The sequence below is a fragment of the Juglans microcarpa x Juglans regia genome, chromosome 2D (genome assembly GCF_004785595.1).
Source record: "Juglans microcarpa x Juglans regia isolate MS1-56 chromosome 2D, Jm3101_v1.0, whole genome shotgun sequence".
In the NCBI taxonomy this organism is placed as follows: Eukaryota; Viridiplantae; Streptophyta; class Magnoliopsida; order Fagales; family Juglandaceae; genus Juglans; species Juglans microcarpa x Juglans regia.
In genome coordinates, this window is record NC_054596.1 from 41411831 (window position 1) to 41533388 (window position 121558).

Here is a 121558-nt window from a genome sequence, read left to right on the forward strand (position 1 = left end):
TGTGGCGAAATTATAAAAGGTGTTGCTACAAACCACTGAAATGATAGGGTAGATAACAAAAGGATCCTACAACAACGAGCTGAAGACTACCAAGTGTGTTATGAACACTGTACTGAGCTTAAACTTGAATATTTAAGGCATGAAATAAACTATTTTCGTCACCCAGTTTTTTTTGTTTATCTGAAATATCAACGCTGAATTATGGTTAAGTGAGAAAAAAGAATAAGATCAGATTTTGCTGGAGGTTTGTTAATAGAAAGAAAATCTATGATTATAGCATGAGTAAGCGCTATCCTAAGGGGCTTCAGCTGCCACACAACACGGCTCAGACAAAACCTAGAGTCGTAAAAGAACCCAAGGATATGCCAAGAAGAAGCAAACCTTTTCTTCCTTGAGCTTGAAGCTTGCATGCTGCTGGAGCTTTCGCAGAATTTACATAATGTATACTTGAACCAGCTCTGGAGGAAGCAAGAACCAACCAAGAAGTGAAATTTCAAAAACAATTGTGTTTTGGTTCCTCTTCCGATTCATTTGTGGGGCGCATAAGCCTTTTCTTCCCCTGTCAAGTGCGTTCGAGAATCTCCAAATCAAGATACAGTTCAAAAGCCATGAACAAGGTCCAGAAAACATGGGAGGTGGTTCGAGATTATCCTACATATTTTTCAGATTGCCTTAGCATGAGTGACATTTTCAAGCAGATTTACAGACAATACATACAGCATCAGTGAATCTTAAAATGCCTAGTAAGATTACTACAACTAAGAAATTATTCATACAGTAACTTTAGGAGTAAGGAGTGACTAAATTATTTACATAACAAGCAATTGACCATCCCGAGCAGTTAGTTGCACCTCTATGACTCCCGGTATTTGGTCAGGTCAAATGTCAAAGTTCTCGAGCAGCTGCAAAAAGCATAATCGACATGTCACAAGTTAATTTGCTTAAAGTGATTGGGGAAAAAATGCATCCCACACGTAATTATTCATTTCTATATCGAAATGCATTGAACTTCACCTCCTCTCAGAGTCCCTGTAAACGCCAACCAAAGCTTCAGCCTTATCATAAAAGCTGTCTTTCAGTGATATCACAATGCTTTGAAATCCATTGCCTCCCTCGGCATCCTGATTACCCCTCGCTCCTTCACATGATTTTGATCGAATGAATCCAGCAACCTTGGCCACATTCAAGTTATCCAGTGCAGCATCAACTTCATCCAGTATGAAAAATGGTGAAGGCCTATAACTGAAACAATCCGGAGGAAAGAGAATCACATTAACCAATGAAGGTTATTAAATTTTTTTTCATAACAAGACTGCTTTCTGTCAGCCGTCAGGACTGTATTTTTGCAACAGAACATAGCAAAGAGCAGCACAGCAAATAACAGCAATAAGAAGAAACACGCAAAGTGGAAAACAAGTCAAAACGCCCAAAAAAAAAGAATATAAAAAATTAGATTTAAGGGTGATGCCATACCCTCAACCATAATTCCATGTATTTAAATCCAAATCCAAAGGCAATTATGGATTGAAGTCAATTGCAAATTAGCTAAGAAATTCCCAACTCCATGTTAACGTATACCATTTAGGAATAAATATATAATTTAGGAATGTTGACTATTACATGTATATTTATCTGTGTTAATATTAGCTGTACAGAATATATTTACCATGTATAGATGCCAAATATTAGGAATACTTGAGACTTTTCCGTGTATAGCATAATATCTACTTTCCTGTAAAGTTTGGTGATTACGTTGATAATGAGAAGTGGCCGAACCGTGATGGTCAGTTTTGGAGTATTTTGACACTCCACAACCCAAGCGGATATAGAAAATTATAAAGTCGGCTATCTACACATCTTGGAAAGTTCCATAGGAAATATTTTGTAACACACGTGTGACCAAAATAAAAATAATTATGTTCATTGAAGGCATACCTGTGGATGGAAAAAAGTAATGCAAGTGCTGCAACAGTCTTCTCCCCGCCAGATAGCTGTTCCATATCACGAAAACGCTTTGTTGGGGGCATAGCAGTGTACTTGATGCCATGTAAAAATGGATCATCTTCATTTTCTAAGTTTAAATACGCTGTCCCACCCAATGGGTGTGTGTTGCTCTTTGTCAATTGTTTGTAAATCTTATCAATGTTGTTCGAAATGTGATTGAAAGCATCCATAAACAACTTGTACCTGTACAATGGAAAAAAAAAATCAGCTCCATTCCTTTGATGGGAAAATGCAAATCATGCACCCATATCTGTTTTAATTCTACATAAAGTGACAAATGTTACACAGAGAGAGAGAGAGAGAGAGAGAGAGAGAGAGGGACTGTATGTGTTTAGATAGGACAACCCCCTACACAATCCAAATTCCTTCTTCAGCTTATGAAAAGTTTAACGTCTAACATTCCAACTTTCAATCTTAGAGTTGGCAAGTCTTGCCAAAACGGTAGGGTATTAATTTTCGATATATAATAACATATCATAACTAGTACCTCTCCTCCTTAACTGAGTTGAACTTATCAGCTTTATCCTTCTCTTCTTTTCTGGCTGCTTCAAACTCTTCAGTTACAGCTCTTTCCTTTTCTTGCAGAGCCTCGTATTGGTCTAGAGCCTTCAGATTTGGAGCTGTTCTTTCAATTTCTGATATTAGGGCATCCATTTTTTGCTTAAATTCAACCTCAAGCTTCTCTCTATCAGCAGGTCTCCTATCCTGCAGAAGCGATCTATTCAGCTGACTAAAATCAAAGATGGGGCCTTCTGCTGAGGATCCTGTCTCCATTGGAAGGCTTATTTGTTCTAATTCACACTTATCTACTATTTCCTGCCTCCGTGACTTCAGCTGCTCAATCTGTGTCTCCTGTAAAGTCAATAAAATGTGAGTTGGTTTCTGAATTCATTAACACGAGCAAAGGAAAAAAAAAAGAGACCATCAGAAACTTACTTTAGAAGATATCTGGCGGTTAATTTTCGATATGCTCGTTGTAGCTTTGGAGGTCTTATTCTTCCATTCCTGCATCTCCTTCTCACACTCTTCCAACTTAGTTTTCCACTCTGAAAAGTGTAGGAAGAGAAGAAAATATCACATAACCTGTTAACAAATTATTGACAGCAACGGCAAAAAGTAATATTAAGGAATTAGAAGCAGATCCACACCAAAATTTGGAACTTAATTATGTCCAAATATTTTAGTCTAAAAAGCAACAGTGGCTAGCAGCTACTGAAGGAAACATTTAGGAAATTTGTTAATTTTTGTCTCTTTTTATTTTTAATTTCTAGGTCTATTTTATGGGGGCTTCAAAGAAGTGTTAGAAAATTTGTTTATTTTTAACGATAATATACCAAATTTCTTTCAAAAAAAAAAACGACGATATACCAAGGACTAAACCTAGTTCTATTAGGATTATCCAAAAAGGGGTGCAAGAAAAATTAGAAATCTTGGTTGAACAAAGGATTTCTATTTAATAAAATCTGTCACCCTATTTGATAACTAGAAAACACTAAAACTTTGGACATTTTTTATTAGATATATTGTTAATGATTAAAAAAAACCACTATCCAGTAAGCGCAGACTTAAATAAGATAACCTAATTTGAAGAAGTACAAAAAGTATAGAAAAATCTGGAAGCTAGGTGAACATGAAAGGGCAGCCATCCATTAATGGGGTATATTAGAAAAGAAGGCTTTGACTTTCTCTGTTGTGGCCTTCAGCTGTCTTCAAAGCTACAACCACTTTCTCTCTCTTAATTTGGCTAAAAGTTTGTCTTAGGGATATTAGAATTTGTTTGAAAGATTTATTTCTTGGAAACATAGTCCTATAGGAAAATAAAATCCTTTTTTTTTATATAAGTAAATAAATTATATTAATCAAAGAATAGGCAAAGCCTCGTTCAGAACAAAGAATGCCCTAACTACATAGGAGCAATAGAAACAAGAAAATCATGAAGGTCTAGGCCATTAAAATTAACGGCGCTGGCCCAACTACAAAGAGTTCTAATAAAGAAAGCTTTAAGTTCCTCCATCGATCTCTCTTTGTCCTCGAATGTCCGTTCATTGCGCTCCTGCCATAGACACCACATGATGCAGATGGGGATCATCTTCCACACAGCCTTTATCTGTTGATTGCCTCTTAAGTCTGTCCAACTGGCCAATACCGCCACTATTGTCTCCAGCATGACCCAACTTAAGTCTAGTCTGCTGAAAACCTCATTCCATAACCCTCGGGATACCACACAATGTGGAAGAAGATGGTCCACAGATTCTCCCTCAATCCTACACATACAACACCAATCTGCGATGATCACCCTTCGTTTCCTCAAATTATCAGTAGTGAAGATCTTACCCAAGGAAGCAGTCCACACAAAAAAGGTGGCTTTTTGTCAGTCTAGGTGTAACCCAAGAAAACCTTAAATCTTCTTATAGATAGAACCCTAACACCAATTATTGAAAGCAGCCACAATTTCCCCATGCCGCTGCCCCCTTCCAGCCCCCAGTTACAAATTCACAGCCCTTCTCCTTCATCAACATAAACCCTAGCTACGGGCCTCTATTTGGTAATCTAGGTGAGTTTTCTTCAATTTTTCTAATCATCTTATAATGGATTTCCACAACCTCTTTTAATGGTTTTATCATCAAAATCGGTGCAAGATCCGATCTTTCATAACAAATTCATCAAGATTCATACCCAACCACTCTTGGTGTTTTTCCTTGAGTTTTGCCAAAAACAAATCCTGTTAGGTAAAGCTCTTATTATACTTTAACGCTATTTTCTACTGAGTTATTTTTTATTAAAAATAAAAATAGGAGAAGCCCAAGTACATGGATCATCCACAAAAGAAACACAGTTGGAAGTAGATACTGATAAGAGGAATTCATGGAAAATCAGTCCATTAAAACCTATAGCGATAGACCAAAGAAGAAAAGTTTTATAGAAGAAAGTTTCAAGTTCATCCAATGTTCATTCACAAATTCCTTGCATTATTCCTTTCCCTCCAGATACACCACAGTAGGCAAATGGGAGTCATCTTCCATACAGTTGCAATTTGTATACTGCCTTTTAATCCTCTCTAGGTACCAAGGAGGTAGTAGAATCCTCTGTAGGTGCCAAGGAGGTCTACTACCTTTCTAGGCATAACCCATGTTAAACCAACTATGCTAAAGAAATCATACCAATTAAGGAGCGCCAGCAACCTCACAATGGAGTAGGAGGTGGTCCATGCTCTCCACTCCCTTTCTACGCAGCATACAACACCAATCCATAACAATAATATGATGTTTCCTTGGGTTATCTTTTTTTTTGACAAGTAAAATGAAAATTTTATTGATACGAATGAAGTAGACAAAGCCCATATACACAGGAAGTATACAAAAGAACACCTAAATACATTCTAGAAATACATTCTAGGAACCAGAAATTAAAAACAGAAAGTAATGAACAGTAGTTCCATTAAGCACAATGGCTGAAAACCAGAGTAACAAGGTGTGCACAAAAAAGTTCCCAAGTTCCTCCATTTTGCACTCCCTATCTTCAAAGCACCGATCATTCCTTTCCAACTAAATATACCACATAATGCAAAAAGAAATCATCCTCCAAACTGCAGCCGCTTCGGGACAGCCTTGAATATTCTTCCAGCAAGCTATTAAATCCAACACCCTCAAAGGCATAACCCAAGCCACACCAATTCTTCTAAAAACCTCATGCAACAACACTCTTGTCACCTCACCATGCAGAAATAAATAATCCACTGATTCCCCATTCTCCTTAGGTTATCCTTGGTGATTAATTAACTGAGTTATTATTTAGTGAAGCGTTTAGAATAGCAAAGAAAAAAGAAATGTGTTAATAGCGTTATTTGACAGTCTAAATAATCTGCCAGAATATCATATGGAGAGAGATGCCTTGTGGAAAAATGTTGTTGATGTTAAATATGGAAGTTTGTGAGGGGTTGCTGCTCTAAAGAAGCTAGAGGTGCGTATGGGGTGAGCTTGTGGAAGTTCATTCGAAAAGGTTGGGGAGAATTCTCTAATCAAATTAAATTTAAGGTGGGAGAGGGGAAGAGGATTCTTTTTTGGCATGACACTTGGTGTGGGGATTCTACGCTTAAGTCGGATTTTCCCTCTCTTTATAGGATTGCTAGGGATCAAATCGCAGCTGTGGAAGATTCTTTCTCATGTATTGATAATATTATTCAGTGGAATGTTGAATTTATTGGAGATGCTAATGATTGGGAAGTGAATGATGTTACTGTTTTTTTTGGAAGACTTTATAGGTCAAAAGTGGTGCCGGGAAGGGAGGCTAGTATGCTGTGGGTTCATGCAGGAAATCCCAGGTTCTCTGTTTCTTCTTTCTACAGAATTTTAACCTGTCACGGGCTGTTAGTTTCCATGGAAAAATATTTGGAGAGTGAAGGTACCTTCAAAGGTGGCTTTTTCAGTTGGGTGGTATCTCTTGGTAAAGTTTCGACCACTGATAATCCTTTTTTTTTCTATAAGAGGTAAATTTCATTGATACGAATGAAATAGGCATAGCCCGTGTACAAGGAAGTATACAAAATAACACCTAAATACATTCTAGGAACGATAAATTAAGGACAGAAAATCATGAGCATTGTTCCCATTAAGTACAATAGCAGAAAACCAAAGCAATAGAGTGTGTAGAAACCACTAATAATCTTAGGAGGAGAGATATGTTTATAGCTGATTGGTGTGTCATGTGCAAGAGGGATGGAGAAACTGTAAATCGTTTTTTTCTTCACTGTGAAGTGGCCATGTCTTTGTGGAATGAGGTTTTTACTCGAACGGGTATAGTTTGGGTGATGCCTAAGGATGTGGTGGATCTAATTACAGGATGGTATGGATTAGAGGGAAGAAAATGTGCAGCTGCCATATGGAAGAAGATTCCTTCATGCTTGATGTGGTGTCTATGGCTGGAAAGGAATGGGAGATGCATTGAAGACAAAGAACGTTCGATGGGAGAACTTGAGAATTTCTTCTTTAGTACTTTTGTGTTTGTGGGCTAAAACTCTTGAATGAATGATGTTAATTTTCTGGATTTGAATTAGCTTTTCTTGTGTTTTCTAGAGAGATGTAGGTATTTCCTTTGTATAGGTCCTGTGTACTTGAGCATTGTCTATTCTTGGTAATAAAGTTTCTTATTAATTATCAAAAAATAATCTGCCAGAAATGGAGGTTCTTTAAGTACAATAGGGTTGATTTCTACTTAAATAGCCTGATTACAGTACAGTTGCTTGATTTTATGATCTATAGATGTTCAATCTAAAATTCAAAGTATTGCATGAATGTAGTATTTATGAAACAAAGCTGGAATTTGAAGAAAGCATAAAGCAAGTTTTCAGACGCAGGAAGGCTATGAAATTTAGACTGATTGATCTCATCAGTAACTGAGGAAGCAAAACTGTACCTTGTACTTCTTCCTTAAATTGACTGACCTCACCAGTAACTTCCTCGGCTGATGACTTGGCTCTATCCTCTTTATCCTTAACCTGTTCTAAATCATTTTTTAGAGCACTAATAGAAGCTTCCAGCTCTTTAATTCGCGATTCCATGTCCCGGTTTTGCTCATACTCCAACCTGGCCAAAAATAAAAGGTATGAGCACATGTAATTCTGGGTAAGTGCCAAGCAGCTGAACAAATATTACATTAAACATTAACATTGAGTTAACGCTACTCTTTGGAACTTTAAAAGACAAATGACATGTTCTTGCAGTAAATAGATGTATGAGCTAAGAAAAAGCTATGGAAAGCTGAGAAAATTATGTAAACAACAACACAACATGCAAATAATGTAAATTTTAAAGCTTTAAGAAAAATCCTATAGGCATTGTCTTGTTATTGATATTCAAGCAGATTCGTTGAATATATTACAAGTGCCACCTATCATCCAAATTATTGCATGAAATATGGTCCCAGGCTAGGGCAATAAGCCACTAATGCATCCTAGATAAACAAAAGAAGGTTAACAACTTGATTAAAAGAACACTCCATACCTACCCTATTCCATTCTCCTTCTCACCTTACTTCTTGAGTCTAGAGATTCGGAACCCCAAGTAAATACTTTCACCTTGGTCTTCTGTAAATAATTTTTTTTTTATAAGTAAAAATTGTATTCATCAAATGCAATAGGCGAAGCCCATGTACACAGGATGTATACAAAAGAAACGCCTAAATACATTCTAATACTAGAAAAACGAGGACAAAAACTCATGGACAGCCCCTCCATTAAGTACAATAGCTGAAAACCAACTAAACAAGGAACACATAAAAAATTTCTGGAGTTCTTCTACATTGTGTTCCCTATTATTAAAACACCTCTCATTCCTTTCCAACCAAATGCACCACATAATGCACAAAGGAATCATCTTCCACACAACTGCCACTTGAGAGCAAGTATGAAGTCTAGTCCAACATGTGAGTAAATCTACCACAGATTTTGGCATAACCCAGGTCAGTCCAGGTCAGACTGGATCTTCTAAACGCACCATCCCATAACACTTTACCCACATCACAATGTAGAAGTAAATCTGTAAATGATCCACTGATTCCGCAGCTTTCTTGCACATGAAGCACCACTCCATAACAATCATTCCACGCTTTCTCAGATTGTCAATAGTCTAAATATTCCCAATTGCTGCTGTCCATGCAAAAAAAGCAACCTTTGACGGAACATGAGCCTTCCAAATACTCTTCCAAGGAAAAGAAATGTAATGTTGATCAGACAACATCTTATACTATGATCTAACAGAAAACTTTTTAGACGCTGTATATCTCCAGAACATTTGATCCCTGTCATGTCTTTTAATATCCACTGAATACAACAATCTAAAATCAGTAACCTCCTCAATTTCCCAATCCTGGACAGGTCTGTAAATAAATAAACGCACAGTAGAGCAAATCACTGACAAGCCAAGAGCCTGCTTACATCAGAGTTCCATAATTGCATAGACTCAGATATAAGCATTCAATCCATGTAACAATTAGTGTAAGGAATCCTGTGAGTTATATCATCCCAGCATTCAAAACTTTTAGGTATTCCGTCATAGCTTTCTTTCCTTGATTCGCTTCTTTCAAACTATGAATTGTTTCAGCTTGCAAGAAATGTCCCACATTGCTTTCACACTATGAATTATTTCAGCTTCCGAGAATTGGTTCTGATCACTATCCCATTATGCAGGATTGTGGGGGTATTGCGAGAGGGCGTAGGTATTGCAAATTTGAAAATATGTGGTTGGAGGTACTCCGAGTTTTGTATTGGCTGGTAAACTTAAAGCGCTTAAAAAATATTTGAAGATATGGAATAAAGAGGAGTTTGGGAATTTGGATAGTAAGAGGAAGATTCTACTAGATCAGTTGAGGTGTTTGGAGGATAAGGAGCTGTCGGGGGATTTATCCAGGGAGGATTTGGAGAGAAAAAAAGGGGTTGTTGCTGAATTAGAGTCAATATCTTTAATAGAGGAAATATCATGGGGGCAAAATCTTGGGTGTTGTGGCTGAAGGAAGGTGATAAGTGCACAAAATTTTTTCACCAAATGGTGAACTATCATCAAAGAAATAATTCTATGGCAGTCCTTCATGAAGGTGATAACATTCTTTCGGATCAAGAGGCTATCAAGGAACATATTGTGAATTTTTATGAGAAGTTATTTAGGGAAGACTTCTCTTGGAAGCCTAAGTTAGATGGGCTGTTTTTTGACTCCATTGACCAGGTAAGTGTAGAATGGATGGAGAGAGTGTTTGAAGTAGTCCTTGATGTGGTTAGAGGTATGGCTAGGGACAAGGCTCCAGGTCCGGATGGTTATTCTATGGTGTTCTTTCAAGCTTGTTGGGACATAGTGCGAGAAGATTTTATGAAGGTTTTTCTTGAATTTCATACATTTATGAAATTTGAGAAAAGTTTCAATGCAACATTTATTGTACTTATACCTAAAAAGGTGGGGGTTGTGGAGATGAGAGACTTTCGGCCTATTAGTTTGGTAAATGGTTATGCAGGTTTTCAATGAATTTTACTCTCTTCAAAAGTTTGAAAAATCCCTAAATGCAACCTTTATTGCTCTAATTCCTAAGAAACACGGGACTTTGACTATTGAAGACTTCGGCCTATAAGCCTGGTTAGTAGTGTTTATAAGATTATCTCGAAGGTTCTTGCTAACCGGCTTAGTCCGATGTTGGAACAGATTATTTCCAAGTCTCAAAATGCATTTATTCGTGGGAAACAAATTCTTGACTCAGTACTCATTGCAAATGAGTGTTTGGACCACAAATTACGGGAGGGAGGTTCAGGTGTGTTGTGCAAGCTTGATATGAAGAAGGCATATGATCACGTGAACTAGGAGTTTCTATTATACTCACTTGAGAGATGTGGTTTTGGGGATAGGTGGATTTCATAGATGAATCATTGTAATTCAACTGCCCGATTCTCAGTTCTGGTTAACGGCACACCGGCTGGATTCTTTGACAGTTCGCGGGGTCTGCGGCAGGGAGATCTTCTATCTCCTCTTCTTTTTGTTATTGTTATGGAGGCTTTAAGTAGGATGGTGCAAGCTGCTGTTGGGGGAGGGTTTTTATCTGGCTTTCAGGTGGGCAATGGTTCTAGTGGTCCTACTATCATCTCACCTTTTTTTTGCAGATGATACGTTAGTTTTTTGTGAAGCGAATAGAAGCCAGATCCAAATTCTACGAGCATTGTTACTCTGCTTTGAAGCAATGTCAGGGCTAAAGGTGAATCTAGGCAAGTCTAAGATGGTTCCTGTGGGTGTGGTCTCTAATATCTATAGTTTAGCAAGCCTTCTAGATTGAAAGGTTTATTCTTTCCCAATGAAATATCTGAGCCTTCCGTTGGGAGCAACTTTCAAGAATAAAGCTATATGGGATGGGTAGTGGAGAAGATAGAGAATAGGTTGGCTGGTTGGAAACGAGTGTATTTATCAAAAGGGGGCCATCTCACTCTTATCAAGAACACTCTCACTAACCTCCCCACTTATTTTTTATCTTTGTTTCCTATGCCTATAAAGGTGGAGAACAGAATGGCGAAACTCTTTAGGGCATTCTTATGGGGAGGCATGGGGGAGGAGAAAAAATTTCATTTGGTGAGTTGGAAGACTGTATGTGGCTCAGTTGTGAGTAGGGGGTTGGGTGTGTGTAACTTGAGAACTTTTAATAAAGCTTTACTAGGAAAATGGCTTTGATGATATCATTTGGAGGGGGGATCATTGTGGAAGGATATCATTGATGCTAGATATGGTATTGGGCTGGGTGGTTGGTGCTCTAATGAGTGAGAAGGGGGTATGGTGTGGGATTATGGAAGTATATAAGGAAGGGGTGGACATGCTTTGCAAATCAAATTCGTTTTGTAGTTGGTGAGGGCAATCGAATCAGATTTTGGCGAAACGTGTGGTGTGGAGATCAAGCATTGGAAAGGGTTTTTCCGGCTCTATATCGTATTGCAATTAATAGGGAGGCCTCAGTGGCGGATGTGCAGTTATTTTCTCATGGTACGCGCCAGTGGAATATTCTGTTTAATAGGGATTTCCATGATTGGGAATTACCTAGTGTCTCAGTTTTTTTTAGCTTATTATATTCCACGGAGATTCCTATGGCACAATGAGATAGCTTGAAGTGGAGGTCTAATAATCACAGGATATGTACAGTTAAGGCGTATTATAGCATCTTGACTACACATCTTGGCAATACTCCGTTCCCATAGAAGAATATTTGGAGAGCTCATGTGCCTTCTAAAGTAGCTTTTTTTGTTTGGAATGCTACTCTTGAGAAGATATTGACCACAGACAATTTGAGGAAGAGAGGTTGTGTATTGGAGGATTGGTGCTACACGTGTAAAAAGAATGGAGAATCCGTGGACCATCTCTTATTACACTATGAGGTAACAAGGGCATTGTAGGATGAGATCTTTCAAAGGGTTGATGTTGCTTGGGTTATGCCTATGAGGGTGGTGGATTTGTTGGGTTGTTGGACAAAGTTGCAAGGCTGTCAACAAGGGGCAGTAGTGTGGAAGATGATTCCGTTGTGCATTATGTGGTGTACTTGGACAGAAAGGAATGCGAGGTGCTTTGAAGATAAGGAACGCACAATGACCGAGTTGAAGAATTTTTTTCTCCACTCTAATGTGTTGGTTTTCCACTATTGTTTTGCATGGGGACAATATTCAGGATTTCTTGTCTTTAATTTATCATTCTTAGAATGTATTTAGGAACACTTATGTATACTTCCTGTGTACAAGGGCTATACTTTTTTCATTCATATATATAATATCTATCTTTTACTGATCAAAAAAAAGTTTGGTAAATGGGGTATACAAGATTATTTCTAAGGTGCTAGCCAATTGTATGACTGTGGTAATGGAGAGGATTATTTTGAAGTCTCAAAATGCATTTGTGAGAGGGAGACAAATCCTTGATTCAGTTTTAATTGCTAATGAATGTTTGGAAAGTAAAATCAAATTGGGTGAATCTGGAATTTTAGTTAAATTAGACATGAAAAAGGCTTATGATCATGTTAGTTGGGATTTCCACTTGTATTTACTTGGGAGATGTGGTTTTGGTGAGAAATGGCGTTCGTGGATTAAATATTGCGTTTTGACATCGAGATTTCTATTTTGGTGAACAGTTCTCCGGTCGGGTTCTTTAATAGTTCTCATGGTTTGAGACGAGGAGATCCTCTATCTCCTTTTCTTTTTGTTCTTGTTATGGATGCATTGAGTAGAATGATTGAAGCGGCAGTGGAATGAAGATTTTTGTTGGCTTTTGTAGTGGGTGATGAGTCTCAAAGATGCTTAAAAGTCTCCCATCTGCTCTTTGTTGATGATACATTGATGTTTATTGAGCCTAATCAAGATCATCTCCGTGCTATGAGAGCACAGTTGTTATGTTTTGAAGCTATTTTGGGACTTGGAGTCAACTTATTCAAATCTGAAATTGTTCTAGTGGGTGCCATTTCCAATATTTCAGATCTGGCCAATATTATGGGATGCAAGGTATCTTCGTTGCCTATGAGATATCTTGGTCTTCCCTTGGGGGCTTCTCGTAAATCTGTCACTATTTGGGATGGGGTAATTGAGAGATTGAAAGGAGATTAGCTGGATGGAAGAAGCTATATTTGTCTAAAGGGGGGAAAAGAAGTTTTATTAAAAGCATGTTTGTCTAACCTTCCGACTTATTTTCTCTCTTTTTCCTTTGCCGGCAGGAGTAGCAAAGAGGATTGAGAGGATTTTTCAAAACTTTTTGTGGGAAGGCATAGGAAAGGAAAAAAAGTTCCACTTGGTCAGTTGGAATAAGGTTTGTCAACCGGTCTCTTGTGGAGGTTTGGGGGTGCAAAATTTAAGGCTCTTTAACAAAGCAATCCTTGGAAAATGACTTTGGAGATATCACATAGAGAGAGATGCCTTTTGGAAAAGTGTTGTTGAAGCTAAATATGGGAGTATGTGGGGGGATTGGTGTTCAAAAGAAGTTAAGAGTGTATGGGGTGTGTTGACGTTGTGTTTCGCGGGCCTAAACAACTCTACGCAGGCAATGCCACGATGTGAATTATTTGGAATCCCCAACAGTGTTCCGGTGTGGCTGTACAGTGGCGATTCGTACGTCCAAGGCGGTGAATGGAAAATGTGTAGGGAAAGTAAAAAGAGATGGACATCAAGATTTACGTGGTTCGACAATATGCCTACGTCTACGGGGGTTTGGGGAGGGAAGTCTCCGCTATAATATATATGTTTACAATCACTCATGGATCCTCATATCTCACTATACAGAGAAGGTTGGAACTCTTCCTTAATATATTTCCATCGATTCCCTCTTGATCCGTATCCCAAAAATCTCCCATTTGTTTGTTAATCGTCCTCCTTTATGTTGTCTGGACATCCCCTTTTATATGTTTACCTGACCCTTTACATACCAGCCTGCCATGAATTGGCAGATCTCCCTTGCGTGAACACTTCTCCTTCTTCTTCTGACCCTCTTCCATTTTACAGCCCTAATATCTCTCGTCTCTCTCTTGCCTCCCTCTAACATTTGCAGTCCTTATATCCCTCTCGTCCCCTTCTTATCTCTTCTTTGTCTCCCTTTTTGTTCTTAGTGATGGCTTAATGGGATGGGCCCAATTTATGGGCTATGGGCATTTTTCCACTTCACAGGGTGAGTTTGTGGAAATACATTCGGAAGGGTTGGGGAGATTTTTCTAAACATATTAAATTTAAGGTAGGGAAAGGGAAAATGATTTTGTTTTGGCATAATATTTGGTGTGGGGATTCAACTCTCAAGATCGATTTTCCTTCTTTGTTAAGGATTGCTAGGGATCAAGATGTTGTGGTAGTTTATTCTTTTTCTTCTTTGTATAATAAAACATTCAATGGAATGTTGATTTTGTTAGAGATGTTAATGATTGGGAAGTGAATGAAGTTTTTTATTTTTTGGGAAGACTTTATATTTCAAAGGCTGTACAAGGAAGGGAGGATAGATTATTGTGGGTGCAGGCAAGAAATTCTAGGTTTTCGGTTAGTTCATATTATAAGGTGCTAACTTGTCATTATGGTTTTGAGTTTCCTTGGAAAAGCATCTGGAGAGTGAAGGTACCTACGAAGGTGGTGTTCTTCTGTTGGTTGGTTTCAGGATTGGTTTTAGGCTCTTTTTGTTTCTAGCGTGATGTAGGTACTTCCTTTGTATACGTCCTGTATACTTTGGCTTTGCCTATTCATGGTATGATAAAATTTTCTTATTAACTATCAAAAAAAAAAAAGAAATGTCCCACACCTTTAATTCAAACCAAGCTCTTATCACTTACCAAAATAAAAAACAAAAAAACTTCTTTCTCACTAATGGAAGCTGTAGGAAGCATTCTTCAATTAGTAGAAGCATTTTCACCTACCAAGAACACTTCTAGGCATGACCCAAACCAAACCAACCTGTCTGAAAAAAGTCATTCCACAACACAATAGCAATCTCACAATGGAATAAATGGTGATCAATGGACTCCCCACTCTTGTACATGCAGCATCAATTGACCACTACGGTGTCTTTTCCTCCGGTAAGAATTTTGCCTAGACAGGTTGTCCAAGCAAAAAATGCAGCTCTCGAATGGGCCTTAACCTTCCAAAATATTCTTCCATGGAAATGAGTTGTTATTACCAGTAAGGACATCATAGAAAAAAAAACAGATATTGAACATCCCTCTCTTGACAGGGGAACCTCCCGTCTTAATTTAGTGTAATACAAGAGATTAAAAAATGTGCCGAACACATCTATCTCCCAGTCATGGGCTGCTCTGATAAAGCTTACATTTACACTAGGGGAATCGCTAGATATCTCCATACCGTCTACCATAGAAATGCCCTTTGCTTGTGCAACACTGGACACGTCAGAAAGTTTCTTTGAGAGCCATGTCTCCACACCACAAATCATGCCAGAATATTATCATGGACCTTAAGGAATAGGGTAGTGGAAGCATATAAGAAGAGGATGGGAGCTCTTCTCTCGATATACTAGCCTTGAGGTGGGTGATGGGTCCAAAATAAATTTCTGACATGACTAATGGTGTAAAAATAGTGTCCTAAAGGAAGCTTTCCCAGAATTACACGGAATTGCAGAGGTGTAGGCAGCCTCATTAGCCGATCTTTTCGAACTTTCCAGTGGTTCTTCTCAATAGTATGTTAGATTTTCAAGACCAGGACAAGATTGGGAAGTTGATGCTTCACAAAGTTTATAATCTACTGTACTCTACTAGAATGAGGGTGGGAGGTGTAGATAATAGGTCTTTTGGCACCTTAAAAAGAAAAGTTTTCCAACAATTCATTCTTTCAAGTCCTTACCATTTAGAATACTAATTCATTTCCTCAAAGAAATATTTGGAAGAATAAGGTGCCTCTAAAACCAGCTTTTTTGCATGGACGGCTTTCTTAGGAAAGATCAAAGACAGTAAGCAAATGCTAAATCATTGTGATGGACTGGTGCTGCATGTGGAAAAAGAGCAGGGAGACCATAGATCATCTACTACTACATTGTAAGGCAGCCATGACCCTATGGAATGACTTCTCTGATAGAGTGGGATTAATGTGGGTTATGCCGATAAGGCTGGTTGACTTTCTAGCAAATTGGAGTCTGCATGGCAATTTACAAATCACAGCAATATGGAAGAAGCCCCCACATTGCCAAGCTAACTCAACTCTACCAAAAAAGTTATTGGCAAGGCTCTGGCAACATCACAATAGATTTTGTGGAGGAACCATGTATATCTAAACCAAATGCATCTTGCTGTCAGGTATGATGCTGAATGAAACCTAGCTTGACACAAGATAGATCACTCTTCTTTCTCCCCATATACTTTTTAATTGTTATTTTCTGCTTTTCAGCCTTTTATTTAGACTAAACACTAACACCAAATACAACTGTCAAACCAGACCCTTGTATATGCAGATATAAGATCTCTTGGAATTCTCTATGCAAAGCCCAAAGTCCACAAGTCCTTAGCATTAGGTGCTGTCTTGAAAGACCACCCCGATGCACTTCTAAAGGAGAGTGGTTGACCTACTAGCTAGTTGGAAAGGGATCAAGGGGATAACCCAGATTGCAGCTATGTGGAAGATAGCTCCCATTTGTCTACTTTGGTGCATTTGGAGGGAAAGGAATGACCGAAATTTTGAAAATCGAGAGCACTCTCTAGAAGAGTTTAAGAGTTTTTTCTAGAAGACTTTATTTATGTGGGCCATTGTTATAGATTTCAATGGTCTAAACTTTCATGATTTCCTTGTATCCATAGTTCCTAACAAGGTGTAATCACATGTATACCTCCTTTGTATTTGGGCTATGCCTATTTCAATATCAATAAAATATCTTCTTACTTGTCACAACAAGAAAACTATTTCTATGCCACCAAGTTTGCTAGAATGTTGAGTAGGCTCATGATGTTCTTTTCGTTTGTGGAAGTTGTAGGTTTTTCTTTTGTATACGTCCTGTGTACTTGGGCTTATGCCTATTTCTTTGAATAAATTATTACTTAAAAAAAAAAAACCCAACAATGGGAAGGCTCAAGTCACATAGCCTATACTACAAAAAGACTAGTCAATAATACAAGTGGAGCCCTATTGGAACATTATAAAAATCAAAAACTTCTCATTCCCAAGTAATGTAGGATCTCATGCACCACCTACCTTTATCAGAACCGAATATGACAATCTCCACCCTCTCGAAGAAGCCAAGTAAAGCCACCTACCTTTACAGCCTCTTGTATTCTGTGAAGCCAAGTAATCAACAAGCAGACGGTTTGGGGTGGTTACCCTCTCGGAGAAGTGTTTTTTCGGTCCGTTCATATTATAAGACTCTCACCCAAGAGCCTAATACTCAGTTTCCGTGGAGACGGCTTTGGAAGCACAAGGCGCCTCCCAAAGCTGTTTTCTTTGTGTGCACAGCAGCATTGGGCAAGTTACTCACTACCGATAATTTGAGAAAGCGGAGGGTTATCATAGTAGATTGGTGTTGTATGTGCAGGGGAGGGGGAGAGTCAGTAGATCATCTCCTATTGCATTGTGAGATTGCAAGAGCTTTATGACATGAGGTATTGAGCAGAGTAGAGATGGCTTGGGTGATGCCGGAGAATGTGGTGGCAACGCTGGCCAGCTGGCCAAACATTGGAGGAATGAATCAGATCAAAGCAGTTTGGAGAATGATTCCAATGTTTATCATGTGGTGCTTGTGGCAAGAACGTAATGTGCGGACGTTTGAAGACAATGAGAGAACGTTAGAGGAATTGTTAGCATTATTTTATAGCACACTTTGTATCTGGGCCATTGCTGTTGATTTTAATGGCATGGCCCTTCATGATTTTCTTGTCTCTCTAGCGTCCTCTTAGTCAAGGCTTCCTATTGTATATACTGGGCTAGGCCTATTCTTTGAGCAATATAGTTTTCTTACTTATCAAAAAAAAAATATTCCGGACATCATCGTCAAGCCAGTCCGTCGTAGGTGGGACCACTCAATTGGGAATATTTCTAGTTGAGATAGGCTCTTATACTATTTGTAACACTCCAATAGAAGATCTAAGCCACATGGCCTATACTCCAAAAGAATTACTCAACGATACAATTATTGGAACATTATAAAGAGCAAAAATTTCTCATTCCCAAGCAATGTGGGATCCCATACACTACATACCCTTATCAGAATAGGGTATCACAAAAATTGAAGAAGAATCATCAATAAGGAATATTCCCAGCACTAGCAATAGGACAAATTGTAATGAATCAAAACACTTGGAAGGGAGGAAGGGGTTAGTAATCAACAAAATGAATGCCATACAAGTTTCTTGTCGTTGGACTTTTCACGTTCAACACATGCGTCCAGCAAAATATACAATTTTTTTTCAATCAGAAATTTAGCAAAATATACAAATAACAGGCATGTATGTGTTCATGCATGAATGCATGAGATCATACATCTAAACATATGAGCACATACACATGCCTGTAGACATGTATCTGTATGCCAGTATGAAATACAAGCATGCAGCAATGCTTACATGCATAATGTACACCAATCCTCTGTACATCATAATGAAAACAGTAATACCAATTAATAAAGCAGAATGGACAGAGGAAAAATAAAGAACGTACTGGTATTTCAACTTTGCCAGCTGGCCACTCAGACTAAGCCTTTCTTCAGCAATATTCTGTGCAGCCTTTAGTTGATTTTCTTCGTATTCACGAATGTTTGCCACCCCAACAGATTCACTGAAGTCTCTGTAGATGTGGTCAACAATTTCATTGATCCTCTTCTCCAGCTTCTTAATTTGAACACTCCTTTTGTCAACAGCACTTTTTAGCTGCATGCAAAAAACAAAAACAACTGCAGTCAGTTGGGTGAAGAGATATACAACAACAGCAAAGATGGAGAGTGATATTTGTCATGACATTACTTTCTGCAGTTCAGGATTTATACGATTGATTTCTTCTTCAATATTCTGCTTCTCCTGCCGCAAATTCGCAAGTTTGTCCTCGATGCTTCGCTGGAAGAGAACTTTTTAGATAATCAATCTACCACAAGGTGCTTTAATCACAAAAATAAAAACAAAGAGTTACCAAAGTACAACGTGTAGTATTTGCACAACCAAAACCAACAAAACCTTATCAGCTTATGCAACTTGCTGAAATGAGACACAAAATGTTTTTCCACCCATGGTATTTGCTAAACCATAGCTGAAGATCAGTAAATAGCCTTAACACCAAATCTCTTCAATCTTATTATCATTCCGAGAACTACCATATTTCAGCTCTATTACCATTCTTCAAAGGCTCTCTCATTAGGATAGCACCATAACCACTTCTCCAATATGACCCAGTTAAAAGGAATTGAAAGTGTAGCAGTTTGTACTACTCATCACTTTGAAGTAAACAAAATTTTTTTTGATCGGTAAACAAATTTTTATTGATCAAAAGAGTGGGCAAAAACCAAGTATACGGGACATATACAAGAGCAAAGCCTAAGCGTGCTGGCTTAGTGATACAAGAAATTCATGGACGGTCATGCCATAAAAATCAATTACAATCGACCAATGGAGTAAAGTATTGAAAAAAAAATTCTAAGCTCATGTAAACAGATATTGTTTTGACCATTATGATAACTTTTAACAACGAAGTGTATCCCTGAAAGGGAACAGGCAATACCAAATAAGATATAGAGATTATCTTCCGCGAGTAATTTTAAATAACTCTTTCTTCAGAAGTATAAATAAGATTTCTTTTTTCAAATGTAATAGAAAAATTGTATCACTAACAAATGCAAAAGCATAGCCCAAGTAAACCAATGAATACCTAATTAGATATAAAAAAAAAAGATCCAAGAAAATCATGAAAACTCAGCTCATTAAAATCTATAGCAGCTGCCCAAAGGAACAAAGTACATAAAAAGAAAACTTTTAGTTCCTGTCATCAGTTCATGATTCTCAAAATTTATTTTTCCTTTCCCTCAAAAAACATCACACCGGATAGATAGGAACCATCTTTCACACTAATGTAATTCGTGAACTACCCCATATTCCTCCCCAATTGGCAAAGAGGTTTACTATTCTTCTGAGCATAATCCAAATCAAGTCAACTCCACCAAAAAAGTCATTCCACAAGGCTCTGGCACTTGCATAGAATGGGTCACTAAAACTGCCCTGGAGAACCTAATAAAATATTAAAGAGGGGAGGGACGCAGAAGTCAAATACATGGTGCCACCACATAAAAAGACTTAAAGGATGACAAAGGCAAATCAGCAATCCAAACTAATTGTACAAGACTCAAGTTGCATAAGGGAATATATTTAGAGTGTATGCTACATGGACGTGGGCTCAAGTGTCGAATACGAGTACATGTCCGAGTCAGAGTATTTGATTCACCAAACATTTAAAACTTTGGGAACAGGGACAAGGATCCGGATCTGGGTACAGGTACAGGTACAAGTGGGTAACCACGTCAGAGTAACAGAGAACATAACGTATAAATTAGTTACTAAAGTTACCTTTTCGATATCTGCATACTGAATCTTCTTTTCTAGTCCACTAATTTTCCCAGATGCTTCAGACTCTTTTACCTGCATCTCTCTAATAGAACCAAGCTCTTCCAACTCCAACTCGAGTTGTTCCTTCAATTTCTGACATCCTACAAGACAGTAACAGCAATGCTACAGGCAAACTCCAAAATAAACTTTCAATACTTAAATCATCCCATGCTTGACTTGAAATTGTCACAGGTGAACTAACCTTCAATCTTTTTATCATCCCACTTGTTTGACCTTGCTTCCATTCCACCACTTGAACCACCAGTCATCGTTCCAGACTTGGTGAGCAGAATTCCATCAACAGTCACAACTGATTGAAGCATAAATAACTAAGTTTTAACCAAAATCAATTTGATAAGATGGAACAAGTAAATAATGTAAAGTCATAATTACCTTTAAACCTCTCACCACTCCAGCTTAGAACCTTTGCCTCAGCAAGGTCGTCACAAACAAGAATATTTCCCACAGCAAAAAGAATCGCCTTCTCCAAGGCAGGATCAAACGTGTAGTGGTTAAGGTTCACAAACTCTAGGCATTCATTTATACTCTTGTACTACATGCAGTATTTCTGGATGAAATGGAAAATATAGGGGCAATATACAAAACAGATCATAAGTTATGGGAGCACAGAATCATAACAAAGTTGCAATGGGTGCTGCACTCACCATCAAATTAAGATCATTTTTTTTTTATGACGGGGGAACAACCCCCACGGCAAAGCCCTTAGAACTTACCCATGGGACCGAAACCCATAGGGTGACTAACACAACAACCCACCGCCATGGCCTCCCACTTAAATCGCACTTTCATCCCAGAGGGAATCAAACCTGTGACATGGGGCTCATGCACACAAGTTCACGGTTACCACTTGGGCTACCCATGGGTGGGTACCATCAAATTAAGATCATAGTGTAGTATAAATAGATATCTAACAAGATTTATGTCAATGAACAGGACAACATGCATGAAAGTACGACTGGCAGCATGTATAAGTAAAAGTAAACAAGTTTTATCAAAGGATATTGGATTACATCAAAGACCAGCTTTGCAGTACCGCCTAATGTGCGCAATCTCTCAGTTATTGGCTTCACACGAATTGATTGAAGAGGTATAAATGTCTGAGGAGGTAGCCTTTGTTCTTTCAAGTACTATAGAGAAGCAAGAGAATTGACAGTTGTATTGTTATTCACAAATCCAATCATCTCAATCAACTCAATACAAGTTAAATTGATAAATTTATTTGAAAGTTAAGACCCTACATAAATCAACTCAATAATCTCAATCAACTCCTACATAAATGATAGACCAAAGTTGAGTTATTAAGAAATCAGTGGAAAGTCAGCTAACCATATTTGAAAGTAACCTTGGAAAGCAGTTGAATAGAATTCAGTACCATCATCTTGAAAAGAAAAGGGGGGTCAAGAGGTATTGGTTTTCAGTAAGCCCAAATGGTTATATAAATAGTATTTCCTAGCTATATTTGCTAAGTTTCCTTCCAAACACAAAAAACTGCTGATGGAAGTAAATAAGTGGTCACATCAATAACTTAAAGGCCAACGCAACCGGGTAAACAACAAATTAGAAACTTATTTTAGTACCTTGATGCATTCCTTTCCCGTATTTTCATCCTCTACTACTACTGCATCCATAAATTTACCCATAGCCACAGTAACGGCAAGATTATATTTTTTCTGCGTTGGCCTACAAAGATCTGTCATGCGACCATGGACTCCCTGAAACAGGCGTTTGAGAGTCTCAACTGCTTGAGACAACCTGGCATCCCTCTCATTTTCATATCTATCTGCCTTCAATTCACGCAGTTGATCTTCTGTTTCAGTCAGCCTTTTTTTCAAATTTCCATATTTAGATCTGTAAGGGCAAAATAAATGAATAGGCATAAAGTTCGAAGAAAAGAAAATGTCAATAGAAAAGATCAAATCTAAGGAACACACAGAAGATGGCAAAAGATATACAAGCCATAGGCTAAAAAGAATACACTAATCAAATGAATATATTAAAAGGGAGAAGGCTCTGTCTTTAAAAAAGCATCAACCAAACAAGTACACCAACAAACCACATACCTGTCATTTCGATGTTTGTCTTGCATCGCACGTAGTTGATTCTTAAGTTCTTCAAGGTTAGCCTTATGTTTCGCAGATGTATCGGAAATCTTTTTCAGTCTTGCTTGCATCTGTTCATGCTGTGAGTCCAGTTCACGCTCTCGATTTTTAAGCTGTTGAAGATTCTCTTCCAGATTCTTTTGAACTTCAGTATCAGCGTGTTGTTGTCTGTCCAGAACTTCTTTCTCATCTCTTAGCTTTGCAGTTTTCATCCCAGCATCCTCCTTACTGTAACATCAGCATTCCAATAGGAATTAAAAGCCTCTTAAAAAAACAGAAAATTCATAGATAAGCTATCTTGTTATGTAGAATAAAGAAGTAGAAAGATTTTCAGTAATCTATTTTTTATCGGGCAAGGAAGGAAGCAAGCGATATGATATGCAGCTGCTATGGAAAAAACTAATAGAGGATAAACTACCACAGACAAATCCAACAAGTGAAATGCCCACATGAAAAACATACTAAATACATACGAACAATTACGCAAAACTTCACTCACCAAAACCATGGACAATGCTAGAGAATGCCATTGCACAACCAATTCCAGCCAACAAGAAACTTTGCTTAGCACAGCGCCTTGATTTGTTCTAAGATGCTTATGGATAATGAAAAACCACATAACAACCTAAAACAGTTCCTCAAAACAAATAGTTTGCCACACGATTCTTAACAGGCACACACTGCAGTTGCCATTGAAGTAAAGGACACACTAAAGAACTTTTTGCCTTCAAAAGGAATCAAGGAACCAGCAGTACAACCTATGTTTGACCAAAAACAATCATACAGGATCATCTAAAATCCACAAAATGTATCTAAGCCAGCAACAATGAAAAGATAAAGTTCTAAAAAGATTCCGTCCTAAAAGCATGTGTCACTTTGTGATAAGTAGAAAAGAAATGAAAAAAAGAAGGGAGAATACACAACAAAATCACTTTCATCCCATATTAAGCCAAAGAAGAAAGAAACAGCAAGCCACCATCTTTTGTCGTTACACTATGGCATCCTCAACCTATATTTGAGTTGAGACAAATCTTGTCAACATCAAACCCTACCTGGAAATATGGAACCAAGGGAGTCAGAATGGAATTTATGCTTAACTCTAGAAAATGGTCATTTGGACTCCCATCACCATAAACTACACAAACAGGGAACAGGTACGAGGAATTCCATTTGGTTTAGATTCACAAAAACATGTTTTTTTATTTTTTGCAATGCGGAGCCTGTTTGACTTAGATTCCCATAAACAGCTATTCTGACAATGGCCCTTCCATCAATCCACCCTTAGGGAGGAAACCCCGGACGCACAAACCCAACCACCCAAAAACAGTTTTTTTTTCTAAGTAAAAAATCCTAATTAATGAGTGCCAAAGGCACAACCCAAGGAATAGTATACAGAATGCAATTTCAATTCATTGCAACAATAATTCCCTCTTTCATTCAACAGATGATGAACACTTCAATTATCTTCAATATGCTCAACTTTTGCAACAACCAAAGGAAAGTCCAATACATGCCTAGATTTGTACTCTAAACAGACTACTCGAGGCTACCATTGAGGTCCCTTAGAATCATAATAAACCACAAAACTTCTCCCTTCCATGCAATCTGGATCTCATTCACCACCTTCCTATATTAAATCTAGGCATTACAACTTTTCCGTTCACTTTTGAAGACACTCTCATATGAAATAAACAAGTGACAGATGTACCACCAACACTACCTAATTGCATTGATTCCTTAGTATTACATGCATGTTGCCCCTTCCCTCCGAATAATCTTTTACTTATCCAGAAAACCTATATGAGTTTCTTTTCAGCCTCAAGATATGTTACATGGCTCTCGGAGAATTGTATACATCAATCAACATACTCATCATGAGAAACTGCACCTTCTAAATTCAATGGTTTAATCACCGATGGTAAACCTTAACTCTGTCATACATCAACAACTCCATGAAGAAAAATATAAGGAAAATACGTGCAAGCATGATTCAAATATGAGAGAAAACATGCATTTGAGTTCAAAATAAGTGCAAGCCTGATTCAAATATGAGAAAACATGCATTTGAGTTCTCTTATAAAATTATCCTCCAACCACCATGCAAGTAAGAACCTATAATAACAAAATGTATTAGCAATGGAAGCAAGGAGTACTTACATTCGAAAATATTCCCTCAATTCATTGTCATCCAACTTGAGCTTTTCACCACTATCACAACCTTTTGCTTGTAAATCTTCTAGCTTCGCAGTCAGATCCTGTATGCCATTCTTTAGCTCTACTATATCGCGATCATGTTTCCTCTTTTCAACCTTTTTCTTATCAAGTTCCTTCTGGAACTTCCTGATTTTTGAATTTATACGAGACATCTCCTCCTTTAGTTTTAAAAGCTCAGGTTGCTACAAACAGGGAAAAAGAAAAGCACTTAAGAAAATGAATATGAATACTTTTTTATAAGAAACATTTTATTAATAGAAGTAAAAAGGCATAGCCCAAGTATACAGGAGGTATACAAACAGAATACACCTAGTTACATAACAAGGGAGCTGGAAAGGGATACAAGTAAATCATTAAAGCAAGCTCCATTGAGTACACACGAGGAAAAATGAATATGAATACTTTAAAACCATGAACTCCAAATAATCTGCCAAATTACAAAGCATCAGTAATAATCAGGAGATGTGTCACAGATTCCACAATATTTTCTTCTATTGATGTAGATGTGGCACATATGTGCCACAGTACCATTGAGAATAAAAAACAATCATACTAAACATTTAGGCAATATTAACCAAGCTTTGCTTCATTAAGTTCAATAAAGAAGTACATAGAAGGTGTACTCAGGCTATGCCTTTTGAATTTTTAAGAAAATCTTCGATTACTTCACAAAAAAAAGAACTATATAGGTGTCCAGTACAAGTACTTCAACCTATGCTTCCATCCATCAAATCTCAAACCTTAATTAACGGTATCATTGAAAACATTTAATTCTAAATGCACTGATCAAAAAAATAATAATAATTCTAAATGCCAAACCAATTCCAACAAACACACATGTCAAAGAGGATTCCCCCTCTTCAAGTGTAGCAACTAATCCAATTTCCTAACATGGACCAAGAATTTTAAGAAAATCACAGGTAACTAGGTGCAGAAAAAGGAGAAAACAAAAAGGACATGGATCAGTGCTGTCATGGTGATAGTATTCATTCACAAATTCCATTTTTATCACATTTTTTAAATGATAACCACATTTGTTTAGATCTACTTGCTGACCCCATACCACATGCAACATATAGGCATGGTGAGTTCCTAATTCTTATTAGGTGTTCCTCTCGTAAGCATCATATTTCGCAATCTTTAATATAATATTCAATTACTTATCAAAACAAAACATATAAGCATGGTCAGAGCCAAAATTCGCACAAGGCGTATCGGCAAATAATATATGATACATGAACAGAACTATTATGTCTAACCTACAGTGAAAAATTGTTGTTAACCCTACACCCTCCCCCTCCAAAAATAAAATGCCAAAACATTGAGAGACTCACATTCTTGTCAAGTTTATTACTTCTCTCAGCAATCTTCTTTTCCAATTGTGCAATCTCTTTGGAATATTTCGACTGCTCTTTCTTCTTTTTACCTGCTTCACGTTCATACTTTTCTAGATCTTTTATAACATCTTCGCGGCTTTTCACTTCGTCTTCAAGCTCCTCGGTTGTCCTTGCAATGTCTTTTTCTATATTGGACAATTGCCATAAGAAGTGTTCTTTCTTCAAAGATTTCTGAAGGATAAGAAACAGGATGATAATGAAGGAATATATCACATATAAGGTATATAGCGAACTCTGCAGTTAGAAGATTCATAGGACATTGAGAAGAACAATAACGCAATCTTTAAGACAAAAGTTTTGAGGCTGAAGCTACTTTCGATAAAATTCCACGGTTTCTTCATTCAAGTGATCAGTATACTTATATACTTAGATATGACCATAATATAAATGTATCAATATAGGCATTCAGCACCAAGCCTAGATTGGCCGTGCATGTATCTGCATGTGAGAGATAGTTAACTAAAATTACTTATCAAAAGAAGTAAGTTAACTAAAATTGCATATCAAATTATTATAGGAAAACAAGGAACAACAACCAAAAAGTAGAGCTTTTGAAAACCATCTAAACAAAGAGTATGAAACTTATTTAATTACAGTAGTAAAAAAGAATGATGAAACACCTTTTTTTTATTGGCACCGAGTGTCCAAGAACAACGTCCCGACTAATCCCGGGGGTGATGATGAAACACGTTTTTTATAGGTAGTATAAAAATGAAACACTTTGAAATACTTCCTAACATTTTCTTTTGGTCAGGTAAAATAAATTTTATTGAAAGGAAGAAAGGCATAGTCCAAGTATACAAGAGGTATACAATGAGACACCTAATTACAAGTTAAGGACTATAAATGGATACGAGAAAGTGATGAAAGCTAGCCCCATTGAGAACAATGGCATTAGCCCATAAAAACGAAGTGTTGAAGAAAACCCTCTTGAGTTCATCCAAGCAACATTCCTGGTCTTAAAAGCATCGACCCTTTCCCTCCATCCAAAGGCACCACATAAGACATAATCTTTCCTAATATGCTTACAAAAAATCTTCCCTGTTGTGCTCTCTTCACAAGTAAAAACCACCTTGCGGGCTTAAGAAAGCTTATTAAGGATTATTCAATTTGCAACCATATATTTTTTTTTATCAGTAAAAGAAAGATATTATATATATGAATGAAACAGACATAGTCCTTGTACACAGGAAGTATACATGAGAACTCCTAGTTACATTCTAAAGACGGTAAAATAAAGACAAGAATTCCTGAACATTTTCCCCGTGTAATACAATAGTGGAAAACCAACACATAAGAGTATGGAGAAAAAAATTCATCAACTCGGTCCTTGAACGTTCCTTATCTTCAAAACACAGCGCATTCCTTTCCGTCCAAATACACAACATAATACACAACGGAATCATCTTCCATACTGCTACCACTTGATGACTGCCTTGCATGTTTGGCCCACAACCCAACAAATCCACCACCCTCATAGGCATAACCCAAGCAACATCAACCCTTAGAAAGATTTCATCCCACAATACCTTTGTTAACTCACAGTGTAATAATAGATGGTCCACAGATTCTCCATTCTTTTTGCACATGTAACACCAGTCCATTACTACACAACCTCTCTTTCTCAAATTTTCTGTGGTCAATATCTTCCCAAGAGCAGCACACCATACAAAAAAAGTCACTTTCGAAGGCACATGGGACCTCCAGATACTCTTCCAAGGAAACTGAATACTACCAAGTTGTGTTGTTAAAAAGCTGTAATATGCCTTCACTGTACATATCTTGTGGTTATTAAACCGCCACTTCAAACTATCTTGCTGAGCCATAGGAGTCTCCATCGAGTATAATAAACTGAAAAATTCTGAAACTATAGGTAATTCTCAATCATGGAAATCCCTAATAAAAAGAACATTCCATTACTGCACACCATGAGAGTATACACGCACATCCGCCACTGAAACTTCCCCGTTAACTGCAATACGATATAAGGCCGGAAAAACCCTCTCCAATGCATAATCTCCACACCACACATCCCGCCAAAACCTTATACATGCACCCTCACCAACTACAAAGCGTATTTGATTTACAAACCCTAGCCATCCATTCCTTATGTACTTCCATAAACCCACACCATACCTCCCTCTCACTTCCTTAGAGCACCAACCACCCCAATCGACCCCATATCTAGCATCAATAGTTTCCTTCCACAATGATCCCCTCTCCAAGTGATATCTCCAGAGCCATTTTCCAAATAAAACTTTATTAAAAATTCTCAGGTTACACACTCCCAACCCCCCATTCTCCTAACATGAAATTTACTGGGTTTTCAAAGCTATGTAAGAAAACTTTTTCCGGAATATTAGTGTACACAGATGAAAGAATGAGGCCCTCTCGTGAGGATACTGCCCAGTCTTCATTCAACTTCACCCAAAAACACTTTTAAGAAAACTAATATAGGAAGAACCAGATGAACATTACAGATTATGGAGGCCAAGGAAACGACAAACGTACAATGCTAAAGAGGAACTATGGAAACTATGACAAACGAGCTGTTTATCCAATCAATAAAATATACATACACATAAAAGTAAACTGACATGCACGGATGAATATGCACACATTCCTAACTAGAACCCCACAAAGAACCGTATGATGCGCACCAATTGATTTTGCAAGCGTAGATGTTTCTCTGCTTCTTCTTTTTGTTCTTTCTTTTGCTTTCTCTCCATCACTATTGTTCTTTTTTTCTGATAAGTAAGTGCTGATTTTTCTTCAGCTGTAGCTTTCTCTTCTTCACATTTATCATAGTCTCTCCTCAGTTCATCAGACCCAGATATCTGCTCAAGAAGTGCAGTAAGCTCTTTAGGATTTTTAGATGCAATGGACTCCACATCACCCTACACAACAAAGTCAATTCACCATTAGCAGCAAGTATCACCTTCCAAGAAAATCACATATCCAACCCAAAATCGGCAGCAAGAAAAGAATGCTTATTCAGGCAATTAACTAATCCCTGCAACAAACTGATCTGAACCAGACTATCATGACCTAAGACCGGTGCAAGTTCTTACAACTGTCTCTGTGGAGGCTTAACCCTATTGAAACCTTTGATTTGCTTTATACAACATGAGTTCTTAGGAAGGTATTCATACGGTTTTTTAACAGAATTGAGATTTTTCATCACTAAAAGGGGAGACATAAGCATATAAGAAGAGTATGAAGAAGTATCTCACTGGAAAGGAAAAAAGGGGTGATAGTTGAACTGGAAAAGATCACTTTAATGGAGGAAATTTCTTGGAGGCAGAAATCTCGGGTTTGTTGGTTAAAGGAAGGTGATAAGTGTACAAAAAAATTTCATCAAATGGTGAACTCTCATAGAAGGAATAATGCAATTGAAGTTATTCAAGATGGTGAAAATATTCTTTCGGATCAAGAGGCCATCAAGGAACATGCAGTCAATTTTATGAGAAGTTGTTTTCTTTAGGTAAGTAAAAATTTATTAATACCAACAAGCGTAGCCAAGTACACTAGATGCATACAAGAGAAAACACCTAGTTGGGGTGCAAAAAAAATACAAGGAACAATAAACCCAACAAAGCCCTAGCCCAACAACAAACCACCCATCTAGGAAAATGAACCTAACAAAGCCCTAGCCTAAGCCCAAAAATGCACCTGCCCCAAAACACCACCAGTGCACCAATGCCTATCCCACCAAGCCAGATTTTGCCCATATACCAAGCCATTGTAAATTCCCCAACACACGGGTCCTACTGACAATATACAATTGGTTCTCTCTTCCCTCTGGTCCTCCCTCAACTTGAAGTACCTCCCTTATCATCATAGTTGATTACCCAAGTAAGACATTTTAGCTCTCTGCACTTCTTAGATCTTGATTTTGTGCCAAGTACATGACACACGTCTATTGCAGTGAGTAGGGCTATGAATTGGTCCTCGAATTATGAGAAGTTGTTCAAGGAAGAATATTCATGGAGACCAAAGCTAGATGGCTTATTTTTTTATTCTATTGACCAAGTAAGTGCAAAACGGATAGAGAGACTTTTTGAAGAAGAAGAAATGCTTGATGTTGTTAAGGGAATGGCAAAAGACAAGGCCCTGGGTCCGGACGAGTTTGCTATGGCTTTTTTCCAAGCTTGTTGGGACATAGTGAAGGAACACATTATGAAGGTTTTTCTGGAATTTCATTATTTTATGAAATTTAAGAAAAGTTTCTATGCTACTTTTATAGCTTTGATTCCTAAAAAAGTGGGGGCAGCGGCTATGCAGGGTTTCAGGCCAATTAGCTTGGTTAATGGGGTTTACAATATAACATCTAAGGTGCTTGCTAATCGTATGAGCGTGGTGATGGAAAAGATTGTATTGAAGTCACAGAATGCCTTTGTGAGAGGGAGACAAATACTAGACACAGTTTTAATAGCTAATGAATATTTGGATTATAGAATTAAAATGGGTGAATATGGAGTTTTGATTAAAATGGACATGGAAAAGGCGTACGACCATGTTTGTTGGGAGTTTCCATTGTATTTACTTGGGCAATATGGTTTTGGTGAGAAATGGTGTATGTGGATTAACCATTGTATTTCTACGCCGAGATTTTCCATATTGGTGAATGGCAACCCGTTGATTTCTTTAATAGTTCTCGTGGTTTGAGACAAGGAGATCCACTATCGCCTTTCCTTTTTGTTCTTGTCATGGATGCTTTGAGTAGAATGATTGAAGCAGCAATGGGAGGTAGCTTTTTGTCGGGTTTTTGGGGTGGGCTATTATTCTCGGAGTAGTGTAAAAGTCTCTCATCTCCTTTTTGCCGACGACTAATTAATTTTTAGCAAAGCTAATCAAGAACATCTTCGGTCTTTAAGAGCTCTTTTATTATGTTTTGAAGCTGTTTCGGGCCTTAGAATTAATTTAACCAAGTCTGAAATTGTTCTGGTGGGCTCAATTTCAAATACTTCATATTTGGCTAATATATTGGGGTGTAAGATATCATCGCTGCCTCTAAGGCATCTTGGTCTTCCCCTGGGCACTCCGCACAAATCTATTTTGATTTGGGATGGGGTAATTGAGAAGATTGAGAGGAGCTTAGCCAGCTGGAAAAAGTTATATTTGTCTAAAAGGGGTAGAATCACTTTGATAAAGAGTACGTTGTCTAATCTTCCAACATATTTATTTTCTCTCTTTCCTTTGCCGGCTGGGGTTTCTATTAAAATTGAAAAGATTTATAGGAATTTCTTGTGTGTGTGTGTGTGTGTGAGTTTGGGGGGGGGGGGGGGGGGGGGGGGGGGGGGGGGGGGGGGGGGGGGGGAAGAAAATATCATTTGGTGAGTTGGGATAAGGTATGTCAACCGATTTCAAGTGGAGGCTAGGGAGTGCAAAATTTGAGGCTTTTTAATAAAGCTCGTTTTGGGAAATGGTTATGGAGATATCATTTAGAGAGGGATTTACTAGTTTGTTGGAGTGGTGTAGAGAGGAATCAATGTATTGCAGCCATATGAATAATGATTCCTTTGTGCTTGATGTGGTGTTTATGGCTAGAGAGGAATGGGAGATGTTTTGAAGATAAAAAACAATCACTGGAAGAAATTAGGGAATTTTTTTCAAAACTTGATGTTTTTAGGCTAAGGTTATTGTAATGAATGGTGAAGATATATTCTGGATTTATTTTAGTCTGTTCTGTCTTTTTAGCTACTGTATGTAGGTATTTCCTCTTGTATACCTCATGTGTACCTTGGGCTATGACTATTCTTGGTAATAAAACTCTTATTAATTATCAAAAAAAATTTCTTGTGTACATGGGCTATTGCCTATCCTTATTATCCTATAAAAGTTTGATAAAAAAAGGAGAATATAAATAAGTCCCTAAAGAATTGCTATCAAAGGTACTCAATCAACGATGTCTGTGCATAAAGGAAAAGAGACAGCAGATACAATTTACAGCTGGTTCAAAGATTGTAAAATTAAGGATTTCGGCTCAAAAGTAAGCAACTCAACTCCCTAAAAATGCAGTCATTTTTTCTTCCCAAAACAGCTACATAAGGCAAAGAGAGTCTGCAGTGCAAATAAAACTGCTTCTATGCAAAATTATGATATGATGGTATGATAGAGATATATACCACGATGTTGAATGGTATTTTAAGACAATAAATTCATACCAATTTAATCAGATATATGAATATTAAGCAATATATTCAAATTAAATTAGATGTATCTAATTAAAATGAACATGTTAATTTAATTATATTTTGGCCCCTAAAAATACAAATAATCCATTTTAGATATAATATTTTTCATACTACAAAGTTGAACATTTTATTTTTTTTATACAAGTACTACAATATTAAACAATACAGTCATACATTCATACTAACTTAAGACATATAAGCCGAATTACAAAAGATAAACAACAAAACAAGTAACATTCAAAAATACGGCGGATGGTATAACCCTTAAAAACACCTTTTTTTAATAGGTAGTCAATGATTTTTATTCATACGAAAAGAAAGGCATAGCCCAAGTACAAAGGATAACCCCTAAAAACACCTATAACCCAATACATTCATACCTTAATGTTGAACTAACCCAGAAAAGCCAATACCACAGCCCCGTTTATAAGTAATGGGCTCCACTTAATGGAACATGAGTATTATTCCAGCCCTCAAAATACTTAAAACGGAAAGAATATGTCAAATCCAAAAATGGTATAAAGACAGACAGAGGTTTAAGAAATAAACCTGAAAGACCAGGAAATTCCGGGCCTTGACTAGAATCCCAAGATCCCTGAGCTTGGCATTATAGATATCCCAAGTCACGGTCGTCCCGTCGACCCGGTACTCGCTGCTACCAGAGCTCGTAATGGTCCGCGTGAAGTGGAGCTCCGAGCCGTTCCCAAGCTGGTAGACCAAACGGACAAAGGCTCGGCGGCCCTTCTGGTCTTTCTCCTTGTCGTCGTAGGCGTAGATCAGATCCTTGAGCTGCGCCCCACGGAGCTGTCCTGTGCGTACGCCGAGGACAAAGCTAATGGCGTCCATGAGATTGGACTTGCCGGCGCCATTGGGGCCAATAATCGCCGTGAAGTCGTAGAAGGGCCCAATTGTCTGGATGCCCTTGTAGGACTTGAAGTTCTCGAGCTCTAATCGGAGGATTTTGCCTGGGGAGGCGAGGGACGGCATCCTTTTGCTAAAATCCTGGGGTCTTGGGAGTGGGTAGGGATGGTTAGGGTTTCTGCGAAATGGGAAATATTGATGGAGAAAGGTGAGAGTTTCCGGGAAAGTGGAAGTTTGGGCGAGTGAGCGTGGTTTGAAAGGAGAGAGGTTTTGGTTCAGTGGAGGGAATTGGCGGGAGGAAGATTTTGGGAAGATGGGGGGATTTTAGGGAGGGTGATGATGAGTAACCATCTTCGAAAGACGAGAGAGAGAGAGAGGGCGCGCAAAATAAAAGGACGATTTTCTTTTTGTATTTAATATTTAAGCTGAGCAATTTTAAAAAAGTTTCCGTTGCCGGGACTCGAACCCGGGTCTCTCGGGTGAGAGCCGAGTATCCTGACCAACTAGACTACAACGGATTTATGGAGGTTGAGTGGAAATTATCTTTAATTTAGACCATAGTGAAAATTAAGTTTGCATTTCTTACAGAATCTTATGTAATAAAGATATACGATTTTGACTCAACGGTTAAAAAAAAAGAAAGCAGTTGTAATCTAAGACCGCAAGCGAAAAAAAAATTGATTAAAAAGTAATATCACATACAATTATGAAATATAAAAGTATTGTACAGTCGTTTTAAAAAATAAAAGTTCACTATCAAAAAATTAATTTTTTTATATAGATCTCGTATTTATTCATTTTATTTGAAATGATTGCGCGGCGCTCATAGTTTTAACAAGAACATGACCACGTGTGATTGATAAGTGCAGTAGTCTCATATTATTTTATTTTTACTCTTAATTTTTTATTACTATTTATAGATCAATTGAAATCATTTTAACATCTAAACTTAGCCTAAAATAAAGGTTGAAATCCGGATTTTGTGTTGGAAGCATAGTTTATAAAATGGGGTCCATAAAAAAACTTGGTGTCTAGGTGAATCCTGTCTATTTCTCAACGATAATTGTGAGTTACAAAGTTAAATTCCTTCAAATGGGTTGTCAATACTTTAGAGATTACAGTCGGGTTGTTGACATTCTACGCTCCTCGTTCAATAATTGAATTTTGCTCTGAAGTTATGGTCTGATAGTCAGAGGAGAAGTCTCTGAATAATAAAATTAAATAAAAATATTATAAAGTTAAAATATTATTATAATATATTTTTTAATATATTTTTTATTTTAAAATTTTAAAAAAATTGAATTATTCTTTGTATTTTATATAAAAATTTAAGAAAATTATAATGATTAGATAAAAAATATAAAAGATAAATTAAAAAGTGCTGGTGTTTGAATAGTATTTGAATGTTAAGATAAGATGAAATGAGATGAGATCAACTGTGTATCCAAATGCGACCCTATGTGTTCCGAATACTATGCTGTTTTCGTCACTGTTACTGTTTTTATTGCCTGTTATTTTTGCTCAAGATAATCTCTTTGGGACCCTCTGAATTGCAATTTTACTCGCTTCTCTCATGGGGGGCATTTGTTCGGTGTAAAATATAAAGAAAGAAAATGTATTTTATTCAGTAGTACAAGGGACTAAGATCCCATAAAAGTAGTTCACAGCCCAGAAAGGCTGTTAGCAAACTATCCTGCAGATACCACATGTCTGGAGAAAACGTTCACTACAACAGTCTAAATTAGATTTACCACTAACCAATTGCAATAATCTGATGCTCAAGTCATTGGTACAAAAGGAGCCATCAGCTGTGATGTCTACGTTTGATCCTCATTCCTCATTTTTCTTCTTGCGGCCTGAGTCACAGCCCTCTGCTTCGGATGAATCCACAAGTGTGCTCGAGGCAATCGGTTCGGCCTTCAAGGGATAAGACTTTTCTGGCAATTTTCCTTCAAGCTTTTGAGCAGCTTCTGACTCCTCACTCTTGGGGGCAACTGAGTTCTCAGGCAATTCTTCTCCACACTTTCGACTTGCTTCCACCTCTTCATACTTGACGGGGTCCGTCTTCTCCAGCTGTTGTCCTCCAGGATTTTCGGCAGTTTCCAACTGCTCATACTTGGAGATTACTTGTTGAAGCTCATCATGGAGATAAAGAGCCTCAACGAGCATCCCTTCATCATCTGTAGTGCTTTCTATGATATCCTTAATCACAGGCTGCGACTGCTTGCACTTCTCCAGCATGCTTATTGTAAGATCCTCCTGCAATAGCACAATAGCTTCTATCAATTCTTATTTTATTTTCTGCCTATACACGTCAAGGTACAAAATTACACGGCGAAAAAAACTTCCCAGCACGTTTAGGACCATGGACTCGAAGTAAATGCAATTAACACAAAAACATATATACAAACATCATGTACGTCCGAACATTCTCGATGTCAATTGTCATAATTACCTTTTAGTTATGATTAGTTTACATTCTAAAGTACTCAAACAATGAAAAGTTAATATCTCTACTTATGGTTATATTTAGATATCTTATGCAAGAAGATCTCCACAGAGAATGTAACATAGAATTATGCAGCACAGGAGGAAGGGGTGAACATGAACAAACTGCTGAAATTTTGGACAGAATTGCAATCTATTATCAATAAATATTTTTGCATTGTTATCAGAAGTCAGGATGATACCTTCAAAGGTTTTGGCTCAGCTTCAGCATCCAATATGCTGGAGAGCAGTTCGAGACTGTTTCGAGTTACAACAAGGTATTCCTTCTTCTCTTCAACTGATAGGCCTGGATAGTTAAAAGGGAATGCACTACCACCTGTATCATGCATTCCTGTGTCAGGAATAGGGTAGCTTCCGGGTGGAGACACAGGTTGCTGATGAACATATGACTCCAAGGAATACTGCATGGGGAGTGAGTTCCCTTCTTCTACTAGTGGAGGTATGCTTCTTCCTTTCAAGCCCTGTCATATAAACATTCAGATAGTAGTAAACGCAACATACATAAAGGAACAATCAGAATGAAGAAAGCCACGTTGAATTAAAAAAAAAAACATAAAGGCTGAGGCTAACAGATTTTCGGTTCTGTTCACTATGTTTATTTTGAACTTGGTATTTTTCTTACCAAAAGAATGGAAGAAAAGAACAGACAAAAGTTCAAAAATATTGAAACCTAGGTCAACTGGATATAAGTTCACCATTATAAAAGCTATTTCTGTCAACAATATTGAACTTATCTGGCAGTCCAACTCTACTATAAAAACGCACTAAATTGCACTGGCAAAACACTTTCCTTTTAACTGAATACTTAGGCATTATTAGGTAGGCAGATACAATTGGATGGTCCACTTCAGAAAATTTCCTGAAGAGCAATTGGGGGAAAACTCAATGTAGTCGTCTTTGTGAATGATTACACCCAAGCGGCATTCTGCTAAACAAATGTCAAATTGTTTCAGATGTGCCTTTAATGTAAATTTGAGATTAGTTTGAAAGGCAAAAAAAAATCAATCTATTCAATAAATTCCAACGGTGTTGTGCATTTAGGTTCCTGCATGGCAACGCCTAGGTAGTACTAGGCGGCTTGAGATTCCCAGTACTTCAAGTGGATGCAGGACTACGCTTGATACCCAGAAGTCACCAAGCATAGCTAAGTAAAGCACAAGCACAAAGTTTCATACATAACGGACTAAGAAGAAGCTCAACATTCAAATAATTCAGGTATAACTAAGAACGGAAAATACATTATATCAATCGTAAAGACAGCAGCATCCCTAACTATGAGTAGTTCTATTAAACTAAAGCTACAAAATAACTTGTGTCTACTATCGTAGCAGTGGCGCCCCTCACATAACGCTTGAGTTCTTCAACAATTCTAACTATTCTGACTCAATTCTAATTGCATGTACTTATATATCATTTATCATTAATCTTAAGCATTCCTTGGCTCATTGCCTTTTTGTCGTTAGCAAGATGCTTACCATGTAGGCCTGACGAAAGACAGGTAGATACGCCAGGTCCCCGGACTCTCCCCAAGCCCTAATCAAATCCATCGCCCTTTTCCTGTTCCCACGATCCGTCTGCGGATTATCGATCATTTTCACCATTTCATCCAACACCTTCTCCGACGCCACCTCCGAGAACACCTTCTCGCAGTTCATGGCACAAGCCTCCAACAAATCTAGGCTCAACCTTTGGCTCACCGCGCCTTCCCCCCCGGAGATCTTCTTTTTTATCGACCTGACGATCTCCGTCCCGCTCAACTCCTCGCTGTTGATCATCTTGCATATCCGCAAGTTCGTCCCCCAGTTCGGCTCCTCCATGGACTCCGACGTGGCCTCGTCCACCATTTTTGACTCTGGCGTGGGGCTCTGGAGGATTCCCTTCACTTTCTCGCTCACCATTCTGCCCATTTGGGCTCCTCCGGTCTTCAAACGTTCGCCCCATTCGGCTAGTTTCAACTTGTCCATTATGCGGGTCCTGCGTGGCCTCGGAGAAAATCAAACAAGATGAAATATAAATGAAAAGTAAAGAAACTTCATTTCATTAGTTTCATGTGCTAAGCCAAACCTAGCGAGTTCAGTTTCAGTTCTCTCGTCTAAAATGGTTTGTCACTGTTTGGTCATTAAGAAAATTGGAAGGAAAAACTATGATACCAAATCCAAAGCCTTTGGTTAGCGAGAAATTAGAGTATAGCTGGGTTTTTTTTCTCGCTCCCTCTCGTATGGGGGAGCAAAATCCAGGGTATAATTTTATAAATACATCCAATTTTCGTTATGTATCATAATGCCAAGGAAATCATAGCAACCAAACAGATCAGAAAGAGAAATAATAAATGGAAAAGAGAGAATTCAACAAACCTTCGATGGGTTCAGTAGTTGGAGGATTCGAAGATGAGGCTCGAATTCATCCTAGTTTCTATTTATTTTAATTAATTCCTCCGATGTCGCGAGAGAGATGGGAATAGTCAAAAGCTGAGACACGCGTTGCTTGGTATGCGGCCCCGTGGCTACGTGGAAAATGGAAATAAATGCTTTTCTTTTCTATGTCGATTATAAATTAAATTTACACATAATTATCAAATGGAAAATTCTACTCCCAGTCTGGTAGCTCACTCTCGAAATCAGTAGCCCTAGGCCCCCAACACTAATAAGATCTAGTGAGAAAAATTTAGAAATACCTCAACTTTCCCTCCACTCAATCCCTCTCTCCCGTACAGTCGTTCGGCTCTCCATCCATTTGAGAAATTCCCTCTTTCACATGAACAAAATCCCCCTCCCAGCGATCCTCTCTTCACGTGAACCGCATATGTTATAAACAAAAATTTCATAGAATCTTAAAAATTTAAGGGAATAAACAAAATCTTAGAAATTAGTGGGTGCAAATTACCGAGCATTAGCCGAAATATTGAGAGACAAAGAGAGAATGGAAGTAGGGGTGGGCAGTGGGGCCCCACCCCTACTGCCCTGCCCCACTTCCGTTTCGTCCCCGTTTAACGGGTCAAAGCCCCCCGTCCTTCAAATGTGGAGGGCAGGTAGCCCTGCCCGCATCCCCCAAGGCAGGGGCAGGGGTGACCCTTGCCCAATAAATCCCCCGCCTCGCCCTGTATATATATAAGTATATATATAAAAAAAAAAATAACCCAAATGTGCTTGGGGTTTTTTTAAAATATACAAATAAGGAAACGATGTCGTTTCGTCAATAGAAAAACGTTGTTGTTTCATTTTTTGTTTAGATCCCCTCCGGCAAGATCACCTTACTCACTTATCCAGAATCTCTCTCTCTCTCTCTCTCTCTCTCTCTCTCTCTCTCTCTCCCCCGTCGTCGTCACCGTAGCCGTCGCCGAAAGTAAGAAACCATAAATCTACTTTAATTTTTTATGATATTTATTTTTATGGAATGGAGATTAGAGAAATGATGGGGTTTAATCGGAGATAGAGGGTAAGATTTTGTGAATTGTGTACTGTGTACTGTGGAGACTTGATTGTACATGTGGTTTGAATGATTGATGAACAATGTTTACTGTGTAGTCATGTGTAAATCTATTCGTGATAACTCCTTAGTTTTTATTTTTTTCGAAATACCCTAAAATAATTTAGGGGTTTTAAAGAAATTAATTTAGGGTTTCCCAAGTAATCATTGTGAAGATGACTGTCATTGTGAGAGATTTCAGATATTTGGTTTTGAGAGTTGTTTTTATTGTTTGTTACTTTGTTAGGTTTTGATTTTCTATTTTCGAAATAGTTTCAGTAAATAGAATTTCAAAGTATGAGCAAAAGGTTGTTGTGACCACAACTCTATGGTGGTCTTTTTAAAGAGGTGTCACTGAGCTGTGTTTAACTTAAAAGGTGATAAATAATGTTCTAGTAAAATCTCTGGTCAAGTGGGGTCTTTATCATAGCATCCTTATTTAGAGATATGTTCATGATTATATGTTTAATTACTTGATTTCATATCCCTTGCTAGTAGAAATTTCTCAATACATTTTTTTTTTTTACTTGTAAAAGAAATTTCTAAATCAAAACATGTGGTGTTTGTTACATCACAAAAGACAGTTGCTAGATCGGAAAGCAACAGTGAATTGACTTATTTAAGTATTTAAATGAAAATTATATATATTTTATAAATGAAAAATGTTATTATCAATTTATCAGAATATATTTCTCTAATGATTTTTTATTTTTAAATACTTTTTATTTTTGTTTTGATAATGTCCAATAGTGTCCAATAATGATATTCATTTTCATCAATTGAATTCAACTAAAGGTGTAAACATTTTTATTTTTTTTATATTTTATATTTTTAATTTGGGTATTTCATTTTTTTATGTTTAATGTTTGATCTTCCAACTTCCAATATATATGTTAATGCTTGGATGTTAATTGTTTGGTATGTTGTTATGTTTGCTATAATTTCATATTTCTTATTTGCTTGAGTTTATGGATATACCAGCAGATTCTAATGCGACCTCTCATTTCCATACCCAGAGTACCCCTACCCCTACTCCTACACTATCTTTACTCCTACTTCTACTCCACCCTACCTCTGGCCCAACACCTACCCCTACGGCACCTTGTCCAGCCCCCAAGTCCAACAAGAAATCTGTTTTTATAGTTTGCGCTCATTTCACCAAACTAGAGGGTGGTGACCCTAATAACCCTCAAGCCAATCGTAACTATTGTGGAAAAAATCTATGGATGCCACTATAGGAAACATGACACCTTACAATTAAAGGTGCACTTAGAAGAGCAATATAAAAAAAGTACAATATTAAGATCATTACAAGAGAAGAAACACTCTAGGCTAAAATTGGACTTCAAAAAATAGCGGATGGAACTAGTGGGAGTGCAACTTTGAGGAGGTATACTAAGTATGATCCCGATGAGTGTAGAAGACACCTAGCTCGTATGATTATCATAGACGAGCTACATTTCAAGTTATTGATGGGAAAAGGTTTTAAGTGTTTGCTCGCTATTTGAAACCAAGGTTTAATATTTATTATCGCCATACGGTGGCAAATGATGTAAAAAAATATTTTTGGTCTAAAAAAAAGAAGTTCAGGGGTGAATTGGCCGGTCAATTTGTTTGCCTTACCACGGATACTTGGACATCAGTTTAGAATTTTAATTATATATCTTTAACTGTACATTTTGTTGATTGTAATTGGACATTGCATAAGAAAATTATAAAATTTTGTCAAATCACCAATCATAAGGGTGAGACAATTGGCAAGGCCTTGGAGGCCGCAATAAATGAATGGGGGTTGACCTGAGTTCTTACAGTCACAGTTGATAATGTCTCGTTTAATGATGTCACATTGGGACATCTGAAGACCTATCTTAGAGAGGCAAATAAGATAATATTGGGTGGTGAGTGTCTGAATGTGAAATGTGCGACACATATTTTGAATTTTATTGTTATGATGGTTTGAGAGATCTTCATGACTTGATTGCTCAGGTCATGATTGCTGTGAGATGCGTGAGATCCTTTCATTCGAGATTGGAGAAATTCAAAGTTGTTTTCAAGGTCTGCGAGCCTAACATCCAAAAATGGTCTTTGTACTGATATGCCTACACGATGGAACTCAACATTTTTTATGTTGGAAGCGGCCCAAAATTATAAGTTGGCATTTGCACTATTGGGTGACGAAAACATTCAATATGTTAATATTTTGAAGATCACGGGGGATTGGAGAAACCCATAGATGATGATTGGGAGATTGTATCTATTTTTGTAGAGTTTTTTAGACTTTTTTATGAGGTCACCACGACGATATCTGAAACTTTGTACCCTACATCCCATCAATTCTGTCAACAAATATGTAAAGTAAAAGAAGAATTAGATGACATGGTGATGGGTGGTCACATTAGGCTATGGGAGATGACATTGATTATGAGGTCAAAGTACGACAAATATTTTGGAGATTTTACTAGGGCTAATATTTTGTTATATGTAGATATCGTCCTTGACCCGACGTTTAAGGTGGATGGCATGGTATTTTGACTGGGCTTTGCATACGAGCAAGCATAGGCGGAGCTTATTGCAGCAAGGGTTTGAGAAACTCTTAGTAGATTATTTGATGAGTTTACCGTCTTGCGATGTGGTAATATTGCGGCACCTACACCTACCCCATGACCGGTTCAAGAAGTCGATAGTGGGAAAAGGCGTAGATTGGACTGGGTGAGAGGTTTGAGCAGACCCCCTTCATCCAGAGTTCTGTAGAGGCTCAGTCAGAGATAGACAGATACTTAGTAACGAAACTTCAACTATTTTCACGAGACTTCGATATATTAAGTTGGTGGAAGGTGAATGCCATGAAGTATCCCATATTTAGAGAGATAACTCGCAGTCTTTTGGCCATCCCTATTAGTATCGTAGCCTTAGAGTCGGCCTTTAGCACCGGAATGCGTGTATTGGATTCATTTTGGAGTTCATTAGCTCCTACCACTGTGTAGGCTTTAATTTGCATGTAGAATTGGATCAAGGGAACTCCAATTCATATTCTGGATGTTCTTGAGTATGAGGAGGCCGACGTCGAGAATGAGGGTAGTGATCAGCCTGGATTTGGTATTTATTTTAATTTCATTTTCTAATTTCTTATTAATTGATTTATTTTCATTTAATTAGTATTCATTAATTTCATTTCAAATTTTATTGTTATAGTGATACATGAGACGGCGTCTACGACTACTTCCGATACAGTATAACTTTGTATTGGACCCACCATTGCCATGGTTTGCACAATTTGTCATTTATTTATTTTTTGCATTTATAATTTTATATCATATTTTAGTACTTAATTATTTTGCTTGTATGTTTTTTAGCTTTTATATTCTCAATATACATATGCCAAATTCTAATGACCAATTTATGCTCATCTACCTCATCTTCATCTAAAATTTCAATTGCTCAATCCCAATCTCATCTTGGTTAGTACTTTCAATATTTTGTATTTTAATTTCTTAAATTTTTGTTTCATTTTATAACTTTATAATTCTAATTTTTTTTTATTTTTAACTTATTAATATTTCAAGTTTTATAACTTATTAATTTTTATGATCTTGATTTTCAGTCTCACAGTAGTCGATACAACTTACCACTCAGTGAACTCACCGCTAAAGCGCCATCCCAAATTGATCAAATTGAAAAGTTATGAGTTATAATTGTTAATTTACAATTAAGTGTAATGTTGCTACAATAGTTGATAGTACAATTTGTAATATTTAATATTTTTAAAAGAGTTTGTAATATTGTAATAATTTATTAGTTCTCTTAGAGTCTTAACTTGTTAATTATAAATTGTAATTTGTAATAGCTTAGTGTCTTAGTGATGATTATTACTCAATTAGTTAATAGATGAAATTTAGCATATAGTTAATAGTTCTATCTATCTATATATATATTTTTTCAATTTTTAAATATATATATTTTTAGTTAAATTATGGGTCCAAAGTAACCCAAAAATGAATTATGGGCCCAAAACTAGATTATGGGTCATTTAGGGCCTAGAAAATTGAGCTGGGCTGAAGGCCCAGTAGGGGGAGGATGGATGAGGGTCCACTCCTACACCCTGGCAAGTGGACGGGATCCTTAATACACTTCACGAGGCTTGATGGCTCACGGTTTCGTTTAAGAAATGTTATTTTCATAGTCTCTCCCCCTCTTTAGATTAGACACTTGGATCAACAAGCTCTCTCTCTTAATTAGTTCTCTCTAGTCTCGACATATAGGCTGTGGTATATGTGAGTGTTGCTCTGATATATTACTATGTAGTACACTCTACTATCGATACGGGAGATTCCGAATGAACAACAATAACGACGAAGAATCCGTGGAACAACTGCATTAAATCTACGATTTATTGATGAGGTAATATCGCTTGCGCTGTGCATTCTGATCTAATTTTTCTAATAGTTGTACTAAAAGTTGGCTACTTTGAGAGTGGTTTTGAAGGGAGAGACGTGTCTCGTATCAATCCTTAACTCAACAACATGCGAAGTTCTCATCAAATCATTTAAGTAGTTATTTCAATATTGCTTATGCTGAAAAATCATGTAGTTAATTCCCACGCAACATTTTTTTTTTAATTTCTTTTTTAAACTGAACAATAACTTTGCTGATTGATATTGTGTTTTATTTAAGAAAATATTAAAAAAAAACATTTGTATTATCCACTTAAACTAAAAAGAAGAAAAGTGGCGCATCAAAATATAATAATTTTGGATTTTTTAGATCTTAGGTGTTGGGGAATTCGAATATCATGTTTGGTAATGTGCGATCAAAAGAATGTCAATCCCACTATTGCCATATAATTCACGATACAATTCTCTTTTTGAATCTAAGGAGATTTAAAGTAAGATGCAATGTATTTGATTGCTTGAAATTCAGTCCATTTATTATTCTAAATGAAAATAAAATTTATTCGTACACAAATATTTTACCGCTGTAATAATTATTGTGATAGTTAAAGGATAAAACAATTTACTTGACGTTGAGATATCAAAGTTCAACCCTTCCCCTGTTGATTGACAGTTAGAAATTAGAATTAGTGGGGAAAACATTCCAATGTCTAGATTCAATTAATCACATGCATGCTAATGATAAATAAAGACAAGTGCTAAATATGAAAATAGATATATCTCATAAAAATAAATTTATAAATTAACGTGCCTTTACGTAATACATTATATTTATATTACAATAAAATGGTATTTTGGTGTGTTATCCACCCTATATGGCCACCCTCTCTGCCCCCTACTCCGCTTTGGCGAGGTGGCCCAATGCCATCCCACCCCCCAGTTTGCCTTACAGAAAGGTTTTTCATCCCCGTCATACAAGTTAATGAATGGAGGATGAGAACTGACCACTCTTCCATTCTCAAACAACAAAAAACCATAAAAAAGTACATCCTCTACCATTCTTTGTGCCGCACATCCCAGATCCAAACAACCAACCAAAATAAAACAAAAATGGAACCAAAATCGATTCACGACCAAAAAACAAAGCCATGTGTCTTTTGTTAGCAACCAGAGAATGACATTGTGGGTCTTTGGTTCTCGACTAGAGGACAATGCCGTGGATCTCTAGTTTGCAACCAGAGGACGGCGTCGTAGATCTTTGGTTCGAATGGTGGCATCACGACTAGAAGAAGGATTTAGAGAACTTCATGAGACCCATGACATTGAAGAAAAATAAGTGAGGAGAGAAGGAAGAATAAATACATATATGTGTGTGTGTGTATATAAGTGGCAGGTGGGTGGATATTTAGACTGGTGGAAATCATACTCGCCCCCGCTTTATTAAACAAAAATTAATCCGTCTTGCTCACCTGGAAAATCGGGCATATTTTTTGCCTAGTGCCATGTGGGTTGGACAAGGTGCACCAGACTGACCCCTGTTGTCTAGCCTTATTATTTTATAATCAAAAGCATCAAGAAATGTTAGTTTATAAGTTTATTTTTATGAAATTCATCCGTGGATTAAATATTTCTCCTAAATTAATATTCAAATTAAGAGTATATTTGGGTTTTCAAATTTACTTACTATATAAAAAAAATTAAAAAAAAAACTAGGGTTAGAGGGTGGAAGAAGGATCGGATTTCTGATTTTTTCGTTAGGAAAAAAATTGGGTATTAGATAACTATAGATTATCCTTCTTTTATTTAAGAAAAAAAAAACCCCAACCCTAATAGGATATTTATAACAATGGATCCAATTATAAAAGCTGCTACAGACACAAAGGGATCTCACAAAGAGATCTCACATACCCATTTTTTTTCCTTCTTTCTTTTTCCCTTCCATGTGTCTCCCCCTTCTTTTGCGTCTTCGTCTTCTCCGTGGCCGCCATAGTGGTCGGGGACTACCTCAAGGCCTGCAGAAGCCGCCGTCATCTCCCCTCCCCTCACACCAGCGCCTCTCCCGTGCGTCTCTCCTCCCCCTTTCCCTCTCTGCCTCTCAGTGGCCACCATGGTGGTCAGGGATCACCTCAGGGCCAGCAGAAGCTGTCGTGCATGGGAGCTCTGTTAGGGACCCCGGTCTTGTCCCTAACACTAAGGACCACAAGCTTACCTTAGTGTGAATGATGACCGAGTGACATTGCCAACTTGCTTGGTCTTTGGCCCATAATGGCACGTAGGATGGAAATGATAGGTTCCTAAGTTGATGAAGGTTTAGTGTTTGATGATGATGAGTTCCTAGGTTGATGAAGGTGATAAATATGGGTGTTTGATGCTAAGGAAAATGGCTAGAAGGTTGCCCTTGATGTTGGGGCCACTTGGAAGATGATTATGGTTGGTATTAGGGATGTAGCCGGTCCGGTCCGGTTCGGTTTTGGACAAAATTTAGGACCGAACCGGTATGTACCGGTTTTGTATTTTCCAAAACCGGTATGTAGCCGGTCCGGTCCGATCCGGTTCGGTTTTGGACAAAATTTAGGACCGAACCGGTATGTACCGGTTTTGTATTTTTCAAAACCGATTACGCACCGGTTACCCTCCTAAACCGATATCTCCGGTTTTACCGGTTTCCGGTCCGGTCCGATTTTTCAATTTTTTAAAATGTAAGTTTATCATTAAAAAATAAAAATCTGTTAATAAAAAAAACTGCTTCAAGAAATCTGTTCCTATTACAAAATCCGTACTACTAAAAAAAATCTGTTTTAGTAAAGTATAGTTATATATTAGTAAAAAAATATGTTTTAGTAAAAAAATATGTTTTAGATTGTATAATAGTATTAATATTATAATATAGTTATAATATATTAGACTATATATAATATAATTTAATATATATTTTTTATGTTTAAAGCATATGATCAATTAAATTTTCATCTTCAAGATTCAATTTTTATTTTATAAATTATAATAACATTATCTTATATATAATTATATTAATAACATATAATCAAACAAATTACAAATATTCATATTTAATATTAACATTTTATGTTATAACTTATAAATTATTATATGAAATTATTTCATATATGATATATAATTATATATATAAATTTCACATATAATTATATATTTTATATATATAACTTATATATAAAATATTAATTTTTATATATTTTTTTCAACCGGTCCGGTCCGGTTCCGGCCGGTTTGCATAATTCAAGTACCGGTTCCGGATCGGACCGGATCAAAACCGGTCCAACCGGTCCGGTCCGGACCGGTTTTCCGGTTTCTCGGTTTAAATTTACACCCTTAGTTGGTGTGGTGAAGTGTAGCTAGGGTTTGGTGTGGTGGCCAATGATGATTTCGAGATTGGAAGAGTTGGACTATGGTTGGAGTCTTTGATGAGTGGCTAGGGTTTGAGAATGATGTGGAAGAGTGAGACTAGTGTTTGGTGGCTAGGGTTGGCTGAACATGGGGTTGGATAACCATTAATGTTTGGATGGTTCGGTTTTGGCAAGAAGATAGAGTCTTTGGTTGACTAGGTCAATGGAATGAGTTGAGAGATTTAAGGGATTGGATATGGTAGATGAGTTGGAGTCTTTGGTTGACTGGGTCTATGGAAGAAGTTGAGAGATTTAAGGAATTGGATGAGTGATTAGAGTTTGTCTAGGATGTCAAGTCAATGGTTGACTAGAGAGATTATAGGAATAATGATTTAAGGATTGAAGAGGATTTGCAATTCCTTAAATTAAGGGATTTGAATTTGAATTTGAATTTGAATTTGAATTTGAATATGGTAAGAGGATTGAGAGATTTTATGGATATGATTGGGATGAATCAACTTTCCTAAAATTAAGGAAGTTGACTCAAGATGGACTCTTGATGGATGACTAGGTCAATGGATGATGGAGGCAAGACTCCTAAACGGAATGAGTTACCTTATAGGGACTTGAGGTGGGCGGCTAGGGTAAAGTTTGATGAGGCAAGCTAGTTATGGTAAGTGGCAAGTATGATGTGAGACAAGACAATTTTGGCTAGGGCTTAGTTGGATTGGATGAAGGGAATTTTGAGGTATGGCCAAATATGGGAATTAGGGCAAACACATGTGGTGGTCGAAATTGTGGTATGGAGTGGATCAAAATGGATGGAAGGAAATATATGGATGAACACTATGAACATTCAAGAACACAATGATGAACAACTTCACCACCAAGTCAAGAATGCACAAAGTTGAATGGACTTAACAAAGAATATGAAGACTCTTTTTATAGTTTAAGGATATTTTGATATGCAATAAATTATATGACAAAGATGGAAAACATATATGAACAAGGATAGATAAGGGATGAACTCACAAGAATAAATGAAGAACATGATGAACAAAGTGAAAAAAAGATAGCCAATTCCACTTTGATTCACGAATTGCTCATAGATGGAATAAACCTCTTATATTGATAAACTTGACAAAACAAAGATAACATAACTTGGATTCACGAATTGCACCAAGTTGCAAGAACAAGATAATTGAACCACACCTATTCATGAATTGTAAGTGTGATCCTCTCTTTAGGATTCACGAATTGCACCCAAAAAGCCCAAGTGCCTAGCACCGAAGGGTGATCTCAAGAACAAGTCTACCCACTTGGGGAATTTGCCAAAGGTTCAAAAGATGCAAACTAATGTGCTAAGGGTCCTATTTATAGAACATACAAGGTGGAAACCCTAATTGGTCCATTGATTAATAAAATAAATAAATAAATAATGAAGAAATTGCTAATAAGGGCGGGGGCCCATTGCATTGGCCATTGGTGGCCTTGGCTGGCCCATGGCATGGGCCATGGGCAAGACTGGCGCGTGGCTAGCATGGCCCAGGCAAGGCATGGGCACTGGGCCGCGTGCACGGGTCGTTGGGCGTGTGTGCTGGTCTGCGCGCGCGGGCCAGGATGGGCGTGCTGCGCGCTGGGCAGGCTGAGTGGGCTGGCCTGGTCACCAGCCTCACTGGGCATGTCAAGGGCATGTCATAGCAGGGGCCATGGCATGCCTGTGGGGCTGTCCTGGTGCTGTCAGGTGGTCGCCATGGCCTATCTCCTGGCCTGTCTTGGGCATGCCATGGCAGGGGTTAAGGCATGTTTGTGGGCTTGCTGATGGCCTGCTGATGCTGCTAGGCATGCTGGTGGTGTCAAGGGGCTGTCAAGGTTGAACCATTGCATGGTCAAGTAGGCAAATGTGAGCCATATTCTAATTGACCCGTATCATTTTTGTAATCTTCCTAGAGCATACACTAGACCCCTAGGGAAGTCCTTTAAGCTTGGCCTTGACTCTAGAAGTGGCCCAATCTTGGTTGTCTATGTATGTCTAGGACCATGTCCTAGGGCGGTTTTTGATTGGGTCTTAACAAGCTTCCATCCCTTGCTGGAAGGTGCCGCTTGGACTGCAGTCGGCTTCTGTTGGCCCTGAGGTGGTCCCCAACCACCATGGCAGCCATGTGAGACAGAGGCAGGTGGAGGCAGAGAGGGAAAGGGGGAAGAGAGGAGGGGAGGGGAGACGCATGGGAGGAGGAAAAAAAAGGAAAAAGAAAAAAGAAAAAAATAGGAGACGTGGTACACACATCAGTGTATAAAATTTTTTTATGAGATCCTTTTATATCTCTAGTATTTTCCAATAAAAAAACCGTCTAGTTTTGGTGAAGCTATAAAAATAGTGGTAATGGATGAGGCTGAAATATAAAAAAGAACTTGGGGGTTTTGGTAATCACATGAAACTGCAACTACAGTTCAAAAACGTAGAAGACAAGAACAACAACAATAGCAGCAACTTCTTGTCTCCCTGTTTGCGATGGTTTCCCTATCGACGTGGTTCCGTTACATAGCCCACAAGCTCGAGTACTCCGTCTCTCTCAGCTGGAAGGTCCCTCCCTTTTTTTGCGATGTACCATTTTTTGCATGTGATTTCGCTTATCGGTTTTGTTGATTTTGATTGATTCCTCTCATTGGAATTCCTAATTTGTTATCACCTGGTTTCTTTGCGGGGTTTCTTCTGAATAGAAAATGGATTTTCTGGGATATGCGCGAATAATCGTTTTAGCTTTCATGGTGTTTGGGATTTCCTAAATTTGAATGTTTACATCGAAGAATTGTTAGTCAAAGCAATCTATAATGGAAGAAAGAAGGTGACGGTTAACCTTCATTTTAGTTTGCTCTGAAAGTTGAGGCATGATATTCGAGGTTTGCATCATTGTGTAATCCTGACAACGTTTTAGGAAAATTGGTTCTTGGATCTGCGAGCGAGCTTGGGGCGCTCTGTGTCCTCTATTAAGGAGCATTGAATTCACTTCAGCTCTCAAGAATATCGTCTTGAGATTTTCTGTTAGATGAAAACAGCTTTTTTTATAGCTTCTGATGACAATGGTGTGAATCAATTTGTGCGGTCTGAATCTTACAACTGTAGTGTCCCAAAATTGATACGAGCGCCTACATAGAGAGATGCATCGTTAAGTAATGCTTAGTTTTCCTAATGGGTTTCTGACTTGCTTTTCATGTTCTGGGTAAATTTCTCCAATGCAAAGTGACGTTTCATTTTTGATAGAAAATTAAGATTGATTCTCCTGTTCATAAAGCACGGGATTTTGTTCGTAAAACTGTTTCCATTATATACTTTTCTGACCATATCTGCGATATGATGCAGAGCTATAAAAGAGGTCAAATAACAGACAGAGAAGTAGGCAATGCCGTTTGGAAGAATCTATGTCAGGGAAAGTTAACATACATGCACTGGAATAAGGGAGAGGAAATGGCCCCTACTATAGGTGCACAAGGGGGAACTCTTCTCGTCCGGAAATTACCAGCTGCAGATCCAACGTAATTACCTTTCTTTTTATTAAAAGGGAACACTTTTTTCTGTCAAAGTTTTATATTGCTGTGGTTGTTGTATTTTGACCATTGTCTTGATCAAGTATATAATTCTTAGTCTAAATCCTGTATACTTCTATGTTCTTGATTAAATGTAGAATGGTTTTCTTTTGAGTCAAGCAATTTATGCACGTGATGAAAAATGGAGTGAGTGTAGGTTGCGTTTGGATGTTGAACTGAGTTGAGTTGAGATGATAAAATATTGTTAGAATATTATTTTTTAATATTATTATTATTTTAGGATTTGAAAAAGTTGAATTGTGTATTATATTTTGTGTTAGAATTTGAAATGCTTGTAATGATGAGTTGATGATCCAAACGTACCTAAGCCTTAAGATAACCACCAGTATTGTCTCTGCTTGTTTCAATATATGCTGGCCCTCATCATTCATATTGGAACTTATTTAGTTTTTACTCCTTTCCCAAACTGAGTGTCGTATTTACCCTTCTTCTCCTCTTTTGCATCCAAAGTTGAGTGTCAATTTGTAGAAGTCAAAGTATTTATATTTTCACTTCCTTATGTCACTTATACTTCAGATAATTTTAAATGCATCAACTCCTTGCCGACGGCCTATGCACCCCATGAATTAGTTGGGACTTTGTTCTGGACACCCTATGACAAAAAATTAAAAAAATGCATAAAATAAATCAATTGAAACCTGATTTGCCCTACTTACTAGAGGAACGAGTCTTTTATATGACAATAATTTTGGCCAGTCTTTTATATGGTCAAAGTCCTGGTCCATCATCACAGAATAAGTCGCCGGTGAGGTGTGAACCGACGGGGACTGTGGTGTTGTCAAGATCGACAGCCGTGAACAGTGAAGAGGGGTATATTTTTCTACTGAGAAGACTGTGTGCTTAGTCAAGGGAGGTTTTGGGTTCGATTCTATCTGGGTCTTCACAGAAGGGGTTGATGGAGGTGGGGGGGGTCTTCTAGTTGTTTCCCGTCGATGTGCTTGCCCTTGCAGGGTGGGTTGGAGGTTGGTGTGTAGTCAAGGGAGGATTTGCCTGGCGTTGCTAGGGCTGGGGTTTTGGAGGAGTGTTGTAATGGGGTAAAAGGATTAGATTCTTCTGTGGAAGTGGTACCCTGTACTCTTGTAAATAATTCTGATTTACAAGTGGCGTTGGGGGGAGGGGAAGAGACTGTTTCATGTGAGTCAGGGGAGATTTTAGGATCTGATGAGGATGGCGATCCTGTCCCTTTGAGTTATTTGAATCCAGGCCTTGTAACTCTTTTGATTGGGTTCTGAGGAAGGTTGAAGAGGTCAGAGATGTTGTGGGGATTTATTGTAATGGTTATGATGAACAGTTCAGAGCTCTTTTAATTGCTATTGAAGTGGGTCAACTTGATTTGGTTAAATCTGCTGCAAAAAAGGAGAGGGAACTTAAAAGGTTGGAGTGTTCTATCACCTATAAGTCTAAGGATGGGAGTGGTTGGAGGGAAAAAGGTAAGGAAAGGGCTGTCACTGGTTTGTCATGAAACCCAAAATCATTTCTTGGACTTTTCGGGGTTTAAATGATTATAGGAATCGTTTAAGGGTGAAATATTGGTTGCGTCAATGGAAGACTGATGTTATTTGCCTTCAAGAAACCAAGCTGAAATTTGTGAATATAGCCATAGTTCAGAGTTTGTGGAACTGTAGTAGTGTGGGTTGGGTAGAGCTTGTCTCTAATGGGGCTTCGGGTGGTATCATTATATTGTGGAATAGGAGGGCGGTGGAGCGGGTGGATCATTTTGTGGGGGAATTCTTGGTGGCTTGTCATTTTAAGAATATTGAGGATGGGTTTGAGTGGGCGTTTGCTGGGGTTTATGGCCCTAATGTGGATAATAGGAGGATTCATTTATGGGAAGAAATGTCGGGTGTGTGTAGTTGGTGGAATTTACCTTGGTGTTTTGGAGGGGACTTTAATCTTACTCGGTTTCCTAATGAGAGGTTGGGGAATTCATATTTTTCAAGTGCTATGGCTAATTTTCCAGATTTAATTTTTGATTTAAATTTGATAGTTTTGCCTTTGGTGGGAGGAGATTATTCTTGGTCTAATAGCAAATCTTCTTCTGGGTTGGATAGTTTATGGTCTTGTCTTCTTGGGAAGCTCACCTTTCTGGTTTAATGCAGAAAATTTTGCCGAGACTGTGTTCCGATCACTTTCCCATTATGTTGGATTGTGGTGGTATTGCGAGTAGAAGAAGTTATTTTAAATTTGAGAACATGTGGCTTAAGGTTGAAGGTTTTGGGGAAAAGGTTAGAGGCTGGTGGAATTCCTATAATGTTACTGGCACTCCTAGCTTTGTTCTGGCTAGAAAGTTGAATTATCTTAAGAAAGACTTGGTGAGATGGAATAAAGAGGAGTTTGGGTTGTTGGATACCAAGAGGAAGCAGCTTCTAGAGGAGAAGCAATTTTTGGAAGAAAAGGAGGTGAAAGGGTTGGTACCGGAAGAGGAAAGAATCAGAAAATTAGGGGTGGTTTCTGAACTGAAAAATTTAGCCTTGATGGAAGAGATTTCATGGAGGCAAAAATCGAGGGTATTGTGGCTGAAGGAGGGGGATAGGTGTTCTAAATTTTTTCATCAAATGGCAAACTCTCATAGAAGATATAATGCGATTGAGGTCCTTTGTGATGGGGATAGGTTGATTACGGATCAAGAAGATGTTAAGGCCCACATTGTGAAATTTTATGAGCAGCTGTTTTCAGAAAATTTTTCTTGGAGACCAAAACTAGACAGTCTTGCTTTTAATTCTATAGAGCAGTTGGATGCTGTGTGGTTGGAAAGAGAGTTTGAAGAAGATGAAATTCTAGATGTGGTAAAGGGTATGGATAAGGATAAGGCTCCGGGTCCGAATGAGTTCACTTTTGGCTTTTTTTCAAGATTGCTGGAACGTTGTTAGAGATGATATCTTGAAGGTGTTTGCTGAGTTTCATTCGTATAGGAGGTTTGAGAAGAGCTTGAATGCTACTTTCATTGCTCTTATTCTGAAGAAGGCAGGGGCTATGGAGATAAGAGATTTTAGGCCTATTAGTTTGGTGAATGGTATTTATAAAATTATTTCTAAGGTGCTGGCAAATCGTTTGAGTAGAGTGATGGAGAGGATTATTTCACCATCTCAAAATGCTTTTGTGAGAGGAAGGCAGATCTTAGATTCTGTATCAATTGCTAATGAATGTTTGGAGAGTAGGTTGGAGGTGGGGAAAGCTGGGATTCTTATTAAATTGGATATGGAAAATGCTTACGATCATGTAAGCTGGGATTTTCTTTTTTATTTATTGAGGAGATTTGGTTTTGGTGCTAAATGGAGCTCGTGGATTAAGCATTGTGTTTCGACTTCAAAATTTTCTATATTGGTGAATGGTGAACCAACTGGTTTCTTTTGTAGTTCTCGCGGTTTGAGGCAAGGTGATCCCATCTCCCCCTTTCTTTTTGTTATGGTTATGGAAGCTTTGAGTAGAATGATTGAGAGGGCTGTGGAGGGTCATCTGCTGTCCAGTTTTGTGGTGGGTAATGAGACTAGGAATTGTTTAAAGATCTCTCATTTGTTATTTGCTGACGATACCTTGATTTTTAGTGAGCCTGATTCAGATAATTTTCGTGTTTTAAGAGCACTTTTGCTACGTTTTGAAGCTGCTTCGGGGTTAAGAGTTAATTTGTCGAAGTCTGAAATTGTTCCTGTGGGTGATGTTCAGAATTTATCAAACCTGGCTAATTTACTGGGGTGCAGAATCTCTTCTTTGCCTTTGAGGTATCTTGGGCTTCCTTTGGGAGCCTATTTTAAAGCTGTCAATATATGGGATGGGGTGATTGAAAAAATTGAAATGAGGTTAGCGGGTTGGAAGAGGATCCATTTGTCTAAGGGGGGAAGACTAACTCTTATAAAGAGTACTTTGTCCAACCTTCCCACCTATTTCCTTTCTCTTTTTCCTCTTCCGGCAAGTGTTGAAAAGAGGATTGAGTGTTTATTTCGAAATTTCTTATGGGGAGGCTATGGTGAGGATAAGAAGTTTCACTTGGTTAGTTGGAAGAAGGTTTGTCAACCACTGGATCGTGGTGGTTTGGGGATAAAAGATTTAAGGGTTTTTAATAGAGCTTTATTTGGAAAATGGCTTTGGAGATACCATTTGGAGAGTAAAGCCCTGTGGAAAGATGTGATAGAAGTGAAATATGGAAGTTTGTGGGGAGTGTGGTGTTCTAAAGCTGCCAGTGGTGTTTATGGGGTTAGTTTGTGGAAACTTATTAGAAAAGGTTGGGATTCCTTCTCCAATAATTTCAGATTGAAGGTGGGAGATGGTAAGAGGATTCTCTTTTGGCATGATTTGTGGTGTGGGGGTACTGCTCTTAAGCTGGTTTTTCCTTCAATTTTCAGAATTGCCAGGGATAGAATGCATCTATTTATGATTCTTACTGCAGTAATAATAACCAGGTTGAATGGAATATCATTTTTAAAAGTGATGTCAATGATTGGGAGGTGGATGAAGTTAAGGCTCTGCTGGTTAAACTCTACAGTTCAAAGTTGGTGCTTGAAAGAGAGGATAGCATGGTGTGGATCCCTGCTGGAAATGCTAAGTTTTCAGTCTCATCTTATTACAGATTTTTGTCAAGTCATAGTAGTTGTGTTTTTCCTTCGAAAAGAATATGGAAAGTGAAAGTTCCCAGCAAGGTTGCTTTTTCTGTTGGGTGGCTTCTTTGGGTAAAGTATTGACTATTGATAATCTTAGAAGGAGAGGTCTGTTTATAGCTGATTGGTGTGCCATGTGTAAAAGGGCAGGAGAATCTGTAAATCATCTTTTTCTTCACTGCGAAGTGTCAAGATTCTTGTGGACTGAGGTTTTGAGTTGGACAGGTTTACATTGGGTAATGTCTAGAGAAGTGGTGGATTTATTGGAAGGATGGAAGGGTTTGAAGGGTTGTAAGAAGGCGGTGAGAGTTTGGAAGATGATACCTCTTTGTCTTATGTGGTGCATATGGATTGAAAGAAATGGGAGATGCTTTGAAGATAAAGAACACTCATTGGGAGATCTTAGGGATTTTTTCTTGAGTACTTTGAGTTCTTGGGTTAAAGTGTTTGTAATGGAGGATAATTTTTGGCACTTGTTTTAGTTTTCTGGCGTGTAGTTTCTTTTCGTTTGTGGAAGTTGTAGGTGTTTCCTTTGTATACGTCCTGTGTACTTGGGCTTATGCCTATTTCTTGAATAAATTATTACTTATAAAAAAAAAAAAAAAAAAATTTGGCCAGTACTATCACATTTATAAAATTCAAACATGACCCTATTTGGAACTGTGTGAATACTTTTCTTTTCTTACTTACCCAAAAGAGTATTTTGATTTTTTGGTCCCATTTTAATCTTTTGTTTTTGTGTTCTGTAAGCACTGTGTGAAGAATTTCAAGGGAGGTGCCCATCCTATAATGCCACTCACCTTAGCAGGATAATCAATATGGAAATGGCATATATCTTTGAACTTGATCATATTTCCCTGGAGACTTGTTAATTGCCCACATGTATGAGTGAATGGAAACCTGCTTCTCTTGCCTAAACAGTTTATTGTCCAAATGATCTGCAAGATACATGAGACACAGAACTCCGGAATTTTGTTTAAAAGTTCTATGAATATAAATGGAAAGTGATGAGAATTTTATTTTAGTTATTGGGAGAGTTGTTGTCAATTACAATAAGCTTTGGATGATACTTTTGGATTTATCTCCTTGACCGTGTGAAAACCTTTGTTTTTCAAGCAGAGTATTCACACTGACAAACAATAGGTGCAGTCACCAGTTATTTATTTATTTTTTGTAATGGGAACAGTCACCAGTTCGCTGGATTAGCTTGTTGATGAAGCCCTAGAAAGTTGACTGGCTCGCCAACTGGAATGGAGAGAATATAATTGAAATTTTTTATCCAAACCAGGTTTAGATGTTCTTTTTGTCAGATTGTTTGACAAAGGATGATCTTGTCACAGTGATTCTTTGTAACAAATGCAAAGTTTCCAATGATAATGTGGATTGTCATGGACAAGGGTTAAGATCATAAACTTGTAATCCATTGGTAAAGAAGCAGGATTTACATTGTTGAGTCCAATAGTTTGGATAAGGTTTTCCGATAATGCTTCCTTGCACATAATTTACTTTATATTAGCAAATATTATACGTGTATGACCTTGCAATAAACCAATAATCTAAGCCTTTGTTTTGGTTCCACCATGCTGCCACCCTTTGTTTCCACACTCAAGGGATCATTTTGACATCATAGTTGTTTTCTTTGATATCTTATTTGTTGTCTAGTTTCTTCATATCTTTTGTTGGACTTAAAATCTGATTTACAGCATGCGTGTTGCTTTGGCAGGCGTGTTTTTGTTGGAGATGTTGTGGTGTTGAAGGACCCCAGAACTCAGATAACTATATAGTCAGAAGATTGGCTGCCATTGAAGGGTATGAAATGGTCTCTAAAGATGAAAAAGATGAGCCCTTTGTTCTTGAAAAGGACCAGTGCTGGGTGTTGGCTGATAATGACAACTTAAGGCCCAAGGTAGATGGGACTTTCTTATTTAATAATCTGATAATTGTGTTTATTTACCGGTCTACCCCACTTCTCTTTATACATGGTATGCATATTGGAAAAGCGAATCTTCTGAGAGAAATCACCATGCTTCAAAGCGTTTAGTGAAATATTAACTTGTAATTCTACATATCAAATTTTCAGTTTTCTTCTTTCAAAATTTGAATTTTAACCTTTTTTCTTTCATTTTGGATGGTTTTTTATTTTTTGATAGGTAATCAAAGATTTTGTATTCATAGAATAGGTAAAGCCCAGGAACATAGGAAGTATACATGAAAAACACCTAGTTAGAGGTTACACTCTCATTTTGGATGGTAGGGGGTGGGTATTTGGGGAAGCGGTTTTAATCCTCTCAAACATTCTAATTACTTGAAGAAAGATGATGATTGAAATGGGAGCAATTGTTAAGCCTAGTTGCTGTCTGCTGGTCTTGCTACAGAAGCACAGTTTTCATCCAGCAAGCAAGGTTACAGGATTAGCTTTTAGTTATTTGAAATCGTAGAAGATTTATATAAGGACCTTCAGGAAACCTGTTATTGTATCTGCTCTGCATACTGCAGTACATACTGCACTCTGGGACTGTTCTGATGCTGAGTTTTCCATCAGGAAATCTCAGAGATCAAATCTAATCCTTATTCTTGGAGCTTCATAAGTAGGGCTATGAGACAGGTTTCATAAAAGTACTATCAATTCAGTTCACGCTTTAAATTCTAGAAGCTTTTTTTTTAATAATAATATACACAATTTTTGGAGGCATCTACCTCTTTAGCTGATTACAAAAGTTCACTGAAACATGAGTCTGAGGCAAGAGAAGTACTTTAGTATTTAATATTCTGCTTTCTGAGTCTTATGATTTTACACATGCCTACAAGCTCATAGGAACTAGAGATTTTGGTGTCTTCTCTTACTTTTTCTTCAATTTGTTGGTGGAGATCTGCATCATTCCCTGAATAAAAGGGGGAGAGAGAGAGAGATTGCCAAATTTCATTCTTTGTTTGTTAGAAGGTTCCTGTCTCTCTCTGTAGCCTTCAAAGTGAAGGTCTTTTAGACTTCGAGCTCTTGGTTGTTGGAAATTTATTTAGAAGGTATCACATATCTATGACTTACAGTTTTGGACATGGGGGTTATCAAACTTGGACGAGTGGGTGTTAGTCGAAATTCATTTCATTGTGTCTCGAACTGACTTAAGTGGAATCCTTCTTTATTTGTGTGTTTTCAACAGGGGTAACTGTACCATAAACCCAACCTGCTCCTTTCAAAGGCAGAGAATTGTCATTTTACTCCATTCCTTAGGATTATTAGCTGAACTTTTATTTCATGACTATAATTCAGCCCCCAAGCTCCAACTCCTAGGGGTTGGCTCAAGTGGTAAAGGCCTTGGACTTGGGGGTATGCTCCCCCTAGGTCTAAGGTTCAAATCTCACTGGGCGCTAACAATCTCTAGGGGCCATCGGACTGGGGGATTTTCCCATTGAATTACCCGAGGTGCACTTGCAGGAAACTCCTTGCCGAGGCTTGTGCACTCCCGGATTAGTTGGGACGCTGTTTCGGACACCCGGTGCCAAGAAAAAAAATTATTGGTTCAAAGAATTGTATTATATTTATTCTTCTGTTTTCTTCTAGTTTTAATATCACAGTACCCTTTGTTACAGCGAGCTATATGATTTTGGGAATTTCTGCCAATTCCTAAGGGTTGGCTCAAGTGGTAAAGGCCTTGGTCTTGGTGTTATGACCCCTTCAGGTCTAAGGTTCGAATTCTCTTGGGTGAAAACAATTTCTAAGTGCCATTGGACTGGGGAACTTCCCCTTGAATTACCCGAGGTGCACTTGTAGAAAAAACTCTTTGCCAATGGCATGCGCGCCCCCGGGATTATTTATGACTTTGTTCTCGAACACCTAGTGTCAATAAACAAAAAAACTTTCTGCCTCTGGACCCAGCCCTAATGCTACCCATCTGGCAGCGTTCTTAATCATACAAATGTACTTATTTATGCATTCCCCTTTTCTTTATTACCTCCATTTTTCATTTTCTTTCTCAATAATTTAGGAAAAAGTATGCTTGGAGTGGCTAGGATCATTCGTTATGCTCGGCATGAATGGATAATTTATTTTCTTTTTTCTCTCTAATAGCAGGAAGTGAATGACAGTCGAACCTTTGGTCCAGTTTCCATGACAGACATTGCTGGCAGGGTAATATATTCTTTGCGAACAGCTGTGGATCATGGCCCTGTGCAGAACAGGTGAGCTGCTCAAGTTCACAGTTCATTTTACTTGACTCAGTTTTCTTCTTATATTATAAAAGCGCTGGTGACGATTGAAATTTTTGGCTTCCTCCACCAGTCATTTCAGTATGAGAAAGGATTTACCAGTGTTGGAAGTCGAACTGGATGTTGATGAGATGGCAAAAAACCACAAAGCATAAACTGTACCCACAAAATGCACTGACTTGGTGTGTATGTAATTCTTTTCCTCCCCATTGTCACAATTGGATTACCGTTTCTTTCCTGTTTGAACTGCGAGTGAGAAATAAAAGAATGGATTTTGCATTGTCAACGACGGAAGGTTGGTATATTCATGGTTATCCTTGACCAGGTGTGCCAATCGGGTAATCTGGTCATTCTTTCCAACTGGAGCATATGATGCAGCCTGCTCCGAATTGAGGTTCATCTATATTTTGCTTGCTTTCAAAAAGTATGGTAGTGTTAAAAACTAGCCAAAAGAGCGAAACGGAAAAAGGAATCCATCTGTTGCTGTTCTGGATGCTTATCTTAGGACTCATGGCTTGCCTTTAATTGCCTTTGAGCTTGCCATTGCCAAGCTTTGAATGTAACATCTAATTCTGAAAGCTGTTCTGATTTTTCACCCTACCTGCAGACCATACTTGGACGTGTTTTAACATGCTTTTTATGCTCTACAAACCTCTGGGATTGTCATCTAGACAGGGCAGTCTTTGTTTTTTCTTTCGCTCTGCAATAAAAGTGTAATACACTTGCACTGCCTGTATTTTCATGTTCTAATGGCTTAGCTGGCCAATCTAATTCAAAGATCATGCTTTGCATTTTCACCAAATTTGATTTTCTTTTCCTAATTAAATCTTGACACTTGAAAACTACCATCGATATATTCATTCTAAGATCAGCTTTCGTGAAAAGAGAAGAAACAATCATATAGCTAGAATGGACATGAGTGAGTTTAAATGATAGATTGTCTAACCTTAGAAGTTAGTTCAGCTGGTATCGGAATTGGTCTTGTTTGATGTGAATCGTGATATTGAATGATACGGAGGAGATTTTCTTTCATATAGATATAGCAGTTTCGTTTTTTCTTTTTCTTTTTGCGTTCATGACTGTGGAAAGCAGATAAAAGGTTCAGGACGTTGAAAGACCCTGCTGTCTGGTTTGATCCCTTTCGCAACGAGAAGACTTTTATTACATGGTCTTTTCCCAAAATGTGGTCGCATGTATCTTCATCAAGTATTTATTTTTTTGCCGGTGACCTCATTTTCTATTACAACAACGCAATGCCGATCGCTTGATTTCTTTTCCATCAACTGCATACAAAAAAAAGTAATAAATACAAAAAGACAAGAAGATCTTTTGTGTTATTAATCAACCATATATGCATGTGGGTATGATATGATATGACATGGCTATGATGTAAGAATACCATTCTTCTATATACAAAAAGGCATATCTAATACATAAATCTTTTAGTGCATGTGGGCAAAATGACAAGTAAAATATATTGACATGTGCACCATCCAAACATATGTATACAGTAAACCAAGATTATAATTAGATAATTTTTAATTTTTTTTTTTTAAATATTGTTTCATCATCAAATAATTTTTAGATCATACTGATCCATCTTAAGGAATTATTGTGGGAATTTGTCGAAACTAAAAAAGATTAGGAAAAAAAAGAAAGGAGGAAAATGAAGTTCTTTATCTTTTATTTTGTCATTTTTAATCACGCAAAGTAATATAATATATTTTAATTTATATTTTATTTAAATATTTGACATAAAAAATTGCTTAAATTATCATATCAATTAATATGATTTAAATAATAAAAGTTGTAACAAAGAAAGAAAGAAAGAAAGAAATACGGTGATTCGGGTCAAATGACCCAACACGAAACTAGCCCGACCCACAGCCACCTTGAGAATAACAAGTCAGTGAAGTCACTCCTCCTTTCACCCATTCTTGCCCCTATGAGAACCGTGTATTACCCAACAAGTCCCTTATCAATGGCTATATAATTTTGCCAAACAACATAGCCTCCTACTCAAGAGAAAACCTGACTGCGTAAAATGCAAAACTAAACCATCGTTGAACTTACTCCAGCCAACCACTCCCTGTACGAGCAATGTTTCAAGCAGTCCACCTCATCGCCAAGAACGTCCCAGGTACTTGTCTTCTTTATTATTCTCCAGCTCCCACTTTCCTTTTGTGCTTCTTCTATTCTTTCTGTTTCGTTCTTCAGAAACGGTGGGACAAAGAAAGAAAAAAAAATCTCGGTTCTGGGTGTCTCCCAGTTTTTTCTTTTCTTTTTGTTGAAATTTCAACACTTATGTTAAATGGACGTTCTTATGGTGATTGGTTAATGAGATTTTTTTTTTCTCGCTTTTGTTTATGTATATGTGTATTTGAATGTTGGTTGTTGCCGTGAAAGGGGTCTAGGAGAGTGAACTTGTTTGGCGTAATACAGTAGGAAAAATTATTGGAAATGAACAAATCATTTGTACCGCCGTTGTGGATTTTGTGTTGCCCGCTATATGTTTGTTGAAATGCTTTCAGTCTTGAATTTGGTTAACTATGTTATAATGTTAGTGTATTGGTATGGCACTTGTACTGTTGCATTTATTGATTGTTTAAAAGTTTTGTTTTCATTTTTGTTGGATAAATCGTAAACTACTAGGGGGGTTTACTATAAGCATGAATCTACATGTAAGGTCAACCTTTTGGATTAACATTTTTAAGTTTAATTTTAACAAACAGCCCTGTTTGGAACTTGGACTGAATTGAGATCAGTCTAATTTTAAGCTGAGTCTAATATCCAAACACCCAACTCTCAAATCACTAAACTCATCTCAACTCAAAAACTCTTTACACGTGGGACGCACAACTTTTTTCAACCCAACACCTCTTTATACGTGGGACCCACAATCTTTTTCAACTTTCTATAAATACATCTAAACTTATCTTAACATCCAAACACATCTAAACTCATTTTAGGTGAGCCACACAAAACTCACTCCACCATCTCAACTCATCTCAACTTAGCTCAAGATCCAAATGGGGCCTAGATTCATTTTTGTACAATTTATAGTCAGGGGCCTCTTCTCTAGTTATAAAAAATATATGCCACTTACATCATGTATAGTGCAGACACTAGAGTCCAAGGTTGCTTTCCGATTAGTTGGTATTAAACTTGCTAATAAGAAGTCAGTTATTTCAATTGATTTAAGATCACTAAATCTATGCGTGTGGTAAGTTAATAACTCAACCTGGACTTGGATGCTCATGCTTTCAAATAATAAATGTTTCAGAAACGGTTGGTTAGTGTTTGAGAATTCAATGTCCTTACATAGTGTTGGTTATTTTAGTTTGGTCCTCTTGCAGCATGCATTGTGTGCTGGGCCAAACTTTATTATTTGTGCTTTTGCCCTGCTTTAATCGGTATGTTTATAAGAATGCATAGATGCAAAAAGCACCATCAGCCTTTTATATGGTATTTAAATGATTTAAGTGAATATTTCTATTTTATGTGGGAGTCTCGTCTGGTGGCTTAGTGTTGATGTGTGTTATAAGTTAAAAAGAAAAAAGAAATTTTTTCACTGTGATTATTGGTTTCTTTAGATATAAATCTTGGGTTTCTTGCAGGTTGTGGAGTGGTGGAAGGCAGCTGTCTTCCTTGTTCAGGAGTTTCTGGAAGAGCAACCTCTGTATCTTCTTCTTCTCCTGCTGACTATAGATTCCATTCACAGGTCAAGATTGGATCACAGAAAGATGCTTCTAAGGGAGCAGCTTTAGTCTGCAAAGCAAGTTCTAGTGGTCATAGGAGAAATCCAGACTTCTCAAGGCAAAACAGGCATGGCTTCTCTAGAAACAGGCACAGGCAAAATGAAGAGAGAGAGACCTTTGATAACCTCAATGAATCTGATGCGTTATCCTCGAAGAATGGACCATTACTCTCCCTCTCCAATACCCCAAAGTTCCATGCAACTGCAGCCCCTGGACCTAGAGAGAAGGAGATAGTTGAGCTGTTCAGGAAGGTTCAGGCTCAGCTTCGAGAGAGAGCTGCAAGCAAAGTAGAAAAGAAGATTGAAACCTCAAAAGAGCAAGGCAAAGAGAGTGACACTGTAGATTCCCTCCTTAAGTTATTAAGGAAACACTCTGTAGAGCAAAGCAAGAGAAACAGCAGAAGCAATGGCAGCAACAAAGATCTCATGTTGGACCAGCAAGTGCAGAATGACTCCTACAATGGAAGAAAAAGTACAATCTACTATAATTCAAATAACAGTCTGAAGGATGAGGCCCAAGAACGTAATGGCACTTTCTTAGGTAGGCCCGTGTCAAATTTCCAACGCAAGTCTCCTATCCCTCGTGTTAAATACCAGCCTATTTATTCTGGTGTGGAAACCATCAATACCATGCCACATGTGAATTCAAGTGAGAAGGGAGATGAGAATCGAATTGAGAAGGGTCTAAAGCCTGAACAAGAGTTGGAGCAAGAGTTGGAAGCCGAGCCGGAGCCGGAGCCGGAGCTGGAGCCGGAGCTGGAGCTTGAGCTTGAGCTTGAGCTTGAGCCTGAGCCTGAGCCCAAGCCAAAGGCCACTTTTCTAGATAGTAAGCTTGCCAATTTGTCAGAAGGTGAGAGTTCAGATGCTGATGAACCTTTTAATGATGAGAATGGAGTTTTGCAGCCAAAAAATGAGCATGGGGATTTGAGTGCATTGAAGCTACCAGAATTAAGGGCAATTGCAAAGTCTCTTGGTCTAAGAGGGTATTCAAAGATGAAGAAGAGTGAGCTTGTGGAATTGCTAAGTGGGAGTTTGGTCTGATCCATGATGTATGACTAAAGCAAAAACATGATAGCGTTTCTTCGTTTATAGGTTTGTTTTAGTTTGTTTTGGTAGTAGACACTTATGATCAGTTTGTTTTGTACTCCTGTTCTAACCCTCCCGAGGGCTTCAATGACCGGCAAGTTCTGAATCTTTCCTTTATCCATTTCCTAAGTCTTTTTGGATATGAGCTATTGATGTCCATGTTGAGATTGTTCATTGTTGTCTCTCTTGTCATGTTACTTTTGGTTAAAATGCATCGAATTCAACGTGCGGGTGTTTCTTATTTTGATGGTAAGATCATAGGGGAAAGTTTCGGACTTTGATTAGCAATTGCATTTTTTTGCATCTTTGCCGGCAAAGTTTATTTGTTTTGCTTGCTTAATTCGTAATACCATGGAGGAAATAATAAATACTGCTCTTGGTTCTCCATGTTTATAATAGAGCACCGAAAGGAAATGTATATTTTTTCTATTGATAATTGTCGTTGTTTTGAATGAACCATGAACAGTTTTGAAGCCAAATGATTGTTGAAAGAAAGGTGGGCACTTATCGTCATATGCAAATGTTTTAGATCCGTTTGGAATGATAAATCATTTCAATTCATCTCATTATTATAGTTTTTTTAAATTTTTATATAAAATATAATAAATAATTAAATTTTTTTAAATTTTAAAAAATAATAATATTATTAAAAAATAATATTTTAATAATTTTTATCTAAAATCCTCTCATCTCATTTTACTGTTTAAATTAAGCTTAATGTTCTGTCCATCTGTTCATTAGCCTGTTTGACCGATGATTATGGTCTTGCCTGGAAAGAGGAAAAAGACAACCTTGATTAACTGAACAAGGGGGACGATTTGAATAATTTGATTGCCAATATTGCAATTTGCAGAAAATACTTTGAATAAGGAAGAGGTTACATAACTGGCCCTGTGCTTTCAATTTGATGGGTATTAAAAAATAATAATAATAAAAATACAAACAATAAGCACTGGGAAATATCTCAGGGTCCAAATTTTATTAAAAAAACAAAACCATGGGACTGACAGAAATGTCACTCTCTTTTAATATTCGTCACGTGAGTGAGTAGTACTTTTAAAGAGAAAATTTATTTAAGAATCTCATATTTAATATATTTAGTATATTTTATAAACTTTTTACATCAATTATATTAAAAAATATAATGTATAATATAAAATTTCTTAAATAGAATTATTTAAAAATAATTAATATTTTTAATTTAAGTACGACTACATCTATAAAAAAAATTATATAAAATAATCTCATAAATTGGTATCAACATCTATAAAATAATTATATAAAATATTAGATAAGGGGCAGCATTGTTCTTCGAAAATCCAAAACGTTCAAGAATATCGGAAGCCTCCTCCTCTGAAGCAACCCCGGACTTCTCTTCACTGCTAAGTTTCTGAAAAACTTTCTCAAAAAAAAAAAAAAGAAAAGTTTCTGAAAAAACTGTTGAGCGAGCGTGTTATTCAAAACCCATTTTCAATTCAGAGACTTAACAGATTTTGCTCTCCCGTGGATTCTTCTGCTTTCTTTTGGCTTCAGATTTTCTGTTGCTCTCTCTGTTTTTCTCTCTTGTTACATCCTTTCTTTTTGGAGTCTTGAATTATGGGCCAAAGCAATTCCATGAGCCAACAACGACCCAGAGCGGAGTTGCTCTATGAACTGGTCAGCACTGGAAACGTGGAAGCCATCAAAGCTCTTTGCAGTGAAGGTGCTAGCCTTGAGGTAAAGTCAACGATGCTCCTCTTCCTCCCCCCTCCTAATTCGTTTATTCTCAACATTTTAAGTTCAATCATCTACATCTCATTCCTCATTTCTGATAAGTTTGGGAATGGCGGTTAGCATAATGGGCTTCCACATGGTTATTGATTTTTCTGGCAGGAAGCATCAATCTGGTTATTGAGAATTAAGTACGAATGGCTATAAACGACATTTCTTGGTACAAGAATAAACAAACTAGGGTGAATTTATCAAGTCAGGGTATCCTGTCATCTTGGGTCTTTGTTATGGTCATCGATTCTGTTAAGAAAATAACTTGGGACTGTATCTTCGTGATTGAAACAATGATTGTACTGGTTCTCTAACAGAAACAATTCTTCGTGTTAATTCTAAAACTTGATTCTTTTGCTAAAAGCTGTATGTGGTTGCTCTATGCGTGTTTATGGAGAACGTTTTGACAATTTGATTTTTGTACAGTGGATTGACAGAGAAGGAAGGACCCCCCTCATTTTGGCATGTATGAATCCCGAACTGATTCATGTTGCCAAAACTCTTATTGAATTGGGTGCCAACGTCAATGCTTATTGTCCTGGTATGCCTGTGAAAGTCTTACATTGTCCACTGAATCGTTGGCTATTATGTTACAAATGGGGTAGTTTGAAAGTCAGACGTATATCTTGTTGCATAACATATACAAAGTTATTCGTCTTTAATTTACTTCATGTTCTTGCACCAAGTTACTAATTATTTCAATAACATAACAACTGAAAAAACAAAATAATCATGATAAAACAGTTACAAAAGTTGTGTGGCACTTTAAATAATAGCAATACTATGAACAGGAAAGATTAATTGTATCTTCTTGATTGCTTTCTGATTTGTTTCATATTTGGCAGGGGCTCATACGGGTACTGCTTTACATCATGCAGCAGAAAAAGGCTTGGAACAGTCTGTTAAGTTACTTCTTTCCCATGGAGGTTTGTTTTATCATATTAATGTGGATGGGCTTCATTGCTGCAACAAGCTGATATCATTTATTAGCGTGATTTTTATTTTGCCACATCTAAAGGACTAGTTTATTAATAACTGTTGCAGCAAATACCCTGGTGAGGAATGATGATTGTCAAACTCCACTTGATGTTGCCAGAGTAAAAGGGCACGCCAATATTGTTCGTGCAATTGAGGTGTGCGTGAGAAATTTAAAAGTCGCAATTACTTGAAAGCTCTCTCCTTTCTCTCTCTCTCTGTAGTCTAATTTGTTCAAAGTTGTACTCTTTGTTTGTTGCTTTTCAGAATCATGTCTGCTATTTCTCTGGCTGGTTGCGGGAGTTTTATGGTCCAAGCTTTCTTGAAGCATTAGTGCCTAAACTGTTATCAAGAACAATGTCTGTATAGTATTCACGTTCTCTATTTTCACTGCATTTTTTTTTCTTTTTATAAGTCTTCACTGCATTTTCTATAATGCTCTTTTTATGGATATCATTTTCTATCATGCACCTTTGAGAGCACACAAATGCTAGTTATAGATACAATATCTACGATTTTTCCCAAAGGGATTTAAGCATTTTATTATTAAAAAAATCCCTATATATGTTTCTTTAATAAGTAAATAGAAAAAGATCCCTATATATGTTTATGGTTGCTGATATGAGTTCATTGCATGCAGTTGGGTTGTTGTTATACCTTTTGGTTCCAGTAATTCTACAATGCCTCTCAAAATGGAGCTCAAAATATATCGTACTTTGCAAGTATGACAGAACATAGTCGGTGAAGTTATTTATGGATTTATACTTTTGTGATTCTAATTTCTTTGTCTGGTGGGAATATTTATCTTTCTTTTGGCTGCCATCACCTATTATGAAATTGGATTATGGGAAAAAAAAAAAAGATGAGTAAGACTGCCAGATGGTATCTACCTATGATATCATAGAAAGTAATAGTATGGTATGAGTTGTATGACCCTGGCTGATACATGCTGGCATCCCTACTCAACCTTGAGCATAGATGTTCATATATTCAGTTTTTTTTTTTGGATACGGGGGTGGGGGTTCGAACTTGGTTCTCCCATTTGGAGACCAGGTCTTATACCATCTGGTCCAAAGGACCTTGGCATATATTCAGTTTGTTTCAAAGATTCTAGAGATTATTCTTGATTAACACCTTAGCGCAAAGATAAACCTTGGGTAGAAAGGTGCGGTGTGTGTGTGTGGGTGCACAACCTAATGGATGTGTTTTAGCCTTTCTTTCTTTTGTATATGCTTGGCCTCTTAAGTTAATCGGTCGATATGATTGCTATAATAAAAGACACTCTGTGTGAATCTGGCTGGCTCCTTTCTTTGTCTGAATGCCAATGCAACAATTCTGTCCATGATTCGCTAATTTAATGGATTGTAAACCTGGTTGGGTCATGGTTTTTCCTCTCTAGGTTTTTCCTCACAATAAGGATTCGAAGCACTTCTTAAATTTGCCATTGTTTCCAAATTTTTGCATTTGAGTTGCCACAGCCGCAAACCAAGTTCCCGGTATTGGCTGGTGGATGAATGATAATCATTGCCGCAGCAATAAATTTCTCCCTTATTCATGTGGTTCTCTGGCTCTGAGGCGTTGCCCACATAAACAGAATTTGGGTTTTATACCCATCATTTTGCTGCATCCTTTTTCCCCTATTTTTGAGGGGAGAATCCACTAAAATTTGTTGAGCTACTAAAGTAGCGGCCAAAAATACTTCTTGCTACCAGCTGTACTCGTAGAGTAATTCCTCTAAGAATCGAAGAAACATTACTTATAATTTGTACTTCAAGATATGTTAACTGTTTTAGAGCCTATTTGGTTACTTAGAATATCTCAGTATATCTGTGAATAGTAGTTAAATGATTTGAGTTAAGATGTTTTATTGGGTTTTGGAAAATGAGAGAGAAAAAGTTGAATAAAAATATTATAAAGGTAAAAAATTGTTTGAATATTTTTTTTTAATATTATTTTTGTTTTGAAATTTGAAAAAGTAATATTGTTTGTGTGTTTTGTTTAGGAGTTTGAGAAACTTGTAATGATTTGATAAAAAAGTTGAAAATTTGAAATTGAAAAGTGTTGTGTGTTTGAGTGATGTTTGGAAAGGAAATATCTGAGAATAATTGTGTTGCCAAACGGACCCTTCATTACCTATGCCTTTTTTTTTTTTTTTTGTAGGCCATTACCGACTCCTTTATTTGTGCATTTGAAAGATTGTACTTCAAAAAAATTGTTTTTCACATTCATATCCTACTATTTCTTTGTGCTTCATATAAACTGTGATTTTGATCAATGAACAGGATGCGCAGCCTCGCTCAGTTATTGCTCTTTGGAAGGCCAAAATTGAGGAACCTGATTTTCATCAAAAGGAGCCAGCACTAACTATAGTTGACCAGTTTACCAGTAATTCTTGCTATTGAAATTATTATTTCTTAAAAGTGATAAACAAGCATGTAAAATGTTAATCAACATATCATACTATGTTTGCCCAAATGTTTTGTTCTTTTTTAATTCTGGGTTTTTATTTGTTTGAAGTGGATGTCCTAGTTCATCTGGAGTTGAAACCGCAACCGACCATTTTTTTTTCTGATAAATAAAGATAACCTATTTAAAATGGAAAAAGAGCATGTTTTACTGAACACCATTTTACTCTTTTTTTTAAAATAAATAAATAAATAAATAATAATGGCGTATATTTAATGTCTATTCTCCTTGCTGTCTTGCTGAGCTGTTTCTATCTACTAATCACGTATTTCTTATCAGAAACTCGGTATAAGCTTGCATCCACCATCGAGGGTGATAAACAGCAACTTCAACGGTTACATAATGCGTGCATAGGAATTCCTCAGGTACACTATCAAAAAGCATTCACAGAATGTAATTCTGCTGCATGTTACAAGTTTTCGCATTTCATGCATGATAGTTGCATGGATTTCTAAATTTGTTGGTATGGATGACTGCTCATAGTAATGGAAACCATGTTCCGGTTCACAATAGAATGTTTGCAGTGTATTCTTCAGTAACATGATGACTTATTAGCTGTAACTTTTCTTGATGGTACAAGAAATGTGGCTATTTCTTTTGGCCACTTGTTTAACCAAGTTAAAACATTGCAATGCACTATGGAGTACATTTTAAAAATCTTGTTCTGAAACACATTAATGACAAATTAGTTTGAATACTGGAATTTGCTGTTGGTTTATTTATGGGACAATCTGCTTGCATAACAACAGTAGCTACCTTTACATCAGGATGAATGATGAGTTAGTTATGAATCAGTCAATTGGGCAGGGTGCAGGTTTGCCTAAGCTCAGCCCAAAGAAATTTCTGCTCATCAAGCTTGGCTCCACCCAACTAAAGAATTAGAAGTTATACTATTATTTTTTGTGTAATTAAGACTGTAAATGGATATTTAGGAGAGTGAAGGAAGTGAGTTGTAGCATAAAAGTAGCTGGGGAAGGAACCTTGAGCATCTTAATGATATCTTTTTCTTTTGATTCATCCTTAGCCAAATCAAATTGGAGCATAAAGAACCCACAACATTGCCGTTTATTGTCTCCACTTTCAGGTTATGCCTCCCCCAGTGCTTGACAATACACAAACCTCAACTCTAGAAGCTGCACCTCAAACTTCTGCAGAAGCTGTTGAGAGACCCCCTGCTGTAGGAACTGCAAAAATAAATGTAAGCAGCAATGGGAGGATGGATCAGCCGTCAAAAGAAGATTACAATGGATGGGATTTGCCTGATTCTGGGACGGTTGGCATTACAACTCAACATGGGCAAACCAGTGGTAATGTTTCTCCTGTTGCTCCCACAAACAGTGGCGTTTCTACATCCGCTTCAGCTTCAGTTCCATCTGCTCCTCCTATTCCTAAGGAGTGTTTGGACGAAGGGCCAATTCACTATCCATCCATTGATTTCAGCCCAGTGGACTGGTCTGTTCCAGCCAGAGAGGATGGGGCTTCTGTAACAAATGATGTGAAAGATGAAGGCAGTTCTTCCTCGTGTATCATATGTTGGGAAGCTCCAGTAGAGGGAGCATGCATTCCCTGTGGTCATATGGCTGGTTGCATGTCCTGTTTGGTTGAGATCAAGGCCAAGAAAGGTGTTTGCCCTGTATGCCGATCCAATATAAAGCAGGTTGTGAGGTTTTATGCTGTCTGATAAGTGAACATATTATTATGGAGCTGGGAAACTGGGATTGTTTTAAGATTTTGACATTAATATATTTTTTATCCATGAGCTTGTGACATTCATTTAATGGGGTTTTGAACATAAATGCACACATTGCAACCCTGTCATTTTTGTGATGTACAGTTAGCAAGGGGAACTGCTCTCTCTTTTTATGGAACTGTTCTGGAAACGCTGTCTTTTCAATGTTACTGCAATTACAGAGTATGTATAGACTAGCAGTCTGACAAGTACCTATGCTATGGCCTCTATGAATCTGCTTCAGTGCTATCGGTGGTGTGTAATCCATCCCTTGGAGTAGAAGACGAGGAAGTTACGTCCATAAATCTTGCCTAAATATGATTTCACTAGCCAAGAGTCCTGTACATGAAGTTATAAACCAATATACATCAGATGCCAGAGAAAATTGCAGAGCATTACAAGCTTATGACCAATAAACTCGTGAACACCAGATCAACTACTTGGTACAACTGCCACAAGCACAACAGAGCACTACAATCTCTATAATGCACTATAACGCTACACAACTTTAAAAAAGCTCTCATTAGATGCATTTTACAACCAAGAATGGCTTAATGCACCAAGAATGGCAGCAACAAAGATCTCATGTTTATAAGAATGCATAGATGCAAAAAGCACCATCAGCCTTTTATATGGTATTTAAATGATTTAACCTTGAATATTTCTATTTTATGTGGGAGTCACATCTGATGGCTTAGTGTTGATGTGTGTTATAAGTTAAAAAGAAAAAAGAAATTTTTTCACTGTGATTATTGGTCTCTTTAGATATAAATCTTGGGTTTCTTGCAGGTTGTGGAGTGGTGGAAGGCAGCTGACTCCCTTGTTCAGGAGTTTCTTGAAGAGCAACCACTGTATCTTCTTCTTCTCGTGCTGACTATAGATTCCATTCACAGGTCAAGATTGGATCACAGAAAGATGCTTCTAAGGGAGCAGCTTTAGTCTGCAAAGCAAGTTCTAGTGGTCATAGGAGAAATCCAGACTTCTCAAGGCAAAACAGGCATGGCTTCTCTAGAAACAGGCACAGGCAAAATGAAGAGAGAGAGAGAGCCTTGATAACCTCAATGAATCTGATGCGTTATCATCGAAAAATGGACCATTACTCTCCCTCTCCAATACCCCAAAGTTCCATGCAACTGCAGCCCCTGGACCTAGGGAGAAGGAGATAGTTGAGCTGTTCAGGAAGGTTCAGGCTCAGCTTCGAGAGAGAGCTGCATGCAAAGTAGAAAAAAACCTCGAAAGAGCAAGGCAAAGAGAGTGATACTGTAGATTCCCTCCTTGAGTTATTAAGGAAACACTCTGTAGAGCAAAGCAAGAGAAACAGCAGAAGCAATGGCAGCAACAAAGATCTCATGTTGGACCAGCAAGTGCAGAATGACTCCTACAATGGAAGAAAAAGTACAATCTACTTAGGCCTGTGCAAAAAAAGTTATGGACCCGACCACCCGATAGATCACCCGCCCAATCCACCCAATTAATTCATGTTGAAATTAGATGCAGGTCCAATCCGCTGGCTATCGGACGAAACTGTAGCCCGTCCGTCCTTTCTCTCTCTCTCTCCAGCAAAAACCCTAGTACTCATGATGCTTCACTCTCAACTTTAAGGATGAGCTTTCCATCTCCATAATGTCCGGTAAACACCCAAGGCAGAGCTTTCCATCTCCAGCAAGGTATCGGTGATTTGGCTTATGATCATGTTTACGCCCATCCGATTTCTCCAATCCTTTTATTTCATCTGCATTATAGTTTGTCTCTGGCATCGGATGGGCGTAAACATTTTTAATGATGAGAATGGAGTTTTGCAGCCAAAAAATGAGCATGGGGATTTGAGTGCATTGAAGCTACCAGAATTAAGGGCACTTGCAAAGTCTCTTGGTCTAAGAGGGTATTCAAAGATGAAGAAGAGTGAGCTTGTGGAATTGCTAAGTGGGAGTTTGGTATGATCCATGATGTATGACTGAACCAAAAACATGATAGCGTTTACGCCCGGTTTGTATTCGTAAGCTATCTTAATTCATTTCAACTCATCTCACTACTATTCATTACTATTCATCAACTTTACCTCATAAATCTCATTACTATTCACAACTCATCTCACTACTATTCACAACTCATCTCAACTCATCTTCGAATCCAAACGACATTTGTTTTGGTAGTAGACACTTATGATCAGTTTGTTTTGTACTCCTGTTCTAACCCTCCTGAAGGCTTCAATGACTCTGGCGAGTTCTAAATCTTTCCTTTCTCCATTTCCTAGGACTTTTTGGATATGAGCTATTGATGTCCATGTTGAGATTGTTCATTGTTGTCTCTCTTGTCATGTTACTTTTTGGTTAAAATGCATCGAACTCAACGTGCGGGTGTTTCTTATTTTGATGGTAAGATCATAGGGGAAAGTTTCGGACTTTGATTAGCAATTGCATTTTTTAGCATCTTTTGCCGGCAAAGTTGATCCGTTTTGCTTGCTTAATTCGTAATACCATGGAGGAGATAATAAATACAGCTCTTGGTTCTCCATGTTTATAATAGAGCACCGAAAGCAAATATATATTTTTTCTATTGATAATTGTCGTTGTTTTGAAGAGATTACTTTCAAATCGGACTAGGTGAATCAGGGGTTTTTACACCCACTTATAAAATTTTGACACAAACATTTTAAAAGAAGAATAATAGAATCACACAAGGCAAGCAAATCTAGCAAATCCATTCTCTCTCCTCTTTCCCCTTCACTCTCTCACTCTCTCCCCCTCTCTCCACTCTCTCTCTGTTTTTTCCTTTGCCGAGCTTATTTTTGGCATATGCACCCAAACACTCAAAAAGATTGAAGCACCAAAAATCTATATTTGCCATAGCAAGCCCTCTTCTAGTATACAATCTCTCTATAAACCCTCTAAATTTGGGCAAGAAGGGAATGGTGAGAAAATTATATTCTTTTTTCTATTTTTTCCCAATTTTTTTTTTTTAAAATCCTTTTCTTCATTTGTTGTATTTCAGACCTTTTTGTGATTTCTCGTTTAAATTTAGAGATTTTAGGCCAACAATGGCAGAGTAAGAAGAGAGCGCAAGCACAAAGAGAGGGTCGAAAGAGAGAGCGTCCGACAAGAAAAGAGAGGAAGAGAATGAAGAAAAGAAAAAGTAAATTTTATTTACATGTTGTGGAGTTCTATTATTTTTCTTTTAGAATGCTTATGTGTCAAAATTTTATTAGAGGGTTTTAAAATCCCTAGTTCACCCGTCGCCTCTCCCTGTTTTGAATGCCTCTCCCTCTTTTGAATGAACCATGAAAGAAAGGGGACACCTAACGTTATATGTAAATGTTTTAATTTTCTCTGTCTGTCTGTTCATTAGTCTGTTTGACCGATAATTTTTAGTGTATTGGTATATATATATTTTTTAAAAAATATTTAAATATAAAAAAAAAAAAAAATCAATTTTGTACTAGCGAAAATGCCCAGCAGTCAAGGCAGGCCCACACGCTACGAGGATTCTTGAGTCTCAACTGAAAAAGGGGGTGATTTGAATAATTTGATTGCCAATATTGCAATTTGCAGAAAATTCTTTGAATAAGGAAGAGGTAACATAACTGGCCCTGTGCTTTCAATCTGATGGGCATTAAAAAAAAAAAAAAAAAATACAAACAATAAGCACTGGGAAATATCTCAGGGTCCAAATTTTATTAAAAAAGTAAAACCATGGGACTGACAGAAATGTCACTCTCTTTTAATATTTGTCACGTGAGTGAGTATTTTTAGAGGAAATTTATTTAAAAATCTCATTTTTAACATATTTAGTATATTGCATAAACTTTTTACATCAATTATATTAAAAAATATAAAGTATAATATAAAATTTTTTAAATAGAATTTTTTAAAAATAATTAATTTTTTAATTTTTTTTAAAATTACAATGGAGCAGACTCACGCTGTCGCGCGTCAACTTTCTGTACGTTAAAACTCATTTTTTTAAAATTAGGCGTGATTTAAATACAGAAATGTTTTTAATTTATCTCATTTTATTATTATAATTTTTTTAAATTTTTAAAGAAAATATTATAAATAATTTAATTTTTTTAAAATTTAAAATAATAATTATATTAAAATATAATATTTAATAATAATTTATTCATCTTCAAAAATCCAAAACGTTCAAGAATATCGGAACCAGCCTCTGAAGCAATCCCGGACTTTCTTCACTGCTAAGTTTCTGGCGCTTCTCTTCGCTGCTTTGAGCAAACCCGCATGCAGCTATTTTTTTATTATTTTTTTTATCTATTTTTTACTATTATTAAATATTTTATTATTATTTTTTCGTACTATTCACAATTCTTTTCAACTTTTTTTTTTTAAATAAAAAAAAGGGTACCAGTTTCTGGGACTTCTCTTCGCTGCTAAGTTTCTGAAAAACTCTTGAGCGAGTGTGTTATTCAAAACCCATTTACAATGCAGAGAATTAACAGATTTTGCTCTCCCGTGGATTCTTCTGCTTTCTTTTGGCTTCATATTTTCTGTTGCTCTCTCTGTTTTTCTCTCTTGTTACATCCTTTCTTTTTGGAGTCTTGAATTATGGGCCAAAGCCATTCCACGAAACAACGACCCAGAGCGGAGTTGCTCTATGACCTGGTCAGCATTGGAAACGTGGTAGCCATCAAAGCTCTTTGGAGAGAAGGTACTAGCCTTGAGGTAAAGCCAACGATGCTCCTCTTCCCACCCCACCTTCTAATTCGTTTATTCTCAACATTTTAAGTTGAATCATCTACATCTTATTCTTCATTTCTGATAAGTTTGGGAATAGCGGTTAGCATAATGGGCTTTCACATGGTTATTGATTTTTTCTGGCAGTGGAAGCATCAATCTGGTTATTGAGAATTAAGTACGAATGACTATAAACGACATTTTTTGGTACAAGAATAAACAAACTATGGTGAATTTATCAAGTCAGCGTATCTTGTCATCTTGGGTCTTTGTTATAGTAATCGATTCTGTTAAGAAAATAACTTGGGACTGTATCTTCGTGATTGAAACAATGATTGTACTGGTTCTCTAACAGAAACACTTCTTCGTGTTAATTCTAGAACTTGATTCTTTTGCTCAAAGCTGTATGTGGTTGCTCTATGCGTGTTTATGGAGAACGTTTTGACAATTTGATTTTTGTACAGTGGATTGACAAAGAAGGAAGGACCCCCCTCATTTTGGCATGCATGAATCCCGAACGGATTCATATTGCCAAAACTCTTATTGAATTGGGTGCCAACGTCAATGCTTATCGTCCTGGTATGCCTGTGAATGTCTTACGTTGTCCACTGAATCGTTGGCTATTATGTTACAAATGGGGCAGTTGCACTAATTGGCCACTAGTTATAGTTTGAAAGTCAGACGTACATCTTGTTGCATAACATACACAAAGTTATTCGTGTTTAATTTACTTCATGTTCTTACACCAAGTTACTAATTATTTCAATAACATAATGTTGCAGTGAAGAATTTCTATGTATTTCATTTACTGTAAAGAAGGCTATTACAATTGATGCTTTATTATAGACGTGAGTTGAAAGAATACAAAGAATGGAATATTCTAGGCCTAGTATTGCGGTTTGTTACAGAGGGTAACAGCGCATGCAGTGCAGTGTTGGTTACGTGATTGCGCTTGAATCCTTTTGCTGTGAGGCTTGTGAGCTGACGGCTGTTTTAGAGACAGTTTTGTCCTTAACATCCTCCCTCAAGTCAAGCGGTAAAGGCTGGAGACGAAGACTTGAACATAATTTTGTAAAATGAAGACTTGAACATAATTTCTGAGGAGGTCTGCAAGCTGGTCTTTTCCAGATATGAAAGCAACATTCAACGATTTATTCAGAACTCAATTACGAACAAAGTGAAAGTTGATTTCGACATGCTTTGTTTGTGCGTGAAAAACCGGATTGGAGGAGAGTTAAGTTGCTCCCAGATTGTCACAGTAAAGTAGAGGAGCACAAGTGAGAGTTACTCCAAGGTCTTGACAGAGATGTTGCAGCCAAATTACCTCAGCCGTAGTGTTGGCAACAACTTTGAACTTAGCCTCTGTTGAGGAACGTGCGATGGTGGGTTGTTTCTTTGAAGACCAAGAGATTAAGTTGCATCCATGAAATATACAAAACCCGCTGGTTGATCTCCAATCATCGGGACACCCAGCCCAATCGGCGTCAGAAAATGCAGTAATATTTGAAGTAGAAGATGGGGAGAGTAGCAAACCAACATTAGATGTCTATTTGAGGTATCTAAGGATGCGCTTAAAGGCTTGCTAGTGAGGTACACGAGGAGTGTGCATGAATTGGCACACTTTACTGCCAGCAAAGGCGAGATCAGGCTGTGTAAATGACAAGTATTGTAGGGAGCCGACTATGCTACGATACAAAGTAGGGGGTCTTCAAATAAATTTCCAGTGAAAGCACTTAATTTTTCCGAGGTGGCCATTGGAGACTTAATGGGCTTAGCAAGATGCATGTTTGTTTGCTTGAGTAGATCAGTGATATACTTTTGCTGTGTAAGAAGCAAACCTTTTGAATTGTAAGTTGCCTCAACACCCAGGAAGTAGTGCAAATTGCCAAGATCAGTAATAGGGAAGTCAATCCGTAAGGTTGGGATGAGATTAGAAATTCATTGTAGAGAGGAACCTGTGACCAAAAGATCATCAACATAAACCAAGACAAAAGTGGTGACAGTTCTAGATGTGCATAAAAATAGAGATGGATCCCTTGAGGAGATGGTGAATCCAAGGTCTGTTAGGCGACAACTCAGACGTGAATACCATGCATGGGGAGACTGTCGAAGACCATATATTGCTTTGTTTAACCTGCAGACATGAGAAGGAAATTGAGGGTGAGAAAATCTTGGAGGTTGAGCCATAAACACAGTTTTGGTTAGAGGGCGCCATGCAGAAATGCATTCTGCACATCAAACTGCCGAATAGGCCAATTTTGTGAAACTGCTAGGGCAAGAACAACATGAACGGTTGTGGCCTTAACAATGGGGCTAAAGGTTTCTTCGAAGTCTATACTAGACTGTTGAAGAAACCCCTTAGCGACGAGACGAGCCTTTCTGCGTTCGATTGAGCCATCGGCAAGTGTTTTGTTGCGAAAAACCCATTTATAGGCGACTGTGTTTGGAGCCTCTGAAGTTGGAACTAATGACCAAGTTTGGTTAGCAAGAAGGGCATTGAATTTTTTTTGCCATAGCTTCACGCCACTTAGGATACTGCTGGGCGATGGTGTAGCTGGAAGGCGTTTCTGGTACAGTGTCTGGGTTGTTGAAGAGGGCACGGGGATGGGGCCATTTGATGGTGCCATCGTGAAATTGCCGAGGGCGAAAGGGAGTTGGTGCGTGATCTGGTGACCATCGAATGTGTAGGTTGCTGGGTGAGGTAGGGTGGGAGAAGTGTTGCGTTTGGGTGGTGGGGAAGATGCAAGGGAGGAAGGATGCGGGCCCAGAATAGAGGAAGAAGAAGGAGAAGTGACCTTTGGGGAATTTAAGTTGAAAAGAGGTAGGGCCACGTGAGTGGGCTGAGTGACGGGCTTGGGCTTAGGAAGAGTAGCATATGGAAAGTTAGCTTCATTGAACTTGACATCTTTGGAAATATAGGTTCGGCCCGTTGGGATATGATGACAGACGTAGCCCTTATGGACAGGACTTAGTCCTAGAAAAACACACGAAACTGAGCGAAAGGAGAATTTGTGGGTATTGTATGGAGTGGTTAAAGGCCAACATTTGGAGCCAAACACCTTTAAGGAAATATAATCAGGATGTTTTTGATGGAGTAGCAAATAAGGAGATGAATTATGGAGTGTGTGAGTTGGTAACATATTTATTGAATAAACGGCATGAAGAAATGCATGTGGCCAAAAGGTTAATGGAACCGAAGAATTAGCAAGAAGTTCCAAGCCTGTGTCAACAAATATGGCGGTGTTTCCTTTCGGCGATGCCGTTTTGTGTATGAGTATGGGCGCATGTTATTCAATGTGTAATACCACAGGATGCTAAGTAATTTGAAAAGGGCCTAAATTCAACCCCCAATCCGATTGAAACTGTTTTATTTTTGTGTTAAATTGAAGTTCAACTTATGCTTTGAATTTGACAAAGATATCGAAAGCTTGAGATTTAGATTTTAATGGAAATAACCATGTGTACTGAGAGATCGTCTACAAAAGTGATATAAAATTTATAACCGCCATGAGAAACATGAGGGGATGGTCCCCATAAGTCTGAGAAAACAAGTTGAGATGGAGCAACAGATTTATTTAATCGAGTATAAGCTGGAAATCTATGCATTTTAGCCTTAGCACATGCATCACAGAATGAGATCATGAAGTGGTCATATGGCAGATCATGTTGTTGGAGGATGGAGCGAACCAACTTGATGGAGGGATGGCCAAGTCGAGAGTGCCATTGTGGAACCGAGAGGGTACAGGTCAAAGCAGATGGAGGCGCAGCCGTGATGAAAAGGAATAGAGGCCATTATTTGTGGTCCCTTGAAGAAGAAGTTTCCACGATTTGCAGTCCTTAACACATAAAGAGTTAGAGAAAAATTCAAAGAACACATCATTATCGATGCAAAATTGACGTACTGAGATTAGATTCTTCTGAAGGAAGGAACACAAAGGGTTTTATTAAGAAGAAAAATAAATGAGGGAGAAGAGAAGGAAGCTGAACCAGAGTGAGAGATGGGCATGGTAGAGCCATCACCAACACGCAGCTGATCTTCTCCATGATACTCAGCAGCTTGAAATATAGGTTAGCCAGATCACTTGTGATGTGGTTTGTGGCTGCAGTGTCCGGGTACCAGCTTGCATCCGAAAGATAATTGGAGGAAGAAAAATTTGTAGTGATGGGAGGGGCAGTAGTGTAAGCTTGGTTGAACTGATAGAGACGTGAGTGCCAAGTGGCCTTGTCAATTACTTACTTGACATATGAAACGTTGGTCAGTAGGTGATGAGGAACCAGTACCAATGTTACTTGAATGACTGCCACGACCATGGTTTGAATTATAACGGCCACCATTATGTCTGCGATAAGAGTTTCGACCACCACGACGCCCCCGGCCATGTGAAGCAGAGGAGAATTTGGCCATTAAATTGGTAGAGGTCTCCGTGGGGAAGATGCTCGTGTCTGAGTGATGAAGTAAGCGTGCTTCATGAGCCAGCAAGTGCCCGAGCAACTCATCAGGGGTGATATGGGACAAGAGCATCATACTCAGAGCCAAGACCAGCAAGGAGATACGGGACAAATTCAGCAGGTGGTAGGGGACGACCAGCAGCTGCCATTGTATCTGCCAGAGTTTTAGCTTGACGAAAATAAGTTGAAATGGGGTCAGATCCTTTCTTTAAAGATGCAAGCTGCAGTTGGGTTTGGATTAGGCGTGCCTGTGAAACTGATGCATAGGTGGACTCAAGAGTGAGCCATACGGCTCGTGCAGATTCATAGCCAACAACCTGAGCAATAAGAGGTTCAGAAAGGGAGGAGATAAGGGCAGACATTACCGACTAGTCTTGTTGCAGCCAGATATCATATGCTGGGTTTGGGGTGAGGTCATCGAGCTCTGGTTTTGGGGGAGAGCATGAGCCATTGACGTATTTGTAAAGACGTTGACCACGGAGATATGGAAGTAGCTGAACTTTCCATAGTAAATAGTTTTTTGGTGTGAGTTTTACAGAAATTGTGTGGGAGAAATTTGGGTGAGGTAGGGTGGGAGAAGATGAATCTGGTGAGGAAGCCATGGAAGTTAGTCCTTCAAGGGCTCTGGTACCATGTTGCAGTAAAGAATTTCTATGTATTTCATTTACTGTAAAGAAGGCTATTACAATTGATGCTTTATAGACGTGAGTTGAAAGAATACAAAGAATGGAATATTCTAGGCCTAGAATTACGGTTTGTTACAGAGGGTAACAGCGCATGCCGTGGAGTGTTGGTTACGTGATTGTGCTTGAATCCTTTAGCTGTGAGGCTTGTGAGCTGACGGTTGTTTTAGAGACAGTTTTGTCCTTAACACATAACAACTGAAACAACATAATAATCATGATAAAACAGTTACAAAAGTTGTGTGGCACTTTAAATAATTGCAATACTATGAACAGCAAAGATTAATTGTATCGTCTTGATTGCTTTCTGATTTGTTTCATTTTTGGCAGGGGCTCATGCGGGTACTCCTTTACATCATGCAGTAAAAGAAGGCTTGGGACAGTCTGTTAAGTTACTTCTTTCCCATGGAGGTTTGTTTTATCATATTAATGTGGATGGGCTTCGTTGCTGCAACAAGCTGATATCATTTATTAGCGTGATTTTTATTTTGCCGCATCTAAAGGACTAGTTTATTAATAACTGTTGCAGCAAATACCCTGGTGAGGAATGATGATTTTCAAACTCCACTTGATGTTGCCAGAGTAAAAGGGTGCGCTAATGTTGTTCGTGCAATTGAGGTGTGCGTGAAAAATTTAAAAGTCGCAATTACTCAAAAGCTCTCTCTCTGTAGTCTAATTTGTTTAAAGTTGTACTCTTTGTTTGTTGCTTTTCAGAAGCATGTCTGCTATTTCTCTGGCTGGTTCCGGGAGTTTTATGGTCCAAGCTTTCTTGAAGCATTAGCACCTAAACTGTTATCAGGAACAATGTCTGTATAGTATTCACGTTCTCTATTTTCACTGCATTTTCTATAATGTTGTTTTTATGGATATCATTTTCGATCATGCACCTTTGAGAGCACACAAGTGCTAGTTATAGATACAATATCTACCATTTTTCCCAAAGGGAATTTAAGCATTTTATTATTAAAAAAATCCCTATATATGTTTCTTTAATAAGTAAATAGAAAAAGACCCCTATATGTTTATGGTTGCTGATATGAGTTCATTGCATGCAGTTGGGTTGTTGTTATACCTTTTGGTCCCAGTGATTCTACAAGGCCTCTCAAAATGGAGCTCATAATATATCGTACTTTGCAAGTATGACAGAACATAGTCGGTGAAGTTATTTATGGTTTTATACTTTTGTGATTCTAATTTCTTTGTTTGGTGGGAGTATTTATCTTTCTTTTGGCTGCCATTACCTATTATGAAATTGGATTATGGGAAAAACCAAAGATGAGTAAGACTGCCAGCTGGTATCTATCTATGATATCATAGAAAGTAATAGTATGGTATGAGTTGTATGACCCTGGCTGATACATGCTGGCATCCCTACTCAACCTTGAGCATAGATGTTCATATATTCAGTTTGTTTTTTTTTTTTTTTTTATACGGGGGTGGGGGTTCGAACTTGGTTCTCCCATTTGGAGACCAGGTCTTATACCATGGACCTTGGCATATATTCAGTTTGTTTCAAAGATTCTAGAAATTATTCTGTAGAAAGGTGTGGTGTGTGTGGGTGCACAAGCTAATGGATGTGTTTTAGCCTTTCTTTCTTTTGTATATTCTTGGTCTCTTAAGTAAATCGGTCGAGATGATTGTTATAATAGAAGACACCCTATGTGAATCTGGCTGGCTCCTTTCTGCAGGAACTTATAAACATATTCCATGGGCAAAGTCCCATAAGAAGCCTTCTGTCTTTTGCCTGCCCCCCCCCCCCCCATCTTTCTTAACCTCTTTGTGCCGTTCTTATGTCAATTATGGAGAGTTTGTTTGGTAAATCATTTTATACTGCAGAGCCCTACTTGCGACGATCTGGTGCTGTATACATGCAGACCTTGATGTAAAAACCTGTCTGCTAAGAAATTTCACTTAATTAAAAGTTAGTTCTCTGTAAGTTTAATAAGTATTCGCTCTTTAGATACTGTATGTCTGAATGCCAATGCAACATTTCTGTCCATGATTTGCTAATTTAATGGATTATAAACCTGGTTGGGTCATGGTTTTTCCTTCTAGGTTTTCTTCACAATAAGGATTCGAAGCACTTCTTAAATTTGCCGTTGTTTCCAAATTTTTGCATTTGAGTTGCCACAGCCGCAAACCAAGTTCCTGGTATTGGCTGGTGGATGAATGATAATCATTGCTGCTGCAATAAATTTCTCCCTTATTCACGTGGTTCTCTGGCTCTGCGGCGTTGCCCACATGAACAGAATTTGGGTTTTATACCCATGTGCTGCATCCTTTTTCCCCTATTTTTTGGGGGAGAATCCACTAAAATTTGTTGAGCTACTAGAGTAGCGGCCAAAAATACTTCTTGCTACCAGCTGTACTCGTAGAGTAATTCCTCTAAGAATCGAAGAAGCATTACTTATAATTTGTACTTCAAGATATGTTAACTGTGCTTGTTTGGATACTTAGAATATCTCAGTATATCTGTGAATAGTAGTGAAATGATTTGAGTTAAGATGTTTTATTTCAAGTTAAAAATTGTTTGAATATAATTTTTTTTAACTTTTTTTTGTTTTGAAATTTGAACAAGTAATTTTTTTTTTTTTTTTTGTGTTTTGTTTGAGAGTTTGGAAAAGTTGTAATGATTAGATGAAAAAGTTGAAGATTTGAAATTGAAAAGTGTTTTGTGTTTGAGTGATGTTTGGGAAGGAAATATCTGAGAATAATTGTGTTTCATTACCTACTGTGCATTTGAAAGATTGTACTTCAAAAAAATTGTTTTTCACGTTCATATCCTACTATTTCTTTGTGCTTCATATAAACTGTGATTTTGATCAATGAACAGGATGTGCGGCCTCGCTCAGTTATTGCTCTTTGGAAGGCCAAAATTGAGAAACCTGATTTTCATCAAAAGGAGCCAGCACTAACTATAGTTGACCAGTTTACCAGTAATTCTTGCTTATTGAAATTATTATTTCTTGATATATAATCTTCTAATTGATGGCATTTGATTTATAGACGATTAATCACCAATAAATGTCTAGTTGTCATGAGTTATTCATGGCACAAATACTATTGTGATTATATCTTGGTCAGAAGTTCGTGTGGGGATATGTAGTGATCCTTTGATATTTCTGAAACATGTAAGCAAGGCATGTATGGAGTTTTTGACGTCTAATTAGTCATTTGTTGGAGCTGTTGGAATCATTCCTTTTAAGTAGACATGTCTCGTGCTGTTGGAATCTTCCCTTTTAAGTAGGCATGAAGTTGTGTCTACACACCACTTCTCTTTAAGGTCCTACATTGTAGAAGCATCCGCTGCATTTATCAAATTACTCCATATTGTTTTTCTCTATTGATCATATCAGCTTGTCCAGGATGTGCTTTTGTGGTGGACACAAGACACCCAAATTATCTGTTTTCCTGGTTTTTTTTTTTTTTTCTTAATTTGGATAGTGCATTTTTTTTTTTGAATGTACCCATCTCATTGCATTTCTTATAAATTTTGCATTCTGGGTTTAAGCCTTTTGTAAGTCATTATGTCCACTGGCAATTTATGATATATTTGACAATGAAAATATGGAACTGAAGCAAAACAATGCTGCATCCTGTTGTCCATCTAGTGCAGGGGGAAATCTTAGGCCACGTACCTTTCTTAGGTTATGTGTCTAACTACTGATTTTGGTACTGTGATTGCTTTTTTGGGCCCGCTAAATAATGCCAAAGTGTTATTACAAAGACATACTTTATGCTCTTCATTGAAGTTAGAAGTTATAAGCCTGTAAACTGTTTTTTTTATTGGTAAAGAAAGTGATAAATAAGCATGTAAAATGTTAATCAACATGTCATACTATGTTTGCCCAAATGATTTATTCTTTTTTAATTCTGGGTTTTTACTTGTTTGAGGTGGATGTCCTAGTTCATCTGGAGTTGAAACCGCAATTGACCATTTTTTTTCTGATAAATAAAGGTCCCCTATTTAAAATGGAAAAAGAGCATGTTTTACTTTTTTTTTTTTTTTTAAATAATGGCGTATATTTAATGTCTATTCTCCTTGCTGTCTTGCTGAGCTGTGTCTGTCTACTAATCACGTATTTCTTATCAGAAACTCGGTATAAGCTTACATCCACCATTGAGGGTGATAAACAGCAACTTCAACGGATACATAATGCGTGCTTAGGAATTCCTCAGGTACACTATCAAAAAATATTCACAGAATGTAATTCTGCTGCATGTTACAAGTTTTCGCATTTCATGCATGATAGTTGCATGGATTTCTAAATTTGTTGGTATGGATGACTGATAGTTACAAGTTTTCATTTCCGGTTCACAATAGAATGTTTGCAGTGTATTCTTCAGTAACATGATGACTTATTAACTGTAACTTGTCTTGATGGTACAAGAAATGTGGCTATTTCTTTTGGCCCCTTGTTTAACCAAGTTAAAACATTGCAATGCACTATGGAGTACATTTTAAAAATCTTGTTCCGAAACACATTAATGAAAAATTAGTTTGAATACTGGAATTTGCTGTTGGTTTATTTATGGGACAATCTGCTTGCATGACAACAGTAGCTACTTTTACTTCAGGATGAATGATGAGTTAGTTATGATCAGTCAATTGGGCAGGGTGCAGGTTTGCCTAAGCTCAGCCCCTAAGAAATTTCTGCTCATCAAGCTTGGCTCCACCCAAATAAAGAATTAGAAGTCATACTATTATTTTTTGTGTAATTAAGAATGTAATGTTTTTCATCTAGTAATGTTTTTCTCATTCAATTTCCATATTCATTTACTTTTATAATCTATTTTTTTTCCATTATCCTAATTTATTAATATTGATTATTTGATATTTTTCTATATAGAGTTAAAAGCATCATTCATTACAACTATTGATGACTGAAGAGTCGAAGACTACATTGGGAATCTATTTGGAATCTTGAAGAATGAAGATTTGTGAAATTTTATTCAAGAACAATTGTTACTTACTTGCTTAAGACAATTTGGTTTTGTTTGTAATATGTATTAAACATCTAGTGGAGTTTTTATTATTTATTTTTAGTTATCTAGTAATTAGTATATAAGATAATAAGACTATGAATGCCAGTCACAATGGGTGGGCCCTGCTGTAGGAACCGCAAAAATAAATGTAAGCAGCAATGGGAGGATGGATGAGCCTTCAAAAGAAGATTACAATGGATGGGATTTGCCTGATTCTGGGACGGTTGGCAATACAACTCAACATGGGCAAACCAGTGGTAATATTTCTCCTGTTGCTCCCACAAACAGTGGCGTTTCTACATCCGCTTCTTCAGCTTCAGTTCCATCTGCTGCTCCTATTCCTGAGGAGTGTTTGGACGAAGGGCCAATTCACCATCCATCCATTGATTTCAGCCCAGTGGACTGGTCCGTTCCAGCCAGAGAGGATGGGGCTTCTGTAACAAATGATGTGAAAGATGAAGGCAGTTTTTCCTCGTGTATCATATGTTGAGAAGCTCCAGTAGAGGGAGCATGCATTCCCTGTGGTCATATGGCTGGTTGCATGTCCTGTTTGGTTGAGATCAAGGCCAAGAAAGGTGTTTGCCCTGTATGCCGATCCAATATAAAGCACGTTGTGAGGTTTTATGCTGTCTGATAAGTGAACATATTATTATGGAGCTGGGAATCTGGGATTGTTTTAAGATTTTGACATTAATATATTTTTTATCCATGAGCTTGTGACATTCATTTAATGGGGTTTTGAACATAAATGCACACGTTGCAACCCTGTCCTTTTTGTGATGTACAGTTAGCAAGGGGAACTGCGCTCTCGTTTTATGGAACTCTTCTGGAAACGCTGTTTTTTCAATGTTACTGCAATTACAGAGTATGTATAGACTAGCAGTCTGACAAGTACCTACGCTATGGCCTCGATGAATCTGCTTTAGTGCTATCGGTGGTGTGTAATCCATCCCTTGGAATAGAAGACGAGGAAGTTACTACTTGGTACAACTGCCACAAGCACAACAGAGCACTACAATCTCGATAATGCACTATAACACTACACAACTTTAAAAGGCTCTCATTAGATGCATTTTACAACCAAGAATGGCTTAATGCACGAAGCAATCAAATGGACAGCCAGCCAAGGAGCAGTAACAGAAACTTCACAAGGAAAGATGCACTGCAGCAACAATACGCAGTTTTATCAGTTGGTAAAGAACATCAAGTCCTTGTATGAGAGAGCAACCTTGGCGTCGAACGTTAATGAATCAATTACGTTTTTTTAATGTGTTTTCTTAATTGTGACGTGCCAATTGAAGTTGGGTGACGTTCCAGGTAAATCTTTGGCACCTTCGATATATGCCAAAAATGTGTCCTGAAACATTTGATGATGCCTACACAGCAGCAGAGCCCACAGGTACCAACATCAATGACCCTACTCTTCCACCATTTATCTGAAAAGAGAGGGTGAAACCAGCACATGGCATGCTTCATAGAATCCACGAAAATCTCCAACTTGTCGTAACTTGCTACTACGACACTTGCATAACACAGTTTACCATTGTGATCCAGTGTTGTACTGCATTTTTTGCTGCTCATAACTTTACCCAGCTGGCAAAGCTTAACTGAAGGCTTGAGTGTGTGTCACTGATTTTAGACTCCAAAAGTCCTATCCTCCTCTCTCTCACCCCCCCAAGGCGGGGTACATGTACTTTTACGAATCTGTCCTTTCCCGGCACTGGCAGCATTGCTTAAACGGCAAAAAAAAAAAAAAAAAAAAAAGCGAAACAATCAAGAAATTTACAGGATCAAGGGAAACAAAATATTGTTGAAGTCAAGGGATGGATACTAATTCCTCGGGAAAAACTCTAATCACAAATTAATTACATAAAAATAATCTTACAAACTGACATGATTTGATGTGATTCGTCAAATTGTAAAGTTATTTTTATTATAAAATAGATCTAACAAATTAGATGAACTCACGTCAATTTATAAGATTATTTTTATATAATTTCTTTGTAGATATAACAGTTCTCTATCTATATTAGATCTTTATTAGTGTTTAGGTTTTGAAGTTGGGAGTTGCAAGCACGTGCTTTTAAGAAATGAACTGGAGGTCAAACAAGTAAAAGGGTCAATAATTCATTCACCAAATGAATGTGAAATATTTGCATTGCTAAGTCAACTGAATCTACACCTAGTGTTCATGCTGAGCACTTTGCTTGCTGAGAAGGTAGGGGCCTCTTCACGCCAAGAAAGAAGGCAAAAAGAAAATAATAATAATAAATGAAGGGACAATTTAATGATTCAGCTGCTTTTATGTCAGTGAAAATGGAAGGTGTGCCTACATAGTGTGATGTGGGGGTGCCAGGATGCAACAGGCTAGAGATTGACACTAGCTAGCTAGTAAGATTTAAGCAGGCAATGTATCACCATTATTAAGAGTAATATATGGGTAGGTTGTAATCTTAATTTTATCATGTTGTCGTAAAGAAAAGCTCAGATTCTATTTATAAAACTTTTGTGGAAAGCAGATTCCACTCACAGAGAAATATAAAGGGGGGATATGTAAACCCAGCATGCTCTATTCCACTGTCCCTATACGAAAAAGAAAGGAAAATATTACTTTACCTCTTTATTGTATCGTTCTATTTGATTGCTTGATTAATTTTTTATTTATTTAATAATTAAAAAAATATTTTTAAATATATTAAGATTTTTTTAAAATATTTAAATATATTAAAAAAATTAAAAAAATTAAAAAAAAACTCAAAACATAAAAGCGGAAAAGTTGGCCCGACTCAAAAAGAATGAAACATGACATGATTGATGATAGGGGTACAGGTTTAACCAGTCAGCTAAAGCTGTTCATTTTAACGTTTATATGTTTCAAAGTTGCTTAGTACTAGGTGTCAAATAATCAAATATCTTGGTTATGTCATATTATAGAGCTATGATCCTAAGTATCAGAAAATTGTTTAGCTTGAGTTCCGAGACTTTATACTTCTTTTTTTTACACCTGTCCATGGCTTGCAATCTTGTCAGAATACTTAATAATTAGGTGTTCCACTGAGGTGAAGAAAATGCCAAAGACCTTTTAAGTTGGTTTGGAAGCTTGGCTATTCAATTTCACCAGCCAAGAAATTTGCAAAAATTGGGTGTGTGTACGGTACTGAGGAGTGCCAGTTCCCAGCTGAGCTCTGTCATATAAACTGGCCTGTTATTTTTTATTCATTAGAATGAGGAACATGGCTACATAAATGATCAAAATAGTTACTAGTAATTTACTACTTAATCTGGGGACAGACTCCATAACTGGAGCAGATACATCTTGGGAGTGTAGTCAAGCTTCCAAGGTCATGATATTAAATGATGCTTTATTTTAAGAATCAGTGATCATAGATCATGTTACTACAGACTAAGATCTTATTTAAAATGGTTTGTTTGCATAGTGATTAAATAACATGCACAACTCCAAGAATCTTAGGTTTTACTCATGATACATTATTTAACCAGGAAGAAAAGACAGCTAACACATTTAAGAAATAATGGCCGGCCCTATTGATCTAACTATATTCGAAGGCTCACATAAAATTTGAATCTTAAAAATCAAATTATGTCATGTAAATGGTGTGTGCCTGTGTGGTCTACAGGCCTTATAATAGCATTTCTCTATTAAGATTAATGGTCTTCAGAGTACTACATATTTGTTGGGACTTGAATTTAGATAGTACATTCCTTGCCAGTTCCAACATATCACAAGAAGACCATTAATTGACTAGTAAAATTATTGAAATGAGATGAGATGGATCAATATGCTTATTGGATGACTTTTTCTGAGTAAAACTGGGTAAATAACATAATAGATGGGTAATAACAGAGGTTAGGAACTGAGAGATATTAATTAGGTAATGTTTAATATCTTCTGACCACTAAAGGGATCACAGTGGCGCCCAACTAATAGAGAGTGAAAAAGATTATGGCCACCATTGCATTCAATGCTCCAAATGATGTGCGGCCTTAAGTTAATTGCATCTTGCCCTGAAATGAAAGTGATTCTTTTTTTTTTTTTTTTTTTTTTTTTTTTTTTCCTTCTTCTTAGCAAATCAAAGTGAATTTTCAAGGTCAATTTTACCATGTACCAGACAAAGAATTTCAGGGTAGATATGGCAGAATATACCTCAAGATAACACTGTTTGGCCTCATTTGCCTTGCATGTGATAAAACAACTACCCAACAAAATTGATTAGAAAAAAAAAAACTATCCAACAAAATTAGGTTTCGTTTGGTTATTAAATTTATCTCAATTCATTATTACAATTTTTTTAAATTTTAATATAAAATATAATAAATAATTTAATTTTTTCAAATCTTAAAATAATAATAATATTAAAAAATAATATTTTATTATCTCAACTCAATTCAACTCAACATTCAAACATAACCTAAGAATCCTTTTTGAACTTGTGAATGCTGATGTAACAAATGATGTTTGTCTTTTTCTTCCGAATTCCTGAAGATTTTAATGGTTTGTTTTGGCAATCATAAGTATCCAAGAAGAGGTTAGACAAGGCTATCATTAAGTCATGTATTTGTGGTTGAAATTAAATTCTAACTTTTGTTATTAGGCTACATATCCTACTGTCCTTTGACTCACGATCTTCTCCACACTTTTAAAGGAGCTCTTTTGGAGGGGTCAGTTGACTGTTGACTATAAAGCTTATATTTTTTCTTGTCATGCTATTTTCTGCTAAAACCATCAATATCAATATGCATGCATGCATGCAATGCTATATATATATATATATATATATATATATATATATATTGATTTACATTATTTTAAAATATTTTATTGGCACACTATCTAATATCACTAATCGAGTCAATGATCAGTTGAATAATCTTCGATGTCATCAGATGTCAAATTATAGATAGTATTAAGATATTTAGATAGTATTAAGATGTTTTCATTTTCAGAGTAATACTCTATATATATATATATATATATATATATATATATATATATATCTTCCGAACTAGATGACTCGTGAAGCTGATCATTTCCTTTGATTTGTCAACTAATTGTTTAACCAAAAAGCATATATATATATATAAAATGGCCTAAAAACTGATAAAAAAATGTGTCAACCTTCTAAGAACATATATACTATCACGTACATGATAAGGGCATATAATTAGTAATTCATTTTGTATAATAATTAATGTAACTTCAACCCCCACCAGTTCATCATGTTATCATAGAGAAGCATTTTTATTCATTCCAAATCGTATTATACCCATGATTATCTCTAAACATATGCCTCTTGATCTTCTTATTTACGTTTCATAACAGCACTATATATCAAGGATAATAATAATTATTATTCTTATTATTATTGTCACAATTAAAATTATTTTACACTCCACCTGTCATTCATTTCATTTAGCTTATTGACATATATTTCGTCGTATTACTAATATTAATTGTATACTTTCGAGATATATATATTTATATATATATATATATATGCGCATGAATAGTTAAATTTATTAAATGAAAACTATTATATGTAACTAAGTTAGCATATTTTGAAAATAGAAATTTTAAAAGAGTGTTAATGTTAGCATTTTGATCTTAAAGATTTTAATTTAAATCTTTGATTCCTTATAACTCATCTTTGTTTCTATATAGATATTGACAATATCTTGGCTTCTATGAGAAAGCATTAGGATAAGTTAAGAACTTGAATCCTAAACATAATGAATTTACAAAGGGATAAACATTTTTATTATCTAGTAAAAGAATTACATAAAAAAAAAAAAAAAATTCTATTAAGACATGTGATTGAAACTAATGAAGTATACAAAATAATTATATTAGAAGACTTTTATACCACGTACTATCCACGTGGTATAATTTAATTTAGAAGATAAATTTCTTCAAATAATTGTATATATTAGATACATCGATTGATACCTAGAAAGAAAAAAAAAAGGAAAAAAAAGAAAAGAATTTGAAGACGAAATAGTTTCCACGTGGCAAAGCTCTACCTAAAAAAAACAAAACAAACAAAAAATGACAATATTCTCATACATAGAACTTAGAAGGGGACAAAATGCCATTAAAACATATCACCAACACCAAGAGTCATCTCATGGGTTTGATTTTTATTGTATGGTAGTAGCAGCTAAACCAGATAAGGTTAGATATATGGTCTATTACACACAACATTAAATTAATCAAATTGATTTGCTGCTGGGCTGGGGTTAGGTAGTATCTAACAACCAAACATGCAATCTGGCCTATCTTTAGTACAAATACTTCAGGGATTTTTAAATGAGCTATGGTTAAATGGACCCAAAACTAAAAAGTCTACAAAAATTGTTTGGAATCATGAAAAAAACCTAGAAATATTCTTGCCACTATTTTATAGTAGGTATCTTTTACGTCACAAAAACTTACACATGCATGAGGCAAATTCGAGATGGCCCCAGGTGTTCTAAATTTTCTGAAATTATTTATCATTAAGTTTAGATTATCTTAACTGTGAAATGATAGAGATCATGTCCTGGTTAATCCCCCATAAAACCGATTTGTTTTTTTTTATTATTATTAAAAGGGAAGAGAATTCTCCCTATTGCCATCTGATGTACATTTAGTATTAAATTAACATCTTAGCATAAATAAAGAATACTTACTTTAATGTAATCTTCCACTTTTGTATGTCATGGTTCAATGGTCCAACACACCAATTCATGGGGTAGCTGCTATTGGTTGAAGTCACATCAATTGCCAACTTCGTAGACCCCATATTTATATTTATATATATATATATATATATATATATATTTATAAATAAAGGTCTTTGGATTAAAATTGAGGAGAGAGATCCCTCAACCCAAAGAAACCAAGAAAAAGAAAAGGAAAAGAGACATCTATCCAAAACAAGGGGTATCTTTGAAGAACAATCACGGTACTTCTCTGTTAATCACTCAACCTTTTGTTACATCAGTTAATAAAGAAAGTTTTGACTTATTTTACACATTATCTCTTTAATGTAATCAAAGGATCCCAAAATCCCATTTTAGTCTCCACTTTTTCTTTATCATTCCACTGATCATTATTATGTTCATTATTATGTTCTTACTTAAACTATCCCACAAAGCCCAACAAAACTGCAACTACATCGGGCCCCAGCAATTTACCCTTTTTTAACTTTTCCCTAAAATTTTTTATTTCTAGTTCTTCATTCCCTCTCTCTCTTTCGCAGCTCTGCAGGGAAAGCAGGGCATGAGGACCTGCACTCGTTAGCGAAGATTTAATCTTTATGAGTTTCATATGGATTTTCATGGTGAAGTTTTAAGCTTTGGGGTTCATCAAGATCTGTTCATGCTTTAGCCACATGCAGAAAGGTATGTTTCAATTATATCTTTCTCGTTTCTGCTTATTAAATGTTTGGGTTTTCCTAAATATATGAATGTTTTGTGGGATATGTCAATGGGTAGGAGATCAGATGAGCTGGGGTTTCCCTTTCCCTTTTCTTATTATTATTATTATTTTTTTTTTGTATGGATTTAAGCCTTCTAGCTCTTCTGGTTCATGTGTGAAACTTTGAGGACGTGATCAAAGAAAGTGGGCGTGCTAATATTTGCACTCCTTTGATGAGAAATTTTTTAGCTTGGTTTTTCAAGTGTTTGAAGCAATAATTATTGGCTTAGCAAATTCGCATACCCTTTGGCTCGTTGCTGAAAAGGCTTGGAAGGAGAAAATTGTAATGTTTGGAATCTTATTGTTCATACGATTTCCCATAAATGGGAATTCTGTTCATTCTAACCAAATGGCTGTTTTAGGCTCAATTCAGTTCTGGTTCTTGTTTTTCCAGCCAAAGTGAATAGTTTAAAACTAATATAAATCCTCTTCCCCACCCAAACTTTTCTCAGCTACTAAAGGGAAGGTAAATAATATTTTATTATAATCTCCAATGTCCAAAGGCTTCGCTTAAGAGAGAAATGGGTATGGAATTTTGTGAATCCTCAAGATAGGTTCATTTCTTTTATTTTCTTAGATTCATGTCCGTGGTCTGTGGGGTGCTTTATTTCAGGGCTTGTGGCTCAAACTCATTCTAGGGGTTTTCCGACTGTGCCAAAGGTTTAGGTAGTCACATATTCTTGTTAGTGTAACATAAGATGCATTTTCAAGGATTATGAGTATTTGGTTATATGCTCTATGATTGCTTCTCTGGTTAACAACCTGACGAGTGGTACTTGGCATTTCCATCATTAAGTTCTCTGTAAGCTGCTGGTAGCTTTCTAGTATGTCAGTATTTAGTTTCAAAAGCAACTTACAGTGGTATATACAATGTTGCTGGGATGCCTCAAGAGGCAGCATAGCACCAGGGATGACTCGATATGAATGGAGGCCTAGGGCGAAATTCCTAAGCAAGGGCTTTTTTAAATTTTAATGTAATATTATAATAAAGTCTTACTTAGTAGTTCTTTTGTTGTAACATAATCCACTTAATCTCGAGTCACTGTAGAAAGAGAAAAAAGAAAAATATGAAGATGTCTTCTTCTTTTTAGATAGATTGCACTCGGCACTAACTTTTTCTCCTAAGTCGAGTGGCACAAAGGCATTAATTACCAGTTGATTTCACTTTTTTTTCCTGAACCAAAATGTGGTTCCCTTTTTCTTTTTAGGTTGGTTTAGGATGGTCAACACAAGCACTAAAATGAGTTTTGGCATGCAATCATTTAGCCTCTAAAGATGAGATGCCTTGTCATATTATTTTCTTTTAATCCTCTACCAATGTTAACCAGCCACGACATGCAGCTTCCTTTAACTGGCTACCTTGTTGTTCTTTCTCTTTCACTCAAGTAACTAAAACTTGGAGAGCAGGGGAAGTAACTAGCTACCCCCACCTGGTCCCCGCCCATGCCCTATGAATGGGTGGATAGGGGCTAGGCTCACCCAGACTAATTACAACAACCAAAAACTAAGCTACGAATCCAAAATTGACAACCTCACGATCAAAATAAAGAAACAAATCTGAAAAACAGAAACCAACCACTGGCAGAGAAGAAAAAAACAGTAAGGAGAAGAAGGGGACGAGGTGGCTGAAAGAAGAACAATGCGGAGTAAAGAAAATATTTAGGGAGCTAGGTTTTAGTAATTAAGGGTGGGTGGGTGGGCGAGTCGCAGCTGAATTTTTAAACCACCCTCCCCTGCCCGTTTCATTTACTGAAATAAGGAATCTGCCAGCCCGTCTAGGTTAACACGTGGATATTTCCTCCAGGAATCCTAGGGAAGTGGATTGGCCTGGTGGGCTGCTTCGCTGAACCCCGTTTCCCAGGCCCATTATAAGTAAGGTGCATTGAGTTAGACTTGTCTTTTCATTTTTAATTTTTTACATGTGTTGGGTTTCTAGTGCTCTAATTTTTTAAAACAAAAAACTCAGGCTTTTCTTTAGCAAATGCCTTACTGTTTTGTGGGCATTCTAATTCTTTTTGGGACTTCTTTATTGCTATTATTATTGTTTTAAAATGAGACCGGCCATCTTTGCTCATGGGATGACTTGGATGTCTTGACATGTTGGCTGAATTACAAGTTCATTGCAGAGACAGTAGCCACAAGCTATACATTCTACTTTAGCCTTTTTAAAGACATTAGTTCAATAGGCTCTCTTATGCCTAAATTGGCTACATGGTTTTCGTTATTGGGACCAACTTTTCTTCATCATTCTCCAGAACCGTGTGGGAACTTTATACAGGCTATTCCACCAAGATCTGAATCTCCTATTGCTTTCTGCTCCCTTTCCTGCAGCTTCTGTTACAGCGACAGTCCCATTTCCTATTTTGTTTGGTAGGCCTCTGCATCCTTGCATGAGATGTACTTACAGACTGAACCTTGACATTGATTCTCTATATCCTTTTTGTTCTTTCATGTTACAATTGCTTGAGCTGCCAGGAAATTCCAGCTGCTTCAAGTTTCTGTTTTTCTTCATCCTTTACGTTTCTACCCCATTTTCATTGCAAAATCTTCTTATCTTTTATATTATGCATAAGTATAATCATAAGTTGATATGGGCCTTTTCTCATTCTCTTTAAAAGGAAGAAAGGAGATAGCTTGATGTGTTGATTGATAGTCTAAAGAAATTCTTCAAGCTGTGGAGTTTGTAATAGGTAATAAGTGCTCATTTTTTCTATAGAATCAGCAGACCCCTGCTATTGCAATGCAAACATAGTCATTGTCAAAGGGAACTCTTATAATTGTAGACTACTTTTACCAAGATATTCTAACAATGCTTTACGTTCATAAATTCCTCTATTTTTAACTTATTTAGTTTTGTTATATGTTTTATCAGAACAGGTAAAATGGATGCAACAGTTGTGAATTGTCTTATCAACAGCATTTCTCGATTCATTCATCTAGTTTCATCTCAGTCAATGAAACATATGCCTCTTCAGAAGGATTACAGACATCTAGTAGGTGTACTGAAGCTTTTAAAAGCAGTTCTTGATGAAACCGTTGATTACAAAATTCCTTCAGATGAAATCTTATATAAGGAGTGTGAAGAATTAGATGTGGCTATCAACGAGACTAGAGAGTTCATAGAAAACTGGTCTCCAAAAATGAGCAAAATTTGCAGTGTAAGTAATGCTTTATTGGCTTATTTTCCCTGATCAATTGAACACCCATTCCCCTTCCCCGAGAAATGAAAATCAAGACAAAGCGCACTTGGAACACACTATTCAACAGTATTAGTATCATTGGTATATCTAGTTTTTAGTTGTGAAACTTTCTTTCTGGCTCATGCCTTGGGAAACTGAATACTTTTTGATATCTTTTAACATTGAGATAATCATAGGGTAAAGATGAAAAAGTGTAACATTACCACAGCATTTATGTTAGACTGCAAACTTCTATTTATATCCCTATGTTGTCTGGTAATAAAGAGGAGCATTATAAGTATTTTGCAAGTGTGCATATTTTTTTTGACAACTTTCTGCATTTATTTTCTAATTAATTATATGCTATATCTCCAGGTTCTGCGAAGTGAGCCATTGTTGATGAAAATCCAGAGCTCATCACTAGAGATTTGTCGCATACTGTATAGATTGTTACAGTCATCTCCATCTACTTTAATTTGTGTGCAGGTATCATGGTTGCTATATTGTTTTCTGTGTGAAATTGGTTTTATTAGATAAACTTTCTGTTTCTTATTCTTTTTCTACAAGTTTCATATTTCCTTAAAAAAGTGTAGTTTACTGGCTGTAAATAGCTATGACTCGTTTCTGGTCATTGAAGGCAATTGTAAGAGTAATTTCTCGTACCGTTTCAGAATTGTATGCAGGAACTTCAATGTCTGAAGCTGGAAAGAGTAACGGAATATATACGAGAGGCTCTTAGAATTCAAAGAGATGATATCATTCCCTGCACAGAACTTCTAGAGAAGATTATTGAATTGCTTAGTTTTACTACAAAACAGGAACTTTTAAAAGAAAGTATTTCTGTGGAGAAAGAGAGAATAAATGCCCAGGTCAACATAGTGAAAGGGGAACTAGATCAACTCTACCAAATCATGAATCTTGTCTCCCACATTCGTGATTGCATGGTGAAAATCCAGCGGTTTGAAGCTACAGGTGGAGTCCCAGTCCCTTCATATTTCCGATGCCCGTTATCATCAGAACTCATGTTGGATCCTGTGATCTTGGCTTCAGGTCAAACCTATGAGAGGTCTTCCATTCAAAAGTGGCTTGAGAATGGGTTGACTATTTGCCCAAAGACTCGTCAAACACTCTCACACACAAATCTCATTCCCAATTATACAGTAAAAGCCATGGTAGCAAACTGGTGTGATGAAAACAATGTAAGACTCGATAATTTTGCCTCAATGTCATCCCCATCGGATCATATATCTCCACAAAAGTTAATCTGCACTGATGGTTCCCTCGTTCATTACACAGTAGCAATTCGACATCAAGATCATCTCCTGAAGTTGGAAATGGATTTCAAAAGCAAAAGTGTGATGTTTCATCTAGATTAACAGGGGAGAACTCCAATAAATGCCAAAGGAAGGAGATGGAAAAGTTCGACCGTGCATCACCTGATCAGTCATATATTCATAGCAGGAGTGAATCAGCCTCAAGTGCCATTTCCAGTGTTGATTATGTGCCTCCACCATCACATGAAGTGTCAAGTACTTCTAATAAGCATGAAAATGTGAATGAGCTCTCCGGAGAAATCACAACTGAATTTCTTGCTGCTTCTCCTCGATATAACCAACCAGGATTTTCTTGGTTATCAGAAAAAAAATTTGACAGCTCCAAAACAAAAGTTGAAGTTGCAGGGAATGGAAACCATAATTACTTCAGAGAAAACTCGCTCCCATTTTTGGAGTTGGGATCTGATGAGTTGACCACAACTTCTCATGTCAAGAGATTGATTGAAGACCTTAAGTGTCAATCAAATGAAGTAAAAACTGCAGCTGCAGAAGGGTTGCGGCTTCTTGCAAAGCACGATATGGAGAATCGCATCATTATAGGCAAATGTGGAGCTATTGCACCATTGCTTTCGCTGATGTATTCAGAAATGAAGATAACACAAGAGCATGCGGTGACAGCTCTATTAAATTTGTCAATTAATGAAAATAATAAGGCCATGATTGGGGAAGCAGGGGCTATAGAACCACTTATCCATGTTCTGAAAACTGGAAATGATGGAGCCAAAGAAAATTCTGCTGCTGCACTATTCAGCCTCTCTGTCTTAGAAGAATACAAGGCAAAAATTGGTCGTTCTGGTGCAGTTAAAGCATTGGTGGGTCTTCTAGGCTCAGGGACTCTTAGAGGGAAGAAAGATGCTGCTACTGCTTTGTTCAGCCTATCAATTTTTCATGAAAATAAGGCTCGCATAGTTCAAGCCGGAGCTGTGAAGTACCTTGTTGATTTGATGGACCCTGATACTGGGATGGTTGACAAGGCTGTTGCTCTTCTAGCAAACCTGTCAACAATTGGGGAGGGGTGTTCAGCAATTGGGCAGGAAGGTGGTATCCCTTTACTGGTTGAGATTGTTGAATCAGGAACTCAGAGGGGAAAGGAAAATGCTGCTTCCATACTGTTGCAACTGTGCCTCCACAGTCCTAAATTTTGTACCCTGGTTCTGCAAGAAGGGGCCGTTCCTCCCTTGGTTGCATTATCTCAGTCTGGCACACCAAGAGCAAAGGAAAAGGTACACAGTTTCCTCTATTATTCTATCATATGCCTGCCCATCCTTTTCATTTTGGTATGCTCATCTGCTTACCAGTTGATGTGCCATTCACGAGAAGGCTTTTAAGAGATTTGATATTCTGCATATGACTCAGTGAGTGTTTCTAAGAAGGGCTTGACTTGGAAGAAGAGAATGAAATAAAAAAGAAAAGAAGATGACCATATTCCTTTTTGTTAAGAGTAACAACATCCCACCCCAACCCAAATGTGATCAGCCGCCATTTTCCTTTATCCATGTTTATAATTTCTCATACTTTAACAGTAGATGAATGATTCTTTCTTACTTATAAAAAAACAAACAGTAGGATGAATGATCCATCCATATAGCAGAAGCTAGAAAGCACATGAGAGAAAGCATTTGTATGTGCATAAGATGTCTTGGAAAAACAAGAACATTTCATAGAGTATTACTGTATTGGTTTATTGCTGGCATTAATAAATTCTGGAAGTCGACTGTGGTTATCATCATATTTATACCTAGTGACTGTGTCTTGATACAGAATTTGTCCAAATTTTGTGATTGTTGAGAATGATCAAAATTGACGAAACAGATATGACAATATATATTCATTTTATATTATGCAGGCACAACAGCTTCTCAGTCACTTCCGAAATCAGCGAGAAGTGGCTGCAGGGAAGGGCAAATCTTGAAGAGACAAATTTTGTTGGTTTTTTGCTGCATACAATTTTTTTATTATTATTTTGCATTATTCTCCTCGTTAGTTGCTCTTCTTTAAGATTTTCCTTTAGGGTTTTTTATTTTTTTCATACATTCTTTAGTTTCAATTATGTCCATTTCCAGCATAGACCCGAAATTTTCTTTTCCTCCGTTATTGTGGGTAGTGATGGATTTCTTGTAATGTGCAAAATGGGACTGGATTTTGAAGTTAGGACTATTTAGTCTCCTGAGAACATAGCTTGGTGAAGCATGACACGTAGTTGCCACATGTTTATGCTGTTTTTAGGTCTTCCTGCAGTGTTGTACATATGTTGTATATATCATACAATGTTTATGCTATATATATGCGATAGACTCTTGTCATCTGCTGCAGAATCATAGAATTAATTTATGCTATTTGTTGCACCAAAGTTCCAGTTTTATTGGTACTTATTGTGGCCATGCAACTACTGGACTTTCGTACCTCTGTAGCATGCGGGATCAACACCCACTTAAAGGTTATGCATACATGAACCAGTTTATGAAGCTCCACAACCCAAAACTAGTTAACATTCGTGAATATTGGGTAGCGTTTTTGGATAATTATTACTTCATTATCGACGTTGCATGCAACAATCGCGTTCAGTGGTCCACTTTCATTCCTGGAACAAAGGAGAGAAAATACAACTGGAACCGTGTTTAGTAATGCTGCCTTTGGTGCTCTAGCTTTTAGACGCTTTACGATTGCTGCTTCTGATGTATTTTCAAAGGATTCTGTTTGGCTTACTGGAAAGTGAATTTCCAGTCAGGTGCCGAGAAGAAAATAAGAGGAATTGTTTTCCCTTACTGAAACTAGTTGTGCCTGGCCACGACAGGGTTATGCATAAACTGAGTAATCTTTTCAGTTGAGGCGTTTTAGCAAGTCCCAAAGTCATCAGATTCTATGCATTTACTTCAGTTTCTTCCGGATTATGTGGGGCTAGGAATGTAGCAATATGTTTTTATTTTTCTAAAATAAGTAGGTAGTACTACAAAGATGTTTTTTCCAAGTCAATTGAAGAATGAGAAAAACATGAGATGATAAGCCAATTCTGCAACTCTCAATAGGCAGATCGAGGATCTTAATTGTGTATATAATAAATAATCATTTTTACGTTTTCCTTGGCAAATTACTTCTCGGCATAATGCCCAATAAAAGAGCAAGGGTAAAGTCAACTCTCGTTTGTTTGTTTTTGCAGATGAGATAAGATGTGGCGAGATAAAAGTTAAAAGTTGAATAAAATATTGTTAGAATGTTTTTTTAATATTATTTTTATTTTTGAATTTGAAAAAGTTGAATAGTTTATTTTATTGTGTGAAAATTTAAAAAAATTATAATAATTAAATAAGATAAGATGATTTAAGAAGAGTTAAGAAAAATTAAAAAAACAAACGAGGTCTAAATATTTATAGAGTGGAGAAGGCGTGGAATAGCTATTATGTATGTATTTTTTCAAGACACAAACTTTGGCCCACAACCTCATCGAGGGGCCCAAACCCTATAGCTTTTCTAGGTAAGTAAAAGCCCAAACCTAGATCGAGTTCACCTTTTCAATCGGGTACTCTGGGTGCCTTCTCTTCGAAGGGGCTCGATGCATGCATCATGCATGGGTGCTTTTCTCAATGGATTCTCTCTTCTTCCCATTGTCAACCAATGCGGCCCCTTTTTTCATTTTCTTACAAATTTCTGGTCCCGCATTCCATGTGCTAAAAGAATATGATGATCTCCTAGCATGTGCTTAGCAAGCCTAATATATATATATATATATATATATATATATATATATATATATATATAACAGCAAAAAAGATTCTTTTTTCTTTTTTGGGCACTTGAGATGAAAACTAGGGACTTGTTTGTTTTCACAATTCATCTCATCTTATTTAATCTAATATTTACAACTTTTTCAATTTCTTGCACAATAAAATAAATAATTCAACTTTTTAAAATTTTAAAATAAAAATAATATTAAAAAAATATATTTTAATAATATTTTATATAATTTTTAATTTTAATCTCATCTCATCTATTAAAATAGACAATGCCTAAAACTGGCTAGACATCAGGGATGATGGGCTTTAAGCAGGGACAAATCTAGCTAGGCTCCCTCCAAATATCTGAAAACAATTCAACTCATCGTACTCCTGCAGCCTCAAAAAACAAAACTCATGGGACTCTCCCCTCTACATCAAGGCGAGTCATGGAAAGGAAAGTCCTTGCATTGTTTAAAAAATTGTTTAAAAAACTCCTTTTTGTCTTTAATCTTTAGCACCTGATCTTTCCCATATATCTATTTGTGTATATATATATATATTAAGAAAAAAGCTTGTATGTCGCTCAAAATGTACCGCTTTCGTGTACTGTTGCAAAAAAATTTTTTTTATATTTTTTTATTTAATAATTAAAGAAGTGATTTTAAATATATTGATATATTTTTTTATTTTTTAAAAATACTTAAATATATTAAAAAATATAAAAACAAATTAAAAAAAAAAATTAAAAAACAACAAACGGTAGAACGAGCGGTGCTACTCAGGCTCCGCTCATATATTAAATGAAGGGAACACACTGATTTGTTTTTTTTCCCCCAAAGGGACAATAAAACTGTGAAACGCACAAATACATACAGGCACTGAGATAGACTGATACCCCCACCTCGACGATCGATGTGGCACGAATAAGTTAATGCAGTTGGTGTTGAAAGTCGTTGCCTGCCATTGCTGGGGTTTTAGCTAGGGTTTTGCTCAAGTTTCGACATTGGAGCAAACAAATAAAGCGCCATGCACGTGCCAATGATCAAGTGTTGCACTGTGCATGGCACACGTCGGCCGTTTAATATAAGATTAACAAATAAACATTTTAGGAAACTCGAACTCAGACATAGATATTCCTTTCATGTGAGGGTTTTAAGATAAGAGGACACTTTTTTTTTTTTCACAATTTCCACCATAGATCATCAGGAAAAAAAAAACAAGAAAAGAAGAACTCTCTCTCTCTTTCTCTCTCTCTCTCTCTCTCTCTCTCTTTGGGCAATAGAATCTAATTCTGGAACAGGGGCTTTGTTTAAATAATCTCTCGTACAGTTGAAATGCTTAATACAAAGATATCTGCAAGACAGCAATATTATGCTTTGCTTTTCTCAGTGTAAAGATGGGTTGGTTTGCCCCTCTGCCCGCTCTGCCCGGGAATATTTGACTAGGTATCTTGGCACCTTGCACAAATTAACTTTGCCTCTGATCTGTTGGGTAATTCCAAATGACAGTACAATCCATTTTTTTTTAATTAAGCACATAATTAACTCTTAGAAATAGAGGGTTGGAAAAGTTAAGATATGGAGTTAATTAAATTTTTATTAAAAAAAAATTAAATTTTATCATCCAAGCTAGCTAGTATTCTGATAATGTGATATGAAATTGATTAATTAAAATGTTAGAAGTAAAGTTGGTACATGTTAAAGGTGATAAAATATGGATAATTTAATTTCAAAATAATGTCAAGTAAATATAAACTCTAGAAGATCATGTACTCGATCCGTTTCCATTACACTATTTATTTATTTATTTTCTATAAATTAATAAAAAGATATAAAATAATATGATTGAGGTTCATATTGAGCTTCTCTGCCTAATACTCAAACCCTTAACATATATAGTCTTAACAAAAGCAAGCAAAACAACTGTCAAGCAGTATGAGTTATGCACAAGTCAGCAGCAGCACAGAGGGTGAAACAGTAGCAGCTATAGCCCACCTAGGCCTACGGCAGCAAGAATTGCACAATTCTTGAGAAAAAGAAGCTTTTCAAAACTAATTAACCACATTTAACAGTACTTTTTTTTTTCACCTGAAACAATGGTAATCAATCTCCAATACGATTGAAGAATCACTGTAAGAAAACTGACCAGTTATTTTTAATAAAATAATTTTTTTTTTGTTAAAATATTAAGTCTGTTTTTGTTGTAAGTAATCATTCTTGTTACAAATAATCGGTCATAAATATATATATATATATTTTTATAGTGAATTGAACCAATTTTCTATGATCAGTCATGTAAAATCTTCATGAATAAGCTACATAAATATAGCGGTATCATGAGTTTCCTAATCCCAGATCTTTCAAACAAACTATTGACTATGATAGGGTTATTAGTTAAGATATTGATACAGGCGGCCAAACTGTTCATGAAAGTGAAGAAAATTCTAAAGCTTCCGGCCGTGTCCCATGCAATTGCAATATTTCTGTATCTTATCTGTATGAGGTTTTTAAAGAGCAGTGGATATGGATTCCCATCTAACTGATCTCCTATGTATGATCGTGATCATAATCTTGCCTTGTATACTGGAACTTGTGGTTCTTAGGCTAAAAGCAAGTAGTCCTAGGTCGACCATGCACTGAGTGTCACCAAAAATCAGTGGCTCACAAAAGGATTAACCTCTGATTGGACAAGGCAATAAGCAGAGGTCTGGCCTGCTTGAAGTTGAAGGGGTCAATTATTAAACATGGCGCTGCTCGCTCCAATACAATCAGTCCCCATGTTCTAGCAGACCAAAGCTGTACGTACTCAACTGAATTTGGACCCACCGATGCAGAAAAGTACTGTTGTATCAGTCGACATTAGGGTTTGTTTTTTTTTTTTTTAATCTATCTATATATATATTTATCCATCACGAACAAATCTGATTTACAATATAAATGCTAATTATATCCTTACTGTAACGAAGAAATTGGTACGAGGTAATTATAAGGAAGCATTATTAATATCTAATTAATAATCAATACATGCAATACATCATATAATTATTATCTAAGAGGATTAATTAGTCGAAACTATATATGATTCTTTATAATCAGCTCGCTTGTAGAGTTAGCTAGATTTTACCCAATATATAAACAAATCCGCGTTGTGGGGTACACATGATCGATCTGTATAATTGGAATTAAGGTCATCACAGCAGACTAATCCATATATATATATATATATATATATATATATATATATATATCATGTACATGCTGCATGCAAACCAGATGCTATATATAGATCAGTTAAATTGACCCGACATGCAATCGTTGTCGGAACCGTGATCCTTTCGATTTTAATTATTAATTTTTCTGTCTAAAGTTTTTTATGGTTTCTAAATCTGTTGGTGTACATGATCATGTGGAGCTAGCATGAACTCAAGTAATTAATTAGGGGACAGGAACAGTGGTTAAGGCGGTTCCTTGATTAACATTATGGGCATATATATATATATATACAACGGGCTTCGTAACTTTCTGCTTTAGGAAACAGTGGTTAATATCATGACGAAAACTAGAATAAAAATAAAATAATCCGTATAACTAATGAAATTATTTGATTCGGCATTTTCTTCAGTTGGGAATTAAAGGGATTGACAGCATTTTACAAAGAGCTGACAACTGTATATAAATTAATAGAGTTCCTGTTCTCGAGAAACCTTCATGGTTTTTTTTTTTTTTATGAGCTCGAGAAACATCAATTAGTTTGTGCTAAAAAATGAATTTGTTGTGTCTGGAGAACCGTGCGACTTACTACTGTCCTTGTCATTGCAAATGGGCCGAGCAGCTAGCTTCATAGATATTCAATATTTCTATTTCTATACACTATTCGTGTAAAACCATTTGCCTAATTTAGCATCTTGATCTTTTTTCAAGCCCCATTTTGTACCGGTTGCTCTTGATCTTCTAGGCTTCAATCTAGAACCACAGTTTAGTTTGCTCCCCCAAGGTTGCATCTCATGACTGCATGCAGGCTGGCTTTGATCGAGCTCTATCTAACTTTGGTAATTAATTCATGTGTGCATGTACATGATTAAGGATGTCCCGGCAGGCTAAGGTTTGTTTCCGATATTCCTTTTGCCGACACATTAATCATGTTTCCATTAGAGTCTAGAGGAATGCATGCATGCAGCCAGGTTATATATAATTCCTTAAATCATACTTTTCTTGATTATCACATACAATAACTGATTAAATAGCTGGTTTAAGTACTATGCGGTATGCGATTCTCTCTTGATCATGTTTTTCCTTTCCTCTAGGACGTTGTAAATATCAGGATTTACTGCATTTTGGACAACTAGCTACAAACCACTGTACTGAAATCTCCAACAGATAGCCAACCTCTTAGAAGACATAAGAATCGTTTCCTATGCGTCATGCACCCTGCATGCAATTAAGCTGCATGTAAATTATATGCGCTGCCACAAAATCCTGCCTGATCTAATGCTTTCAGTCCATTTATTGGACCATAAAAAATCATGACCTATTTCGACGATCGATGTTTTACCCAAAAGCAGGACTATTGGAGGCCGGGGAGACCCCATCCCTCTTGCTATCACCCCTTATATACAGCAAGGTGGCTCGAGCAGCCCCTGAAGGATCCATATATATATATATATATAAAAAGTGGCTATCAAACAGAAATTCTTGTTTTAACAGTTTTTATTATTTTTCCGTTAAAAGTTAACGCCGTTCATCCTACTAAAAATACCTGCAACCAATAATATTATATTAATGATGACAACAAGCTTGTTTTATTTTGATACCCGACCCATGCATTAATTGAGGTTTTAGGGATCAGTGCATAGTCATGTAAATATTATTCTCAATTTATTATTATTATTATTATTATTATTATTATTATAATATGCCCAACAAGCCCTTAAGATCAATTTTTAATACTGATCTGCATAAACATTAACAGTTCTATATACTTAATTAATAATGATCAAATTATGAAGAAAAAAATAATAATAAAAGAACTATATATCATGTATATATTGTCAATATTTATACGTTATATGTACAATATTTGATTTGTTTATTATTTTGTTGAAATTTAGATTTTTTTGTCTTTCTTTAACCTTGTATTTTATTTTCCTAGACAAAGAAGCTATTGACTTTTTCATTTTTTTTATTTAAATTATTATGTCAAATACACCCTGGGGCTAACGCACCCGGGGCCGTTCCCTAGTATATATATATATATATATTACTCACCTCCAACGGCGCCCTCCCTGTTGAGTAGTACTACAATCTACGGGTGAATACTAATTAATTTTTCGTTTTTCTATGTGTGATATACTCACGGTTGGGGCTTCATTAGTATACAAATTTCTTTGTGACTGATATATATGGTCTTAACTTTTATAACTCTCAACAGACAAATCGTCTAAGAGACCACACTCTGCCTAAATTAAAGATTTCAAACCCCACATCTAGAGGAGGAGGGGACTTTCACTCTATGGACAAAATGTCTAAGAGACTATTTCTTTTTATTTTTACCTAAACAAAAGGAAATAACAATAAACATAAAGATATATGTGAAAATGACAGATTACAACTATAGATCCAAATTTTCAGCTTGAAGAAAAACAAAATACAAGAAACAAAGAGACTGTGGTGGCGCATGAGGGACGCGCCACACTAGGAGTGTGGCGGCCAGTCGAGTTTGAAGAAACCGAGGTCCCTGGTCCCAGAAATGCTCGTGTGGCAATAATAGAAGTTTCCTGGTACGGTGGCACGTGGATTTCACGCGCTACTATGACCCGCACGTGTGACTCACGTGCCGTTCCTTTCGATGAAAACCTTCGACCGTCCAAAAGATCAGCAACCTGGGAATCCTATAGAGGGGCGCGTGGTGGCCGCTGGGCTTTAGAAAACAGAAGATCGACGTTTCACTATACTTTGGATGGAAAAACAAACAAAACTAAAAAATAAAGGGCTATACAGTCTCTGGTTTAATCAGATGGTAGGAGGGAGGAAGGAGCCGAAGCTCCACCCCTCCTGAGTTGGATTTTGTTGAGGTGGCTCTTTGGAGAAAAAAGGGAGAGAGAGCTTTCGGCTAGGATTTTTTTCACTGCTCAACTTTCTTGTATGAGATGTATTTACCACCTCAATGTTGCACATAGAGTTTTTGTTTAGTAAAGATATGTGGGAAAATAATGTAGAAAAAAAAATAATGATCTGACTTGAAACTCACTTGTACGTGATCTTGAGTACGTACTCATGAACATGAGTTCATGGCTCCTGATTGCTCAAGGGTAGCCATCTTCTATATATAGTTTGGTCATGATGATCATGCTATTAGGCAGTGGGTATGCATCAAAGTGACGACGATATATAGTCTTTGATCGGTATTGAATTGATTGTTTAAGATGAGTACTAACTCTACGTGATCATTTCAGATTAATTGTTATTATTATTATTATTATTATTATTATTACTACTTTGGTTTGCATTTAAAACATTTTACTTACAAACACGTAGGTGATACGTACATATGTTGTTGTAGTACGTACGTAGTTGTAATAGTCTCAGTATGAAGAAAGATATTATATATGTATAAGCAGCATTACAAGGTGTAATTAATTAATTAATTAATTAATTACAATAGTGATTATATATAGCTAGCTAGCTTAATTAGCTTCAATGACATTGCTTCTCTGTTTGATGGTATAAATATATAACTTCCTAACCTCGATCTAGAGATTTCAAAAAACATTACAAATATATGTAATTTGTAGTACACCTTCCAAATCCATGGAAAAGGAAATTAGGAACATTAATTGTTTTTTATTTTGTGGCCTACAAAAATAGGCTGTACATTAAATTAGGTTTAGAAAATTATTAACCCAACTGTTGCATAAAATTTCCAAAATTAATTCATTTTATGCCCGCCTATCTCTCTTGACTTTTCCTTAGATAGTTTTTCTAGGCACAGAAAAGAAAAGTTACGTCACATTGAGAGCAAATATAAATATAAATTTATAAATTTATTTTTATGAAATTTTTAAGCAGACATAATACATCAAAAGTACAGTTGCCAATCTAGGTATGGAAGAACAACTGTTGTCAAAATTTGATTGGGCATAGAGATTATTTATACACAATTTCTTGTTCACTTAATTTTTTTTTATGTGAAATTAATAGAGACAATGGTCGTAATCCACACTCACTACAAGAAAACTGTTTATTTGTGACCAGTTAATTCTAACAAAATGACTATTTACAGCCAAAATGAATCTATTTTAGTCATAAATAATCTTTTTATCGTAATTAAATAGCCACAAAAATCTATTTTTCTTATAGTAACTTTTATATCCTATTTATGTTTTCTATTATTGTCTAAAAATTTCCATACATTTGCAAGTGAATATGGACACTTGTTTTATGGAATTAACGTCTTGTTTAGTTATTCAGTTTAGATGAGATGAAATATTTTATTAAAAGTTAAATAAAATATTATTATAATATAAATTTTTAATATTATTTTTTATTTTAAGATTTAAAAAAAATTAAATCTTTTATTATATTTTATATAAAAAATTATAATAATTATATAAAATAAGATAAAAATAATTTAATTTTATATAATCAAACCAATCCTAAGAACTACGATGAGGCCAAACTCTTGTGTAGTATTCATTATGAGTAGGGGTGTGCAAAATTTTGAAAATTCTGACTCCGTCTGACTTCCACTCCGACTCCGACTCCGACTTCGTCGGAGTCATTGGAATTCGGAGTCAGAATTCGGAGTAGCTCCGAATATCTATTCGGAGTTGGAGTCAGAGTCAGAGCTCCAAGAAGCTCCGATTCCGACTCTAAAATTTTTTTTACTGTACACTTGCGCTTGAGCAAGGTGTCGAGCGCAAGTCGAGCACACGTTGTATTGAACATTAGCTCGAGGGGCATGTCGAGCGGAAGTCGAGCGAACCTCTCTGGAAGAATTCTGCTCGAGCGACATGTCGAACGGAAGTCGAGCGAACCTCTTTGAAAGAGTTTCGCTCGAGCGCCACGTCGAGCGCACGTCGAGCTTCGATCTTATGTCGGAGCTCCTATAAGAGGTCGAAGCTCCGACCTCCGATCGGAGTCGGACTCTGACTCCAATTCGGAGTTGGAGTCGAAGTTTCAATTTGGCTTTGACTCTTATAAGAGTCGGAGGTCGGAAATGAACACTCTAACTGGAGTTAGAACCCAGCCCTAATTATGAAGAAGTAAAGAGAGGAAAAAGAAAAAAAAAATTTACAAAAAGGGCATTCTAGTCCCTAGGAAAGGATCAGTCATTCACTGGTACAGAGTCAAGAAACAATCATGTTATTTCCTTAATTTTTTCCCCTTCGAACATTGTCCTGTCTGCAGTACCCACTGCCTAACTCTGCCATTTCCATAAAAGCCATAGCACATAATTTCCTCTCTCTCCGAGTGTACGAACAAGAGGAATAGTTATATTTAATAATCCCTAAACAAGTAAGATCAGATGAGTTGAATGGAAAAGAAATTAGAATTTAAGAAAAAAAAGGGTTGCATCAACATTTTATAAAAAGAAAGTGGAAAAAAAAAAAAAAACTGATTCCTTACATTTTCAGAAACAAAGCAACCAAAAATTCCGCCACTGAAACATCCTTAATTCCAAGCTTTCTAGTATTACTCAAAAGAAAGAAAACTTTCTAGTATTGCTCAAAAAATAAAACTCTAATAGAGTGAAAGGAGAGAGGGAGGCCACGGGAGAGACAGTAAAGAGGAGAAGTCCTTTCACTCTCCAATCAATCTCTTCACTTATTCACATCATCTTTAATATCAAAATCTTGTTTTGCCTCAGCACTTGCAGCTCCATTTCCCTTCCTCTCCCTCCCAGCTTCCCTTTCCTCGAAAATGGAAATTATGTAATAACTGTCAGTAATTGGAGCTTAGGAAAAATAGTAATCGGAGCTGGTATCCTTCTTTTCTTTTTCCATTCTATTAATTTCATGCCTCGAATAAAATAGACGACTCATCCATTGCTCCACTAAAAGAAACCACAGTATATATGCATCCTTTTCTGAAATAAATCTCTCTCCCTCTCTCAGTTCACTGTCCTCAGATTATTCTAGCTTTAAGAAGCAAAATCCTAGAAGCAGGAAGCTGCTTGAGTACAAGATCGCAGAAGCAAAGAAATACAACATCATCACAATTTCTTAGGAAAAAAGCTACTGTTGCTCTAAGATCCAAGAAAAACCAAACAAAAACCCAAAAAAATCCATGGACTCGCTCCCAGAATTAATGGAGAGTTCCAACTCCGAGAACACCAACATCACTGATTCTATTACCATCAATAACAGCTTAACTGCCGCAAGCTCTTCTTCAACAGCTTCTGCTCCTGGCAGCCGCTACGAAAACCAGAAGCGCCGGGACTGGAACACCTTCGGCCAATACCTGAAGAACCATCGTCCTCCTCTTTCCCTCTCGAGATGCAGCGGTGCCCACGTTCTTGAATTCCTCCGGTACAGCATAAATTAATCGACACTACTAGTTTTTTCCCAAAAGCTTAAACTAATTCATATTAAGGGTTCAGAGTTCTATAGAAAGGTTATGCAATTTATATATTGCAACAGGTACCTTGACCAATTTGGGAAGACAAAGGTGCACACTCCAATCTGCCCATTTTATGGCCACCCTAATCCTCCAGCCCCTTGCCCATGCCCGCTGCGCCAGGCCTGGGGCAGCCTCGATGCGCTCATTGGACGCCTCCGAGCTGCTTTTGAAGAGAACGGAGGGAAGCCTGAAGCTAACCCATTTGGGGCTCGAGCAGTTAGACTCTATCTTCGTGAGGTTCGTGATTTGCAGTCAAAAGCAAGAGGGATCAGCTATGAGAAAAAGAAGCGGAAGCGCCCCGGCAACAGTTGCCACCACCGCAGCTGCCTCCCCAGGTGCAAGTCAATAAGGCCTCCCGAAAATTCTACCCTCCTCGATCCAGGCCCTAGCTCTTAAATTGCTAAAATTTCAAAATGGGTACTCCCTCTTCTCTTTTTCAGCGTTATGGCGTTTTAGTAGTGTCTTTAGGGTTAGTTAAATTTCTAGCTAAAAGTTGGTAGCTATTACAGACCGTCTGTATGTGTAATCTGTTGGGTTTTACGAAAGCAACGTTATGGATCTGAGATATCATGATTCTGCTTTTGATCCAAACAGTGCTAATCACTGGTAGTAGACTGTCACTGAAAAAGTGATAGGGAGAGATACGGTACCAGGAGATATGGTCTATGTGGAACTGAGAATATATAATTTGGCTCATAGTTTTATGTAGTACTTGCATATTCATCTATGCAAAGCTATAGATTTGCAGGGTTATGTGTTGGATTTCATCTCTTTTCTGAAGGTTGCTTCCGTTTCTCTTGTTCTTTTGTCGATGTTGCTGGCAATTCGGTTTCAAAGTTTCCGAATCAAATGCTTGAAAGGACTTATGAATCACTACATATATATGTCAGAAATGTCTAGCACTATATATACTTTGTTTAATGGTTGTGTTTCAGTACTACTGTTGGTCATCTGTTGATTCATCTCTGTATGTGTCTTTACTTCTGACTCTCCCTTGTTTCGCTCGTTTGTGTTGCCACTTTTATTACTTTACTGTCTTAGAAGTTATGAGAAGTAGGAGATCATCAGAGTGTAAATAAAGATATATAAAATCTCGAAAGATCAATCATAACAAGTTTTCTTTTAGGCTAATTATTTTGGGCTTCTTTCAGAATTGAAATCTTCCTAGTGCTTATGACTGTTCAATTAATTTAGATATTGTCTCTTTGGTGCTGTCATTTCATTTTCCGGCTAGAGAAGAAGAACTAAGATTAATGGCAGACACGCAAGTGTAACTTCGTCAAAGCTTTTAATTAACTGTTCTTCGATCTTAACTATTTGTTTGATCTCATGTGTTAATGAACTTTAACCTATCTGTGTTAATGAACTATAACCTATCTGCTTCTAAAGATTCATTTATGGTGATTTCCCAATGCGTAAAGAGGAGCTAGAAAACAGCTTGCATGCACCCTAAAAGGGGTGATTGACAAAGAGGTTAAAAGCATTGAGGTAGTGAAATTGTACCCACTAAGACTATTGTTGAAATGGTGGGACTAGTAAGAATTCCAATCATGGAAACTATACTTTAATTAGAAGAAAAGACAAAGGTAACATCAAACTTTCTGCTATTATTGATCCTAACTGGGAAAAAAATATGTATGCACTAATGAGTAATCAAATACGAATGAGGTGATTGGATGAACAAACCTATGGATCAGATGTCAGGAGATTTGTTAATCAGTCAGGCCCAAAAAAAAACCTATCTGGATCTGAGAATGACCCTTAATTAATTTCATCCCTCTTTGGTTTTCTTAATCTTATTAGAATACGCCACATGAATCCTATATGCTCGATGTAGAAAGTTCTCATCACAACAATATGACCTAGAAGGGGAAAAAACACTGTTATAATTAAGTACGTAGGCTAATGATGATGAAACTTTTCTTCTTGTTATTTAGTAGGATATATGTGAACGTATATGTATATATACATATCTAGCTACCACTTTATTGCATAGAGAGTATCTATTGATCATTTGGATTTATCAGGATCAGCTAACATGTTTTAATATAAATGAAAGGACCCTCTAATTGGTAGTAAAATAAGATAAATCATTTTTGAAGCATATATACCTTTAGATATGCTATCAGCCGTAAATAACGTTTATTATTCACGATCGATATTGGTACTGAACGATCGATGCTTTCCTTAATTAAATAGTGATCAGCTTATCTTTTTAGTTTAAACTGGACATTCTTTGTCAACCAGTATATATTTTCTTGGCTCTGTTTCCCAATCTATCTTCATTTTGTACGTAATTGACTTATAGCTATGTTATACTTTTGACTGATTTAACCTACAATACAAAAATCATTATGTTTTCTGTCAAAACCAGATTTCAATTCAATCTTTATCGATTTATCTGTAGTCTATCATGCCCTGCATGTAAATGCATAGGATTTATTACTTTATGCTTCTTTATTTATAGGGCTGGTTTGGATTTAAAAATCAGATGAGATATTGATTTTAGATGAAAGATAAAAGTTGAAAAAAAATATTGTTAGAATATAATCTTTAATATTATTATTATTTTGATATTTGAAAAAGTTGAATTGTTTATTGTATTTTATGTAGAAATTTGAGAAAGTTGTAGTGATGAGATGAGATGAGATGAGATGAAATACTTTTCGAATTCAAACGGGGCCTTAATTTTTTTCCAAATGAATTTGGATATAATATTTTTATGATTGTTTGGCATGAAGAATCTTAAGAAAAATCTTAAGTAGTGTAGTTAATGCATGTGTAATCTTATGAGTTCTTTTAAACATCAATCTACGACCGTCTTTTGTTTTTAGAATTGGCTACTTTGTTGATATCTTCTCCCCTCATAAACTAGCAACTATGAAAGCTTAAGGTTACGTTTGGATGTTGAACTGAGTTGAGTTGATAAAATTGAATTGTTTGTTATATTTGGTGTTGGAATTTAAAAAAATTGTAATGATAAGTTGAGATGGATTGATGAACCAAACATACCCTAAGTCTCATCTATTCCAATCATGCAGTTTCCAATTTAATTTGGTAGATCCTTTACTAGCTAGCTTTTATCTTAACGATTTTTGGGTTAATTAATTTGAGTACCTGCTTTCACAGTGATGATCTGTGATAATATTCTAGCTAGGTATCCGTTTCAGATTCCATTTGTCTTCAGCTATCATGGTTTCTCTCTCTCACATATATATATATATATTTATATTTGTTCCAAGTTCTAAATTGCTAGCTACTTTCAATGCTTTTCTAACGCCTCCTGTACTCTACAAAATAGAATTCTACAAAATATATATATATATATATATATATATATATATATATATATGCGAAATGCTATGCTAAGCTGCGAACTTAGCTTAAAATCTCATGCATTCACTAAATTAATTAGAGCACAGGATTAGCAGAAGAGGATTGTTAATTCGTTAAACGTGATTAGTGCAGTACTAGTAGGTAGTATTAACGCTAGTACTATGTATCATCGATCGATCATGTTTGTTTTTTCTTAACCATATATATATATGTTTTGTTACCATCGTCATCAGTAGTACTATCCCATCATCTGATAGTGATGATCAGCCAACAAAAAGTTAGAGATGAATCTTTTGCTTTTTCAGAAAGTAGTGAAGATATATAGCAAAATAACCTATATATATATATATATATATTATATATATATATATAAAGATCGAATATCATAAGAATCTTTTGCATGGAATGACAGTCGATGACCAAATTCGCTGCTTGTTCGACCTTCATAGATGGAATCATTGCCGTCCCCAAATTAAGTGAGAATTAAGCGAACTGCACCAGTTATATATGAGCTAGCTAGCTAGCTAGCTAGGAGGAGGAGGAGGACTTGTCACTATTATTAAGAAGCTGGTGATCATGCGCCCCATGGTTGGCTGTCTAGCTTGAAATGATGGATAAAAAGGTCATCGTGCGGGAACAAAGACAAAGAATGAAAAGTCCGGCCAAAAAGAAAAGAATGATGAGATGATCAATATTTGCAATATTTATACTTAAGCAATCTGATCATCATGATCATCAAGCTAGACAGGTGACCTTTTAGTTTTCTTTCTTTCTTAGGGTAAAAGTAAATATATTGCAATATACATTGATTTAGCTGACATATATATATATATATATATATATATATACACACACACACATATAGGTACGTACGTGCGTAGTGTCATTGACAAATTAACATGACCACGTACGCAGCTTATTAAAAGTAATGCTTTAAATTAAGCTTGCTGGCTATATACGTGCCTAGCATTAATACTGTCGACCTTGACATTTAAAATAATCTGAACAGCAATGATAGCATAAGCAATATTAATCCTTTTAGAGTTGAAAAAAGTACATGAGTTTTTTGAAGGAAGACAATTAATCTTTCAATAACCTTCCATTAACCCTATGGCTAGAGTATCTCAAATAATTATTTCTCTCACCAAATATAGCAAGTGACAAAAATTTTTGTACAATGTCTCCAAACTCTTCCAACAAAACTACCTCTGATACTGGAGGGATCAGATCAGCCACCACTGCAAAACAAAGCACAAAAAAAAGCGCATTCTGCAGGTTACAACCACAACATGATCAACAAGACACTCATGAGGCTGAGAAATCCACCACGAAGTATACAGATCTGGTTTCGCTGTCAAATAAGGAACATTCAAGTTTAGATGCTAAGAATATCTCAGATCATCTATCAATAGTAGTGAAATAATTTGTAAACAGAAATAAAATAATAGTTAATAGTTTGTGAATTGTAATGAAATAATCTGATTAATGTATGAGATCATGAGTACTTGTGTTCTCAAACAAAGCTAGTTTCGTAGCTTAAAAAACAAGCACACAATTACCTGCATTAAGCTCATATTATCAACTGATCATAAGCACACAAATTAAGCCTGGTCGGATCAATAATCTATTACATGGTCAAAACATCATGAGGTACGTACCCATTACTGCTCAGCTCCTTGAGACTAATGATTGTCTAGTACTACCTTAAATTAAGGTCATGATTCTGATCTAAGTGTCCCTATTGAGATATTTACTTTAGTCAAGTTCTCAAGACCAAAGGAAATATATAATTCCATTAGGGACAAATCCCATTACAACGGTACTGAGCATCGAATCACATTTCAAGCAACCATAATTCCAAATATATGTATATATATATATGCATGTATATATATAATATAGATAGATAGATGATAGAACGCAAATAATTTTATAAATCAAACCAACCATGGCCTTTTTTCTGAATCAAGATTTCTTCAATATTTTGTTTGAATTTGAGGGTCTCAATTGCAAGTAGAAGAAAAATAGACATTCGAAAATTTGTATGGAGCTGAGACAAGTAACTGAGCATGCTTTATCCTTGAAAAATGAGTTTTGTGCTGTGCAAACTGTGTTGAGCAGTGAGTTAAAGAGTTTCTGTAGTTGGAAGCCCCCTAAATCTGGCTTTCTACAATTAAATGTGGATGGGGCTATGTTCAGTGATCTAGATAGAGCTGGTGTTGGGGTAGTGTTAAGAGATGATAAATGAGATGTCATTATGGCGGCTAGCAAAGCAGAAAATGAGGTGGCAGAACCTGAGAATATTGAATTCTTAGCTATTTTCAGAGGCCTTCAACTATGTGCAAATATAGGAATTCAGAAGATTATAATTGAAAGTGATTGCCTGTTGTTGATTTAGGACCTTCTAAAGGAAGCTGGCTTGTCTTCTATGCGTGGTATTTTGTTCTTAGAGACAAGGAAAATGTTGTCTTTGTTTATTGAATTTAAATTTCTGCATGTTGGTAGGTTAGGAAATAAGGTTGCTCATAGACTAGCTAGACATGCTTGGAATGTTGAATCACTTGATATGTGGTGGGATTGTTTTCTAGATTTTCTCTCTCAAGCTATTTGGCTTGATAGATATCTGTGAAATGTTTTATTATGAAAGAGAATTTTATTATAAAAAAAAAATATATGGTTGGCCTTGCACTTGAGGCCTCAAGTTCGGGAAAAAAGAAAAAAAAAAAGAGGATCTTTTTCCCATTCTTATTAATACCACAATGTCAAGACCGTGAGTAGGGTGTTTAAGAGTGTAAATCATGAGGTAATTTAGAAAATAAAAATTTCATATTAGTTAGAGTTTTGGTAAGCATATGATCGAGTGATTGATTTTATGATCTCCAACCTACTAAGAATATCGTGGCAGGTTTTAAGTGGTTGTGAAATTTGGTTTTTTCAATGAGATTATGGTGATCCCTCTTATAAATGTTGCTAGTGAATTAATTAAATTTCAACGTCGACCATTAATGCAAGAGTAAAAAATGGCCTAATTAAGATAGTGAATTTGCAGTGAATATAATGGCTTAATTATTTGTTATATACATATAGATTAATGATACTAAAGAGGTATATAATTATTTGTTATATACATATAGATTAATGATACTAAAGAGGTATATGGCTTCTACTAAGAAACCAATCAGAGGATAAACAAAATCTCAACAAAGTTATAAGCCCCTAATTAATGGTCAAAAGGACAGTACTAATTGAGGAGACAAAAGTATTAATGCGCCCAAAAGAAACAAAACAGTACTACTTCTGGTTCCTAGCTAAAAGGAATTGGCTCTTCTTTTGAGTCATGAATTCTGCTTGTGTTCAGTAATGCCCATGGATAGGGGTTCCAACTACAAGTTATAAAGAAATTAAATGAGCTAGCATTGCCAAGATATATGCATGGTGTGTGTATATATATATATATATATATATATATATATATATATATACACAAGACATGAAGTAGATCATCAGATCAGATTAAAACTAAATTAGGAGTTTATCTAAGGAATTTAACAGGACAATTGCTTGAGACTAATCATTGAGTCTAATTTAGTTAAGTTTTTAAAACTTAGGATAATAATATTCCACAATTTACACTTCTAAACCCAACGTCCACGTCAACTACTCACGATCTATCAATATTGATCTGATGGTAACATTCAATTAATCATATACATATTACCAACATATTTTATTAATTCAACCTATAGGCCGTTCTCTGTCATATTTTAATTCAACCTAGCTAACATCATGTTCATGCATATTATAAATACCAACATATTTTAATTCAACCTATAGGTTTCCCCGTTATAACTCAAAATCACGATATAATTCTTTACAAAGGGGTTTTAATTATGTGTTCTTTTATGTTTGTAATTTTTTTTTTAATTCACTTTTTAGATCAAATATTTCTCTAGTACGCCAAAATCCTAAAAACGTTAGATATATATTGAGTTAATTAGTTAATTAAACTCTTAACTCTTTAAAGTTTATAAATTATATAAACATGACAATTATGACCACACGAATTTGTGTCGTGGATGAATGTCGCAAAAGAACATATTTCACACGATCGTCTTACATGCATAAAGTTAGAAGAAAAAAGTGACAAATTAATATTGGAACCAAATAGGCGTTATGTTCTTGAAAAATTCTGCTAGTAACTGTTTCAGTACTTTACAGTGAAATCAAATTTATTAACTGTATTCATCATGTCTGTAATATATATATATATATATATATATATTGGTTAAACTAGTGATCATCATCGGTTGTGGGCATATTCACGAAGAGTTTATGTTATCCCTGATCTTCTTTTCTCGCTTTAATTCTTTGTTCTCTATATCATGTCCAGAATACTACTGTGTCTTCCAGTGCAGAAAAACAAAACGGGCAATAGACGCCAAAAAATTGGCAGAAAGGCTGCCCAAACATTTACGTTCCCCGTAAGTGCATGATTTAAGCTTGTGCCTGCAATTTTATCGTTTCTCTGAAGAACAGAAAAGAAAAAGAAAAGCCCCTCCAAAGGACTACCAACTCCTCCTCACCTTTTTTCACGCTGTCTGCAGTTTCTGCAAAAGTGCCCCAACTTCATCACAACATATCTCGCAGCTAGCACATATATTTAAACCCTCGCTCACTCAAAAACCATGTTTATATAGATCTCTCTAAAGTTTTGATCTGAATGTTCAAATGGGAAGAAAAACAAAGCTTCTAACGAGTATGAAGATCATGATGCTAATGGAGGGTGTTTTTCTCATGTATCAGACCTCAGAAGGGTGTTTTAACTCTGGAATACACATTAAGTTAAGAAAACCCTATGTCGTATGGGAATCCCGCATGCTACGGTCAATCAGACAAGACATTGAATTTGACAAAAAAAAAAAACGAAAACGAAAAAAGACAACCGGGAGAAAGGCCGTCGGTGGGGATCTAATATGGACCGGACCCTACAGCGGTGAAAGTCCCCCCGTGCAGTCCTATCACCAATGTCTGCTACAGTAAAATGACTGCGAACGACCATATCATTTCCTCCGTCAGCCTCGCTGTCGACAACCAGCTAGCGTTGATATTGCCACGTGGACACTGTGACAGTTGGGTTCACATCAAATGCGCTTGCTTGCTTGGCTTCCCGCTTTGGATATGGTGCGCGTGGGTCCCAATCTCATCATCTTTCCGAGTTTGTACTGTCTACGGCTTGGACACTCGGGCGTATTCTGTGTCTCATTCTTCCACTTTTTACTGCTAGGATTAGTCATTTTCGGTACGGACACTCACCCAGCGCGCTTTAATCCAATCCAAGAAGAGATTTTCCAAGATTAACCACAATATTATATATATATATATATATATTTGGCAGAGTATCAGAAAATGTTATATTTTTTCACTTTTACCAAATCAGGAGCATGTCATGTCACTTAGAGATGACTGTAGTCTGGTAAGAAAGCGGAGATTCTACCCTGCAGGTGCTCCAGTATTTTCTTCTGCTTGAAATGCCAGAATATTTTTTTAGTTTCTTTTTTTTATTTTTATAAAAAAAAAAATCAATCCTTGGCCTTCACTATTAGTACGTTCCGGTTCAACGTTGTACAGAACTAATAGTTTGTTTTACTACATTTGGATTCGTGCATGCATGGTAAATTTTTAGGTTTTTTTGAAGTCTTGATTTTGAGATTTCCAGCACTTGTAATATTCCATCTCGGTTTAGATTTATAATTCATCTCAATTATCAATTTTAATTTATAAATTTTATTATTATTTATAATTCATTTTAACTTATCTTTAAATCTAAACAAAACCTATTATTTTTTATAAAAAATAAAATCTTGTTTATTTATATAAATAAAATAAAATAAAATAAAATAAATTAAAAATTAATAATTAAATAAAATATTATTACGATATAATTGAAGGTGCTAGTGTCTTCCTTCCCGGTCAAAATAATCCTGCTTATATCTACTTGCATTTCTGCACGTATTGGGTGTGTTGGATATTAAAATGAATTAAATTGAGTTGAGTTAAGATAATAAAATATTATTAAAATATTATTTTTTAATATTATTATTATTTTAAAATTTAAAAAAATTAAATTATTTATTATATTTTATATTAAAATTTAAAAAAATTATAATGATGAATTGAAATGAATTAATGATTTAAACTAAACCATTGTCAATTAAGAATAGAACTTCCTAAACGTAGTACGTACGGTCCGAATACACTCGATCGTGAAAACAGACATCCAATGTACGTCGTTGTCGTATATAATAATTAATATACCAGAGATGCAGAATATGCTTGCCTTGCATTATTTAGGACGTTGATCTTTCCAAAAGATTGACCGCGATAGATTAGGTTTACCACCATTTATTACAACGACAATTATATTAAAAACTACTAGAGATCACATATCTCTCTATCCAGGCATAAGCTAGCTGGCATAGGCACGTACGTACGTAGGTAGGTAGGACCCTTGATGGTTAATTTCCTGTCTTAGGATCGATGTATACATGCATGTTCCCAATCCGGTTACTTGTATGTAGGGGCCTGGAGAGCTTATTCCAGTCCTACAGTTTGTGTTGACACGCGTACGTAATTAATTTAAAACGTCATATCGTTTAATTAATTTCTAGCTACCATGATTAGCTCAGTAGTAGCTAGGTATATATGTACTGTGATAATAAAAATTAAGAGTAATATTAGATATAAATTTTAAATAGATAAATTTTATATAAATTTTTTATAAAATAATAAATTTTACTAATAAATAATAATTTTTTTTATATTTTTTAAAATAAAATCTATTTTTTTATAAAAATTTATA

General features: G+C 36.6%; 7 protein-coding genes, 1 non-coding gene and 2 pseudogenes across 10 annotated transcripts; 7 read left to right on the plus strand and 3 right to left on the minus strand.

Moving 5' to 3' along the window:
- Nucleotides 1-646: 646 nt before the first annotated feature.
- LOC121250221 (structural maintenance of chromosomes protein 1) lies at nt 647-33738 on the minus strand. Its single transcript, XM_041149252.1, has 18 exons — nt 33028-33738; nt 28942-29178; nt 26219-26452; nt 24828-25066; nt 22632-22898; nt 22149-22419; nt 21574-21698; nt 20944-21053; nt 20753-20860; nt 20512-20651; nt 18925-19014; nt 18623-18831; nt 7417-7586; nt 2941-3050; nt 2492-2856; nt 1936-2187; nt 1015-1242; nt 647-902 (listed from the first exon to the last, which is right to left on the minus strand). Exons 1-18 carry the CDS (start codon nt 33463-33465, stop codon nt 854-856), a joined length of 3642 nt encoding a protein of 1213 aa, XP_041005186.1. The 5' UTR covers nt 33466-33738; the 3' UTR covers nt 647-853.
- A 46-nt stretch (nt 33739-33784) lies between these two features.
- On the minus strand, nt 33785-33857 carry TRNAE-CUC. The gene has a single exon. It is a non-coding gene; the product is annotated as a tRNA-Glu (tRNA).
- A 1083-nt stretch (nt 33858-34940) lies between these two features.
- On the minus strand, nt 34941-38373 carry LOC121250223 (TOM1-like protein 2). The gene is made up of 4 exons (XM_041149254.1): nt 38202-38373; nt 37323-37821; nt 36030-36308; nt 34941-35598 (listed from the first exon to the last, which is right to left on the minus strand). The coding sequence occupies exons 2-4, from the start codon at nt 37809-37811 to the stop codon at nt 35170-35172; spliced, it is 1197 nt and encodes a 398-aa protein (XP_041005188.1). The 5' UTR covers nt 37812-37821; nt 38202-38373; the 3' UTR covers nt 34941-35169.
- An 11018-nt stretch (nt 38374-49391) lies between these two features.
- LOC121250047 lies at nt 49392-60265 on the plus strand (annotated as a pseudogene).
- Nucleotides 60266-61447: 1182 nt separating this feature from the next.
- LOC121251176 (rho-N domain-containing protein 1, chloroplastic) lies at nt 61448-64478 on the plus strand. Of its 2 annotated transcripts, XM_041150539.1 has the most exons (3): nt 61448-61603; nt 63081-63978; nt 64009-64478. In XM_041150539.1, the coding sequence occupies exons 1-3, from the start codon at nt 61564-61566 to the stop codon at nt 64259-64261; spliced, it is 1191 nt and encodes a 396-aa protein (XP_041006473.1). In that variant the 5' UTR covers nt 61448-61563; the 3' UTR covers nt 64262-64478. The 2 variants fall into 2 exon arrangements, with proteins under 2 accessions (XP_041006473.1, XP_041006472.1); XM_041150538.1 differs by having other exon boundaries at nt 63081-64478.
- Nucleotides 64479-65622: 1144 nt separating this feature from the next.
- On the plus strand, nt 65623-86917 carry LOC121251175 (putative E3 ubiquitin-protein ligase XBAT34). 2 transcript variants are annotated; one of them, XM_041150536.1, is made up of 10 exons: nt 65623-66022; nt 66494-66608; nt 66913-66993; nt 67112-67200; nt 67310-67401; nt 67683-67764; nt 69325-69427; nt 69788-69873; nt 70593-70689; nt 86175-86917. In XM_041150536.1, exons 1-10 carry the CDS (start codon nt 65903-65905, stop codon nt 86531-86533), a joined length of 1224 nt encoding a protein of 407 aa, XP_041006470.1. In that variant the 5' UTR covers nt 65623-65902; the 3' UTR covers nt 86534-86917. The 2 variants fall into 2 exon arrangements, with proteins under 2 accessions (XP_041006470.1, XP_041006469.1); XM_041150535.1 differs by lacking the exon at nt 86175-86917 and having other exon boundaries at nt 65629-66022; nt 70593-71335.
- On the plus strand, nt 71371-73213 carry LOC121250831 (rho-N domain-containing protein 1, chloroplastic-like). Its single transcript, XM_041150063.1, is given in 5 exon segments — nt 71371-71420; nt 72079-72271; nt 72274-72473; nt 72475-72647; nt 72981-73213. Coding segments are annotated over 5 exon segments (813 nt in total). The 3' UTR covers nt 73178-73213.
- On the plus strand, nt 75583-86010 carry LOC121251177 (putative E3 ubiquitin-protein ligase XBAT35). The gene is made up of 9 exons (XM_041150540.1): nt 75583-75913; nt 76390-76504; nt 81388-81468; nt 81587-81675; nt 81772-81863; nt 82113-82194; nt 83891-83993; nt 85151-85236; nt 85908-86010. The coding sequence occupies exons 1-9, from the start codon at nt 75797-75799 to the stop codon at nt 85911-85913; spliced, it is 771 nt and encodes a 256-aa protein (XP_041006474.1). The 5' UTR covers nt 75583-75796; the 3' UTR covers nt 85914-86010.
- A 6264-nt stretch (nt 86918-93181) lies between the features above and the next one.
- On the plus strand, nt 93182-100338 carry LOC121250063 (U-box domain-containing protein 3-like). Its single transcript, XM_041148985.1, is given in 6 exon segments — nt 93182-93444; nt 96398-96678; nt 97075-97185; nt 97371-97971; nt 97974-99256; nt 99880-100338. Coding segments are annotated over 6 exon segments (2352 nt in total). The 5' UTR covers nt 93182-93434; the 3' UTR covers nt 99946-100338.
- Nucleotides 100339-110367: 10029 nt separating this feature from the next.
- On the plus strand, nt 110368-112116 carry LOC121251202 (annotated as a pseudogene).
- Nucleotides 112117-121558: the final 9442 nt, after the last annotated feature.

Excerpts from the sequence above, each read along its gene's own strand:
- LOC121250221 (XM_041149252.1), bottom strand. The coding sequence starts at position 33,465 with ATGCCGTCCCTCGCCTCCCCAGGCAAAATCCTCCGATTAGAGCTCGAG. Across the intron at positions 25,067-26,218 it reads GTAATAAACTTGACAAGAAT|CAACCTGAGCTTTTAAAACT; the intron begins GTGAGTCTCTCA and ends CCCTGTTTGTAG. Across the intron at positions 2,857-2,940 it reads ACCGCCAGATATCTTCTAAA|GAGACACAGATTGAGCAGCT; the intron begins GTAAGTTTCTGA and ends TTGACTTTACAG.
- LOC121250223 (XM_041149254.1), bottom strand. The coding sequence starts at position 37,811 with ATGGACAAGTTGAAACTAGCCGAATGGGGCGAACGTTTGAAGACCGGA. Across the intron at positions 36,309-37,322 it reads TCTTTCGTCAGGCCTACATG|GGCTTGAAAGGAAGAAGCAT; the intron begins GTAAGCATCTTG and ends TTTATATGACAG. Across the intron at positions 35,599-36,029 it reads CTGAGCCAAAACCTTTGAAG|GAGGATCTTACAATAAGCAT; the intron begins GTATCATCCTGA and ends GTGCTATTGCAG.
- LOC121251176 (XM_041150538.1), top strand. The coding sequence starts at position 61,564 with ATGTTTCAAGCAGTCCACCTCATCGCCAAGAACGTCCCAG. Across the intron at positions 61,604-63,080 it reads CATCGCCAAGAACGTCCCAG|GTTGTGGAGTGGTGGAAGGC; the intron begins GTACTTGTCTTC and ends GGTTTCTTGCAG.
- LOC121251175 (XM_041150535.1), top strand. The coding sequence starts at position 65,903 with ATGGGCCAAAGCAATTCCATGAGCCAACAACGACCCAGAGCGGAGTTG. Across the intron at positions 66,994-67,111 it reads GTTACTTCTTTCCCATGGAG|CAAATACCCTGGTGAGGAAT; the intron begins GTTTGTTTTATC and ends TAACTGTTGCAG. Across the intron at positions 69,874-70,592 it reads CGTGCATAGGAATTCCTCAG|GTTATGCCTCCCCCAGTGCT; the intron begins GTACACTATCAA and ends CTCCACTTTCAG.
- LOC121251177 (XM_041150540.1), top strand. The coding sequence starts at position 75,797 with ATGGGCCAAAGCCATTCCACGAAACAACGACCCAGAGCGGAGTTGCTC. Across the intron at positions 76,505-81,387 it reads CGTCAATGCTTATCGTCCTG|GGGCTCATGCGGGTACTCCT; the intron begins GTATGCCTGTGA and ends CATTTTTGGCAG. Across the intron at positions 81,864-82,112 it reads AAACTGTTATCAGGAACAAT|TTGGGTTGTTGTTATACCTT; the intron begins GTCTGTATAGTA and ends CATTGCATGCAG.